The following is a 119,991-nucleotide window of genomic DNA, read 5'->3' on the forward strand; positions in this document are numbered from 1 at the left end:
GTATTGCACCCAGCTAACACACCTGAGTCCAATAATCACCTAATCTTGACCTTCCGTTTAGAATGTAATTTGATTTTTATTTATTTATTTTTATTTTACCGGTATTTTACCAGGTAAGTTGACTGAGAACACGTTCTCATTTGCAGCAACGACCTGGGGAATAGTTACAGGGGAGAGGAATGAGCTTATTATTAGGTGACCGTGATGGTTTGAGGGCCAGATTGGGAATTTAGCCAGGACACCGGGGTTAACACCCCTACTCTTACGATAAGTTCCATGGGATCTTTAATGACCTCAGAGAGTCAGGACACCCGTTTAACGTCCCATCCGAAAGACGGCACCCTACGCAGGGCAGTGTCCCCAATCACTGCCCTGGGGCATTGGGATATTTTTTAGACCAGAGGAAAGAGTGCCTCCTACTGGCCCTCCAACACCACTTCCAGCAGCATCTGGTCTCCCATCCAGGGCCTGACCAGGACCAACCCTGCTTAGCTTCAGAAGCAAGCCAGTAGTGGTATGCAGGGTGGTATGCTGCTGGCATGCTTGATTCATCAGCTATGTTTGCTAGGGGATGGGGGAAAAGTGTGCCACCAATCAGGCCCTGGAGGACTGGAGTTATCCACCCATGACCTATAGCCTATGGATCATTTGATTGAGACCACACTAAATAGCCTATTGATATTGCACACCCAGCAGAGGCACAGGAATGAAACATTAGGAACACCTGCTCTTTCCATGACCTAGTCCTAGACTGACCAGGTGAATCCAGGTGAAAGCTATGATCCCTTATTGATGTCACTTGTTATATTCACTTCAATCAGTGTAGATGAAGGGGAGGAGACGGGTTAAAGAAGGATTTTTAAGCCTTGAGACATGGATTGTGTATGTGTGCCATTCAGACGGTGAATGGGCAAGACAAAATATTTAAGTGCCTTTGAATGGGGTTCGGTAGTAGGTGCCAGGCGGACCGGTTTGTGTCAAGAACTGGAAAGCTGCAGAATTTTTCACACTCAACAGTTTCCCATGTGTATCAAAGAAAGGTCCATCACCCAAAGAACATCCAGCCAACTTGACACAAATGTGGGAAGCATTGGAGTCAACATGGACCAGCATCCCTGTGGAACGCTTTAACGCCTTGTAGAGTCCATGCCCTGACGAATTGAGGGCAAATGGGGGTGCAATTCAATATTAGAGACGTGTTCTTAATGTTTTGTCCACTCAGTGTATAGCCTGATAAGACACTAATTCTAAAACTCTGAGAAATATTGACATTTCATCAATTACAAATTTCATCAATTATAAATTCCATGACCCTCCCCCCGGACTAGGTTAGACCCTCCCCAGGTTAGACCCTCCCCCCGGACTAGGTTAAACCCTCCCCCCGGACTAGGTTAAACCCTCCCCCCGGACTAGGTTAGACCCTCCCCCCGGACTAGGTTAGACCCTCCCCCCGGACTAGGTTAGACCCTCCCCCCGGACTAGGTTAGACCCTCCCCCCGGACTAGGTTAGACCCTCCCCCCGGACTAGGTTAGACCCTCCCCCCGGACTAGGTTAGACCCTCCCCCCGGACTAGGTTAGACCCTCCCCCCGGACTAGGTTAGACCCTCCCCCCGGACTAGGTTAGACCCTCCCCCCGGACTAGGTTAGACCCTCCCCCCGGACTAGGTTAGACCCTCCCCCCGGACTAGGTTAGACCCTCCCCCCGGACTAGGTTAGACCCTCCCCCCCGGACTAGGTTAGACCCTCCCCCCGGACTAGTTTAGACCCTCTCCCCGGACTAGTTTAGACCCTCCCCCCGGACTAGTTTAGACCCTCCCCCCGGACTAGTTTAGACCCTCCCCCCGGACTAGTTTAGACCCTCCCCCCGGACTAGTTTAGACCCTCCCCCCGGACTAGTTTAGACCCTCCCCCCGGACTAGTTTAGACCCTCCCCCCGGACTAGTTTAGACCCTCCCCCCGGACTAGTTTAGACCCTCCCCCCCGGACTAGGTTAGACCCTCCCCCCCGACTAGGTTAGACCCTCTCACCGGACTAGGTTAGACCCTCCCCCCCGGACTAGGTTAGACCCCCCCCCCCCCCCCCCCGGACTAGGTTAGACCGGACTAGGTTAGACCGGACTAGGTTAGACCCTCCCCCCGGACTAGTTTAGACCCTCCCCCCCGGACTAGGTTAGACCGGACTAGGTTAGACCCTCCCCCCGGACTAGGTTAGACCCTCCCCCCGGACTAGGTTAGACCGGACTAGGTTAGACCCTCTCACCGGACTAGTTTAGACCCTCCCCCCGGACTAGGTTAGACCGGACTAGGTTAGACCCTCCCCCCGGACTAGGTTAGACCCTCCCCCCGGACTAGGTTAGACCGGACTAGGTTAGACCCTCTCACCGGACTAGTTTAGACCCTCCCCCCGGACTAGGTTAGACCGGACTAGGTTAGACCCTCCCCCCGGACTAGGTCAGACCCTCCCCCCGGACTAGGTTAGACCCTCCCTCCGGACTAGGTTAGACCCTCCCTCCGGACTAGGTTAAAAAAATAAATGCTAAACCTTGACGGAAATTGAAATTTTCCTCCAGGTTCCCATTCTGTCCATCCCTTGTTATGAATTATTAGAGTAACAATTTAGAGCAGCTGTTTTTATTTTTAACCTTATTCAGGATGTGAACTCCATCAGATATCACAGTGTGATGCCAAAGCTCTTCCTCTATCCTGTGTTTTATTTTTATACAAACCAGGAGTCTCTCCTGTACACGTAGAATAAACATCGGTCTAGGTATCTAGAATATAGATTCATAGAATCTAGTCCTTGAGAATGAATAGAATCTAATCTATGATCATGAATATAATGATATAATCCATGAGAAGGAATAGAATCATAGAATCTAGTCCATGAGAATGAATAGAATCATAGAATCTAGTCCATGACCATGAATAGAATCATGTCCATGAGAATGAATAGAATCATAGAATCTAGTCCATGAGAATGAATAGAATCATAGAATCTAGTCCATGACCATGAATAGAATCATAGAATCGTGTCCATGACCATGAATAGAATCATAGAATCGTGTCCATGAGCATGAATAGAATCATAGAATCGTGTCCATGAGCATGAATAGAATCATAGAATCGTGTCCATGAGCATGAATAGAATCATAGAATCGTGTCCATGAGCATGAATAGAATCATAGAATCGTGTCCATGAGCATGAATAGAATCATAGAATCGTGTCCATGAGCATGAATAGAATCATAGAATCTAGTCCATGACCATGAATAGAATCATGTCCATGAGAATGAATAGAATAATAGAATCGTGTCCATGAGCATGAATAGAATCATAGAATCGTGTCCATGAGCATGAGTAGAATCATAGAATCATGTCCATGAGCATGAATAGAATCATAGAATCGTGTCCATGAGCATGAATAGAATCATAGAATCCTGTCCATGACCATGAATAGAATCATAGAATCTAGCCCATGAGCATGAATAGAATCATAGAATCGTGTCCATGAATAGAATCATAGAATCGTGTCCATGAGCATGAATAGAATCATAGAATCTAGCCCATGAGCATGAATAGAATCATAGAATCGTGTCCATGAATAGAATCATAGAATCGTGTCCATGAGCATGAATAGAATCATAGAATCGTGTCCATGACCATGAATAGAATCATAGAATCGTGTCCATGACCATGAATAGAATCATAGAATCTAGCCCATGACCATGAATAGAATCATAGAATCTAGCCCATGAGAATGAATATATTATATTCCTTTGTGTTCTCTCCTCCCACTAGGATCCCCACAGCAGGAAGAGTATTGCAGCACAATCTATCCTGGTTTAGCCTGCTTGACCTGTCTAACCTGGTTTAGCCTGCTTGACCTGTCTAACCTGGTTTAGCCTGCTTGACCTGTCTAACCTGGTTTAGCCTGCTTGACCTGTCTAACCTGGTTTAGCCTGTCTTACCAGTCTATCCTGGTTTAGCCTGTCTTACCAGTCTATCCTGGTTTAGCCTGCTTGACCTGTCTAACCTGGTTTAGCCTGTCTTACCAGTCTATCCTGGTTTAGCCTGTCTTACCAGTCTATCCTGGTTTAGCCTGCTTGACCTGTTTAACCTGGTTTAGCCTGCCGGACCTGTCTAACCTGGTTATGCCTGCTTGACCTGTCTAAACTGGTTTAGCCTGCCTGACCAGTCTAACCTGGTTTAGCCTGCCTGACCTGTCTAACCTGGTTTAGCCTGCCGGACAAGTCTAACCTGGTTTAGCATGTCTAACCTGGTTTAGCCTGCCGGACATGTATAACCTGGTTTAGCCTGCCTGACCTGGTTTAGCCTGTCGGACATGTCTAACCTGGTTTAACCTGTCTGACCTGGTTTAGCCTGCCTGACCTGTCTAACCTGGTTTAGCCTGAAGAAACTCCAGGTGTAGCAGAGCCCCATGGGATGAGATGGGGAGCATCTCTCTTCCTGTCTAAAGCCTTTCATTGGCTTCATAACAGCAGGTAACTGCCTCAAAGCCATATAGGCTCTCGCTATCTCAGGTCATCCTCTCACTAGTCCCATGACAGTAAACCTACGGAAGACAACCCAGGTAATGCTGCCAGTCAGGACACCCCCAGGTAATGCTGCCAGTCAGGACACCCCCAGGTAATGCTGCCAGTCAGGACACCCCCAGGTAATGCTGCCAGTCAGGACACCCCCAGGTAATGCTGCCAGTCAGGACACCCCCAGGTAATGCTCCCAGTCAGGACACCCCCAGGTAATGCTGCCAGTCAGGACACCCCCAGGTAATGCTGCCAGTCAGGACACCCCCAGGTAATGCTCCCAGTCAGGACAGACAATTAGTCGATGATGGTGTGGTGAGGGTGGTAGACCTAAGAACTTTGTCATGATGATATTTTATATAGGAGAATGGATATTATTATTGTTTAAAAATATATATATTTTCAAAAAGACTGGTTGTTTTACAGAGAAGAATCAGTAGCCTAAATTCAGAACCAGGTTCGCTGTGTGCGGAAAAGGGGGGGGGGGGGGGCATCACGGGACCGCCCACCGGCCCGTTACCATAACAACAGCCATGGATGGGGAGCAGCATGTGGAGGGAGGAGAGGAGTACAGGTGTTGATCTGGTTTCCGTAGGGCTTTATTCATCCTTGCTGTGATGACTGGAGGCTACTGGACATGGAGAGCAGCTGTCAGAACTCCTACGCTATCTCACCATAGTTTCCCATGTATTCGGTAACCTTGCTTTTCGAAATACGGAGTGTATAATTTCCTTTACGGGGAAATAATTATCAACAACCAAACGGTACTATGGTGCATCACTCGGGATCCACACAGTCCTTCAAGCAGCAAAACGGTTAGTAGTTATGAGTGTGTTAGTTTCGTTTTTGATTTAGTCGTTTTGCTTTTTTAATGTGATGGTCGAAGTGGACTTTTTGTACCTTGTTTACTAGTTTGGGAATTCCGTTTTTTTTTTTGGAATGACGAGCGGTCACGAGCGTGCACCTCTGCTTCATTCCCTCCGCGCGCTATGATAACAGGGTCTCCCTGGAGCGGGTGACACCGAGATGGTGCAGGCTGTTCTCTACAGTCTGAAATCATGTAAGGACATTTTGTCCATTTCTTGTCATTTTACCATTGAAATAAATAGACTTTTGACGAACAATCACATTTCTATTGATTCTACATGATATTGATGAGCCAGGCTAAATAAGCCTCAAATCGTACTTAAAAAAAATAAAAAATCTGCATGCGCACATAAATCGGACATATAATTGGTAGTTTCACACTTGTTTTCATAGCCTATCATCATTGGCAGTCTACTCCCTATGTAGAGCACTACCTGGGTCTAGGCAGGCAGCCTATAGAGCACTACTTTTGACTGGAGCACACTACCTGGGTCTAGGCAGGCAGCCTATAGAGCACTACTTTTGACTGGAGCACACTACCTGGGTCTAGGCAGGCAGCCTATAGAGCACTACTTTTGACTGGAGCACACTACCTGGGTCTAGGCAGGCAGCCTATAGAGCACTACTTTTGACTGGAGCACACTACCTGGGTCTAGGCAGGTAGTGCGGTTACGCGTGCGGTTACGAGCGTTTAGGGAAATAACCGAAAGGGCACTGGTTCGAATCCCCGAGCAGACTAGGTGAAAAAAAAAATCTGTCTGTGCCCTTTGAGCAAGGCACTTAGCCCTAATTGTTCTTGTGAATCTCTCTGGATAGGAGTGTCTGGTAAATGACTCAAATGTAGAGCCTCTCTGTGATAATTCAGAGCCAGTACCTTGAGTGGTGCTCTTAGTAAATCCACACACAGCATGTTATTATCTACAGGCTTCAAGTGGCACCCTCTTCCCCCATACAGCTCTGGTAGAGTGGCACCCTCTTCCTCCATAGAGCTCTGGTAGAGTGGCACCCTCTTCCCCCATAGAGCTCTGGTAGAGTGGCACCCTCTTCCCCCATAGAGCTCTGGTAGAGTGGCACCCTCTTCCCCCATACAGCTCTGGTAGAGTGGCACCCTCTTCCTCCATAGAGCTCTGGTAGAGTGGCACCCTCTTCCTCCATAGAGCTCTGGTAGAGTGGCACCCTCTTCCTCCATAGAGCTCTGGTAGAGTGGCACCCTCTTCCCCCATACAGCTCTGGTAGAGTGGCACCTTCTTCCTCCATAGAGCTCTGGTAGAGTGGCACCTTCTTCCTCCATACAGCTCTGGTAGAGTGGCACCCTCTTCCTCCATACAGCTCTGGTAGAGTGGCACCCTCTTCCCCCATAGAGCTCTGGTAGAGTGGCACCCTCTTCCTCCATAGGGCTCTGGTCAAGTGGCACCCTCTTCCCCCATAGAGCTCTGGTAGAGTGGCACCCTCTTCCCCCATACAGCTCTGGTAGAGTGGCACCCTCTTCCTCCATAGGGCTCTGGTCAAGTGGCACCCTCTTCCCCCATACAGCTCTGGTAGAGTGGCACCCTCTTCCTCCATAGGGCTCTGGTCAAGTGGCACCCTCTTCCCCCATAGAGCTCTGGTAGAGTGGCACCCTCTTCCCCCATACAGCTCTGGTAGAGTGGCACCCTCTTCCCCCATACAGCTCTGGTAGAGTGGCACCCTCTTCCCCCATAGAGCTCTGGTAGAGTGGCACCCTCTTCCTCCATAGAGCTCTGGTAGAGTGGCACCCTCTTCCCCCATACAGCTCTGGTAGAGTGGCACCCTCTTCCCCCATACGGCTCTGGTAGAGCGGCACCCTCTTCCTCCATAGGGCTCTGGTAGAGTGGCACCCTCTTCCCCCGTACAGCTCTGGTAGTGGCACCCTCTTCCCCCATAGAGCTCTGGTAGAGTGGCACCCTCTTCCCCCATAGGGCTCTGGTAGAGTGGCACCCTCTTCCTCCATAGAGCTCTGGTAGAGCGGCACCCTCTTCCCCCATACAGCTCTGGTAGAGTGGCACCCTCTTCCTCCATACAGCTCTGGTAGAGTGGCACCCTCTTCCTCCATACAGCTCTGGTAGAGTGGCACCCTCTTCCCCCATACAGCTCTGGTAGAGTGGCACCCTCTTCCCCCATACAGCTCTGGTAGAGTGGCACCCTCTTCCTCCATACAGCTCTGGTAGAGGGGCACCCTCTTCCCCCATACAGCTCTGGTAGAGTGGCACCCTCTTCCTCCATACAGCTCTGGTAGAGTGGCACCCTCTTCCCCCATACAGCTCTGGTAGAGTGGCACCCTCGTCCTCCATAGAGCTCTGGTAGAGTGGCACCCTCTTCCTCTATAGAGCTCTGGTAGAGTGGCACCCTCTTCCCCCATAGAGCTCTGGTAGAGTGGCACCCTCTTCCCCCATAGAGCTCTGGTAGAGTGGCACCCTCTTCCTCCATACAGCTCTGGTAGAGTGGCACCCTCTTCCCCCATAGAGCTCTGGTAGAGTGGCACCCTCTTCCCCCATAGAGCTCTGGTAGAGTGGCACCCTCTTCCTCCATAGAGCTCTGGTAGAGTGGCACCCTCTTCCCCCATAGAGCTCTGGTAGAGTGGCACCCTCTTCCCCCATAGAGCTCTGGTAGAGTGGCACCCTCTTCCCCCATACAGCTCTGGTAGAGTGGCACCCTCTTCCCCCATAGGGCTCTGGTAGAGTGGCACCCTCTTCCCCCATAGAGCTCTGGTAGAGTGGCACCCTCTTCCTCCATAGAGCTCTGGTAGAGTGGCACCCTCTTCCTCCATAGAGCTCTGGTAGAGTGGCACCCTCTTCCCCCATACAGCTCTGGTAGAGTGGCACCCTCTTCCTCCATAGGGCTCTGGTCAAGTGGCACCCTCTTCCTCCATAGGGCTCTGGTCAAGTGGCACCCTCTTCCCCCATACAGCTCTGGTAGAGCGGCACCCTCTTCCCCCATAGGGCTCTGGTAGAGTGGCACCCTCTTCCTCCATAGAGCTCTGGTAGAGTGGCACCCTCTTCCTCCATACAGCTCTGGTAGAGTGGCACCCTCTTCCTCCATAGAGCTCTGGTAGAGTGGCACCCTCTTCCCCCATACAGCTCTGGTAGAGTGGCACCCTCTTCCCCCATAGAGCTCTGGTAGAGTGGCACCCTCTTCCTCCATAGAGCTCTGGTAGAGTGGCACCCTCTTCCTCCATAGAGCTCTGGTAGAGTGGCACCCTCTTCCCCCATAGAGCTCTGGTAGAGTGGCACCCTCTTCCCCCATACAGCTCTGGTAGAGTGGCACCCTCTTCCTCCATAGAGCTCTGGTAGAGTGGCACCCTCTTCCCCCATACAGCTCTGGTAGAGTGGCACCCTCTTCCCCCATAGAGCTCTGGTAGAGTGGCACCCTCTTCCTCCATAGAGCTCTGGTAGAGTGGCACCCTCTTCCTCCATAGAGCTCTGGTAGAGTGGCACCCTCTTCCTCCATAGAGCTCTGGTAGAGTGGCACCCTCTTCCCCCATACAGCTCTGGTAGAGTGGCACCCTCTTGGTTTATAAGTCTCTTTATTCATCTATTGGTTTATAATTCTCTCTCTATTGGTTTATAAGTCTCTGTATTGATCTGTTGGTTTATAAGTCTCTCTACTGATCTATTGGTTTATAAGTCTCTCTCTATTGGTTTATAAGTCTCTGTATTGATCTGTTGGTTTATAAGTCTCTGTATTGATCTATTGGTTTATAAGTCTCTCTCTATTGGTTTATAAGTCTCTGTATTGATCTATTGGTTTATAAGTCTCTTTATTGATCTGTTGGTTTATAAGTCTCTGTATTGATCTATTGGTTTATAAGTCTCTGTATTGATCTATTGGTTTATAAGTCTCTTTATTCATCTATTGGTTTATAATTCTCTCTCTATTGGTTTATAAGTCTCTGTATTGATCTATTGGTTTATAAGTCTCTGTATTGATCTGTAGGTTTATAAGTCTCTGTATTGATCTGTTGGTTTATAAGTCTCTGTATTGATCTGTAGGTTTATAAGTCTCTGTATTGATCTGTTGGTTTATAAGTCTCTGTATTGATCTATTGGTTTATAAGTCTCTTTATTCATCTATTGGTTTATAATTCTCTCTCTATTGGTTTATAAGTCTCTGTATTGATCTATTGGTTTATAAGTCTCTGTATTGATCTGTTGGTTTATAAGTCTCTGTATTGATCTATTGGTTTATAAGTCTCTCTCTATTGGTTTATAAGTCTCTGTATTGATCTATTGGTTTATAAGTCTCTATTGATCTATTGATCTATTGGTTTATAAGTCTCTATTGATCTATTGGTTTATAAGTCTCTTTATTGATCTGTTGGTTTATAAGTCTCTGTATTGATCTGTTGGTTTATACGTCTCTGTATTGATCTATTGGTTTATAAGTCTCTATTGATCTATTGATCTATTGGTTTATAAGTCTCTTTATTCATCTATTGGTTTATAAGTCTCTATTGCTCTAATGATCTGTTGGTTTATAAGTCTCTATTGATCTATTATCTATTGGTTTATTAGTCTCTGTATTGATCTGTTGGTTATTAAGTCTCTCTGTATTGATCTGTACGTCTCTATTGATCTGGCTGACAGGTGCTGTCTGAGGAGTAATGAGTGTTCTATCTATCTGGCTGATGACCTCTCAGCAGAGAGGATGTAGTATAACCCTGTGCTTCGTAGGGAATGAGGAGCTGTTGTTTATGAGGTGTGTGTGTGTGTGTGTGTGTGTGTGTGTGTGTGTGTGTGTGTGTGTGTGTGTCTAAAATGTTTCATCTTTTGGCTGCAATGTGGAGGTTCTGTGCCAGCCCACATTATAGGCTAATAGAGTATTTGGTCTTTTTATTTGTTTACTTTAAACATTTCCATGTGTAACTCTGTGTTGTTGACTGTATGTTTGTTTATTCCATGTGTAACTCTGTGTTGTTGTTTGTGTCGCACTGCTTTGCTTTATTCTTGGCCAGGTCGCAGTTATAAATGACAACTTGTTCTCAACTGGCCTACCTGGTTAAATAAAGGAGAAATAAATGAACAAACAAAGTGGTAGTGTCATAGTCTGCAGGCATATGACTGAATTGTATGCTGTAACAAGATTATCTAGGCATTTCTGTTGTAACAAGGTTTCTTCGCCTGTCCCCATAGGAGAACGCCTTTAAAAATCAATTTTGGAATTTTGGAATCAAACAGGGTTCTACCTGGAATCAAAAAGGGTTCTCCTAGAGAAACAGACGCAGAAACCTTTTGGAATACTTTTTTCTGAGAGTGTAGTCCTGTACCATGTTATGTTGTTATGCTGATTCCCAGTAGTCCTGTACCATGTTATGTTGTTATGCTGATTCCCAGTAGTCCTGTACCATGTTATGCTGATTCCCAGTAGTCCTGCACCATGTTATGTTGTTATGCTGATTCCCAGTAGTCCTGTACCATGTTATGCTGATTCCCAGTAGTCCTGTACCATGTTATGCTGATTCCCAGTAGTCCTGTACCATGTTATGCTGATTCCCAGTAGTCCTGTACCATGTTATGTTGTTATGCTGATTCCCAGTAGTCCTGTACCATGTTATGTTGTTATGCTGATTCCCAGTAGTTCTGCACCATGTTATGTTGTTATGCTGATTCCCAGTAGTCCTGTACCATGTTATGTTGTTATGCTGATTCCCAGTAGTCCTGTACCATGTAATGTTGTTATGCTGATTCCCAGTAGTTCTGCACCATGTTATGTTGTTATGCTGATTCCCAGTAGTCCTGTACCATGTTATGTTGTTATGCTGATTCCCAGTAGTCCTGTACCATGTTATGTTGTTATGCTGATTCCCAGTAGTCCTGTACCATGTTATGTTGTTATGTTGATTCCCAGTAGTCCTGTACCATGTTATGTTGTTATGCTGATTCCCAGTAGTCCTGTACCATGTTATGCTGATTCCCAGTAGTCCTGTACCATGTTATGCTGATTCCCAGTAGTCCTGTACCATGTTATGCTGATTCCAAGTAGTCCTGTACCATGTTATGCTGATTCCCAGTAGTCCTGTACCATGTTATGTTGTTATGCTGATTCCCAGTAGTCCTGTACCATGTTATGTTGTTATGCTGATTCCCAGTAGTCCTGTACCATGTTATGCTGATTCCCAGTAGTCCTGTACCATGTTATGCTGATTCCCAGTAGTCCTGTACCATGTTATGTTGTTATGCTGATTCCCAGTAGTCCTGCACCATGTTATGTTGTTATGCTGATTCCAAGTAGTCCTGTACCATGTTATGCTGATTCCCAGTAGTCCTGTACCATGTTATGTTGTTATGCTGATTCCCAGTAGTCCTGTACCATGTTATGTTGTTGTGCTGATTCCCAGTAGTCCTGTACCATGTTATGTTGTTATGCTGATTCCCAGTAGTCCTGCACCATGTAATGTTGTTATGCTGATTCCCAGTAGTCCTGTACCATGTTATGTTGTTATGCTGATTCCCAGTAGTCCTGTACCATGTTATGCTGATTCCCAGTAGTCCTGTACCATGTTATGTTGTTATGCTGATTCCCAGTAGTCCTGTACCATGTTATGTTGTTATGCTGATTCCCAGTAGTCCTGTACCATGTTATGCTGATTCCCAGTAGTCCTGTACCATGTTATGCTGATTCCCAGTAGTCCTGTACCATGTTATGTTGTTATGCTGATTCCCAGTAGTCCTGTACCATGTTATGTTGTTATGCTGATTCCCAGTAGTCCTGTACCATGTTATGCTGTTATGCTGATTCCCAGTAGTCCTGTACCATGTTATGTTGTTATGTTGATTCCCAGTAGTCCTGCACCATGTTATGTTGTTATGCTGATTCCCAGTAGTCCTGCACCATGTTATGCTGATTCCCAGTAGTCCTGTACCATGTTATGCTGATTCCCAGTAGTCCTGTACCATGTTATGTTGTTATGCTGATTCCCAGTAGTCCTGTACCATGTTATGTTGTTATGTTGATTCCCAGTAGTCCTGTACCATGTTATGTTGTTATGTTGATTCCCAGTAGTCCTGCACCATGTTATGTTGTTATGCTGATTCCCAGTAGTCCTGTACCATGTTATGCTGATTCCCAGTAGTCCTGTACCATGTTATGTTGTTATACTGATTCCCAGTAGTCCTGTACCATGTTATGCTGATTCCCAGTAGTCCTGTACCATGTTATGTTGTTATGCTGATTCCCAGTAGTCCTGTACCATGTTATGTTGTTATGCTGATTCCCAGTAGTCCTGTACCATGTTATGATGTTATGCTGATTCCCAGTAGTCCTGCACCATGTTATGTTGTTATGCTGATTCCCAGTAGTCCTGTACCATGTTATGTTGTTATGCTGATTCCCAGTAGTCCTGCACCATGTTATGTTGTTATGCTGATTCCCAGTAGTCCTGTACCATGTTATGCTGATTCCCAGTAGTCCTGTACCATGTTATGTTGTTATGCTGATTCCCAGTAGTCCTGCACCATGTTATGTTGTTATGCTGATTCCCAGTAGTCCTGTACCATGTTATGCTGATTCCCAGTAGTCCTGTACCATATTATGCTGATTCCCAGTAGTCCTGCACCATGTTATACTGATTCCCTGTAGTCCTGTACCATGTTATGCTGATTCCCAGTAGTCCTGTACCATGTTATGCTGATTCCCAGTAGTCCTGCACCATGTTATGTTGTTATGCTGATTCCCAGTAGTCCTGTACCATGTTATGTTGTTATGCTGATTCCCAGTAGTCCTGCACCATGTTATGTTGTTATGCTGATTCCCAGTAGGCCTGTACCATGTTATGCTGATTCCCAGTAGTCCTGTACCATGTTATGTTGTTATGCTGATTCCCAGTAGTCCTGTACCATGTTATGCTGTTATGCTGATTCCCAGTAGTCCTGTACCATGTTATGCTGTTATGCTGATTCCCAGTAGTCCTGTACCATGTTATGCTGTTATGCTGATTCCCAGTAGTCCTGTACCATGTTATGCTGTTATGCTGATTCCCAGTAGTCCTGCACCATGTTATACTGATTCCCTGTAGTCCTGTACCATGTTATGCTGATTCCCAGTAGTCCTGTACCATGTTATGCTGATTCCCAGTAGTCCTGTACCATGTTATGCTGTTATGCTGATTCCCAGTAGTCCTGTACCATGTTATGCTGATTCCCAGTAGTCCTGTACCATGTTATGCTGATTCCCAGTAGTCCTGTACCATGTTATGTTATGTTGTCTCCCAGTAGTCCTGTACCATGTTATGTTGTTATGCTGATTCCCAGTAGTCCTGTACCATGTTATGTTGTTATACTGATTCCCAGTAGTCCTGTACCATGTTATGTTGTTATACTGATTCCCAGTAGTCCTGTACCATGTTATGTTGTTATACTGATTCCCAGTAGTCCTGTACCATGTTATGTTGTTATACTGATTCCCAGTAGTCCTGTACCATGTTATGTTGTTATACTGATTCCCAGTAGTCCTGTACCATGTTATGTTGTTATACTGATTCCCAGTAGTCCTGCACCATGTTATGTTGTTATGCTGATTCCCAGTAGTCCTGCACCATGTTATGTTGTTATACTGATTCCCAGTAGTCCTGCACCATGTTATGTTGTTATGCTGATTCCCAGTAGTCCTGTACCATGTTATGTTGTTATGCTGATTCCCAGTAGTCCTGTACCATGTTATGTTGTTATGCTGATTCCCAGTAGTCCTGTACCATGTTATGTTGTTATGCTGATTCCCAGTAGTCCTGTACCATGTTATGTTGTTATGCTGATTCCCAGTAGTCCTGTACCATGTTATGTTGTTATGCTGATTCCCAGTAGTCCTGTACCATGTTATGTTGTTATGCTGATTCCCAGTAGTCCTGCACCATGTTATGTTGTTATACTGATTCCCAGTAGTCCTGCACCATGTTATGTTGTTATGCTGATTCCCAGTAGTCCTGTACCATGTTATGTTGTTATGCTGATTCCCAGTAGTCCTGTACCATGTTATGTTGTTATGCTGATTCCCAGTAGTCCTGTACCATGTTATGCTGTTATGCTGATTCCCAGTAGTCCTGTACCATGTTATGTTGTTATGCTGATTCCCAGTAGTCCTGTACCATGTTATGTTGTTATACTGATTCCCAGTAGTCCTGCACCATGTTATGTTGTTATGCTGATTCCCAGTAGTCCTGTACCATGTTATGTTGTTATGCTGATTCCCAGTAGTCCTGTACCATGTTATGCTGTTATGCTGATTCCCAGTAGTCCTGTACCATGTTATGTTGTTATGCTGATTCCCAGTAGTCCTGTACCATGTTATGTTGTTATACTGATTCCCAGTAGTCCTGCACCATGTTATGTTGTTATGCTGATTCCCAGTAGTCCTGCACCATGTTATGTTGTTATGCTGATTCCCAGTAGTCCTGTACCATGTTATGTTGTTATGCTGATTCCCAGTAGTCCTGTACCATGTTATGTTGTTATGCTGATTCCCAGTAGTCCTGCACCATGTTATGTTGTTATGCTGATTCCCAGTAGTCCTGCACCATGTTATGTTGTTATGCTGATTCCCAGTAGTCCTGTACCATGTTATGTTGTTATGCTGATTCCCAGTAGTCCTGCACCATGTTATGTTGTTATGCTGATTCCCAGTAGGCCTGTACCATGTTATGCTGATTCCCAGTAGTCCTGTACCATGTTATGTTATTATGCTGATTCCCAGTAGTCCTGCACCATGTTATGTTGTTATGCTGATTCCCAGTAGTCCTGTACCATGTTATGTTGTTATACTGATTCCCAGTAGTCCTGTACCATGTTATGTTGTTATGCTGATTCCCAGTAGTCCTGTACCATGTTATGTTGTTATGCTGATTCCCAGTAGGCCTGTACCATGTTATGCTGATTCCCAGTAGTCCTGTACCATGTTATGTTATTATGCTGATTCCCAGTAGTCCTGCACCATGTTATGTTGTTATGCTGATTCCCAGTAGTCCTGTACCATGTTATGTTATTATGCTGATTCCCAGTAGTCCTGCACCATGTTATGTTGTTATGCTGATTCCCAGTAGTCCTGAACAAAAAATATATATAACGCAACATGCGACAATTTCAAAAGATTTTACTGAGTTACAATTCATTTAGGGAAATCAGTCCATTGAAATTAATGTATTAGGCCCTAATGTGTTGGTCACAGATACATTTTGTTTTTTAAAGTAAGGGGATCAGAAAGGCAGTTGGTATCACAGCAGGCCACCATGCTGTTATGTAACTACAACCAGACAGATGGTTGAGAGAGAGACATCAGATGGAGAGAAATACACATGGTTGTAGATGGTGTAGTCTGCTGTCTGTGTGTTTTTACAATGATCAGATGGTTGTAGATGGTGTAGTCTGCTGTCTGTGTGTTTTTACAATGATCAGATGGTTGTAGATGGTGTAGTCTGCTGTCTGTGTGTTTTTACAATGATCAGATGGTTGTAGATGGTGTAGTCTGCTGTCTGTGTGTTTTTACAATGATCAGATGGTTGTAGATGGTGTAGTCTGCTGTCTGTGTGTTTTTACAATGATCAGATGGCTGTAGATGGTGTAGTCTGCTGTCTGTGTGTTTTTACAATGATCAGATGGTTGTAGATGGTGTAGTCTGCTGTCTGTGTGTTTTTACAATGATCAAATGTACACAGTATGCCTAGTGTTCTTTTGGCTTACGCTTTACAAGCTGTTACCGACCCGGTATTTACCTAGTAATTACATGACTCAGTGTTGTATGATAATTAACTCCAGTTTATTCTCAGGGAGTAGATCAGCTTTTATACTGCAGATTGTAGCTTCTATTAACATAATTATTTGCATCATTTCCAATCCCCCTTTATATATATTTTTTTAATACACTACATGGCCAAAAGTATGTGCTTGTCAAACATCTCATTCCACAATCATGGGCATTAATATGGAGTTGGTCCTCCCCTTTGCTGCTATAACAGCCTCTAATCTTCTGGGAAAGCATTAATATGGAGTTGGTCCCCCTTTGCTGCTATAACAGCCTCCACTCTTCAGGGAAGGCATTAATATGGAGTTGGTCCCCCCTTTGCTGCTATAACAGCCTCCACTCTTCAGGGAAGGCATTAATATGGAGTTGGTCCCTCCTTTGCTGCTATAACAGCCTCCACTCTTCAGGGAAGGAATTAATATGGAGTTGGTCCCCCCTTTGCTGCTATAACAGCCTCCACTCTTCTGGGAAGGCATTAATATGGAGTTGGTCCTCCCCTTTGCTGCTATAACAGCCTCCATGCCAAGATTGTGCAAATCTGTCATTGAGGCAAAGGGTGGCTACTTTGAAGGAAATCAAATATGAAATATATTTTGATTTGTTTAACACTTTTTGTGGTTACTACATGATTCTTCCATATGTGTTATTTCATAGTTTTGATGTCTTCACTATTATTTTACAATGCAGGAAATAGTAAAAAATGAATGAGTGAGTAGGTGTGAATGAGTAGGTGTGTCCAAACTTTTGACTGATACACACTATTCAGACCCCTTGACTTTTCCCACATTTTGTTAGGTTACAGCCTTATCCTAAAATTGACAAAAAATATTTTTTTCCCTTATCAATCTACACACAATACCCCATAGTAACAAAGCAAAAACATGTATTTTTAGAATTTTTTGTTAATAAAAAAAGCAAGAACTGAAATATCACATTTATATAAGTATTCAGTCCCTTTACTCAGTACTTTGTTGAAGCACCTTTGGCATCGATTACAGCCTTGAGTCTTCTTGGGTATGACGCTACAAGCTTGGTACTCCTGTATTTGGAGAGTTTCTCCCATTCTTCTCTGTAGATCCTCTCAAGCTCTGTCAGGTTCGATGTGGAAAGTCGCTGCACAGTTATTTTCAGGTCTCTTCAGAGATGTTCGATCGGGTTCAAGTACGGGATCTGGCTGGGCCACTCAAGGACATTCAGAGACTTGTCCCGAAGCCACTCCTGCGCTGACTTGGCTGTGTGCTTGGGGTCGTTGTCCTGTTGGAAGGTGAACCTTTGCCCCAGTCTGAGGTCCTGAGTGCTCTGGAGCAGGTTTTCATCAAGGATCTCTCTGTACTTTGCTCCGTTCATCTTTTCCTCAATCCTGACTAGTCTCCCAGTCCCTGCCACTGAAAAATATCCCTTCAGCATGATGCTGCCACAACCATACTTTCATCATAGGGATGGTGCAAGGTTTCCTCCAGACGTGACGTATAATCTTTGTTTCATCAGAACAGAGAATCTTGTTTCTCATGGTCTAAGTCTTTAGGTGTCTTTTGGAGAACTCCAAGTGGGCTGTCATGTGCTTTTTTACTGAGGGGTGGCTTCTTTCTGGCCACTCTACCATAAAGGCCTGATTGGTGGTGCGGCAGAGATGGTTGTCCTTCTGGAAGGTTCTCCCATCTCCACAGAGGAACTCTCGAGCTCTGTCAGAGTGACCATCGGGTCTTGGTTAGCTCCCTGACCAAGGCCCTTCTCTGCCGATTGCTCAGTTTGGCCGGGCGGCCAGCTCTAGGAAGAGACTTGCTGGTTCCAAACTTTTTCCATTTAAGAATGATGGAGGCCACTGTGTTCTTGGGGAACTTCAGTGCTGCAGCAATTTTTTGTTACCCTTCCCCAGATGTGCCTTGACACAATCCTGTCTCGGAGCTCTACAGACAATTCCTTCAACCTCATGGCTTGGTTTTTGCTCTGACATGCACTGTCAACTGTGAGACAGATGTGTGCCTTTCCAAATCATGTCCAATCAATTGAATTTACCACAGGTGGACTCCAATCAAGTTGTAGAAACATCTCAAGGATGATCAATGGAAACAGGATGCACCTGAGCTCAATTTATAGTCTCATAGCAAAGGTTCTGAATACTTATGTAAATAAGGTATTTTTGTTCGTTTTTTAAAAATACATTTGCTAACATTTCTAAAACCTGTTCGCTTTGTCATTCTGGGTGTCACGGATCCCTCCGGAACTTTCATTACGCACACCTGTCCCCTGTTCCCACTGATTAGTGCTTGTATAAGTGTACCCTTTGGTTTCCATTGGGCTGTCGTTTATTGTTACAATGTCTGTTGGTGCGTGTGAGTACCTGTGCTGTGTGTTTTGGGCTTTCGTGCCCTTGTGGATTGCGCAGATGATTACGGGTCTCGTCCCATGTGTTAGTCATCGTGCCCTTGTGTTATTTACTCGAGGTGCTCCTCGCTCTTTTGTTTGGGTTTCAACCCTGTGGTTTTGTATAGTGTTTGTTTGGTCTTCGTCCCCGTGTCTTTCAACGTCACGCCGTAATTTGGTTACAATAAAAAAATATATATTACGTATTCCTGCGCCTGTCTCCCGAATCAATTTACACAGTTTATCAATAGAAATGTAATTAAAATAAATGATTACCGTTATGTTGCATAGTTCGATTGGTAAAAAAAACGAAGTCAAATTGATTATATGGTTGTCTAATTGATTAATTAAATCAATTCATTTCAAATGTAATGATATTGAACTCATCAGATCTGTCTGGATCAAGTGCCATTCTGTGACTGGCTAATACCACCGTGGTGTCGTTTTGTTATCGAGTATCATGATGGTATCGTGATACTAAACCTGGTATATCCGTAACGAAGTCCACATTCTGGTGTGATGAGACAACACTAAAACAAACCTCTCCGCCTTTCTTTCTACTTTCAGATTTACAACAAATGTGTGAAATGTCTTGGGGGAGGGGCTTAGAGGCTTTGAGTGTTTTTAAAGCTCTAATTCAAAGAAATGCAATTATCAACTGAAGTTAAGGTTTTAGTAGCTAGACATTTTATCTCACTAATGACGCCTGAACACCCCTTTGTGAACCGAACAGATGGTTGTGGGTCCAAAATGGCACCCTAAGCACTAATCAGGCAATAGGGTGCCATTTTGGGACGTAGCCTGTGTTCTTTGATATGTTGCCAAGCAGAGAGAGAAAGAAACGCATTGATTGCTTAGAAACCCCGCTTCTGCGGGAGAAGCTCTGGGGCATCACCTCAGTCTGGGCTCTGAGCAATAATTGTAGGCAGAACTGCAGTTTTGGGGGTTTGGGGTCTGTGTGTGCATGTGTAGGTGCTTGCACTTGTAGATGCATGCTTTTGAGTTCAATATCATTACATTTTTTTTTATCTTTACGCAACATTTTTCAGAGACAGCAACGTGTATGCATGAATGAATCAATTATACAATTCATTTAACTTTGGTTTTTAACTACATAACAACCTCATGATAATTTATTTATTTGAATTTGACATTTCTAAACAAGATGCAGCCTAGGTCTATCCACTTTCACAATACAGGTGAATGCATATTCATGAGGAGTGTGTACATGCATTGAATTATTCAGCTTGTTTTGCTTGATTTCATGGGGATACATAATCTGCTTCCCTTCCAGTTGAGACTGATTTTTATTGTACTGATCAACATTTGCATAGAAGAAGCTTATTTTATAAAAGTGGGCGCCGTCTCTTTAACCAGTAATGACGTCATTCATGAAACAAGGGGAGGGGGGGGGGGGCGGCCCGTCAGAGTCCTATTCAGACACAGTGTCAGTTCGCTGAGGCAATAAGTTTGACGTTTTCAACTAAATTCACACAAGCGGGGACGATCGGGTCACGGAAGCAGTCTTTCCCCTTTGAAAGCAATGCAGCCAAGCCTGATTTCAAGCAGTAACGACATAGTTTACTTTTAAAGTAGGCCGTCATTGTTAATAAGAACTTGTTCTTAACTGACTTGCCTCGTTAAATAAAGGTTCATTAGAAATAAAATAGTTAAATAAAGATGAAATAAGAACAAATTAAATTATTATTAGAGGTGTCATGAATTATGTAATTCATGTCATAGTCAGTCAATTCCATTACACTCTCCTACACAAGTTACATCAAGTTCAACCAGTGAATGCATGTGATGGCTAGCTATGCTAGCCATGCTAGCTATGCTACCTGTCTATCTTAATGAGTGTTAGCATGCTAATAGCACACCCTGCACACGGAAAGGTATATATTTTTTGCAGAGTAAGTTGATTTCACCAACGTATGTTGTGTTGGACATTTCAAACAAGCTAATGAGAAAACAGTCATGGCATTTAGTTTAAGAGAATGAACAAGATTTAACAAGTCCACCTTAAGGGTTTGTGGTTTGGTAAGAGCCCCTCTTCCCACAGGTGTTATTACTACCTCTGAGGGTTTAGAGCCTGAGGTAGTCACCTCATACAAGTACTTGGGAGTATGGCAAGACGTTAGAGCTAACATGATGCAGCCCAGACTCTCAGTACATGCTAATAGTGAAGACATCAAAACTATGTTTAACAAATCAAGATATATTTTATATTTGAGATTCTTCAAATAGCCACCCTTCGCCTCGATGATATCTTTGCACATTCTTGGCATTCTCTCAACCAGCCTCATGAGGTAGTCACCTGGAATGCATTTCAATTAATAAGTGTGCCTTGTTGAAAATTAATTTGTGGAATTTCTTTCCTTCTTAATGCGTTTGAGCCAATCAGTTGTGTTGTGACAAGGTAGGGGTGGTATACAGAAGATAACCATATTTGGTAAAAGACCAAGTCCATATTATGGCAAGAACAGCTCAAATAAGCAAAGAGAAATGACAGTCCATCATTACTTTACGATATGAAGGTCAGTCAAAAACCATCGACATACAGTCATGTGTGCATACATTTTACGTACGGGTTGTCCTGGGAATCGAACCGACTGTCCTGACATTGCTAGCGCCATGCTCTAATGGGGATCCCTAATAAATCCAAATCCAGTTTGCTCTGTGGTCCGATGCGGGGGTGTTTGGTACAGAAAGGAGCACTGTTTCCAAGAGGGCCGCTGCCTTGGAGAGCTCTGAGACTAAGAGTTCACAGACATCTTCTGAGACATGAAAGATTCTAAGATTCAAACAAAAAATATTTTTAGCCTGGCAGTGATGTCACGTGTCCAACCCTCCCAAACCAATCATGTCTTCCCCACGTCCCCAAGTTGACCCGCTAGAGGGACACCGATCCCTAAGACGTTTTCAACCCTCCTCCCTTGACGTCATATAGTCCTCAGTTCCCCTGGCGACTGGAATATTTTAAAACTGGGATCAAATAGTTTACTGATGGTGGTTTCTGGTTTCCTCTTCAAAGCCATGTAGGATTTCCACGGGCGCTGATTTCACACAATAGAAATTCCATTCAGTGACAGGACTATTTCAAAGTCATTGGTGAGTCACCAAGCCATGCCCCTATAGGTCCATTAAAGCAGCTGCTATTTCTACTGACTGAGGGGTCATGTTGAGACTAGATACAGTCTTATTGGTTAGGGATAGACATGTTGAAACTAGATACAGTCTTATTGGTCAGAGATAGTCATGTTGAGACTAGATACAGTCTTATTGGTCAGACATGTTGAGACTAGATACAGTCTTATTGGTCAGAGATAGACATGTTGAGACTAGATACAGTCTTATTGGTCAGACATGTTGAGACTAGATACAGTCTTATTGGTCAGAGATAGACATGTTGAGACTAGATACAGTCTTATTGGTCAGGGATAGACATGTTGAGACTAGATACAGTCTTATTGGTCAGACATGTTGAGACTAGATACAGTCTTATTGGTCAGACATGTTGAGACTAGATACAGTCTTATTGGTCAGGGATAGACATGTTGAGACTAGATACAGTCTTATTGGTCAGGGATAGACATGTTGAGACTAGCTGCCGTTGTGCCCTTGAGCAAGGCACTTGACCCCGTGCCTCTCCCAGCCTTTGACCCCGTGCCTCTCCCACTCTTTGACCCCGTGCCTCTCTCAGCCTTTGACCCCGTGCCTCTCTCAGCCTTTGACCCCGTGCCTCTCCCAGCCTTTGACCCCGTGCCTCTCCCAGCCTTTGACCCCGTGCCTCTCCCAGCCTTTGACCCCGTGCCTCTCCCAGCCTTTGACCCCGTGCCTCTCTCAGCCTTTGACCCCGTGCCTCTCTCAGCCTTTGACCCCCTGTGCCTCTCTCAGCCTTTGACCCCCTGTGCCTCTCCCAGCTTTTGACCCCGTGCCTCTCTCAGCCTTTGACCCCGTGCCTCTCTCAGCCTTTGACCCCCTGTGCCTCTCTCAGCCTTTGACCCCGTGCCTCTCCCAGCCTTTGACCCCGTGCCTCTCCCAGCCTTTGACCCCGTGCCTCTCCCAGCCTTTGACCCCGTGCCTCTCCCAGCCTTTGACTCTGTGCCTCTCCCAGCCTTTGACCCTGTGCTGCTCTTAACCTTTGAATGGTGTGTGGGGTTAGGGTAATAAGGGTAATTAATTAGCAAAAACACAGATTTACGATTCACATTGGACAATTAAGTTAATCTCTTTTCCCATCTGCCTCCCACCTCTCTCTCCTCCTCCTTTACATCTCCTCCTCTCCTCCCCCCTCTCTCTCTCTCGCCTCTCCTCCTCCTCTAAACCTCCCCCATCTCCCTCCTCCAGGCATGCACACAAGCATCAGTGAGATCTTGAAGGAGAAGACGCTGAAGCCGTCCCGTCGCAGTCTGCCCTGCCTGGCTCATAACCAGATACACCCACAGAGCCTCAGCCACTTTCTGTCCATGCCCTGCACCCCGGACGACAAGCCCCAGACACCGGTAGGGTTGGGAGTTGGCAGGTTATTTTATCACATTACTTAACTCACTAATTAAAAAATTAAAAAACACTTCTCTGGGAACCCTCAGATGTTTCACCATTTTGTTGTAGTCTTGAACTAGTTTCCCGGGTTAATCTAATCAAGGCCTTGATTAGTTGACAAGTTGAATCAGGTGTGTTTGCTCTGGAATAGATAACAAAATGTAACGGCTGGGGGTCCCCGAGGAGAGGTTGGAGATCCAATGCCTTATGTCACGATTCAATACATATTGCGATTCTATGTACGGTGCATTCAGAAAGTATTCAGACCCCTTCGCCCTTTTCCACATTTTGTTACGTTACAACCTTAAAATGGATTCAATTCATGTATTTCCTCATAAATCTACACACACTACCCTGACAAAGCGAAGACAGGTTTATGAATAAAATTTAAAAAACATACCTTATTAACATAAGTATTCAGACCCTTTGCTATGAGACTTGAAATTGAGCTTTCTATTGATCATCCTTGATATGTTTCTACAACTTGATTGGATTCCACCTGTGGTAAATTAAATTGATTGGACATGATTTGGAAAGACACAAACCGGTCTCTATAAGGTCCCACAGTTGATAGAGCATGTCAGAGAAAAACCAAGCTATGAACTCTTCCTAGAGCTGGCCGCCGATGGTCACTCTGACAGAGCTCCAGAGTTCCTCTGCGGAGATGGGAGAACCTTCTAGAAGGACAACCATCTCTGCCGCACTCCACCAATTAGGCCTTTATGGTAGAGTGGCCAGACGGAAGACACTCCTCAGTAAAAGGCACATCACAGCCTGCTTGGAGTTTGCCAAAAGGCACCTAAAGGACTCTCAGACCATGAGAAACAAGATTCTTTGGTCTGATGAAACCAAGATTGAACTCTTTGGCCTGAATGCCAAGCGTCATTTCTGGAGGAAACCTGGCACAATCCCTAAGGTGAAGCATGGTGGTGTCAGCATCATGCTGTGGGGGTGTTTTTCAGCGGCAGGGACTGGGAGACTTGTCAGGATCGAGAGAAAGATGACCGGAGCAAAGTACGTAGAGATCCTTCATGAAAACCTGCTCCAGAGCACTCAGACTGGGGCGAAGGTTCACCTTCCAACAGGACAACGACCGTTAGAACACAGCCAAGACATCGCAGGAGTGGCTTTGGGACAAGTCTCTGAATGTCCTTGAGTGGCCCAGCCGGAGCCCGGACTTGAACCCGATCGAACATCTCTGAAGAGACCTGAAAATAGCTGTGCAGCGACGCTTCATATCCAACTCGACAGAGCTTGAGAGGATCTGCAGAGAAGAATGGGAGAAACTCCCCAAATACAGGTGTGCCAAGCTTGTTGCGTCATACCCAAGAAGACTCGAGGCTGTAATCGCTACCAAAGGTGCTTCAACAAAGTACTGAGTAAAGGGTCTGAATACTTATGGAAATGGGACTATTTAATCAATTTTAGAATAAGGCTGTAACATAACAGAATGTGGAATAAGTCAAGGGCTCTGAATAATTTCCGAAGGCACTGTATGTATCATGATTCTATATGGATTGCGATTCGATATTCCAAACATATTGCTCACTATATGCCTGCCACAGTGAGACGAGAGCCATGAGAAGCTACAGGACAATAAATAGACGAGTTCTGGAGCAGGTACAGCCGACTAGCTGGATTCTATTTTCCCTCTTCCATCTGCAGCCTGAGCTCCAGGACCAGACCTGTGCCCAGCTCCAGAGCCAGCAGGTCGACCCCCGGTTACAGCACCAGCTCCAGAGCCAGCAGGTCGACCCCTGGTTACAGCACCAGCTCCAGAGCCAGCAGGTCGACCCTTGGTTACAGCACCAGGCCCAGGGAAAGGACCACCGTAGGCTCCAAGCCCAGACCCAGCAGGTCGACCCCTGGTTACAGCACCAGACCCAGACCCAGCAGGTCGACCCCCGGTTACAGCACCAGGCCCAGGGAAAGGACCACCGTAGGCTCCAAGCCCAGACCCAGCCTCTGACCCACAGCACCTCCTGCACCTTCATCTCCTCAGTGACAGGTCAGTCGGTCGGTCGGCGTGTCTGTCCGTTCTCCCCATTCTCTGAGATTTAGACGTGTTCTACAGCAACTTTAACCGTGCGGTTAGTACATAGAGTTTTAGTGTAGTGTGATTCCTGGAGGAAGTAAACCCACATCCTCACATACTGTAGGTCTAACAAGGTCATGATGGGTTGATGGATGGTGAGACCATTTTCACTGTCGGCGGCAGCATCATGACATATCATATATATGTACAAAAGTATGTGGACACCCCGTAAAATTAGTGGATTTGGCTATTTCAGCCACACCTGTTGCTGACAGATGTATAAAATCGAGCACACGGCCAATGCCTTCTCCATAGACAAACATTGGCAGTAGAATGGCCTTACTGAAGATGTCAGTGACTTTCAACGTGGCACCGTCCTAGGATGCCATTCTTCCAACAAGTCAGTTAGTCAAATTTCTGCCCTGCTAGAGCTTCCCCCGGTCAACTGTAAGTGCTGTTATTGTGAAGTGGAAAAGTCTAGGAGCAACAACGGCTCAGCCGCGAAGTGGTAGGTCACACAAGCTCACAGAACGGGACCGTCGAGTGCTGAAGCGTGTGAAAATCATCTGTCCTCGGTTGCAACACTCACTACCGAGTTCCAAACTGCCTCTGGAAGCAACGTCAACACAATAACTGTTCGTCGGGAGCTTCATGAAATGGGTTTCCACGGCCGAGCAGCCGCTCACAAGCCTAACATCACCATGCGTAATGACAAACGTCGGCTGGAGTGGTGGTAAGCTCACTGCCATTGGACTCTGGAGCAGTGGAAACGCATTCTCTGGCAGACATCGCTGTCAATGTTAAGGGTCTGGTGTTATTTTAACCAACAGCCACACGGTCCTACATTTGAATTGTGCATTCTGGTAGTCCGACGGACAAATCTGGGTGAATGCCAGGAGAACGCTACCTGCCCAAATTCATAGTGCCAACTGTACATTTTGGTGGAGGAGGAATAATGGTCTGGGGCTGTTTTTCATGGTTCAGACCCCTTAGTTCCAGTGAAGAGAAATGTTAACTCTACAGCATACAATGACATTGTAGATGATTCTGTGCTTTCAACTTTGGGGCAAATTTGGGGGCGGCCCTTTCCTGTTTCAGCATGACAATGCCCCCCGTGCACTAAGTGAGGTCCATACAGAAATGGTTTGTCAAGATTGGTGTGGAAGAACTTGACTGGACTGCACAGAGCCCTGACCTCAACCCCATCAAACACCTTTGGGATGAATTGGAACACCGACTGCGAGCCAGGCCTAATCGCCTAATATCAGTGCCCGACCCTCACTAATGCTCTTGTGGCTGAATGGAAGCAAGTCCCCGCAGCAATGTTTCAACATCAAGTGGAAAGCCTTCACTGAAGAGTGGAGGCTGTTATAGCAGCAAAGGAGGGACCAACTCCATATTAATGCCTTCCCTGAAGAGTGGAGGCTGTTATAGCAGCAAAGGAGGGACCAACTCCATATTAATGCCTTCCCTGAAGAGTGGAGGCTGTTATAGCAGCAAAGGAGGGACCAGTTCCATATTAATGCCTTCCCAGAAGAGTGGAGGCTGTTATAGCAGCAAAGGAGGGACCAACTCCATATTAATGCCTTCCCTGAAGAGTGGAGGCTGTTATAGCAGCAAAGGCAGGACCAACTCCATATTAATGCCCATGATTTTAGAATTACATGTTCAACGTTCAGTTGTCCACATACTTTTGGTCATGTAGTGTATATTGATGGTCCACTTTCTACACTGTAATTGCTACTGTTTATCATGGACTGTTTACTATTTATCATGGACCGTTTCCTGTTTATCATGGACCGTTTCCTGTTTATCATGGACCGTTTCCTGTTTATCATGGACTGTGGACCGTTTATCATGTACTGTTTATCATGGACCGTTTCCTGTTTATCATGGACTGTTTCCTGTTTATCATGGAACGTTTCCTGTTTATCATGGACCGTTTCCTGTTTATCATGGACCGTTTCCTGTTTATCATGGACCGTTTCCTGTTTATCATGGAACGTTTCCTGTTCATCATGGACTGTTTCCTGTTTATCATGGACTGTTTACTGTTTATCATGGACCGTTTCCTGTTTATCATGGACCGTTTCCTGTTTATCATGGACCGTTTCCTGTTTATCATGGACTGTTTCCTGTTTATCATGGAACGTTTCCTGTTTATCATGGACCGTTTCCTGTTTATCATGGACCGTTTCCTGTTTATCATGGAACGTTTCCTGTTCATCATGGACTGTTTCCTGTTTATCATGGACTGTTTCCTGTTTATCATGGAACGTTTCCTGTTTATCATGGAACGTTTCCTTTTTATCATGGACTGTTTCCTGTTTATCATGGACTGTTTACTGTTTATCATGGACCGTTTCCTGTTTATCATGGACCGTTTCCTGTTTATCATGGACGGTTTCCTGTTTATCATGGACCGTTTCCTGTTTATCATGGACCGTTTCCTGTTTATCATGGACCGTTTCCTGTTTATCATGGACCGTTTCCTGTTTATCATGGACCGTTTCCTGTTTATCATGGACCGTTTCCTGTTTATCATGGACTGTTTCCTGTTTATCATGGACCGTTTACTGTTTATCATGGACCGTTTACTGTTTATCATGGACCGTTTACTGTTTATCATGGACGGTTTCCTGTTTATCATGGAACGTTTCCTGTTTATCATGGAACGTTTCCTGTTTATCATGGAACGTTTCCTGTTTATCATGGAACGTTTCCTGTTTATCATGGACCGTTTCCTGTTTATCATGGACCGTTTCCTGTTTATCATGGACCGTTTCCTGTTTATCATGGAACGTTTCCTGTTTATCATGGAACGTTTCCTGTTTATCATGGACTGTTTCCTGTTTATCATGGACCGTTTACTGTTTATCATGGACCGTTTCCTGTTTATCATGGACCGTTTCCTGTTTATCATGGACCGTTTTCTGTTTATCATGGACGGTTTCCTGTTTATCATGGAACGTTTCCTGTTTATCATGGAACGTTTCCTGTTTATCATGGAACGTTTCCTGTTTATCATGGAACGTTTCCTGTTTATCATGGAACGTTTCCTGTTTATCATGGAACGTTTCCTGTTTATCATGGACCGTTTCCTGTTTATCATGGAACGTTTCCTGTTTATCATGGACCGTTTCCTGTTTATCATGGACCGTTTCCTGTTTATCATGGACCGTTTCCTGTTTATCATGGACCGTTTCCTGTTTATCATGGAACGTTTCCTGTTTATCACATCAGTACTTAATCCACTGAATAGACTGGTACTTACTTCACCATCATTTGTTTATGACGATGATAAAGTGTGATAATGATTTTATTCATGGTTAGCTCTAGCAGATTGTAAAATACAATATGTTGCGCTGGTATAAAAAAAAAACAGGCAGATTTTTTCCAATGGTTCCTTAACCGTATACCCGTTTAAACTTGCCCTTACCTCAAGCCCTGTAAACCTAACCCTTACCTTAACCCTTGACTATGCCGGTTGAGTATCCACTACCTTAAAAATAAAAACACTTTTTATTTTCATAGTGACAGTGACATTGCTTACACATGTTATTGATTGGAAATGATTGTGATACAGTTTTAGGTTGGTGTTGTGTGTAAAGCGGTGGCTGTTTGAACGCTAGCACCACTGTGAGGCGTGGGAGAACTATGCAGCGGCGTGGTGAGCAACACACCACATTAAGTCACAATGGATAAGATTCATGTCACCGCTGTAAGGAGAAGACAAATCATTCTCCTCTGATGAGGAAAATCTGTAGCCATGGCAGAATTCACTCAAATACCATTCACATGCAAATGAGCAGTTTAGCATGACTCAGAAGTCCCTGCATGCATCCTCAATTCCCCTGCATAGTGCACTGCCTTTGAACCACTTTAGGGAATAGGTTGCCATTTGGGACGGGAGGCTGTCTATTCTGAGGCACGATCCAGCAGGGAAAATACACTCTGGCGCCAGATCTGTTTGTGCTGTCAGGTCTAGGACAAGGCAACATATGAATCGTGTTGCGCGAACACATTTTTTCATAACATAAGTCCTGTAAGATGATGATTAGTGCTTTGTACAGTCTGTTCCATAATGACTGGATCATAGAGTATTATTACGATGGGTATCCCCATTCAAGCCCCATGTCATTATATCTCTATGGGTTAGGTCCTGTGTAATGAATGTAGAACCCTGGTCTTAGTCACGATGGGTCATTTTAACACCTTTCGGGAATGTGGGGTTGCAGGTAGCCTAGTGGTTAGAGCATTGGGACTAGTAACCAAAAAGGTTGCAAGATTGAATCCCAGAGTTGACAAGGTAAAAAAAACATGTCATTCTGCCCCCAAACAAGGCAGTTAACCCACTGTTCCTAGACCGTCATTGAAAATAAGAATTTGTTCTTAACTGACTTGCCTAGTTAAATGAAGGTAAAATAAAAAATGTGTTGACTATCTTTGACAGAAGAATGGGAACACTGATATCAATGAAAGACTACAGACATCAATGATGTGAGAATCAATCTTCTAAACACAGAGCGATTTAATAAATCCAAAGTTTTTTTTTTAAAGAAACAGTGCCACTGGCCGCACCACCACCGTTGTTCCGGTTGTTGTGGTACGAGCTGAGGAGCTTTGTGCCACGTCCTAAAACAACAATGTGTAGTACATATGATGTCAGAGGGGGAAAACGGTGTCGGGTTTCTGCAGTAACTTCTTTACTGTTGTAGTATTGCAAACAGACATGGCTGATTCACCATGAAGGATTCCAGCGTTAATTAGGAACTGTAATGGTGTGGCGTTAAGTAGGAACTGCTGTTATGGTGCAGCGTTAAGTAGGAACTGCTGTAATGGTGTAGCGTTAAGTAGGAACTGTAATGGTGTGGCGTTAAGTAGGAACTGCTGTAATGGTGTAGCGTTAAGTAGGAACTGCTGTAATGGTGTAGCGTTAAGTAGGAACTGCTGTAATGGTGTAGCGTTAAGTAGGAACTGTAATGGTGTGGCGTTAAGTAGGAACTGCTGTAATGGTGTAGCGTTAAGTAGGAATTGTAGTGGTGTAGCGTTAAGTAGGAACTGCTGTAATGGTGTAGCGTTATGTAGGAACTGCTGTAATGGTGTAGCGTTAAGTAGGAACTGCTGTAATTGTGTAGCGTTAAGTAGGGACTGTAATGGTGTAGCGGTAAGTAGGAACTGCTGTAATGGTGTAGAGTTAAGTAGGAACTGCTGTAATGGTGTAGCGTTAAGTAGGAACTGCTGTAATGGTGTAGCGTTAAGTAGGGACTGTAATGGTGTAGCGTTAAGTAGGAACTGTAATGGTGTAGCGTTAAGTAGGAACTGCTGTAATGGTGTAGCGTTAAGTAGGAACTGCTGTAATGGTGTAGCGTTAAGTAGGAACTGCTGTAATGGTGTAGCGTTAAGTAGGAACTGCTGTAATGGTGTAGCGTTAAGTAGGGACTGTAATGGTGTAGCGTTAAGTAGGAACTGTAATGGTGTAGCGTTAAGTAGGAACTGCTGTAATGGTGTAGCGTTAAGTAGGAACTGCTGTAATGGTGTAGCGTTAAGTAGGAACTGCTGTAATTGTGTAGCGTTAAGTAGGGACTGTAATGGTGTAGCGTTAAGTAGGAATTGTAGTGGTGTAGCGTTAAGTAGGAACTGTAGTGGTGTAGCGTTAAGTAGGAGCTGTAGTGTTGTAGCGTTAAGTAGGACTAGGAACTGTACCGGCGTAGCGTTAAGTAGGAAATGTAACGGCGTGGCGTTAAGTTGGAGCTGTAATGGCGTGGCGTTAAGTAGGAGCTGTAACGGCGTGGCGTTAAGTAGCAGCTGTAACGGCGTGGCGTTAAGTAGGAGCTGTAACGGCGTGGCGTTAAGTAGGAGCTGTAACGGCGTGGCGTTAAGTAGGTGCTGTAACGGCGTGGCGTTAAGTAGGTGCTGTAACGGCGTGGCGTTAAGTAGTAACTGCTGTAACGGCGTGGCGTTAAGTAGGAACTGCTGTAACGGCGTGGCGTTAAGTAGGAACTGCTGTAACGGCGTGGCGTTAAGTAGGAACTGCTGTAATGGTGTACAGTATTTGGCTTTGTTTGACATGATGCTACTCTTCCCATATCAGACAACAATCTGGGGTGATGTGCCTTGAATCTGGAAAACTAGACTAACTAGCATAATGATGATGATGATGCCGATACTGTGATACTCCAATAACAATCACGTAAAGCAGTAAGGGTTGACTTTCATCCCACTCTCTAGGGCGCTAACCCTAGTTAATAATGACACACGCCACTCTCTAGGGCGCTAACCCTAGTTAATAATGACACAACCCACTCTCTAGGGCGCTAACCCTAGTTAATAATGACACAAGCCACTCTCTAGGGCGCTAACCCTAGTTAATAATGACACACGCCACTCTCTAGGGCGCTAACCCTAGTTAATAATGACACAAGCCACTCTCTAGGGCGCTAACCCTAGTTAATAATGACACACGCCACTCTCTAGGGCGCTAACCCTAGTTAATAATGACACACGCCACTCTCTAGGGCGCTAACCCTAGTTAATAATGACACAACCCACTCTCTGGGGAGATAACCCAAGTTAATAATAATGACACTATACACTTTTCATTCCCTCTTTATTTTTAACATGGTCGTTAGCATTAGGTTCGCCAGACAAATTCTTTGCATCTCAATGCGAAGATGCGTCACTGCAGTCCCTGGTTCGAATCCAGGCTGCATCAGATCCGGCCGTGATTGGGAGTCCCATAGGGTGGCGCACAATTGGCCGAGCGTCGTTCGGATTTGGCCGGGGTAGGCCGTCATTGTAAATAAAGAATTTGTTCTTAACTGACTTGCCTAGTTAAATAAAGGTTAAATTTGCCCAGAACTAGCTCAATATCTAGCCGTCGTATAAGAACACGACTACAGCATCCATAAAGTAACCAGTAGACTTGACACCTTTCAGACTGTTGTTAGGGGCAACAGTTTTGATTACATTTATAATTTATCGTGCTCATTTTTGTCCATTTTAAGAACAAACGATGTACTACTTTTTTGGTAACATTTCTCACGATGCTAACATATTTTTTAACCGGATCTCAGAGTTCTAGCACTGGGTCGGTTGCTCGGCAACAACACAGCTGCTTGCACCAGGCTGGCTGCCAGTCATAAGAAGTGTATATGCGAACAAACCTAGGTTCCTGTAGATAGATAGCTACAGTGGGGCAAAAAAAGTATTTAGTCAGCCACCAATTGTGCAAGTTCTCCCACTTTAAAAAGATGGCCTGTAATTTTCATCATAGGTACACTTCAACTATGACATTGTTGAGAAACTTTTGTTATTGACCAAATACTTATTTTCCACCATAATTTGCAAATAATTCATTAAAAATCCTACAATGTTATTTTCTGATTTTTTTTTCTTCCATTTTGTCTGTCATAGTTGAAGTGTACCTATGATGAAAATTACAGGCCTCTCTCATCTTTTAAAGTGGGAGAACTTGCACAATTGGTGGCTGACTAAATACTTTTTTGCCTCACTGTATATGGTGGTGTTTTTTTATTTTTATTTTTTTTATTTCACCTTTATTTAACCAGGTAGGCTAGTTGAGAACAAGTTCTCATTTGCAACTGCGACCTGGCCAAGATAAAGCATAGCAGTGTGAACAGACAACAACACAGAGTTACACATGGAGTAAACAATAAACAAGTCAATAACATGGTAGAAAAAAAAGAGAATCTATATACAATGTGTGCAAAAGGCATGAGGTAGGCAATAAATCGAGTAATTACAATTTAGCAGATTAACACTGGAGTGATAAATCATCAGATGATCATGTGCAAGAAGAGATACTGGTGTGCAAAAGAGCAGAAAAGTAAATAAATAAAAGCAGTATGGGGGGTGAGGTAGGTAAATTGGGTGGGTAGTTTACAGATGGACTATGTACAGCTGCAGCGATCGGTTAGCTGCTTGGATAGCAGATTTTTAAAGTTGTTGAGGGAGATAAAAGTCTCCAACTTCAGAGATTTTTGCAATTCGTTCCAGTCGCAGGCAGCAGAGAACTGGAAGGAAAGGCGTCCAAATGAGGTTTTGGCTTTAGGGATGATCAGTGAGATACACCTGCTGGAGCGCGTGCTACGGGTGGGTGTAGCCACCGTGACCAGTGAACTGAGATAAGGCGGCACTTTACCTAGCATAGCCTTGTAGATGACCTGGAGCCAGTGGGTCTGACGACGAACATGTAGAGAGGGCCAGCCGACTAGGGCATACAGGTCGCAGTGGTGGGTCGTATAAGGTGCTTTAGTAACAAAACGGATGGCACTGTGATAAACTGCATCCAGTTTGCTGAGTAGAGTATTGGAAGCTATTTTGTAGATGACATCGCCGAAGTCGAGGATCGGTAGGATAGTCAGTTTTACTAGGGTAAGTTTGGCGGCGTGAGTGAAGGAGGCTTTGTTGCGGAATAGAAAGCCGACTCTAGATTTGATTTTGGATTGGAGATGTTTGATATGAGTCTGGAAGGAGAGTTTGCAGTCTAGCCAGACACCTAGGTACTTATAGATGTCCACATATTCTAGGTCGGAACCGTCCAGGGTGGTGATGCTAGTCGGGCGTGCGGGTGCAGGCAGCGAACGGTTGAAAAGCATGCATTTGGTTTTACTAGCGTTTAAGAGCAGTTGGAGGCCACGGAAGGAGTGTTGTATGGCATTGAAGCTCGTTTGGAGGTTAGATAGCACAGTGTCCAAGGAAGGGCCGGAAGTATACAGAATGGTGTCGTCTGCATAGAGGTGGATCAGGGAATCGCCCGCAGCAAGAGCAACATCATTGATGTATACAGAGAAAAGAGTCGGCCCGAGAATTGAACCCTGTGGTACCCCCATAGAGACTGCCAGAGGACCGGACAACATGCCCTCCGATTTGACACACTGAACTCTGTCTGCAAAGTAGTTGGTGAACCAGGCAAGGCAGTCATTAGAAAAACCGAGGCTACTGAGTCTGCCGATAAGAATATGGTGTTCAAGCTGAGGTTAATCAATAAATGCAAAAGCAGATATTTTGATTAGCTAGGTAGCTAATGTTACCAAGCTTGTACAAAGTCCAGCAGCTAGCCTCTAGCTAACTAGCTAACACCAGTCAGCTGAAAGCTAGCTAGCTAACGAACAGGCAAATAAAGCATGTGAATGTGCTTTTGATTAGCTAGGTAGCTAGGTAGCCAGTTAACTACAGTTGAAGTCAGAAGTTTACATACACCTTAGCCAAATACATTTAAACTCCGTTTTTCACAATTCCTGACATTCAATCCTAGTAAAAAATTCCCTGTCTTAGGTCAGTTAGGATCACCACTTTATTTTAAGAATGTGAAATGTCAGAATAATAGTAGAGAGAATGATTTATTTCAGCTTTTACTTCTTTCATCACATTCCCAGTGGGTCAGTAGTTTACATACTAATTGAGTGTATTTGGTAGCATTGTCTTTAAATTGTTTAACTTGGGTCAAACGTTTCGGAAAGCCTTCTACAAGCTTCCCACAATAAGTTGGGTGAATTTTGGCCCATTCCTCCTGACAGAGCTGGTGTAACTGAGTCAGGTTTGTAGGCCTCCTTGCTCGCGCACATTTTCAGTTCTGCCCACAAATGTTCTATAGGATTGTGGTCAGGGCTTTGTGATGGCCACTCCAATACCTTGACTTTGTTGTCCTTAAGCCATTTTTCACAACTTTGGAAGTATGCTTGGGGTCATTGTCCATTTGGAAGACCCATTTGTGACCAAGCTTTAACTTCCTGACTGATGTCTTGAGATGTTGCTTCAATATATCCACATTAATTTTCCTGCCTCATAATGCCATCTATTTTGTGAAGTGCACCAGTCCCTCCTGCAGCAAAGCACCCCCACAACATGATGCTGCCACCCCCGTGCTTCATGGTTGGGATGGTGTTCTTCGGCTTGCAAGCGTCCCCCCTTTCCTCCAAACATAATGATGGTTATTATGGCCTAACAGTTCTATTTTTGTTTCATCAGACCAGAGGACATTTCCACACAGTGGCGACCCAGGGATGTGTGTGCTTTGGGGACCTTTAACAGAATGGGACTGGCAGAACGGGTGTTGTATGTGGAGGATTAGGGCTGCAGTAGATATCTCAGATAGGGGGGAGTGAGGCCTAAGAGGGTTTTATAAATAAACTTCAACCAGTTGGTCTTGCGACGGGTATACAGAGATGACCAGTTTACAGGGGAGTATAGAGTGCAGTGATGTGTCCTATAAGGAGCCTTGGTGGCAAACCTGATGGCCAAATGGTAAAGAACATCTAGCCGCTCGAGAGCACCCTTACCTGCCGATCTATAAATTATGTCTCTGTAATCTAGCATGGATAGGATGGTCATCTGAATCAGGGTTAGTTTGGCAGCTGGGGTGAAAGAGGAGCGATTACGATAGAGAAAACCAAGTCTATATTTAACTTTAGCCTGCAGCTTTGATATGTGCTGAGAGAAGGACAGTGTACCGTCTAGCCTTACACGGTACCCAAACCGGCTGCGCGCGTGCGCTATCGTGCATAAATGTATTTTGCCCCCCCACACCAAACGTGATCATGACACGCAGGTAAAAATATCAAAACAAACTCTGAACCAATGACATTAATTTGGGGACAGGTCGAAAAGCATTAAACATGTACGGCAATTTAGCTAGTTAGCTTGCACTTGCTAGCTAACATTAATTTGTCCTTTTTAGCTAGCTTGCTGTTGCTAGCTAATTTCTCCTGGGATATAAACATTGAGTTGTTATTTTACCTGAAATGCACAAGGACCTCTACTCCGACAATTAATCCACACATAAAACGGCCAACTGAATCGTTTCTAGTCATTTCTCCTCCTTCCAGGCTTTTTCATCGTTTCATTTATATGGTGATCGCATCTAAACTTTCATTGTACTACCACGACTACCGGCAAAACAGTTCGTCTTTCAATCACCCACGTGGGTATAACCAATGAGGAGGTGGCACGTAGGTACCTGCTTCTATAAACCGATGAGGAGATGGGAGAGGCAGGGCTTGCAGCGCGATCTGCGTCAGAAATAGAAAGGAGTTCTATTTTAGCTCTTGGCAACGCAGACGCTCGTTGGCGCGGGCGAGCAGTGTGGGTGCAATAATTGAATAACATGGATTTCAACATTTATTTTGCGACGCTCGCGCACGCGACGTGTCCGGTCTGGTCATCATGTTAATGGTAATCTCCCGGGTGGCGCAGTGGTCTAGGGCACTGCATCGCAGTGCTAGCTGCGCCACCAGAGTCTCTGGGTTCACGCCCAGGCTCTGTCGCAGCCGGCCGCAACCGGGAGGTCCGTGGGGCGACGCACAATTGAGCTCGCGCACGCGACGTGTCCGGTCTGGTCAGCATGTTAGCAGCATGAAATACCATGATAACATGACGACATAACATGACATCCAATACAAATACTGTCCTGACCTTTTACTGATCATCCTGGATCTGTCTGTCCTGACCTTTTACTGATCATCCTGGATCTGTCTGTCTGTCTGTCCTGACCTTTTACTGATCATCCTGGATCTGTCTGTCTGTCTGTCCTGACCTTTTACTGATCATCCTGGATCTGTCTGTCTGTCTGTCCTGACCTTTTACTGATCATCCTGGATCTGTCTCTGTCCTGTCTCTGTCTGTCTGTCTGTCTGTCTGTCTGTCTGTCTGTCTGTCTGTCTGTCTGTCTGTTTGTCCTTGACCTTTTACTGATCATCCTGTATCTGTCTGTCCTGACCTTTTACTGATCATCCTGGATCTGTCTGTCTGTCTGTCTGTCTGTCTGTCTGTCTGTCTGTCTGTCTGTCTGTTTGTCCTTGACCTTTTACTGATCATCCTGTATCTGTCTGTCCTGACCTTTTACTGATCATCCTGTATCTGTCTGTCCTTTTTACTGATCATCCTGTATCTGTCTGTCTGTCTGTCCTGACCTTTTACCTATCATCTGGTATCTGTCTGTCTGTCTGTCTGTCCTGACCTTTTTACTGATCATCCTGTATCTGTCTGTCTGTCTGTCCTGACCTTTTTACTGATCATCCTGTATCTGTCTGTCTGTCTGTCCTGACCTTTTACTGATCGTCCTGTATCTGTCTGTCTGTCCTGACCTTTTTACTGATCATCCTGGATCTGTCTGTCTGTCTGTCTGTCTGTCTGTCTGTCTGTCTGTCTGTCTGTCTGTTTGTCCTTGACCTTTTACTGATCATCCTGTATCTGTCTGTCCTGACCTTTTACTGATCATCCTGTATCTGTCTGTCCTTTTTACTGATCATCCTGTATCTGTCTGTCTGTCTGTCCTGACCTTTTACCTATCATCTGGTATCTGTCTGTCTGTCTGTCTGTCCTGACCTTTTACTGATCGTCCTGTATCTGTCTGTCTGTCCTGACCTTTTTACTGATCATCCTGTATCTGTCTGTCTGTCTGTCCTGACCTTTTTACTGATCATCCTGTATCTGTCTGTCTGTCTGTCCTGACCTTTTTACTGATCATCCTGTATCTGTCTCTGTCTGTCTGTCCTGACCTTTTACTGATCATCCTGTATCTCTTTGTCTGTCAGAAGCGGCGAAGGACAACTATGGGGAGGAGTCAGAATCTGTGAAGGACCACTATGGGGAGGAGTCAGAAGCTGTGAAGGACCACTATGGGGAGGAGTCAGAAGCTAGTGCGTACAAGGCAGGAAGAACAGACGAGTCGTTTCTCATTCAGAAACCTGCCATCCGAGCCAAATTAGAGGCACGAGCAGATTCGCTCCAGGTACCACAAACACAAGCACACAGTAAAAAGAAGGCCGGCCCTCTCAATCTGATTGGCCGTCAGGCATGTCAATCACCCGGCTATTCCACCCAATCGGGACGCTTGGACGCACAGCAGGGCTCCTTCCTTGACAACCTCAAGTTAGCCCGTTTACATGCTGATGGACTATTCACATGCTGTTTCCTAACCTATTTATTCCCTATATCATTACATTAAGACCACAACAAGTAGATAAAACATCTTCAAATGCAAGGGGTATTTCCGTGTATGTGTGTGGTGGTGACAAAGCTTACAGTTATGGGCCTCAACGTCACGTTCTGACCAGACAACCCTAGAGTGGGCAGATCTATGTCAATCAGCACATAAGTACATTGCAGGTGAGGTGCTCAGAGCCAACCTCTCAGACGAGCTCCAGCTAGCCATTTTATCCCCACACCACCACACCGCACCCCACCCCACCACACCACACCCCACCACACCCCACCCCACCCCACCCAATAACCAGAATGACACTGCGCCAATCTTTTTCAATGTCTCACAGTTGACGCAGCTTTTGAAACATTTGATTGAGAACTATCAAGCATGAATGAAAGTCACTCTGTTTTGCCACCACACTAAATGCTATTTAAAACATACATTTATTTGAGGTTATTAATATGATTATGAGTTTAGTTGGGGAGAGGAAAAAAAAAAACTAAAGTTGTCGACATAAGGGTTTTATTATTTGCTTTATGGATGTGTTATGAAGGCCTATTACTGATAAACACTTATTTCCGTAGGGGACCGACGCTGGGCAGCCGTCCGGTCTGATGTTCAGAGATGGAAAGAAGCGTATCGATTACATCCTGGTCTATAAGAAGTCCAGTCCTCTGGTGGAAAAGAGAGTCACCTTCGAGAGGAACCTGAGAGCTGAGGGGCTGATGCTGGAGAAAGTGGTAGGGTACATGTACTATACTCTAACAAGAGGTCAGAGTGACGGCAGCAGGCGGCCCGCTGGGCTAAAACCGGCACGCGCGCTATACTTTTTGGGGGTGGAGGGATTATAGTTTTGATTTTGGGTTTAAAAAAAAAAGACTAAAATAATTTAGGAATTCAGCTGAGAACGAGTTTTTAGGAAATCTGTTCCCAAGTATTCCTACGAATGTGGTAATTTCTCAATGTAGTAAAGGTTATTTTCAAATATAATCTCTTTTTTGGGCTTAGTTGTGGTCCATTTGCAATGTACAAACTATTATAATTATGTTCCGGTCTTCCGCTCCTGAAAGAAATCAGCCCGTGGCTGAATCTAGTTGCCCTACCCCTGGTGTATATACTGAACCAAAATATAAACGCAACAACTTCCAACGATTTTAGCGAGTTACAATTCATATAAGAAAATCTGTTAATTTAAATAAATAAGACCCTAGTCTATGGATTTCACATGACTGGGCAGGGGTTTCAGCCAAAGGTGGGTCTGGGAGGGCATAGGCCCACCCAATTGGGAGCCAGGCCCAGCCAATCAGAATGAGTTTTATCCCACAAAAAAGGGCTTTATTACAGACATAAATACTCTTCAGTTTCATCAGCTGTCCGGGTGGCTGGTCTCAGACGATCCCGCAGGTGAATAAGCCGGATGTGGAAGTCCTGGGCTGGCATGGTTACACGTCGACTGCAGTTGTGAGGCCGGTTGGACGTACTGCCAAATTCTCTAAAACGGTGTTGGAAGCGGCTTATGGTAGAGAAATGAACATTCAATTATCTGGAAACAGCTCTGGTGTACATTTCTGCAGTCAGCATGCCAATTGCACCCTCCCTCAAAACTTGATACATCTGTGGCATTGTGTTGTGTGACAAAACTGCACATTTTAGAGTGGCCTTTATTGTCCCCCAGCACAAGGTGCACCTGTGTAATGAACATGCTGTTTAATCAGCTTGTTGATAATCCAACCACCTGACAGGTGTGGCATATCTTGGCCAAGGAGAAATGCTCAGGGATGTAAACACATTTGTGCACAAAATTTGAGATAAATACACTTTCTGTGCATAGAGGATCTTTTATTTGAGCTCATGAAACATGGGACCAACACTTTACATGTTGCGTTTATATTTTTGTTCAGTATAATATAGGCTAGAGGAGCATGTGAGCTGAGGGGCTGATGCTGGAGAAAGAGGAAGGGTGCATACTCTCCTACTGTATACTAAAACTACATTAATATAGAATATACTCTCCTACTGTATACTAAAACTACATTAATATAGAATATACTCTACTACTGTATACTATAATTACATTAATATAGTATATACTCTCCTACTGTATACTAAAACTACATTAATATAGTATATACTCTCCTACTGTATACTAAAACTACATTAATAAAGTATATACTCTCCTACTCTATACTAAAACTACATTAATATAGTATATACTCTCCTACTGTATACTATATTAATATAGTATATACTCTCCTACTGTATACTAAAACTACATTAATATAGTATATACTCTCCTACTGTATACTAAAACTACATTAATAAAGTATATACTCTACTACTGTATACTACATTAATATAGTATATACTCTACTACTGTATACTACAACTAAATTAATATAGTATATACTCTCCTACTGTATACTATATTAATATAGTATATACTCTCCTACTGTATACTATAATTACATTAATATAGTATATACTCCACTACTGTATACTACATTAATATAGTATATACTATACTACTGTATACTACATTCAAATAGTACATACTCTACTACTGTATACTACATTAATATAGTACATACTCCTGTGTACTACATTAAAATAGTACATACTCTTCCCACATTGCCCCTACAGCTCTATATTAATGACAAAGTTTGTATTTGTCTTTGTATTTTTGTTACAGAAACTACAGAGAATTTTTATACAATGCCTTGAATTTGTTTTAACTATTATTTAACTATTTGGTAAATTGGTGTCCCACTGGGCACGTACGTGTCTGTTCACCGTCTCCTTTTGATTTACATTTGGTTTGGTTGTCCCACTAACATGAATTCAACGTGAAATCAACAAAACATGTCGTCATGTCATTTGATTTCGGTGAAAAATGGAGTGGGGGGGGGGGGGGGGGGGGGGTGAAATAACGTTGATGACTTTCTGCATATCCAATCACGTCGTCACATACTTTTTGCATATCCAATCACGTCGTCACATACTTTTTGCATATCCAATCACGTCGTCACATACTTTTTGCATATCCAATCACGTCGTCACTTACTTTTTGCATATCCAATCACGTCGTCACATACTTTTTGCATATCCAATCACGTCATCACTTACTTTTTGCATATCCAATCACGTCATCACTTACTTTTTGCATATCAAATCACGTCATCACTTACTTTTTGCATATCCAATCACGTCATCACTTACTTTTTGCATATCCAATCACGTCATCACATACTTTTTGCATATCCAATCACGTCATCACTTACTTTTTGCATATCCAATCACGTCGTCACATACTTTTTGCATATCCAATCAGTTTTACCACGTTGACTCAACGTCATCACATACTTTTTGTTGTTGAAATGACAACATTGATTCAGCCAGTTTTTTTTTGCCCAGTGGGGTGGCACTCGTGAGCATATTCTCAAATATTGTCATCGTTTCTTTGTCACGAGCTAATTTCCAATTTCGTCCCCTTCGAAAGCCGTCTCTGACCAACACCGACGTCATGTCTGTGAAGATCCACGCCCCCTGGGACACACTCTGTAAATACGCTGAGCAGATGAATGTCAGAATGCCATTCAGGTAGCACTTCCTATGAATACCCTCGACATAATGCATTATAATACACATTTATAACGCCTTATGAGCTATACACAATGCATTATAATACATGACATAAGCGCTTTAACAACTACTCGCAAACATCTATAACTACAGCCTGTTCAATAAAGTTTTAGGAGCTCTTTGTATGGATTGATCCGGTTGGATTCTTCGACCCAACCACCAATGTCTTCTAATTTATTGTTGTTTATTGTTGTTGTTTTTTTTTCAGGAAGAAAATGTACTTTACGGATTGGAAGAGCAAAGTTATGGGCAGGCAAGTGGATTTACATGATATCTTATTAGGTTCAGGCACAGTGTGATGCCGAGCTTGACTGGTTGAGCACTGCAGAGCACTTCTAATGAAATACAGGATCGGGAGCATTCATCACCGTGACGGTGCTGAACCCGTGGTCGAAGTCGTAGTTAACACAGCTGGAGTGGCCCTGTTGACATCACCGTGATGGTGCTGAACCCGTGGTCGAAGTCGCAGTTAACACAGCTGGAGTGGCCCTGTTGGCATCACCGTGATGGTGATGAGCCCGTGGTCGAAGTCGTAGTTAACACAGCTGGAGTGGCCCTGTTGGCATCACCGTGATGGTGATGAGCCCGTGGTCGAAGTCGTAGTTAACACAGCTGGAGTGGCCCTGTTGGCATCACCGTGATGGTGATGAGCCCGTGGTCGAAGTCGTAGTTAACACAGCTGGAGTGGCCCTGTTGACATCACCGGGATGGTGATGAACCCGTGGTCGAAGTCGTAGTTAACACAGCTGGAGTGGCCCTGTTGACATCACCGTAATGGTGCTGAACCCGTGGTCGAAGTCGCAGTTAACACAGCTGGAGTGGCCCTGTTGACATCACCGTGATGGTGATGAGCCCGTGGTCGAAGTCGTAGTTAACACAGCTGGAGTGGCCCTGTTGACATCACCGTGATGGTGCTGAACCCGTGGTCGAAGTCGCAGTTAACACAGCTGGAGTGGCCCTGTTGGCATCACCGTGATGGTGATGAGCCCGTGGTCGAAGTCGTAGTTAACACAGCTGGAGTGGCCCTGTTGGCATCACCGTGAGCTGTAGCTGTTATTTTATTTGTAGAATAGAGAGAACAGAAAGAGATAGAGGTAGAAAGACACGGACAAGAAGGCAGGGAAGTTTGTTCTGGAGTCCAGAGTCCCACTGCTACACTGGATGATATATTAAGATGGAGCCAGTCTGTGCCACCAGAGATTCTGGGTTTGAGTCCAGGCTCTGTCGCAGCCGGCCGCGACAGGGAGGTCCATGGGGAGGCGCACATTTGGCCTAGCGTCGTCCGTGTTAGGGAGGGTTTGGCCGGCAGGGATATCTTTGTCTCATCGCAGACTAGCAACTCCTGTAGCGGAACGGGTGCAGCCCAGGCTGAAACAGTCGCCAGGTGTACGGTGTTTCCTCCTCCGACACATTGGTGCGGCTGGCTTCCTGGTTAAGTGGTCATTGTGTCAAGAAGCAGTGCGGCTTGGTTGGGTTGTGTTTCGGAGGACGCATGGCTCTCGAAATTCGCCTCTCCCGAGTCTGTACGGGAGTTGTAGCGATGAGACAAGACTGTAACTACTAACAATTAGATACCACGAAATTGGGGAGAAAAAAAGGTTAAAAAAAATCAAAATAATCAAAATCTGCAACCATTGATCATGGGCCATCAGGAGTTGGTTAGAAGAAGATAAAACGTGATTAGATCAGGGAGGGTGATTGGGTCAAACTGTCATAATACTCTACCTCAGAGGAATTAATTCACGATTTAATGAATGAGTTCAGGATTAGTTTATCCTGCTATTTAAACATGTTGTGTTATGTATACGAATGTGCGATATTAAGCTCTTTTAAGCCCAATAATAAGTCACCCTGAATCACTAAAGAGTGTCTGCTGCAAAGTAAACAAGACATAATAATGAAGTCTTCTATTGAGTGTTTGACTGTAAAAATGCAAAATGTGATTTCTATGTGATTTTAATTATTATCATTGATAAAATAAAACGATATCTGGAATAATATTGGTAAATTAACCCTATGTGGTCTATTGCTAGGCTAATCTTGGTAAATTAAAACCCTGTATGGTCTCTTACTAGGCTAATCCTGGTAAATTAAAACCCTATGTGGTTTGTTGCTAGGCTAATCCTGGTAAATGAATCTGATTTTCTCTGTGTCCTCTCTCCCTGAAGCCGGTTCCATCTGAGGTGTCGTCAGATAAAGAGCTGGTTACCCAGGAACCCCATGAAGCTGGACAAAGAGGCCCTACCTGACCTAGAGGAGACAGACTGCTATACAGCCCCGTTCAGCAGGGCACGCATGCACCAGTAGGTTCTATACCTAACCCCCTGACCCTAACCTCAACCCCCTAACCCTAACCCTTACCTCAACCCCCTAACCTAACCCTTACCTCAACCCCCTAACCTAACCCTTACCTCAACCCCCTAACCCTTACCTCAACCCCCTGACCCTAACCTCAACCCCCTAACCCTAACCCTTACCTCAACCCCCTAACCTAACCCTTACCTCAACCCCCTAACCTAACCCTTACCTCAACCCCCTAACCCTTACCTCAACCCCCTAACCCTTACCTCAACCCCCTAACCCTTACCTCAACCCCCTAACCCTTAACTCAACCCCCTAACCCTTACCTCAACCCCCTAACCCTTACCTCAACCCCCTAACCCTTACCTCAACCCCCTAACCCTTACCTCAACCCCCTAACCTAACCCTTACCTCAACCCCCTAACCTAACCCTAACCTCAACCCCCTAACCCTTACCCTTACCTCAACCCCCTAACCCTTACCTCAACCCCCTAACCTGACCCTTACCTCAACCCCCTAACCCTAACCTCAACCCCCTAACCCTTACCTCAACCCCCTAACCTAACCCTTACCTCAACCCCCTAACCTGACCCTTACCTCAACCCCCTAACCTGACCCTTACCTCAACCCCCTAACCCTTACCTCAACCCCCTAACCCTTACCTCAACCCCCTAACCTAACCCTTACATCAACCCCATAACCTAACCCTAACCTCAACGCCCTAACCTTAACCCTAACCTCAACTCCCTAACCTTAACCCTTACCTCAACCCCTAACCTAACCCTTACCTAAACCCCCTAACCTGACCCTTACCTCAACCCCCTAACCCTTACCTCAACCCCCTAACCTAACCCTTACATCAACCCCATAACCTAACCCTAACCTCAACGCCCTAACCTTAACCCTAACCTCAACTCCCTAACCTTAACCCTTACCTCAACCCCTAACCTAACCCTTACCTAAACCCCCTAACCTGACCCTTACCTCAACCCCCTAACCCTTACCTCAACCCCCCAACCCAACCCTTACCTCAACCCCCTAACCCTAACCCTTACCTCAACCCCCTAGCCTGACCCTTACCTCAACCCCCTAACCCTTACCTCAACCCCCTAACCTAACCCTTACCTCAACCCCCTAACTTAACCCTAACCTCAACCCCCTAACCCTAACCCTAACCTCAACCCCCTAACCCTAACCTCAACCCCCTAACCTAACCCTTACCTCAACCCCCTAACCTAACCCTAACCTCAACCCCCTAACCCTAACCCTAACCTCAACCCCCTAACCCTAACCCTTACCTCAACCCCCTAACCTAACCCTAACCTCAACCCCCTAACCCTAACCCTAACCTCAACCCCCCAACCTAACCCTTACCTCAACCCCCTAACCTGACCCTAACCTCAACCCCCTAACCCTAACCTCAACCCCCTAACCCTAACCTCAACCCCCTAACCCTAACCTCAACCCCCTAACCCTAACCTCAACCCCCTAACCCTAACCTCAACTCCCTAACCCTAACCTCAACCCCCTAACCTAACCCTTACCTCAACCCCCTAACCCTTACCTCAACCCCCTAACCTGATCCTAACCTCAACCCCCTAACCCTTACCTCAACCCCCTAACCTGACCCTAACCTCAACCCCCTAAACTAGCCCTAGCCCTAACCCTTACCTCAACCCCCTAACCTGACCCTTACCTCAACCCCCTAACCCTTACCTCAACCCCCTAACCTAACCCTAACCCTTACCTCAACCCCCTAACCTAACCCTTACCTCAACCCCCTAACCAAACCCTAACCTCAACCCCCTAACCTAACCCTTACCTCAACCCCCTAACCTAACCCTTACCTCAACCCCCTAACCTGGCCCTTACCTCAACCCCCTAACCTAACCCTAACCTCAACCCCCTAACCCTTACCTCAACCCCCTAACCCTAACCTCAACCCCCTAACTAACCCTTACCTCAACCCCCTAACCTAACCCTTACCTCAAACCCCCAACCTAACCCTTACCTCAACCCCCTAACCTAACCCTTACCTCAAACCCCCAACCTAACCCTTACCTCAACCCCCCAACCTAACCCTTACCTCATCCCCCCAACCTAACCCTTACCTCAACCCCCTAACCCTAACCTCAACCCCTAACCCTAACCTCAACCCCCTAACCTAACCCTTACCTCAACCCCCTAACCCTAACCCTTACCTCAACCCCCTAACCCTTACCTCAACCCCCTAACCTAACCCTTACCTCAACCCCCTAACCCTAACCCTTACCTCAACCCCCTAACCCTAACCCTAACCTCAACCCCCTAACCTAACCCTAACCTCAACCCCCTAACCTAACCCTAACCCTAACCTCAACCCCCTAACCTAACCCTTACCTCAAGCCCTAACCCTAACCCTTACCTCAACCCCCTAACCCTAACCCTAACCTCAACCCCCTAACCTAACCCTAACCTCAACCCCCTAACCTAACCCTAACCTCAACCCCCTAACCTAACCCTAACCCTAACCTCAACGCCCTAACCCTAACCCTTACCTCAACCCCCTAACCTAACCCTAACCCTTACCTCAACCACCTAACCTAACCCTAACCTCAACGCCCTAACCCTAACCCTTACCTCAACCCCCTAACCTAACCCTAACACATACCTCAACCCCCTAACCTAACCCTTACCTCAACCCCTAACCCTTACCTCAACACCATAACCCTAACCCTTACCTCAACCCCCTAACCCTTACATCAACCCCCTAACCCAACCCTTACCTCAACCCCCTAACCTGACCCTAACCTCAACCCCCCAACCTAACCCTTACCTCAAGCCCCTAACCCTAACCTCAACCACCTAACCTAACCCTTACCTCAACCCCCTAACCTAACCCTAACCTCAACCCCCTAACCTAACCCTTATCTCAACCCCCTAACCCTTACCTCAACCCCCTAACCCTAACCCTTACCTCAACTTCCTAACCCTAACCCTTACCTCAACCCCCTAACCCTAACCCTTACCTCAACCCCCTAACCTGACCCTTACCTCAACCCCCTAACCTGACCCTTACCTCAACCCCCTAACCTGACCCTTACCTCAACCCCCTAACCTGACCCTAACCTCAACCCCCTAACCCTTACCTCAACCCCCTAACCTGACCCTAACCTCAACCCCCTAACCCTTACCTCAACCCCCTAACCTAACCCTAACCTCAACCCCCTAACCTGACCCTAACCTCAACCCCCTAACCCGTACCTCAACCCCCTAACCTAACCCTTACCTCAACCCCCTAACCTAACCCTTACCTCAACCCCCTAACCCTAACCTCAACCCCCTAACCTAACCCTTACCTCAACCCCCTAACCTAACCCTAACCTCAACCCCCTAACCTAACCCTAACCTCAAACCCCTAACCCTAACCCTAACCTCAACCCCCTAACCCTAACCTCAACCCCCTAACCCTAACCTCAACCCCCTAACCTAACCCTTACCTCAACCCCCTAACCTAACCCTAACCTCAACCCCCTAACCCTAACCCTAACCTCAACCCCTAACCCTAACCCTAACATCAACCCCCCAACCTAACCCTTACCTCAACCCCCTAACCTGACCCTAACCTCAACCCCCTAACCCTAACCTCAACCCCCTAACCCTAACCTCAACCCCCTAACCCTAACCTCAACCCCCTAACCCTAACCTCAACTCCCTAACCCTAACCTCAACCCCCTAACCTAACCCTTACCTCAACCCCCTAACCTAACCCTAACCTCAACCCCCTAACCCTTACCTCAACCCCCTAACCTGACCCTAACCTCAACCCCCTAACCCTAACCCTTACATCAACCCCCTAACCCTTACCTCAACCCCCTAACCTGACCCTAACCTCAACCCCCTAACCCTTACCTCAACCCCCAAACCCTAACCCTTACCTCAACACCCTAACCCTAACCCTAACCTCAACCCCCTAACCCTAACCCTTACCTCAACCCCCTAACCTAACCCTAACCTCAACCCCCTAACCCTAACCCTAACCTCAACCCCCTAACCCTAACCCTTACCTCAACCCCCTAACCTAACCCTAACCTCAACCCCCTAACCCTAACCCTAACCTCAACCCCCCAACCTAACCCTTACCTCAACCCCCTAACCTGACCCTAACCTCAACCCCCTAACCCTAACCTCAACCCCCTAACCCTAACCTCAACCCCCTAACCCTAACCTCAACCCCCTAACCCTAACCTCAACCCCCTAACCCTTACCTCAACCCCCTAACCTAACCCTAACCTCAACCCCCTAACCCTTACCTCAACCCCCTAACCTGACCCTAACCTCAACCCCCTAACCTAACCCTTACCTCAACCCCCTAACCCTTACCTCAACCCCCTAACCTGATCCTAACCTCAACCCCCTAACCCTTACCTCAACCCCCTAACCTGACCCTAACCTCAACCCCCTAAACTAGCCCTAGCCCTAACCCTTACCTCAACCCCCTAACCTGACCCTTACCTCAACCCCCTAACCCTTACCTCAACCCCCTAACCTAACCCTAACCCTTACCTCAACCCCCTAACCTAACCCTTACCTCAACCCCCTAACCAAACCCTAACCTCAACCCCCTAACCTAACCCTTACCTCAACCCCCTAACCTAACCCTTACCTCAACCCCCTAACCTGGCCCTTACCTCAACCCCCTAACCTAACCCTAACCTCAACCCCCTAACCCTTACCTCAACCCCCTAACCCTAACCTCAACCCCCTAACTAACCCTTACCTCAACCCCCTAACCTAACCCTTACCTCAAACCCCCAACCTAACCCTTACCTCAACCCCCTAACCTAACCCTTACCTCAAACCCCCAACCTAACCCTTACCTCAACCCCCCAACCTAACCCTTACCTCATCCCCCCAACCTAACCCTTACCTCAACCCCCTAACCCTAACCCTACCTCAACCCCCTAACCTAACCCTTACCTCAACCCCCTAACCCTAACCCTTACCTCAACCCCCTAACCCTAACCCTAACATCAACCCCCTAACCTAACCCTAACCTCAACCCCCTAACCTAACCCTAACCCTAACCTCAACCCCCTAACCTAACCCTTACCTCAAGCCCTAACCCTAACCCTTACCTCAACCCCCTAACCCTAACCCTAACCTCAACCCCCTAACCTAACCCTAACCTCAACCCCCTAACCTAACCCTAACCTCAACCCCCTAACCTAACCCTAACCTCAACCCCCTAACCTAACCCTAACCCTAACCTCAACGCCCTAACCCTAACCCTTACCTCAACCCCCTAACCTAACCCTAACCCTTACCTCAACCACCTAACCTAACCCTAACCTCAACGCCCTAACCCTAACCCTTACCTCAACCCCCTAACCTAACCCTAACACATACCTCAACCCCCTAACCTAACCCTTACCTCAACCCCTAACCCTTACCTCAACACCATAACCCTAACCCTTACCTCAACCCCCTAACCCTTACATCAACCCCCTAACCCAACCCTTACCTCAACCCCCTAACCTGACCCTAACCTCAACCCCCCAACCTAACCCTTACCTCAACCCCCTAACCCTAACCTCAACCACCTAACCTAACCCTTACCTCAACCCCCTAACCTAACCCTAACCTCAACCCCCTAACCTAACCCTTATCTCAACCCCCTAACCCTTACCTCAACCCCCTAACCCTAACCCTTACCTCAACTTCCTAACCCTAACCCTTACCTCAACCCCCTAACCCTAACCCTTACCTCAACCCCCTAACCTGACCCTTACCTCAACCCCCTAACCTGACCCTTACCTCAACCCCCTAACCTGACCCTAACCTCAACCCCCTAACCCTTACCTCAACCCCCTAACCTGACCCTAACCTCAACCCCCTAACCCTTACCTCAACCCCCTAACCTGACCCTAACCTCAACCCCCTAACCTGACCCTAACCTCAACCCCCTAACCCGTACCTCAACCCCCTAACCTAACCCTTACCTCAACCCCCTAACCTAACCCTTACCTCAACCCCCTAACCCTAACCTCAACCCCCTAACCTAACCCTTACCTCAACCCCCTAACCTAACCCTAACCTCAACCCCCTAACCTAACCCTAACCTCAAACCCCTAACCCTAACCCTAACCTCAACCCCCTAACCCTAACCTCAACCCCCTAACCCTAACCTCAACCCCCTAACCTAACCCTTACCTCAACCCCCTAACCTAACCCTAACCTCAACCCCCTAACCCTACCCTAACCTCAACCCCCTAACCCTTACCTCAACCCCCCAACCCTAACCTCAACCCGCTAACCTAACCCTAACCTCAACCCCCTAACCCTAACCTCAACCCCCTAACCTAACCCTTACCTCAACCCCCTAACCTAACCCTAACCTCAACCCCCTAACCCTAACCCTAACCTCAACCCCTAACCCTAACCCTAACATCAACCCCCCAACCTAACCCTTACCTCAACCCCCTAACCTGACCCTAACCTCAACCCCCTAACCCTAACCTCAACCCCCTAACCCTAACCTCAACCCCCTAACCCTAACCTCAACCCCCTAACCCTAACCTCAACTCCCTAACCCTAACCTCAACCCCCTAACCTAACCCTTACCTCAACCCCCTAACCTAACCCTAACCTCAACCCCCTAACCCTTACCTCAACCCCCTAACCTGACCCTAACCTCAACCCCCTAACCCTAACCCTTACATCAACCCCCTAACCCTCACCTCAACCCCCTAACCTGACCCTAACCTCAACCCCCTAACCCTTACCTCAACCCCCAAACCCTAACCCTTACCTCAACCCCCTAACCCTTACCTCAACCCCCTAACCTGACCCTAACCTCAACCCCCTAACCCTTACCTCAACCCCCTAACCTGACCCTAACCTCAACCCCCTAACCTAGCCCTAGCCCTTACCTCAACCCCCTAACCAAACCCTAACCTCAACCCCCTAACCCTAACCTCAACCCCCTAACCTAGCCCTTACCTCAACCCGCTAACCTAACCCTTACCTCAACCCCCTAACCTAACCCTAACCTCAACCCCCTAACCCTTACCTCAACCCCCTAACCCTAACCTCAACCCCCTAACTAACCCTTACCTCAACCCCCTAACCTAACCCTTACCTCAAACCCCCAACCTAACCCTTACCTCAACCCCCTAACCTAACCTAACCCTTACCTCAAACCCCCAACCTAACCCTTACCTCAACCCCCCAACCTAACCCTTACCTCATCCCCCCAACCTAACCCTTAACTCAACCCCCTAACCCTAACCTCAACCCCTAACCCTAACCTCAACCCCCTAACCTAACCCTTACCTCAACCCCCTAACCCTAACCCTTACCTCAACCCCCTAACCCTTACCTCAAACCCCTTACCTAACCCTTACCTCAACCCCCTAACCCTAACCCTTACCTCAACCCCCTAACCCTAACCCTAACCTCAACCCCCTAACCTAACCCTAACCTCAACCCCCTAACCTAACCCTAACCCTAACCTCAACCCCCTAACCTAACCCTTACCTCAACCCCTAACCCTAACCCTTACCTCAACCCCCTAACCCTAACCCTAGCTCAACCCCCTAACCTAACCCTAACCTCAACCCCCTAACCTAACCCTAACCTCAACCCCCTAACCTAACCCTAACCCTAACCTCAACGCCCTAACCCTAACCCTTACCTCAACCCCCTAACCTAACCCTAACCCTTACCTCAACCCCCTAACCTAACCCTAACCTCAACGCCCTAACCCTAACCCTTACCTCAACCCCCTAAACTAACCCTAACACATACCTCAACCCCCTAACCTAACCCTTACCTCAACCCCTAACCCTTACCTCAACACCATAACCCTAACCCTTACCTCAACCCCCTAACCTAACCCTAACCCTTACCTCAACCCCCTAACCTAACCCTAACCCTTACCTCAACCCCCTAACCCTTACATCAACCCCCTAACCTAACCCTTACCTCAACCCCCTAACCTGACCCTAACCTCAACCCCCCAACCTAACCCTTACCTCAACCCCCTAACCCTAACCTTTACCACCTAACCTAACCCTTACCTCAACCCCCTAACCTAACCCTAACCTCAACCCCCTAACCTAACCCTTATCTCAACCCCCTAACCCTAACCCTAACCCTAACCCTCAACCCCCTAACCTGACCCTTACCTCAACCCCCTAACCCTTACCTCAACCCCCTAACCCTAACCTCAACCCCCTAATCTAACCCTTACCTCAACCCCCTAACCTAACCCTTACCTCAACCCCCTAACCCTTACCTCAACCCCCTAACCTAACCCTAACCCTTACCTCAACCCCCTAACCTAACCCTTACCTCAACCCCCTAACCCTAACCCTAACCTCAACCCCCTAACCCTAACCTCAACCCCCTAACCTGACCCTTACCTCAACCCCCCAACCCTAACCTCAACCCCCTAACCCTTACCTTAACCCCCTAACCCTAACCCTTACCTCAACCCCCTAACCCTTACCTAAACCCCCTAACCCTTACCTCAACCCCCTAACCTAACCCTTACCTCAACCCCCTAACCTAACCCTAACCTCAAACCCCTAACCTAACCCTTACCTCAACCCCCTAACCCTTACCTCAACCCCCTAACCCTTACCTCAACCCCCTAACCTAACCCTAACCCCCTAAACTAAACCTAACCTCAACCCCCTAACCTAACCCTTACCTCAACCCCCTAACCTAACCCTTACCTCAACCCCCTAACCCTAACATCAACCCCCTAACCCTAACCTCAACCCCCTAACCCTAACCTCAACCCCCTAATCCTAACCTCAAACCCCTAACCTAACCCTTACCTCAACCCCCTAACCCTAACCTCAACCCCTAACCCTAACCCTAACCTCAACCCCCTAACCCTAACCTCAAACCCCTAACCCTAACCTCAACCCCCTAACCTAACCCTTACCTCAACCCCCTAACCCTAACCCTTACCTCAACCCCCTAACCTAACCCTAACCCCAAACCCCTAACCTAACCCTTACCTCAACCCCCTAACCCTTACCTCAACCCCCAAACCCTTACCTCAACCCCCTAACCTAACCCTAACCCCCTAACCTAACCCTAACCTCAACCTCCTAACCTAACCCTTACCTCAACCCCCAAACCCTTACCTCAACCCCCAAACCCTTACCTCAACCCCCTAACCTAACCCTAACCTCAACCCCCTAACCCTAACCTCAACCCCCTAACCCTTACCTCAACCCCCTAACCCTTACCTCAACTCCCAAACCCTTACCTCTACCCCCTAATCTAACCCTTACCTCAACCCCCTAACCCTAACCCTTACCTCAACTCCCAAACCCTTACCTCAACCCCCTAATCTAACCCTTACCTCAACCCCCTAACCCTAACCCTAACCTCGACCCCCTAACCCTAACCTCAACCCCCTAACCCTTACCTCAACCCCCTAACCCTTACCTCAACTCCCAAACCCTTACCTCAACCCCCTAATCTAACCCTTACCTCAGCCCCCTAACCCTAACCCTTACCTCAACCCCCTAACCCTTACCTCAACCCCCTAACCTAGCCCTAACCTCAACACCCTAACCCTTACCTCAACCCCCTAACCCTTACCTCAACCCCCTAATCTAACCCTTACCTCAACCCCCTAACCTAACCCTTACCTCAACCCCCTAACCCTAACCTCAACCCCCTAACCCTAACCTCAACCCCCTAACCTGACCCTTACCTCAACCCCCTAACCTAACCCTAACCTCAACCCCCTAACCCTTACCTCAACCCCCTAACCTAACCCTTACCTCAACCCCCTAACCCTTACCTCAACCCCCTAACCCTTACCTCAACCCCCTAACCTAACCCTAACCTCAACCCCCTAACCCTAACCCTTACCTCAACCCCCTAACCTAAGCCTTACCCTTTCCCCAGTCACTACAACACAAACAGTCAATCTGACACGAACAGCTTGTGAGAGAGACTGGCTCATATGTGTGTTTGTTACAGGCTACACTGGAGGTGTAAACAGAGGAGGAAGAGACCAAGTTATCTTTAGACAGTGTTCTGTCTCTGTTATGATCATCTCCCCTGCTAGCATCTCAATCCTCCCATCACTTGTAAAATAGACTGGCTTGTATGAAATGTTATGTGTTTGTGTGAATTGGAGGCAACAGAGGAGGACGAAATGATGATAGAATGACTGCAGATAAAGATGCTATAATACAGTTCATAACGGCAGCTGCCGTCTCTATGACAACTCCCCCTTTCTTTCCTGTCTCTATGACAACTCCCCCTTTCTTTCCTGTCTCTATGACAACTCCCCCTTTCTTTTCGGTCTCTATGACAACTTCCCCGTTCTTTTCTGTCTCTGACAACTCCCCCTTTTCTGTCCCTGACAACTTCCTCGTTCTTTTCTGTCTCTGACAACTCCCCCTTTTCTGTCTCTGACAACTCCCCCTTTTCTGTCTCTATGACAACTCCCCCTTTCTTTTCGGTCTCTGACAACTCCCCCTTTCTTTACTGTCTCTATGACAACTCCCCCTTTCTTTTTGGTCTCTATGACAACTCCCCCTTTCTTTACTGTCTCTATGACAACTCCCCCTTTATTTACTGTCTCTGACAGCTCCCCCTTTATTTACTGTCTCTATGACAACTCCCCCTTTCTTTACTGTCTCTATGACAACTCCCCCTTTATTTACTGTCTCTATGACAACTCCCCCTTTCTTTACTGTCTCTATGACAACTCCCCCTTTATTTACTGTCTCTATGACAACTCCCCCTTTATTTACTGTCTCTGACAGCTCCCCCTTTATTTACTGTCTCTGACAACTCCCTCTTTTCTGTCTCTGACAACTCCCCCTTTCTTTTCTGTCTCTGACAACTCCCCCTTGCTTTTCGGTCTCTGACAACTCCCCCTTTTTTACTGTCTCTATGTCAACTCCCCCTTTCTTTTCGGTCTCTATGACAACTCCCCCTTTCTTTACTGTCTCTATGACAACTCCCCCTTTCATTTTGGTCTCTACGACAACTCCCCCTTTCTTTTCTGTCTCTGACAACTCCCCCTTTCTTTACGGTCTCTGACAACTCCCCCTTTCTTTATGGTCTCTATGATAACTCCCCCTTTCTTTACTGTCTCTATGACAACTCCCCCTTTTCGGTCTCTGACAACTCCCCCTTTATTTACTGTCTCTGACAGCTCCCCCTTTCTTTACCGTCTCTTTGACAAATCCCCCTTTCTTTACCGTCTCTATGACAACTCCCCCTTTCTTTGCCGTCTCTGTTACGACAACTCCCCCTTTCTTTAAGGTCTCTTTGACAACTCCCCCTTTCTTTACCGTCTCTTTGACAAATCCCCCTTTCTTTACCGTCTCTTTGACAAATCCCCCTTTCTTTACCGTCTCTGTTACGACAAGTCCCCCTTTCTTTACGGTGTCTGTTACGACAAGTCCCCCTTTCTTTACGGTCTCTGTTACGACAAGTCCCCCTTTCTTTACGGTCTCTGTTACGACAAGTCCCCCTTTCTTTACGGTCTCTGTTACGACATGTCCCCCTTTCTTTACGGTCTCTGTTACGACAACTCCCCCTTTCTTTACGGTCTCTACGACAACTCCCCCTTTCTTTACAGTCTCTGTTACGACATGTCCCCCTTTCTTTACGGTCTCTGTTACGACAACTCCCCCTTTCTTTATGCAAACTTTCTTTTTGTTGGAAGTCAGTAGTTCAACTCATGTACATGTTTCTCTGCCAGTTTGGTTTAATCTCCTTATTCTCTTTTTACAGCTTTTGTTCTTGGATAAAACAAAAATAAAGAGTTATTGCTTTTTTGCTCTCTGTTCAGAATTTAATCTAATTACTGACATTTGGTCCTGGAAATCCCTAATTTAGTGGCGATATTAGATGTAAAGTTATTTTTTTTAAGTATCTGATTGACTGTTGAATGCCTTAACAAAGAGCTTGTTGGTTTCTTCTTCTCTCCTCAGTTTGATGGGTGACATACTGTGTGTCATAATAATGCTTGTTGTTGGTGTGACGTATACGCCGGGAGTCAGGAAGCAGGTGCAGGAGCTGACTTATAATAATGAAACGATACAAATGAACAAACACGAGAAGCGTACTGAACGTGAGAGGAAACAATAACACCTAATGACCGATGACAACTGAGGGCTAATTAATAAAGGGGGAGTAATCAAGGAGAAAATGATGACCAGGTGTGTGTAATAATGGGGGAGCAGGTGTGTGTAATGTGGGTTGCCAGGTGTGCTCAATGTGGGTTGCCAGGACCGGTGGTTAATAGACCGCTGACGTCGGAGGGAGGGAGCAGGAGTGACAGTTGGTTCTCTCTTCCGTTATATGGATGATATACTGTAACATAATAATGCTGACATTTTGTTGGTTTTACTTTCTTTTCTCAGTTTTACCATCAACAACAGACAGACCTTCTTCTCCAACTCCACCAGAAGCAGAATAGTCCACCATGTTCTCCAACGCACCAAGTATGAGGACGGGAAATCTAAGATGGGTACGGAGCTACGCTATCTGTCTATCTACAGTGCATTCAGAAAGTATTCAGACCCCTTGACTTTTTCCACATTTTGTTACGTACCAGCCTTATTCTAAAATTGATTAAATCGATGTTTTCCCCTTTTCAATCTACACACAATACCCCATAATGACAAAGAAAAATTGGTTTTAGACATTTTTACAAATGTATTAAAAATAATACACTTAAATATCACATTTACATAAGTATTCAGACCCTTTACTCAGTACTTTGTTGAAACACCTTTGGCAGCGATTACAGCCTCGAGTCTTCTTTGGTATGATGCTACAAGTTTGTCACACCTGTATTTGGGGATTTTCTCCCATTCTACTCTGCAGATCCTCTCAAGCTCTGTCAGGTTGGATGGGGAGCGTCTCTGCACAGCTATTTTCAGGTCTCCAGAGATGTTCGATCAGGTTCAAGTCCTGGCTCTGGCTGGTCCACTCAAGGACATTCATTGACCTTTCCCAAAACCATTCCTGTGTTGTCTTGGCTGTGTGCTTAGGGTTGTTGTCCTGTTGAAAGGTGAACCTTCACCCAAGTCTGAGGTCCTGAGCTCTCTGGAGAAGGTTTTCATCAAGGATCTCTCTGTACTTTGCTCCGGTCATCTTTCCCTCGATCCTGACTAGTCTCCCAGTCCCTGCCGCTGAAAAACATCCCCACAGCCTCATGCTGCAACCACCATGCTTCACCGTAAGCATGGTGCCAGGTTTCCTCCAGATGTGATGCTTGGTATTCAGGCCAAAGAGTTCAAGCTTGGTTTATTGGTCATGGTCAGAGTCCTAGGTGCATTTTACTCCAAGCGGGCTGTCATGTGCCTTTTACTGAGGAGTGGCTTCCGTCTGGCCACTGTACCATAACGGAAGTGCTGCAGAGATGGTTGTCCTTCTGGAAGGTTCTCCCATCTCTACAGAGGAACTCTGGAGCTCTGTCAGAGTGACCATCGGGTTCTTGGTCACCTCCCTGACCAAGGCTCTTCTCCCCCGATTGATCAGTTTGGCCAGCTCTAGGAAGAGTATTGGTGGTTCCAAACTTCTATTTAAGAATGATGGAGGCCACTGTGTTGTTGGGGACCTTCAATGCTGCAGACAGTCCGACAGGATGCTCTCAATTGTGCATCTGTAAAAGTTTGTGAGGGTTTTAGAGGCCAAGGCAAATTTCTTTAGTCTGCTGAGGTTGAAGAGGTGTTGCGCCTTCTTCACCACGCTGTCTGTGTGGGTGGACCATTTCAGTTTGTCCATGATGTGTACGCCGAGGAACTTGAAGCTTCCCACCTTCTCCACTGCAGTCCCGTCGATGTGGATAGGGGGCGTGCTCCCTCTGCTGTTTCCTGAAGTCCACGATCAGCTCCTTTGACATTGAGTGAGAGGTTATTTTCCTGGCACCACTCTCCCAGGGCCCTCACCTCCTCCCTGTAGGTTGTCTACAAAAAATGACGAATCAGGCCTACTACTGGGGGGCGGCCGTCAGGAAGTTCAGGACCCAGTTGCACAGGGCGGGGTTCAGACCCAGGGCCTCCAGCTTAATGATGAGTTTGGAGGGTACTATGGTGTTGAATGCTGAGCGATAGTCAATGAACAGCATTCTTACATAGCTATTCCTGTTGTCCAGATAGGATAGGGTAGTGTGCAGCGCAATGGCGATTTTATCTTCTGTGAATATATTAGGGCGGTAAGCAAATTGAAGTGGGTCTGAGGTGTCAGATAAGGTAGAGGTGATATGATCCTTGACTAGTCTCTCAAAGCACTTCATGATGACAGAAGTGAGTACTACGGGGCGATAGTCATTTAGTTCTTGGGTACAGGAACAGTGGTGACCATCTTGAAGCATGTGGGGACAGCAGACTGGGATAGGGAGAGATTGAACATGTCCGTAAACACTCCAATCAGCTGGTCTGCGCACGCTCTGAGGACGCGGCTAGGGATGCCATTTGGGCCGGCAGCCTTGCGAGTCCTTGGTAGCGGAAAGTTGAGTAGCAGTGGTTCAATGATTTACCAGGGCGAGGTACTACAATCATTGTGTTGGTTGGGTTTTACTCAAATTTGCTTTGTCAAAAATCCCAAGCTACAATAAATGCGGCCTCGGGATATGGGGTTTCCAGTTTGCATAAAGTCCAGTGTAGTTCTTTTGAAGGACGGTTCTATTGAGCTTTCCTCGTGCTCTTGAGGAAGACTATATTCTACAGTGACAGCAGTGGCCACAGGCAGAACATACCGGTTTCCATCGACTTCTCCGATCGTAGCGGATGAAGTATGTTCTTTTTGTCAGGTTTTTTTGTCTCTGTGCTCCGGTGTGGCGATGATGTAATCCAGATTTATTTATTACTATTCACTATGAGGTAAGGGCCTGAAAAGTGAGCTTGCAACGGGTAACATAACCAGAACTTGGTCAACTCACATCGAAAGTGCGGTTTTGGGCCTTTTCGATTTCATTTTCATTTGCGCCTTCTCCAGTTTCTCCCAGGTGCGGTGCTGTATCAAAAAGAACTAACGTGCTTCAAACAGTTCCGTTTATTATTTAAGGTGTTGTCCTGCAACAACCTCTCTCTCTCTCAGCAAGATCAAACGAATCTGACATGATGTCCCGAACACGAGCTAATTAAGACTAAAACCGAGAAATTCCTGAATAACCTCCCACACTGCAAACAGCACAAGAGGCCCCTGTTCATCCCAATCTTTCTCAAACTCAAAGGAGTAAACTCTCAACATAAACGTGATAATCTAATAATCTCTCAAGATCATGTTAAGACTCTAGGTGGTAGGGCACAAGAGGGGCAAATGGGTAACACCCAATTGCTGTAGCACTTGTTGGGAGGCCTTTGACATAATATTCGAAGCGTGGTCCGATTGCACTACCCGCGGAAGTCCAAACGTTGAAAAGAATTACAGGGCCTTAACGATACTGGGCGCTCTGATTTTACCTCAGTGGAATGGCCTCAGGGAAACGAGTGGCAGCGCACATAATGGTCAAGAGAAACCGATTACCACTCTTTGCTTTGGGCAAAGGACCAACACAGTCCACCAGAACCGTGCTGATAGGTTTGTCAAAAGCAGCAATAGGCTGCAAAGGTGTGACCGGTACAGCGTTGTTCGGTTTACCCGTCTGGTCGCAAACACGACAGGATGTACAGTAAGATACAATATCCTGTTTCAGACCAGGGCAGAAGAAGTTACACAAGATACGGTCATACATGTTGTTGATCCCAAGATGGCCTGCCATACTACCGTCGGGAGCCAACCTCAGTATCTCTTGTCGAAGCGTAATTGGAACGACAATGTGAGATACACTGGACCAATCGTTTTGCCCAGGCGTGGCGTGAGAATACCATTTCCTCATTAGACCTACCATCTCTGTCAAAAGTAACCTCCACAGACTTTATCAAACTCCTCCTTTGGACGTATCTCAGCAAAAAAAGGGGAGAGGGAAACGTCTTTACTCTGTTCTGCTGCTTCCTAGACGTCAAAGTGTCAACTCTAGAACCCTCTCTTCCTTCAGTGGTCCTACAAACTTGCTCACCATGGTGGGATCGCTGACTTCCTCCTAAACACTAAACTTGCTCCCAGCAACTTTCTTAGACATAACACATGTAACGGCTCGCGCAGGGAAGGCTCTAGGGTACTTTTCTGATAACCCATCAGGTTCCTCTACTCTGGGTTTCTTACAAACGACCTTCCCTTCAGCCAAATTGTTTCCCAAAATGATTGAGACCCTCTTCACCAGTAGGCTAGGCCTCACTCCAACGACAATGGAACCAGAAATAAGATCAGAATCGAGTTCCACGTTATACAGAGGAGCTTCTATGCAACCCATCTCCACGCCTTGTACTAAACACACTGTAACCGGCTGCTGAACTGTCAGACAAAGGCAAAACACCCTCTAAAATGAAGGACTAGGCTGCCCCAGTGTCTCGCAGTACCTTCCCCGGCTGCTTCACAGTATCGCCACTCTGCAGAGACACGAACCCATCTGAAACAAATGTGGGTCATGTGAAATCCATAAATTAGGGCCTCATTTATGTATTTCAATTGACTGATTTCCTTTTATGAACTGTAACTCAGTAAAATGTTTGAAATTGTGGAATGTTGCGTTGTATTTATTTTTGTTCAGTACATTACTTTCAGAAGGCATTCAGACCCTTTGACTTTTTCCACATTTTGTTATGTTACAGCCTTGTTCTAAAATGGATTAAAAAAATCATTTTTTTTTTTTTTTGCTTTGTCATTATGGGGTATTGTGTGTAGATTAATGAGGGAGATTTTTTTGGGGGGGGTCTGAAAACTTTCCAAATGCACTGTATTAACCGAAAGGTTGCTAGATCGAATCCCCGAGCTGACAAGGTAAAAAATCTGTTGTTCTGCCCCTGAACAAGACAGTTAACCCACTGTTCCTAGGCTGTCATTGTAAATAAGAATTTGTTCTTAACTGACTGACTGACTGACTTGCCTAGTTAAATAAACCTGGAATTTCCTCCAAGACTGTTGAATACCTGTAGCAGTATATGTAGACCTAGCTTTGCCTTGATTGTGGGCGGGGCTAATGCCATTGAACATAACTAGCTCATCATTGACCTTCTCTGTTTATATAATGCAATGTAATAATTGTTATTAGAACTGTGGTAGCTTTAGATAGAATCCTCAGTGGTGGCCTCTGTCTAATGATGATTGGGGTCGAGCAATGTATTTTGAGTCTTGGGAAGGGAAACTAGTGTTTTGAATTCTAACATATTTCCAGTCTACTCTGGTTCTGCAGGACGATGTTAAGTGTTTTTCTTCTATTGTAGGTATCAACAGGTTATTGGGCAATGGAACATACGAGGCTGCATTTCCTCCACACGAGGTACGAACGTCGTTTTAATGATATTAAAATCTTAATTTTATTTGTCACGTGCGCCGAATACAACAGGTGTAGGTAGACCTTACCGTGAAATGCTTACTTACAAGCCCTTAACGCACCATGCCGTTTTAAGAAAGATAAGAGTTTTGAAAAAAATATTTACTAAATAAACTAAAGTAAAAAATAAATGAACAACAATAAAATAACAATAACGAGGCTATATACAGGAGGTACCAGTTCCCGTGTCAATGTGCAGGGGTAAACAGGTTAGTCGAGGTCATTTAGGTAATATGTGTACAGTACCAGTCAAAAGTTTGGAAACACCTGCTCATTCAAGGGTTTTTCTTTATTTTTCCTATTTTCTACATTGTAGAATAATAGTGAAGACATCAAAACCAGGAAATAACATATATGGAATCATGTAGTAACCAAAAAAAGTGTTAAACAAATCAACATATATTTTATATTTGAGATTCTTCAGAGTAGCCACCCTGTGCCTTGATGACAGCTTTGCACGCTCTTGGAGTTCTCTTAACCAGCTTCACCTGGAATGCTCTAGTCATTCTCTTGAAATAATATTTTAATATTTCTATATAATCAATCCGGAAATAGTCTAGACCTACATGCTTTTGAAAATGATTTCACAAGAGCCTTATTTCACATGATATACCTAAATACTTACAACCACATAGGCTGATAAATAACAATATAGTTTTCTTTAGATTATTTAATGAATGTTATTGTTATTGTTATTTCAAGTTATCCCTTTGGAGCGCAATGACACATTGTTAAAAATATGCCTGACTTGCATATAAATTGGTCAATTAAAGGCATCTAGTGCCTAGCAATGTGTTATTGCGCTCAAAAGGGATAACTTGAAATAACATTTAGGTTAATGAAATAATCTAAATAAAAATAGGATTGGAATAGGATTCATTCTCTGTGTCCTTGTGTTCCAGGGTGGCTATAGGAGCCGACACCCTATTGAGACCCACGGTGCCCAGAACCACAGACACCTGCTGTACGAGAGGTGGGCTCGCTGGGGCATGTGGTACAAGTACCAGCCTCTCGACCTTATCAGGTAGGTGTGTGTGGCGGTGTGCATGCGTGGCGTGGTGGTGCACTCTTAGAAATAAAATTAAAAATAGGTGCTATCTAGAATTATAAGGGTTCTTCGGCTGTCCCCATAGAAGAACCATTTGAAGAACCCATTTTGGTTCCAGGTAGAACCCTTTCCACAGAAGGTTCTACATGTAACCAAAAAGGGTTCTCATAAGGCAGGGGTGTCAAACTCATTCCACGGAGGGCCTAGTGTCTGCAGGTTTTTGGTTTTTCCTTTCAATAAAGCCCTAAACAACCAGGTGTGGGGAGTTCCTAACTAATTAGTGATGTTAATTCATCAATCAAGTACAAGGGAGGAGAGAAAACCCGCAGACACTCGGCCCCCCGTGGAATGAGTTTGACACCTGTGTCATATGGGAACAGCCAAAGAACCCTTTTGGTGTGTGTGTGTGTGTGTGTCTCAGGAGTCCTATCTAAATTAAACACAGCAGACCATAGCTAGGTCAGAACCGGTCCAATGTACAAATCGACCCATAACTAGGTCTGAACTAGTCCAATGTACCAGTCGACTCATAGCTAGGTCAGAACCGGTCCAATGTACAAGTCGACCCATAACTAGGTCTGAACCAGTCCAATGTACCAGTCGACCCATAGCTAGGTCAGAACCGGTCCAATGTACAAGTCGACCCATAACTAGGTCAGAACCGGTCCAATGTACCAGTCGACCCATAACTAGGTCTGAACAGGTCCAATAGTCACTTTTTATGAATTGTTTTTTAATTCGTCCATCTACCTGGAAACATGATAGATGTGCTTGATATACCTGTACTCATTTATAATAACGGAGTTGCTTCCTTTCAGGCAAATACAGCTGGGTCTGAATTGCTCCAAATGAATCAATGCATGTCGGGAGTTTTACTAATCTATTCTCTCTATTGGACTTTTCATGCACTACGGGCTTTACTCTAGGGAGAAGGTCGGCCTGTACTTTGCCTGGTTGGTTACAAAGAACTTGTTCCTGCCAGGCGAATACAGTCTGGTCTGATTTTCAAGGTCAACCCCAACCAAGCTGTTGCTAATCTATTTTGTTCATTGGACTTTTCCTCTCCAGGCGTTACTTTGGGGAGAAGATTGGGCTGTACTTTGCCTGGTTGGGCTGGTACACTGGCATGCTGATCCCTGCAGCTCTGGTGGGTCTCTTCGTCTTCCTCTACGGACTCCTTACTATGGACACAAGTCAAGTCAGGTCAGTCAGGACACATCAGGGGTTAAACTGGGCCGTGTTCCGCCCGGGAACGAGACCTGACACCAATGATCCAAATTGAGAGCCAGGTCGGAGCTGAGACCTAGTACCTTTTGGTGATTTGAATGATCTAATGATCATTTTTAGTAAGCAACAGCAAAATCAGACAATACCATGGTAGAATAGTTTGACCTATTCAATTGTTCAGCCTGTCGCTTTCTATGCGACAAAATAATATTCCTATCGAGACGCATTCAGATTGCGAGTCGTTACCTCACAGGGAGAGAAGCCCAGTCGTTACCTCACAGGGAGAGATGCCCAGTCGTTACCTCACAGGGAGAGAAGGATGCATGCTCAGTCGTTACCTCACAGGGAGAGAAGGATGCATGCCCAGTCGTTACCTCACAGGGAGAGAAGGATGCATGCCCAGTCATTACCTCACAGGGAGAGAAGGATGCATGCTCAGTCGTTACCTTACAGGGAGAGAAGGATGCATGCTCAGTCGTTACCTTACAGGGAGAGAAGGATGCATGCCCAGTCGTTACCTCACAGGTAGAGAAGGATGCATGCCCAGTCGTTACCTCACAGGGAGAGAAGGATGCATGCCAGTCATTACCTCACAGGGAGAGATGCCCAGTCGTTACCTCACAGGGAGAGAAGGATGCATGCTCAGTCGTTACCTCACAGGGAGAGAAGGATGCATGCCCAGTCGTTACCTCACAGGGAGAGAAGGATGCATGCCCAGTCGTTACCTCACAGGGAGAGATGCCCAGTCGTTACCTCACAGGGTGAGAAGGATGCATGCCCAGTCATTACCTCACAGGGAGAGATGCCCAGTCGTTACCTCACAGGGAGAGAAGGATGCATGCCCAGTCGTTACCTCACAGGGAGAGATGCCCAGTCGTTACCTCACAGGGAGAGAAGGATGCATGCCCAGTCGTTACCTCACAGGGAGAGAAGGATGCATGCCCAGTCATTACCTCACAGGGAGAGATGCCCAGTCGTTACCTCACAGGGAGAGATGCCCAGTCATTACCTCACAGGGAGAGATGCCCAGTCATTACCTCACAGGGAGAGATGCCCAGTCGTTACTTCACAGGGAGAGAAGGATGCATGCCCAGTCATTACCTCACAGGGAGAGAAGGATGCATGCCCAGTCGTTACCTCACAGGGAGAGATGCCCAGTCGTTACCTCACAGGGTGAGAAGGATGCATGCCCAGTCATTACCTCACAGGGAGAGATGCCCAGTCGTTACCTCACAGGGAGAGAAGGATGCATGCCCAGTCGTTACCTCACAGGGAGAGAAGGATGCATGCCCAGTCATTACCTCACAGGGAGAGATGCCCAGTCGTTACCTCACAGGGAGAGATGCCCAGTCATTACCTCACAGGGAGAGATGCCCAGTCATTACCTCACAGGGAGAGATGCCCAGTCGTTACTTCACAGGGAGAGAAGGATGCATGCCCAGTCATTACCTCACAGGGAGAGAAGGATGCATGCCCAGTCGTTACCTCACAGGGAGAGAAGGATGCATGCCCAGTCGTTACCTCACAGGGAGAGAAGGATGCATGCCCAGTCGTTACCTCACAGGGAGAGAAGGATGCATGCCCAGTCGTTACCTCACAGGGAGAGATACCCAGTCGTTACCTCACAGGGAGAGGTGCCCAGTCGTTACCTCACAGGGAGAGAAGGATGCATGCCCAGTCGTTACCTCACAGGGAGAGAAGGATGCATGCCCAGTCGTTACCTCACAGGGAGAGAAGGATGCATGCCCAGTCATTACCTCACAGGGAGAGATGCCCAGTCGTTACCTCACAGGGAGAGATGCCCAGTCATTACCTCACAGGGAGAGATGCCCAGTCATTACCTCACAGGGAGAGATGCCCAGTCGTTACTTCACAGGGAGAGAAGGATGCATGCCCAGTCATTACCTCACAGGGAGAGAAGGATGCATGCCCAGTCGTTACCTCACAGGGAGAGAAGGATGCATGCCAGTCGTTACCTCACAGGGAGAGAAGGATGCATGCCCAGTCATTACCTCACAGGGAGAGAAGGATGCATGCCAGTCGTTACCTCACAGGGAGAGAAGGATGCATGCCCAGTCGTTACCTCACAGGGAGAGGTGCCCAGTCGTTACCTCACAGGGAGAGAAGGATGCATGCCCAGTCGTTACCTCACAGGGAGAGAAGGATGCATGCCCAGTCGTTACCTCACAGGGAGAGATGCCCAGTCGTTACCTCACAGGGTGAGAAGGATGCATACCCAGTCATTACCTCACAGGGAGAGATGCCCAGTCGTTACCTCACAGGGAGAGAAGGATGCATGCCCAGTCGTTACCTCACAGGGAGAGAAGGATGCATGCCCAGTCATTACCTCACAGGGAGAGATGCCCAGTCGTTACCTCACAGGGAGAGATGCCCAGTCATTACCTCACAGGGAGAGATGCCCAGTCATTACCTCACAGGGAGAGATGCCCAGTCGTTACTTCACAGGGAGAGAAGGATGCATGCCCAGTCATTACCTCACAGGGAGAGAAGGATGCATGCCCAGTCGTTACCTCACAGGGAGAGAAGGATGCATGCCCAGTCGTTACCTCACAGGGAGAGAAGGATGCATGCCCAGTCGTTACCTCACAGGGAGAGAAGGATGCATGCCCAGTCGTTACCTCACAGGGAGAGATACCCAGTCGTTACCTCACAGGGAGAGGTGCCCAGTCGTTACCTCACAGGGAGAGATGCCCAGTCGTTACCTCACAGGGAGAGAAGGATGCATGCCCAGTCGTTACCTCACAGGTAGAGAAGTATGCACGCCCAGTCGTTACCTCACAGGTAGAGAAGTATGCACGCCCAGTCGTTACCTCACAGGGAGAGAAGGATGCACGCCCAGTCGTTACCTCACAGGGAGAGAAGGATGCACGCCCAGTCGTTACCTCACAGGGAGAGAAGTATGCACGCCCAGTCGTTACCTCACAGGGAGAGAAGGATGCACGCCCAGTCGTTACCTCACAGGGAGAGAAGGATGCATGCCCAGTCGTTACCTCACAGGTAGAGAAGGATGCATGCCCAGTCGTTACCTCACAGGTAGAGAAGGATGCATGCCCAGTCATTACCTCACAGGGAGAGGTGCCCAGTCGTTACCTCACAGGGAGAGAAGGATGCACGCCCAGTCGTTACCTCACAGGGAGAGAAGGATGCATGCCCAGTCGTTACCTCACAGGTAGAGAAGGATGCATGCCCAGTCGTTACCTCACAGGGAGAGAAGGATGCATGCCCCGTCGTTACCTCACAGGGAGAGAAGGATGCATGCTCAGTCGTTACCTCACAGAGAGAGATGCCCAGTCGTTACCTCACAGGGAGAGAAGGATGCATGCCCAGTCGTTACCTCACAGAGAGAGATGCCCAGTCGTTACCTCACAGGGAGAGAAGGATGCATGCCCAGTCGTTACCTCACAGGGAGAGAAGGATGCATGCCCAGTCGTTACCTCACAGGGAGAGAAGGATGCATGCCCAGTCGTTACCTCACAGGGAGAGAAGGATGCATGCCCAGTCGTTACCTCACAGGGAGAGAAGGATGCATGCCCAGTCGTTACCTCACAGGGAGAGATACCCAGTCGTTACCTCACAGGGAGAGGTGCCCAGTCGTTACCTCACAGGGAGAGAAGGATGCATGCTCAGTCGTTACTTCACAGGGAGAGAAGGATGCACGCCCAGTCGTTACCTCACAGGGAGAGAAGGATGCATGCCCAGTCGTTACCTCACAGGGAGAGAAGGATGCACGCCCAGTCGTTACCTCACAGGGAGAGATACCCAGTCGTTACCTCACAGGGAGAGAAGGATGCACGCCCAGTCATTACCTCACAGGTAGAGAAGGATGCACGCCCAGTCATTACCTCACAGGTAGAGAAGTATGCATGCCCAGTCGTTGTAGGCTACAACATTCCTAATGCAGTCGTGGGAAAACATAGCTTTTGAAAGCAGTTTTGATGGTTTCTGTTAAGAGGAAGATCACTGAGCTTTCTGTTGTTACTAGACTATATACTTATTTGTCAAATGCACCATTTTAGAACCAGTTTTTAGCAGCGTCAATGGCGTTGAAATGCATAGGGAAGACCGGGCTAAACGTAACAGGGGTCCGGTGTAACGGCCTACATTACATTCACAGTACATGATCCTTGGTTAGCTGAGTGCCATTCAAGTCATCAATATGTTGCTAACTAGCAACAAGAGAGCTTAGAGAGTTTGCGATCTAGCTAACGACTAACCCAATGTTTACGCTAGAGAGTTTGCGATCTATCTAATGACTAGCCCAATGTTTGCGCTAGAGAGTTTGCGATCTAGCTAACGACTAGCCCAATGTTTACGCTAGAGAGTTTGCGATCTAGCTAACGACTAGCCCAATGTTTACGCTAGAGAGTTTGCGATCTAGCTAATGACTAGCCCAATGTTTACGCTAGAGAGTTTGCGATCTAGCTAACAACTAGCCCAATGTCCCCCAATAAATTGTAGGTCCATCTGTGTAACGGATGTGAAATGGCTAGCTAGTTAGCGGGTACGCGCTAGTAGCATTTCAATCAGTTACGTCACTTGCTCTGAGACTTTAAGTAGGGTTGCCCCTTGCTCTGCAAGGGCCGTGGCCTTTGTGGAGCGATGGGTAACGATGCTTCGTGGGCGACCGTCGTTGATGTGTGCAGAGGGTCCCCTGTTCGTGCCCGTGTCGGGGCGAGGGGACGGTTTAAAGTTATACTGTTACATTGATGCTGTTGACCCGGATCACTGGTTGCTGCGGAAAAAGAGGAGGTTGAAAGGGGGGTGAGTGTAACGGATGTGAAATGGCTAGCTAGTTAGCGGGTACGCGCTAGTAGCATTTCAATCAGTTACGTCACTTGCTCTGAGACTTTAAGTAGGGTTGCCCCTTGCTCTGCAAGGGCCGCGGCTTTTGTGGAGCGATGGGTAACGACGCTTCGTGGGTGTCAGTTGTTGATGTGTGCAGAGGGTCCCTGGTTCGCGCCCGTGTCGGGGCGAGGGGACGTACTAAAGTTATACTGTTACATCTGCAACCCCCCCCCCCCCTTCGGTTGGGATTTTTCATGTCCTTTTTAATGTGTTTAAGAGACATGAATATCTGTCTGTCTATTTTGTCCCATCAGTAAAGAGATCTGTGAGGCCAACACAACAATCATGTGTCCCATGTGTGAGCAGAACTGCAAACCCTGGAAACTCAGTGACAGCTGTGTCTATGCAAAGGTCAGTAATACGACCATGAAGCTATTCTATTCTGTTATCCACCTTGGTAGCTCTAGTACTGTCGTAAACAGTACTGTACTGACGTAAACAGAAGTAATATTACAGTTAGCTAGTACTGTAGTAAACATAAGTACTATTACTGTTAGCTAGTACTATACTAAAAGTACTATTACTGTTAGCTAGTACTATACTAAACAGAAGTAATATTACATTTACGTCATTTAGCAGACGCTCTTATCCAGAGCGACTTACAAATTGGAAAGTTCATACATATTCATCCTGGTCACCCCGTGGGTATTGAACCCTGGTCCCCCCGTGGGAATTGAACCCACAACCCTGGCGTTGCAAGCGCCATGCTCTACCAACTGAGCCACACGGGACCACGTATTACTGTTAGCTAGTACTATACTAAACAGAAATAATATTACTGTTACCAAGTACTGTCCATGAGGATCCCACTAGGTTTGGGGCCTATTACATTTAAATTCCAGTCAATTCAGGAAATTCCAATACTTTTCAATAGCTAGGTTTCCATCCAATTGGCAACAGATTTTCATGTGAATATTCTAGAATCCGCATAAAGGAAATATGCCCATTTTCCCACCAGTGGTGTGTTTCCACCGAATAGACTTGTTGAGGATAAAAATCAGCGTGACCATGTAGTGCTGCACACAAAATATATAAAAGTTTAATATATAAAAGTGTTTCCATCACATGTTCAACTCTACCGATAGTTTTGTCACAAAAACGGTTGTGTTAAATAGCAAATGAGCCAATTCTGGTCTTGGCACGTGCGCTCTAGCCAACAGCTTGGAGATACAGTGTTGGGTATAGCCTACATCATGAGATTATTATGGATAAGAGCGAGATTTAAAAAAATGTATTCATAAACTTCCTGTTTCCAACACCGCTGTCATGATTTATTTTTATTTTTTATACGATATGACTTGACAACTGTGAATGGAAACGTGGTTAATGAGAAAAATGTGGAATTAGGATTGACTTTCTGAATTGGAATAGAAGCTCATCCCTGAACTGCGGCTATATACTAAGCTACAGTGGCAAGAAAAAGTATGTTGACCCTTTGGAATTACCTGGATATTTGCATAAATTGGTCATAATATTTCATCTGATCTTCATCTAAGTCACAACAATAGACAAACACAGTCTGCTTAAACTAATAACACACAATTATTGTATTTTTCTTGTCTTATATTGAATACATCATTTAAACATTCAAATCAAATCAAACTTTATTTGTAGACTTTAGTGTAGACTTTACCGTGAAATGCTGACTTACAAGCCCTTGAGTCCAACCCAAGGGAATTGTTTATTTACCTCTGTGTCTGTTTCTGCAGGTGACCCATCTCTTTGACAATGGAGGAACTGTGTTCTTTGCTATCTTCATGGCTATATGGGGTAAAGACATTTTTCTCAGTCTCTCTCTCTCTCTCTCTCTCTCTCTCTCTCTCTCTCTATCACTTACTCACTCTCTCACTCTCTCACTCTCTCACTCACTCACTCACTCACTCAATTCAAGGGGCTTTATTGGCATAGAAAACATGTGTTAACATTGCCAAAGCAAGTGAGGTAGATAATATAAAAGTGAAATAAACAATAAAAATTATCAGTAAACATTACACATACAGAAGTTTCAAAACAATAAAGACATTACAAATGTCATATTATGTATATATACAGTGTTGTAACAATGTACAAATGTACAAATGGTTAAAGCACACAAGGGAAAAGGGCAGGAGGTTAGGAAGTGCAGCTCAGTTTCCACCTCATGTTGTGGGCAGTGTTGCACATAGCCTGTCTTCTCTTGAGAGCCATGTCTGCCTACGGCGGCCTTTCTCAATAGCACGGCTATTCTCACTGAGTCCTCTCTCTCTCTCTCTCGCTCTCTCGCTCTCTCTCTCTCTTGCTCCTCTCTCTCTCTCTCTCTCTCTCTCACCTGTGTGTGTGCGCAATGTGTGTGTGTTTCCGTGTGTGTGCAATGTGTTTGCGTGCAATGTGTGTTTGTGTCGGTATTAATTTTTGTGGCCTTTTATCTGACACCGCCTGATATAGAGGTCCTGGATGGCAGGTAGCTCGTCCCCAGTGATGTACTGGACTGTCCATACCACCCTCTGTAGCGTTTTGCGGTCAAGAGCGAGATCACACAGTCATCTGGAAAAACAGGGGCTTTCTCTCAATTGCATGTTCCAATGGCCCAAGAGATTTGGTTATTTTGTGGGCAAACACACACAAACCATTTACGGTTACACAACTGCAACCAGCGGTAAATTTAGAGAGCACATAGCTCTGAAAATAATTAATTTCTTCACCTGAGAAATCAATAACTAGAGAGCAAGATACATACTGTAGAAAGAAAAACTGTCTACAAAAAAACCAATTTAACTTTTAAAATAAATCTACTGTATAATTTTAATTACTCAACGTCTCCTTGCCATTATCATTCATGGGAGAAACTTTTTGTTGTTGTTACAGCAGGCCTGGGTGGGGCTGCTTGGTGGTTAGCCTGTTAGCCTGGGTGGGGCTGCTTGGTGGTTAGCCTGTTAGCCTGGGTTGGGTTGCTTGGTGGGTAATCTGTTAGCCTGGGTGGGGTTCCTTGGTGGTTAACCTGTTAGCCTGGGTTGGGTTCCTTGGCGGTTAACCTGTTAGCCTGGGTGGGGCTGCTTGGTGGTTAGCCTGTTAGCCTGGGTGGGGCTGCTTGGTGGTTAGCCTGTTAGCCTGGGTGGGGCTGTTTGGTGGTTAGCCTGTTAGCCTGGGTGGGGCTGTTTGGTGGTTAGCCTGTTAGCCTGGGTGGGGCTGCTTGGTGGTTAGCCTGTTAGCCTGGGTGGGGTTGCTTGGTGGTTATCCTGGGTGGGGTTCCTTGGTGGTTAGCCTGTTAGCCTGGGTGGGGTTCCTTGGTGGTTATCCTGTTAGCCTGGGTGGGGTTCCTTGGTGGTTAGCCTGTTAGCCTGGGTTGGGTTGCTTGGTGGGTAATCTGTTAGCCTGGGTGGGGTTCCTTGGTGGGTAGCCTGTTAGCCTGGGTGGGGTTCCTTGGTGGTTAGCCTGTTTGCCTAGGTGGGGTTGCGTGGTGGTTAGCCTGTTAGCCTGGGTGGGGTTCCTTGGTGGTTAGCCTGTTAGCCTGGGTTGGGTTGCTTGGTGGGTAATCTGTTAGCCTGGGTGGGGTTCCTTGGTGGTTATCCTGTTAGCCTGGGTAGGGTTGCTTGGTGGGTAATCTGTTAGCCTGGGTGGGGTTCCTTGGTGGTTATCCTGTTAGCCTGGGTAGGGTTCCTTGGCGGTTAACCTGTTAGCCTGGGTGGGGCTGTTTGGTGGTTAGCCTGTTAGCCTGGGTAGGGTTCCTTGGTGGTTAACCTGTTAGCCTGGGTGGGGTTCCTTGGTGGTTAACCTGTTAGCCTGGGTAGGGTTCCTTGGTGGTTAACCTGTTAGCCTGGGTAGGGTTCCTTGGTGGTTAACCTGTTAGCCTAGGTGGGGTTGCTTGGTGGTTAGCCTGTTAGCCTGGGTGGGGTTCCTTGGTGGTTAGCCTGTTAGCCTGGGTTGGGTTGCTTGGTGGGTAATCTGTTAGCCTGGGTGGGGTTCCTTGGTGGTTAGCCTGTTAGCCTGGGTGGGGTTTCTTGGTGGTTAGCATGTTAGCCTGGGTGGGGCTGCTTGGTGGGTAATCTGTTAGCCTGAGTGGGGTTTCTTGGTGGTTATCCTGTTAGCCTGGGTAGGGTTCCTTGGTGGTTATCCTGTAAGCCTGGGTGGGGCTGTTTGGTGGTTAGCCTGTTAGCCTGGGTGGGGCTGTTTGGTGGTTAGCCTGTTAGCCTGGGTAGGGTTCCTTGGTGGTTAACCTGTTAGCCTGGGTGGGGTTCCTTGGTGGTTAACCTGTTGGCCTGGGTGGGGTTCAATTCAAATCAAGTTTATTTTTTATATATATAGCCCTTCGTCCATCAGCTAATATCTCGAAGTGCTGTACAGAAACCCAGCCTAAAATCCCAAACAGCAAGCAATGCAGGTGTAGAAGCACGGTGGCTAGGAAAAACTCCCTAGAAAGGCCAAAACCTAGGAAGAAACCTAGAGAGGAACCAGGCTATGAGGGGTGGCCAGTCCTCTTCTGGCTGTGCCGGGTGGGGATTATAACAGAACATGGCCAAGATGTTCAAATGTTCATAAATGACCAGCATGGTCAAATAATAATCAGGAGTAAATGTCAGTTGGCTTTTCATAGCCAATCATTAAGAGTATCTCTACTGCTCCTGCGGTCTCTAGAGAGTTGAAAACAGCAGGTCTGTGACAGGTAGCACGTCCGGTGGACAGGTCAGGGTTCCATAGCCGCAGGCAGAACAGTTGAAACTGGAACAGCAGCAAGGCCAGGTGGACTGGGGACAGCAAGGAGTCATCATGCCCGGTAGTCCTCACGCATGGTCCTAGGGCTCAGGTCCTCCGAGAGAGAGAGAGAAAGAAAGAGAGAAGGAGAGAATTAGAGAGAGCATACTTAAATTCACACAGGACACTGGATAAGACAGGAGAAGTACTCCAGATATAACCAACTGACCCTAGCCCCCCGACACATAAACTATTGCAGCATAAATACTGGAGGCTGAGACAGGAGGGGTCAGGAGACACTGTGGCTCCATCCGATGATACCCCCGGACAGGGCCAAACAGGAAGGATATAACCCCACCCACTTTGCCAAAGCACAGCCCCCGCACCGCTAGAGGGATATCTTCAACCACCAACTTACCATCCTGAGACAAGGCCGAGTATAGCCCACAAAGATCTCCACCACAGCACAAACCAAGAGGGGGGGGGGGGGGGGGGGGTCAGATCACGTCAGTAACTCAACCCACTCAAGTGACGCACCTCGTTTGGGCACCCCGTAACCACCCCTTGGTGGTTAGCCTGTTAGCCTGGGTGGGGTTCCTTGGGCAAGAAAAGGTTGTTGATTGCTGTAAACAAGGAATTAAATAAGACAATTAGATTTCTATACTAAATGAATGTTAGACTACGTTGAGTTAATTTCTTAATTTGACTCTTAGGCTTACTAATTAGTCTAATAGCAATGAGTAATTAGCTGAGTAATGACACACTTCCCAAGAGGGAGAGTGTGTGTGTGTGTGTGTGAGAGGTTAAAACCCACACAGTACCACACTGATGTTAGCATACACCACACCTGGCTGTTGGACTGTGTCCCAACATCGTTCTCTAACACTTTCCCAAAGCAATCTTTTAATGCCTCCACTCTGTCCAACAAACTCCAATAAAGTACATGGAAAACATCCCTATTAGAACCCTATTCCCTATATAGTGCACTACTTTTGACCAAGACCCATTGGTGCAGGCCACGAATCTGATTAACAACCCAAATAATAGCAGTGTAGCAGCAATCAAATGCAATCTATACATACACTACATGACCAAAAATATGTGGACACCTGCTCGTCAAACATCTCATTCTAAAATCACGGGCATTACATTTTTTTTTAAATAATTCTCATTTAGCAGACGCTCTTATCCAGAGCCACTTACAGTAGTGAGTGCATATATTTTTTCATAATTGTCCCACGTGGGAATTGAACCCACAATCCTGCTGTTGCAAGCGCCATGCTCTGCCGACTGAGCTGCACAGGCATTTTGTCCTGCGGATAGCCTCCACTCTTCTGGGAAGGCATTAATATGGAGTTGGTCCCCCCTTTGCTGCTATAACAGCCTCCACTCTTCTGGGAAGGCATTAATATGGAGTTGGTCCCCCCTTTGCTGCTATAACAGCCTCCACTCTTCTGGAAAGGCATTAATATGGAGTTGGTCCCCCCTTTGCTGCTATAACAGCCTCCACTCTTCTGGGAAAGCATTAATATGGAGTTGGTCCCCCCTTTGCTGCTAAAACAGCCTCCACTCTTCTGGGAAGGCTTTCCACTAGATGTTGGGACATTGCTGTATGGACCTGCTTCCATTCAGACACAAGAGCTTTAGTGAGGTCGGGGCATTGATGTTGGGCGATTAGGCCTGACTCACGGTCGGCGTTCCAATTCATCCCAAAGTTGTTTGATGGGGTTGAGGTCAGGGCTCTGTGCAGGCCAGTCATGTTCTTCCACACCAATCTTGACAAAACATTTCTGTATTTTCCTCGTTTTGTGCACGGGGCGTTGTCATGCTGAAATAGGAAAGGGCTTTCCCAAAACTGTTGCCACAAAGTTGTCTACAATGTCATTGTATGATGTAGCATTAAGATTTCCCTTCATTGGAACTAAGGGGCCCGAACCATGAAAAGCAGCCCCAGACCATTATTCCTCCTCCACCAAACTTTACAGTTGCCACTATGCATTCGGGCAGGTAGTGTTCTCCTGGCATCCGCCAAACCCAGATTCATCTATTGGACTGCCGGATGGCGAAGCGTGATTCATCACTCCAGAGAACACGTTTCCACTTCTCCAGAGTCCCGATGCATCTCTCCAGCCGACACTTGGCATTGTGCATGGTGATCTTAGGCTTGTGTGCGGCTGCTCGACCATGGAAACACATTTCATGAAGCTCCCGACAAACAGTTATTGTGCTGACGTTGCTCCCAGAGGCAGTTTGGAACTCGGTAGTGAGTGTCGCAACCGAGGACAGACGATTTTTACACGCTACTGTGGTGGCATATTTCTGCTTTACCAAATGAGGAGAGTTACAAACTTCACACACCAGTCAGAGTTATACTTAAACTACATCTTTAATAATAAGAGCTTTGCAATAGCAATTTGACTTTTCAATGATGCACCATTTCTAATGAACCATTGGAAGTGACTACAGAAAAGTACAAAGATCTTTTATAGCCAAGATACACCCCTCTCAACCTACATGACGAACCACAGATCTTAGGAACCCTTCACAAAGGGACTTTATAATTGAGAAAGGAGTATCTCTTAGCCAGATAACATTCACTATAAATTATCGCTCAGTTTGGTCCATAAAACGAGGTTCTAATCTCGTTCCTGATACTTCATAGCACAGAACCATTACCTCATCCACTCTGGAATGCTCGTTAGGTTTTATCACCCAAAGACATCGTACATCTCCTCTGTCAGTGCTGTCTCATAGAGACCCATCCTCAGTGGAAAACACACACAATAGTTAACAGAATACTCTATTCTGTCGAATCAAACAACCATTATAATACAATACAAGCATTATAACATAATCTTGCAATTTTCCACGACACTACGTGCTTCAGCACTTGACGGTCCCGTTGTGTGAGCTTGTGTGGCCTACCACTTCGCGTCTGAGCCGTTGTTGCTCCTAGACGTTTACACTTCACAATAAGAGCAGGGTCAGCTCTAGCAGGGCAGAAATTTGACGAACAATCCTATGACGTTGCCAAGTTAAAATTCACTGAGCTCTTCATAAGGCCATTCTACTGCCAATGTTTGTCTGTGGAGATTGCATGGCGGCGTGCTCGATTTCATACACCTGTCAGCAACGGGTGTGGCGGAAATAGCTGAATCCACTAATTTGAAGGGGTGTCCACATACTTGTGTGTATACAGTTGAAGTCGGAAGTTTACATACACCTTAGCCAAATACATTTAAACTCAGTTTTTCACAATTCCTGACATTTTAATCCTAGTAAAAATTCCCTGTTTTAGGTCAGTTAGGATCACCACTTTATTTTAAGAATGTGAAATGTCAGAATAATAGTAGACAGAATTATTTATTTCAGCTTTTATTTCTCTCATCACATTCCCAGTGGGTCAGAAGTTTACATACACTCAATTAGTATTTGGTAGCATTGCCTTTAAATGGTTTAACTTGGGTCAAACGTTTCGGGTAGCCTTCCACAAGCTTCCCACAATAAGTTGGGTGAATTCTGACCCATTCCTCCTGACAAAGCTGGTGTAACTGAGTCAGGTTTGTAGGCCTCCTTGCACACGCTTTTTCAGTGCTGCCCACAAATTTTCAATAGGATTGAGGTCAGGGCTTTGTGATGGCCACTCCAATACCTTGACTTTGTTGGCCTTAAGCCATTTTGCCACAACTTTGGAAGTATGCTTTGTGAAGTGCACCAGTCCAGCCTGCAGCAAAGCAACCCACAACATGATGCCGCCACCCCCGTGCTTCACGGTTGGGATGGTGCTCTTCGGCTTGCAAACCTCCCCCGTTTTCCTCCTAACATAACGATGGTCATTATGGCCAAACAGTTCTATTTTTATTTCATCAGACCAGAGGACATTTCTCCAAAAAGTACAATCTTTGTCCCCATGTGCACTTGCAAACCGTAGTCTGGCTTTTTTATGGCGGTTTTGGAGCAGTGGCTTCTTCCGTGTTGAGCGGCCTTTCAGGTTAAGTCGATATAGAACTCGTTTTACTGTGGATATACTGTAGATACTTTTGTTTCCTCCTTCACAAGGTCTGTCACGCACTGGCCATAGAGAGGATTTTAGTCTCTATTTTTGGTTAGGCCAGGGTGTGATTAGGTTGGGCATTCTATGTGTTGTATTTCTTTGTTTTTGGCCGAGTGTGGTTCCCAATCAGAGGCAGCCGTCTACCGTTGTCTCTGATTGGGAATCATACTTAGGCAGCCTTTTTTCCCACCTGTGTTTTTGTGGGTAGTTGTTTTCAGTTTAGCGTCTGCACCAGGACTGTTTTATTTCTCACTTTGTTATTTTGCTCAAGTGGTTTTGGTGAATAAATGATCATGAACGTGTACCACGCTGCGCTTTGGTCCTCTTCTTCAGACGAGCGTTACAAGGTCCTTTGCTGTTGTTCTGGGATTGATTTGCACTTTTCGCACCAAAGTACGTTCATCTCTAGGACACAGAACGCGTCTCCTTCCTGAGCGGTATGACGGCTGCATGGTCCCATGGTGTCAATACTTGCGTACTATTGTTTGTACAGATGAACGTGGTACCTTCAGGCATTTGGAAATTGCTCCCAAGGATGAACCAGACGAGTGGAGGTCTACAATTTTTTTTTCTTCTGAGGTCTTGGTTGATTTCTTTTGATTTTCCCATGATGTCAAGCAAAGAGGCACTGAGTTTGAAGGTAGGCCTTGAAATACATCCACAGGTACACTTCCTATTGACTCAAATGATGTCAATTAGCCTATCAGAAGCTTCTAAAGGCATTACATCATTTTCTGGAATTTTCCAAGCTGTTTAAAGGCACAGGCAACTTCGTGTATGTAAACTTATGACCCAGTGGAATTGTGATACAGTGACTAATAAGTTAAATAATCTGTCTGTAAACAATTGTTGGGAAAAAGTACTTGTGTCATGCACAAAGTACATGTCCTAACCGACTTGCCAAAACTATAGTTTGTTGACAATACATTTGTGGAGTGGTTGACAAACATGTTTTAATGACTCCATGAGCTACGTCAGGGGGATACAGTATTTAAATACACAGCGTGACACAGGAAGTGACCAGTGGCTTAGTGGGTCTATAGCATGGGACAGCAGCATTGGCTGTGTACGTGTCTGTCGTGTACGTGTCGTGTACGTGTCGTGTACGTGTCGTGTACGTGTCTGTCGTGTACGTGTCTGTCGTGTACGTGTCGTGTACGTGTCTGTCGTGTACGTGTCTGTCGTGTACGTGTCGTGTACGTGTCGGTCGTGTACGTGTCGGTCGTGTACGTGTCTGTCGTGTACGTGCCGTGTACGTGCCGTGTACGTGTCGTGTACGTGTCGTGTACGTGTCGTGTACGTGTCGTGTACGTGTCTGTCGTGTACGTGTCGTGTACGTGTCTGTCGTGTACGTGCCGTGTACGCGCCGTGTACGCGCCGTGTACGTGTCTGTCGTGTACGTGTCGGTCGTGTACGTGTCGTGTACGTGTCTGTCGTGTACGTGCCGTGTACGTGTCGTGTACGTGTCTGTCGTGTACGTGTCGTGTACGCGTCTGTCGTGTACGTGCCGTGTACGTGTCGTGTACGTGTCGTGTACGCGTCTGTCGTGTACGTGCCGTGTACGTGTCGTGTACGTGTCTGTCGTGTACGTGCCGTGTACGTGTCGTGTACGTGTCTGTCGTGTATGCGTCTGTCGTGTACGCGTCGTGTACGTGTGTAGATGAGGTGAAAGAACCCAGGCATCTAAAGCTCGTTTCCCCCGTCTACTCTCCCTCTGTAAACAGAAGTGGGTCAAGCTCCATTCAAGTTGAATCTTGCTGCACATTTAAAAATACATTTGAATCACTCTTTGAAGTCACCATGTTCTCATGTGTATCCGATGTTTCTGTGTTTAGGGAATGTGCCGTAGAGATTTCCCCATTGAGAATTCAAATTTCAAGGTGGGCCATCCCACAATTGTCAAAGATATGGACTTTAAGTACCCCCCCCCCCCCCCCCCATGAGATGTCAGACACCCCCAAGAGACGTCAGACACCCCCAAGAGCTATCGTTCCACTCCTTGCCAATCGTCATGCCAAACATGACATGTCACAGAGTACAAGGAGTGGAATATGAGCAAAAACAGGTTGAGGAATTCAGGCTACTGGAATAAATCACGCAAGTCATTCCACGAAGGTTAATCGATCCCTCCTCTCCGTGTTCCGTGTTCCGTGTTCTGTTGGAATGTTGTCCCTGTAGCCACGGTGTTCCTGGAGTTCTGGAAGAGGAGGAGGGCGGAGTTGACGTATGACTGGGACCTCATCGACTGGGAGGAGGAAGAGGTTTGATCCAGACAGAAGTATCTGTTTTTATTCATGTGAAATAATGTCAGAGACATCTCTACATGTATGTACACTAGTGTTCAGCCATTTCTCATTCAGCAATATCTGGTTATTTGATATGATTTCACATCATATTCAGCTATTTCAATGTTTCTTATGATACAGTCAAGCATTGTGTGGAAGGGAGGTATCTTTTGATTGGCTCCAGTCAGAAATATCAGCGTAATTGAAATGATATACTGCAGTGGTATGTGTGTTTTGTCCCAGGAGAATCTGCGGCCCCAGTTCGAAGCCAAGTACTCCAGGTTCGAGAGAGTAAACCATATCTCTGGCAAGCCGGAGCCATTCCAGCCCTTCACTGACAAACTCAGCCGGCTCATGATCTCTGTGTCTGGCGTCTTCTTCATGGTAAGACCTCGTCATCACATGAGTTATCAGGCTGTACTGTGGGGTCTGTGTCTTTCTGTTTGTGTCTGGGATCTCCTTCACAGCTAAGACCTTCCATCACACAAATAAAAAGGCTTTTACTGTGGATCTATCCTCCGTGTGTACATATACTGTAAGGGTTTGGGGTCAATTCCATTTCAATTCAGTACATTCTAGAAGTACACTGAAATGTTTTGGAATTTCGGTTTACTTTCTAAATTGACTGAGTTGAAAATGAACTGACATCCCCCTCAACCCTTGAACACAGTTTTCTACCTACTAGAGAGATGATCTTTCTAGCAGCCTACTACCACCCACTGGTGGAGAGGACCCATCAATACAACAGCCACTCCTTGGAAACAGTGACTCTGCCCCTCTGTTGTTGTGATCGTGTTTGTTTATTGTTGCTCATCACTCAACTACAATAGGACGTGTCTAGAGTCTGTGACATGTAACAGTGAGTCATTGTTGAACAATGTTGCTCCATAGAGTCTAGACATTGTAAACACACGTTCCCAGACCCAGCCAGGATGTATTACCCCCAAAACGGACACGTTCCCAGACCCAGCCAGGATGTATTACCCCCAAAACGGACACGTTCCCAGACCCAGCCAGGATGTATTACCCCCCAAAACGGACACGTTCCCAGACCCAGCCAGGATGTATTACCCCCCAAAACGGACACGTTCCCAGACCCAGCCAGGATGTATTACCCCCCAAAACGGAAACGTTCCCAGACCCAGCCAGGATGTATTACCCCCCAAAACGGACACGTTCCCAGACCCAGCCAGGATGTATTACCCCCCAAAACGGACACGTTCCCAGACCCAGCCAGGATGTATTACCCCCCAAAACGGACACGTTCCCAGACCCAGCCAGGATGTATTACCCCCCAAAACGGACACGTTCCCAGACCCAGCCAGGATGTATTACCCCCAAAACGGACACGTTCCCAGACCCAGCCAGGATGTATTACCCCCAAAACGGACACGTTCCCAGACCCAGCCAGGATGTATTACCCCCCAAAACGGACACGTTCCCAGACCCAGCCAGGATGTATTACCCCCAAAATGGACACGTTCCCAGACCCAGCCAGGATGTATTACCCCCAAAACGGACACGTTCCCAGACCCAGCCAGGATGTATTACCCCCCAAAACGGACACGTTCCCAGACCCAGCCAGGATGTATTACCCCCAAAACAGACACGTTCCCAGACCCAGCCAGGATGTATTACCCCCCAAAACGGACACGTTCCCAGACCCAGCCAGGATGTATTACCCCCAAAACGGACACGTTCCCAGACCCAGCCAGGATGTATTACACCCCAAAACGGACACGTTCCCAGACCCAGCCAGGATGTATTACCCCCAAAACGGACACGTTCCCAGACCCAGCCAGGATGTATTACCCCCCAAAACGGACACGTTCCCAGACCCAGCCAGGATGTATTACCCCCCAAAACGGACACGTTCCCAGACCCAGCCAGGATGTCTTACCCCCAAAACGGACACGTTCCCAGACCCAGCCAGGATGTATTACCCCCAAAACGGACACGTTCCCAGACCCAGCTAGGATGTATTACCCCCAAAACGGACACGTTCCCAGACCCAGCCAGGATGTATTACCCCCCAAAACGGACACGTTCCCAGACCCAGCCAGGATGTATTACCCCCAAAACGGACATGTTCCCAGACCCAGCCAGGATGTATTACCCCCCAAAACGGACACGTTCCCAGACCCAGCCAGGATGTATTACCCCCAAAACGGACACGTTCCCAGACCCAGCCAGGATGTATTACCCCCAAAACGGACACGTTCCCAGACCCAGCCAGGATGTATTACCCCCAAAACGGACACGTTCCCAGACCCAGCCAGGATGTATTACCCCCAAAACGGACACGTTCCCAGACCCAGCCAGGATGTATTACCCCCAAAACGGACACGTTCCCAGACCCAGCCAGGATGTATTACCCCCAAAACGGACACGTTCCCAGACCCAGCCAGGATGTATTACCCCCAAAACGGACACGTTCCCAGACCCAGCCAGGATGTATTACCCCCCAAAACGGACACGTTCCCAGACCCAGCCAGGATGTATTACCCCCAAAACGGACACGTTCCCAGACCCAGCCAGGATGTATTACCCCCAAAACGGACACGTTCCCAGACCCAGCCAGGATGTATTACCCCCCAAAACGGACACGTTCCCAGACCCAGCCAGGATGTATTACCCCCAAAACGGACACGTTCCCAGACCCAGCCAGGATGTATTACCCCCAAAACGGACACGTTCCCAGACCCAGCCAGGATGTATTACCCCCAAAACGGACACGTTCACAGACCCAGCCAGGATGTATTACCCCCAAAACGGACACGTTCCCAGACCCAGCCAGGATGTATTACCCCCAAAACGGACACGTTCCCAGACCCAGCCAGGATGTATTACCCCCAAAACGGACACGTTCCCAGACCCAGCCAGGATGTATTACCCCCCAAAACGGACACGTTCCCAGACCCAGCCAGGATGTATTACCCCCCAAAACGGGCACGTTCCCAGACCCAGCCAGGATGTATTACCCCCCAAAACGGACACGTTCCCAGACCCAGCCAGGATGTATTACCCCCAAAACGGACACGTTCCCAGACCCAGCCAGGATGTATTACCCCCCAAAACGGACACGTTCCCAGACCCAGCCAGGATGTATTACCCCCCAAAACGGACACGTTCCCAGACCCAGCCAGGATGTATTACCCCCCAAAACGGACACGTTCCCAGACCCAGCCAGGAGGTATTACCCCCCAAAACGGACACGTTCCCAGACCCAGCCAGGATGTATTACCCCCCAAAACGGACACGTTCCCAGACCCAGCCAGGATGTATTACCCCCAAAACGGACACGTTCCCAGACCCAGCCAGGATGTATTACCCCCAAAACGGACACGTTCCCAGACCCAGCCAGGATGTATTACCCCCCAAAACGGACACGTTCCCAGACCCAGCCAGGATGTATTACCCCCAAAACGGACACGTTCCCAGACCCAGCCAGGATGTATTACCCCCAAAACGGACACGTTCCCAGACCCAGCCAGGATGTATTACCCCCCAAAACGGACACGTTCCCAGACCCAGCCAGGATGTATTACCCCCCAAAACGGACACGTTCCCAGACCCAGCCAGGATGTATTACCCCCCAAAACGGACACGTTCCCAGACCCAGCCAGGATGTATTACCCCCCAAAACGGACACGTTCCCAGACCCAGCCAGGATGTATTACCCCCAAAACGGACACGTTCCCAGACCCAGCCAGGATGTATTACACCCAAAACGGACACGTTCCCAGACCCAGCCAGGATGTATTACCCCCCAAAACGGACACGTTCCCAGACCCAGCCAGGATGTATTACCCCCAAAACGGACACGTTCCCAGACCCAGCCAGGATGTATTACCCCCAAAACGGACACGTTCCCAGACCCAGCCAGGATGTATTACCCCCCAAAACGGACACGTTCCCAGACCCAGCCAGGATGTATTACCCCCAAAACGGACACGTTCCCAGACCCAGCCAGGATGTATTACCCCCCAAAACGGACACGTTCCCAGACCCAGCCAGGATGTATTACCCCCAAAACGGACACGTTCCCAGACCCAGCCAGGATGTTTTACCCCCAAAACGGACACGTTCCCAGACCCAGCCAGGATGTATTACCCCCAAAACGGACACGTTCCCAGACCCAGCCAGGATGTATTACCCCCAAAACGGACACGTTCCCAGACCCAGCCAGGATGTATTACCCCCAAAACGGACACGTTCCCAGACCCAGCCAGGATGTATTACCCCCCAAAACGGACACGTTCCCAGACCCAGCCAGGATGTATTACCCCCCAAAACGGGCACGTTCCCAGACCCAGCCAGGATGTATTACCCCCCAAAACGGACACGTTCCCAGACCCAGCCAGGATGTATTACCCACCAAAACGGACACGTTCCCAGACCCAGCCAGGATGTATTACCCCCAAAACGGACACGTTCCCAGACCCAGCCAGGATGTATTACCCCCAAAACGGACACGTTCCCAGACCCAGCCAGGATGTATTACCCCCCAAAACGGACACGTTCCCAGACCCAGCCAGGATGTATTACCCCCAAAACGGACACGTTCCCAGACCCAGCCAGGATGTATTACCCCCCAAAACGGACACGTTCCCAGACCCAGCCAGGATGTATTACCCCCCAAAACGGACACGTTCCCAGACCCAGCCAGGATGTATTACCCCCAAAACGGACACGTTCCCAGAACAAGCCAGGATGTATTACCCCCAAAACGGACACGTTCCCAGACCCAGCCAGGATGTATTACCCCCCAAAACGGACACGTTCCCAGACCCAGCCAGGATGTATTACCCCCCAAAACGGACACGTTCCCAGACCCAGCCAGGATGTATTACCCCCCAAAACGGACACGTTCCCAGACCCAGCCAGGATGTATTACCCCCCAAAACGGACACGTTCCCAGACCCAGCCAGGATGTATTACCCCCCAAAACGGACACGTTCCCAGACCCAGCCAGGATGTATTACCCCCCAAAACGGACACGTTCCCAGACCCAGCCAGGATGTATTACCCCCCAAAACGGACACGTTCCCAGACCCAGCCAGGATGTATTACCCCCAAAACGGACACGTTCCCAGACCCAGCCAGGATGTATTACCCCCAAAACGGACACGTTCCCAGACCCAGCCAGGATGTATTACCTCCAAAACGGACACGTTCCCAGACCCAGCCAGGATGTATTACCCCCAAAACGGACACGTTCCCAGACCCAGCCAGGATGTATTACCCCCCAAAACGGACACGTTCCCAGACCCAGCCAGGATGTATTACCCCCAAAACGGACACGTTCCCAGACCCAGCCAGGATGTATTACCCCCAAAACGGACACGTTCCCAGACCCAGCCAGGATGTATTACCCCCCAAAACGGACACGTTCCCAGACCCAGCCAGGATGTATTACCCCCAAAACGGACACGTTCCCAGACCCAGCCAGGATGTATTACCCCCCAAAACGGACACGTTCCCAGACCCAGCCAGGATGTATTACCCCCCAAAACGAACACGTTCCCAGACCCAGCCAGGATGTATTACCCCCCAAAACGGACACGTTCCCAGACCCAGCCAGGATGTCTTACCCCCAAAACGGACACGTTCCCAGACCCAGCCAGGATGTATTACCCCCAAAACGGACACGTTCCCAGACCCAGCCAGGTTGTATTACCCCCAAAACGGACACGTTCCCAGACCCAGCCAGGATGTATTACCCCCCAAAACGGACACGTTCCCAGACCCAGCCAGGATGTATTACCCCCAAAACGGACACGTTCCCAGACCCAGCCAGGATGTATTACCCCCCAAAACGGACACGTTCCCAGACCCAGCCAGGATGTATTACCCCCAAAACGGACACGTTCCCAGACCCAGCCAGGATGTATTACCCCCAAAACGGACACGTTCCCAGACCCAGCCAGGATGTATTACCCCCAAAACGGACACGTTCCCAGACCCAGCCAGGATGTATTACCCCCAAAACGGACACGTTCCCAGACCCAGCCAGGATGTATTACCCACCAAAACGGACACGTTCCCAGAGCCAGCCAGGATGTTTTACCCCCCAAAACGGACACGTTCCCAGACCCAGCCAGGATGTATTACCCCCCAAAACGGACACGTTCCCAGACCCAGCCAGGATGTATTACCCCCCAAAACGGACACGTTCTCAGACCCAGCCAGGATGTATTACCCCCCAAAACGGACACGTTCCCAGACCCAGCCAGGATGTATTACCCCCCAAAACGGACACGTTCCCAGACCCAGCCAGGATGTATTACCCCCCAAAACGGACACGTTCCCAGACCCAGCCAGGATGTATTACCCCCCAAAACGGACACGTTCCCAGACCCAGCCAGGATGTATTACCCCCCAAAACGGACACGTTCCCAGACCCAGCCAGGATGTATTACCCTCCAAAACAGACACGTTCCCAGACGCAGCCAGGATGTATTACCCCCCAAAACGGACACGTTCCCAGACCCAGCCAGGATGTATTACCCCCAAAACGGACACGTTCCCAGACCCAGCCAGGATGTATTACCCCCCAAAACGGACACGTTCCCAGACCCAGCCAGGATGTATTACCCCCCAAAACGGACACGTTCCCAGACCCAGCCAGGATGTATTACCCCCCAAAACGGACACGTTCCCAGACCCAGCCAGGATGTATTACCCCCAAAACGGACACGTTCCCAGACCCAGCCAGGATGTATTACCCCCAAAACGGACACGTTCCCAGACCCAGCCAGGATGTATTACCCCCAAAACGGACACGTTCCCAGACCCAGCCAGGATGTATTACCTCCAAAACGGACACGTTCCCAGACCCAGCCAGGATGTATTACCCCCCAAAACGGACACGTTCCCAGACCCAGCCAGGATGTATTACCCCCAAAACGGACACGTTCCCAGACCCAGCCAGGATGTATTACCCCCCAAAACGGACACGTTCCCAGACCCAGCCAGGATGTATTACCCCCAAAACGGACACGTTCCCAGACCCAGCCAGGATGTATTACCCCCCAAAACGGACACGTTCCCAGACCCAGCCAGGATGTATTACCCCCCAAAACGGACACGTTCCCAGACCCAGCCAGGATGTATTACCCCCCAAAACGAACACGTTCCCAGAACTAGCCAGGATGTATTACCCCCCAAAACGGACACGTTCCCAGACCCAGCCAGGATGTATTACCCCCAAAACGGACACGTTCCCAGACCCAGCCAGGATGTATTACCCCCAAAACGGACACGTTCCCAGACCCAGCCAGGATGTATTACCCCCAAAACGGACACGTTCCCAGACCCAGCCAGGATGTATTACCCCCCAAAACGGACACGTTCCCAGACCCAGCCAGGATGTATTACCCCCAAAACGGACACGTTCCCAGACCCAGCCAGGATGTATTACCCCCCAAAACGGACACGTTCCCAGACCCAGCCAGGATGTCTTACCCCCAAAACGGACACGTTCCCAGACCCAGCCAGGATGTATTACCCCCAAAACGGACACGTTCCCAGACCCAGCCAGGATGTATTACCCCCAAAACGGACACGTTCCCAGACCCAGCCAGGATGTATTACCCCCAAAACGGACACGTTCCCAGACCCAGCCAGGATGTATTACCCCCCAAAACGGACACGTTCCCAGACCCAGCCAGGATGTATTACCCCCCAAAACGGACACGTTCCCAGACCCAGCCAGGATGTATTACCCCCAAAACGGACACGTTCCCAGACCCAGCCAGGATGTATTACCCCCCAAAACGGACACGTTCCCAGACCCAGCCAGGATGTATTACCCCCCAAAACGGACACGTTCCCAGACCCAGCCAGGATGTATTACCCCCAAAACGGACACGTTCCCAGACCCAGCCAGGATGTATTACCCCCCAAAACGGACACGTTCCCAGACCCAGCCAGGATGTATTACCCCCCAAAACGGACACGTTCCCAGACCCAGCCAGGATGTATTACCCCCCAAAACGGACACGTTCCCAGACCCAGCCAGGATGTATTACCCCCCAAAACGGACACGTTCCCAGACCCAGCCAGGATGTATTACCCCCCAAAACGGACACGTTCCCAGACCCAGCCAGGATGTATTACCCCCCAAAACGGACACGTTCCCAGACCCAGCCAGGATGTATAACCCCCAAAACGGACACGTTCCCAGACCCAGCCAGGATGTATTACCCCCCAAAACGGACAGCCTCATAAGTAGTCTAGTTCTGCTGTCTATTTCTGTCTCTCGCCCCCTCCACTTTCTCTCTGTGTGTGTATCTGTGCGTGTTTATGTGTGTGTTTGTGTGTGTTTATGTGTGTGTGGGTCTGTGTGTGTTTATGTGTGTGTATCTGTGTGTGTATCTGTGTGTGTTTATGTGTGTGTTTATGTGTGTGTATCTGTGTGTGTATCTGTGTGTGTATCTGTGTGTGTATCTGTGTGTGTATCTGTGTGTGTTTATGTGTGTGTTTATGTGTGTGTTTATGTGTGTGTATCTGTGTGTGTATCTGTGTGTGTATCTGTGTGTGTATCTGTGTGTGTATCTGTGTGTGTATCTGTGTGTGTTTATGTGTGTTTTTATGTGTGTGTTTATGTGTGTGTTTATGTGTGTGTATCTGTGTGTGTTTCTGTGTGTGTATCTGTGTGTGTATCTGTGTGTGTATCTGTGTGTGTTTATGTGTGTGTTTATGTGTGTGTCTCCTCTCCAGATTTCTCTGGTCCTGACAGCGGTGTTTGCGGTGGTGGTGTTCCGACTGATTGCCATGGAGAAGTTTGCATCGATCGACTGGGAGTTTGTCAAGAAGAACTGGCCGTTTGCAACCTCTGGAACCGGAGTCTGTGTCAACTTCATGATCATCATGTCTCTGAATGTGGTGGGTTCTGGCCCTATAACCCTCTGGAACCAGAGTAAACTTCATGATCATGTCTCATTGTGGTGGGTTCTGGCCCTATAACCCTCTGGAACCAGAGTCAACTTCATGATCATGTCTCATTGTGGTGGGTTCTGGCCCTATAACCCTCTGGAACCAGAGTCTGTATCAACTTCATGATCATGTCTCATTGTGGTGGGTTCTGGCCCTATAACCCTCTGGAACCAGAGTCTGTATCAACTTCATGATCATGTCTCATTGTGGTGGGTTCTGGCCTCATAACCCTCTGGAACCAGAGTCTGTATCAACTTCATGATCATCATGTCTCTGAATGTGGTGGGTTCTGGCCCTATAACCCTCTGGAACCAGAGTCTGTATCAACTTCATGATCATGTCTCATTGTGGTGGGTTCTGGCCCTATAACCCTCTGGAACCGGAGTTTGTATCAACTTCATGATCATGTCTCATTGTGGTGGGTTCTGGCCCTATAACCTTCTGGAACCAGAGTCAACTTCATGATCATGTCTCATTGTGGTGGGTTCTGGCCCTATAACCCTCTGGAACCAGAGTCAACTTCATGATCATGTCTCATTGTGGTGGGTTCTGGCCCTATAAACCGCTGGAACCAGATTCTATATAAACTTCATGATCATGTCTCATTGTGGTGGGTTCTGGCCCTATAACCCTCTGGAACCAGAGTTTGTATCAACTTCATGATCATGTCTCATTGTGGTGGGTTCTGGCCCTATAACCCTCTGGAACCAGAGTCTGTATCAACTTCATGATCATGTCTCATTGTGGTGGGTTCTGGCCCTATAACCCTCTGGAACCAGAGTCAACTTCATGATCATGTCTCATTGTGGTGGGTTCTGGCCCTATAACCCAACAACTTCATGTCCCTCAATGTGATCGATGTCTTGCCAAACTGTTAAGCCAAGCCACCTCATCCACAGTCGTACAGGATATTGTGTGATGGGTATCTGGGTGGGTATCTGTAATGTGATGGGTATCTGGGTGGGTATCTGTAATGTGATGGGTATCTGTAATGTGATGGTATCTGTAATGTGATGGGTATCTGGGTGGGTATCTGTAATGTGATGGGTATCTGGATGGGTATCTGTAATGTGATGGGTATCTGGGTGGGTATCTGTAATGTGATGGGTATCTGGATGGGTATCTGTAATGTGATGGGTATCTGTAATGTGATGGGTATCTGTAATGTGATGGGTATCTGGGTGGGTATCTGTAATGTGATGGGTATCTGGGTGGGTATCTGTAATGTGATGGGTATCTGGGTGGGTATCTGTAATGTGATGGGTATCTGTAATGTGATGGGTATCTGTAATGTGATGGGTATCTGTAATGTGATGGGTAACTGGGTGGGTATCTGTAATGTGATGGGTAACTGGGTGGGTATCTGTAATGTGATGGGTAACTGGTGGGTATCTGTAATGTGATGGGTATCTGGGTGGGTATCTGTAATGTGATGGGTATCTGTAATGTGATGGGTAACTGGTGGGTATCTGTAATGTGATTGGTATCTGGTGGGTATCTGTAATGTGATGGGTATCTGTAATGTGATGGGTATCTGGTGGGTATCTGTAATGTGATGGGTATCTGTAACGTGATGGGTATCTGTAATGTGATGGGTATCTGGGTGGGTATCTGTAATGTGATGGGTATCTGGGTGGGTATCTGTATTGTGATGGGTATCTGTAATGTGATTGGTATCTGGTGGGTATCTGTAATGTGATGGGTATCTGGGTGGGTATCTGTAATGTGATGGGTATCTGGGTGGGTATCTGTATTGTGATGGGTATCTGGGTGGGTATCTGTAATGTGATGGGTGTCTGTAATGTGATTGGTATCTGGTGGGTATCTGTAATGTGATTGGTATCTGGGTGGGTATCTGTAATGTGATGGGTATCTGGGTGGGTATCTGTAATGTGATGGGTATCTGGGTGGGTATCTGTAATGTGATGGGTGTCTGGGTGGGTATCTGTAATGTGATGGGTATCTGGGTGGGTATCTGTAATGTGATGGGTATCTGTAATGTGATGGGTATCTGGGTGGGTATCTGTAATGTGATGGGTATCTGTAATGTGATGGGTAACTGGGTGGGTATCTGTAATGTGGTGGGTATCTGTGATGGGTATCTGTAATGTGATGGGTATCTGGGTGGGTATCTGTAATGTGGTGGGTATCTGTAATGTGATGGGTATCTGTAATGTGATGGGTATCTGTAATGTGATGGGTATCTGGGTGGGTATCTGTAATGTGATGGGTATCTGGTGGGTATCTGTAATGTGATGGGTATCTGGGTGGGTATCTGTAATGTGATGGGTATCTGTAATGTGATGGGTATCTGTAATGTGATGGGTATCTGGGTGGGTATCTGTAATGTGATGGGTATCTGTAATGTGATGGTATCTGGGTGGGTATCTGTAATGTGATGGGTATCTGGGTGGGTATCTGTAATGTGATGGGTATCTGGGTGGGTATCTGTAATGTGATGGGTATCTGTAATGTGATGGGTATCTGGGTGGGTATCTGTAATGTGATGGGTATCTGTAATGTGATGGGTAACTGGGTGGGTATCTGTAATGTGGTGGGTATCTGTAATGTGATGGGTATCTGTAATGTGATGGGTATCTGTAATGTGATGGGTATCTGTAATGTGATGGGTATCTGTAATGTGATGGGTATCTGGGTGGGTATCTGTAATGTGATGGGTATCTGGGTGGGTATCTGTAATGTGATGGGTATCTGGGTGGGTATCTGTAATGTGGTGGGTATCTGTAATGTGATGGGTATCTGTAATGTGATGGGTATCTGTAATGTGATGGGTATCTGGGTGGGTATCTGTAATGTGATGGGTATCTGTAATGTGATGGGTATCTGGTGGGTATCTGTAATGTGATGGGTATCTGGGTGGGTATCTGTAATGTGATGGGTATCTGGGTGGGTATCTGTAATGTGATGGGTATCTGTAATGTGATGGGTATCTGGGTGGGTATCTGTAATGTGATGGGTATCTGTAATGTGATGGGTATCTGGTGGGTATCTGTAATGTGATGGGTATCTGGGTGGGTATCTGTAATGTGATGGTATCTGGGTGGGTATCTGTAATGTGATGGGTATCTGGGTGGGTATCTGTAATGTGATGGGTATCTGGGTGGGTATCTGTAATGTGATGGGTATCTGTAATGTGATGGTATCTGGGTGGGTATCTGTAATGTGATGGGTATCTGGGTGGGTATCTGTAATGTGATGGGTATCTGGGTGGGTATCTGTAATGTGATGGGTTTCTGGGTGGGTATCTGTAATGTGATGGGTATCTGTAATGTGATGGGTATCTTGGTGGGTATCTGTAATGTGATGGGTATCTGGGTGGGTATCTGTAATGTGATGGGTATTTCGGTGGGTATCTGGGTGGGTATCTGTAATGTGATGGGTATCTGTAATGTGATGGGTATCTGTAATGTGATGGGTATCTGGGTGGGTATCTGTAATGTGATGGGTATCTGTAATGTGATGGGTATCTGTAATGTGATGGGTATCTGGGATGGGTATCTGTAATGTGATGGGTATCTGTAATGTGATGGGTATCTGGGTGGGTATCTGTAATGTGATTTGTATCTGGATGGGTATCTGTAATGTGATGGGTAACTGATGGGTATCTGTAATGTGATGGGTATTTCGGTGGGTATCTGGGTGGGTATCTGTAATGTGATGGGTATCTGTAATGTGATGGGTATCTGTAATGTGATGGGTATCTGGGTGGGTATCTGTAATGTGATGGGTATCTGTAATGTGATGGGTATCTGTAATGTGATGGGTATCTGGGATGGGTATCTGTAATGTGATGGGTATCTGTAATGTGATGGGTATCTGTAATGTGATGGGTATCTGTAATGTGATGGGTATCTGGGTGGGTATCTGTAATGTGATTTGTATCTGGATGGGTATCTGTAATGTGATGGGTAACTGATGGGTATCTGTAATGTGATGGGTATCTGTCTCAAAACAGCTTTGCTATTCTCTCTTCAGGTATATGAAAAGGTGGCTTACCTTCTCACCAATTTAGGTGAGCAGAACCCTCGTTAACGTTACACATATGTTGCTTCAGAGGTACATGTCACCTTCTGTCATCTCTCTATCTCTCTCCCCCTTCCTCCCTCTCTTCCTCTCTCCCCCTTCCTCCCTCTCTTCCTCTCTCCCCCTTCCTCCCTCTCTTCCTCTCTCCCCCTCCCTCCCTCTCTCTCTTCCTCTCTCCCCCTTCCTCCCTCTCTTCCTCTCTCCCCCTTCCTCTCTCTCTTCCTCTCTCCCCCTCCCTCCCTCTCTTCCTCTCCCCTCCCTCTCTTCCTCTCTCTCTCCCCCTCCCTCCCCCTCTTCCTCTCTCTCTCCCCCTCTATCTCTTCCCCTCCCTCTTCCTCTCTCCCCCTTCCCCCCTCTCTTCCTCTCTTCTCTCTCTCCCCCTCCCTCCCTCCCTCCCTCGCTCTCTCTCTCTCTCTCCCTCGCTCTCTCTCTCTCTCTCTCCCCCTCGCTCTCTCCCCCTCGCTCTCTCTCTCTCTCCCTCTCTCTCTCCCCCTTCCTCTCTCTCTCTCACCCTCGTTCGCTCCCTCCCTCTCTCTCCCCCTCCCTCCCTCCCTCCCTCCCTCCCTCCCTCCCTCCCTCCCTCCCTCCCTCCCTCCCTCCCTCTCCATCCCTCTTCCCCGCTCGTTCTCTCTCTCCCCCTCTCTCTCTCCGTCCCGCTCCCCCCCTCCCTCCCTCTCTCTCTCCCCCTCCTTCTCTCTGTAGAACACCCACGGACTGAGTCAGAATGGGAGAACAGTTTTTCTCTCAAGATGTTTCTCTTCCAGTTTGTAAACTTGAACAGCTCTACGTTCTACATCGCTTTCTTCCTTGGAAGGTAACTATTAAAGGTCACCTTTTTAAATGTCGTAACAGACGGGGGGGGGGGGGGGGGGGGTTGGAAGACGCCCTCAATAAATATAACAGCAGAAGTTCCACATGCTCCCCCCTCCATTGCAGGTTCTCTTTTCAAATAGAATAAACAATTTGTTCTTACAATCTCATGATTCCTCAGATTCCCCGAAATATGTTGATTCACCAAATAAGTTGTCTGTGTGAGTAAGGTTCTGTGAAAGTTTCAATCAGCTCACAGTTAGTTCTGTGTTGAACTGTCCCGGAGAATTAAACTGAAGCTAATATCTTCACTCTGACTGTGTTTAGGTTCGCCGGCAGACCAGGGAAATATAACAAACTGTTCAATAGATGGAGACTGGAGGAGGTGAGTGGAGTCAGGAAGCAATCCAGCAACCAAACCATGGTCTGTGTTCTAAAGGTCTCCCTGTTCCCTGTAGAGAGCTCTGGTCTCCCTGTTCCCTGTAGAGAGCTCTGGTCTCCCTGTTCCCTGTAGAGAGCTCTGGTCTCCCTGTTCCCTGTAGAGGACTCTGGTCTCCCTGTTCCCTGTAGAGAGCTCTGGTCTCCCTGTTCCCTGTAGAGAGCTCTGGTCTCCCTGTTCCCTGTAGAGAGCTCTGGTCTCCCTGTTCCCTGTAGAGAGCTCTGGTCTCCCTGTTCCCTGAAGAGAGCTCTGGTCTCCCTGTTCCCTGTAGAGAGCTCTGGTCTCCCTGATCCCTGTAGAGAGCTCTGGTCTCCCTGTTCCCTGTAGAGAGCTCTGGTCTCCCTGTTCCATGTAGAGAGCTCTGGTCTCCCTGTTCCCTGTAGAGGGCTCTGGTCTCCCTGTTCCCTGTAGAGAGCTCTGATCTCCCTGTTCCCTGTAGAGAGCTCTGGTCTCCCTGTTCCCTGTAGAGAGCTCTGGTCTCCCTGTTCCCTGTAGAGAGCTCTGGTCACCCTGTTGATCTCCCAGTGACTAATAAAGCTCTCTCTGATTTTATAAAGCAGTAGGTTTTATATGAATATAATACTTTGGGATTGTTTTACTTTGTGTTCTATTTTATTCAGTTGCAGTAAATCTGGCGATGTGGATGTTACTGTTTTTGTGGGGTTTTTCACTCAGTGATTTGTACTGTAATTAATAGTTGTTGGTTTTTATTTCCAGTGCCACCCCAGTGGTTGTCTGATCGATCTGTGTCTACAAATGGGAGTCATCATGGTACTAAAACAAACCTGGAACAACTTCATGGAGCTGGGTTATCCGTAAGGACCGTGGAATTACTCGGTCTCTCTCTCTCTCTCTGTCTCTCTCTCACACACACACTCTGTGTCTCTCTGTCTCTCTCTCTCTGTCTCTCTCTCACACACACACTCTGTGTCTCTCTGTCTCTCTCTCTCTCTCTGTCTCTCTCTCTCTCGCTCTCCTACTCTGTCTCTGTCTCTCTCTCACACACACACTCTGTGTCTCTCTCTCTCTGTCTCTCTCTCGCTCTCCTACTCTGTCTCTCTGTCTCTCTCTCTCTGTCTCTCTCTCGCTCTCCTACTCTGTCTCTCTCAATTCAATTCAATTCAAGGGGCTTTATTGGCATGGGAAACATGTGTTAACATTGCCAAAGCAAGTGAGGTAGACAATACACAAAAGTGAAACAAACAAAACGAATTAACAGTAAACATTACACATACAGAAGTTTCAAAACAATAAAGACATTACAAGTGTCATATTAAATATATACAGTGTTGTAACAATGTACAAATGGTTAAAGCACACAAGTTAAAATAAGTAAGCATAAATATGGGTTGTATTTACAATGGTGTTTGTTCTTCACTGGTTGCCCTTTTCTTGTGGCAACAGGTCACACATCTTGCTGCTGTGATGGCACACTGTGGAATTTCACCCAGTAGATATGGGAGTTTATCAAAATTGGATTTGTTTTCGAATTCTTTGTGGATCTGTGTGATCTGAGGGAAATATGTGTCTCTAATATGGTCATACATTGGGCAGGAGGTTAGGAAGTGCAGCTCTCTCTCTCGCTCTCCTACTCTCTCTCTCTCTCTCTCTCTCTCTCTCTGTCTCTCTCTCTCTCTGTCTCTCTCTCTCTCTCTCTCTCCTACTCTCTCTCTCTCTCTCTCTCTCTGTCTCTCTCTCTCTCTGTCTCTCTCTCTCTCTCTCTCTGTCTCTCTCTCTCTCTCGCTCTCCTACTCTGTCTCTCTCTCTCTCTGTCTCTCTCTCTCGCTCTCCTACTCTCTCTCTCTCTCTCTCTGTCTCTCTCTCTCGCTCTCCCACTGTCTGTCTGTCTCTCTCCCTCTCTGTCTGTCTCTCGCGCTCTCCCTTTCTGTCTGCCTCTCTCCCTCTCTTTCTGCCTCTCTCTCTGTCTCTCACTCCCTCACTCTCTCTCAGAGATGAAAAGGGTCCCTGAACATGACAGACACAGTGCCTTCAGAAAGTGTTCACACCCCTTGACGTGTTCTACATTTTGTTGTTGTTATAGCCTGAATTTAAAATGGATTACGTGGAGATTTTATGTCACTGGCCTACACACAATACCCCGTAATGTCAAAAGTGGAATTATGTTTTTCATAATTTGTACAGATGAATTCAAAAGGAAAAGCTGAAATGACTTGAGTCAACAAGTATTCAAGCCCTTTGTTATGGAAAACCTAAATAAGTTAAGGATTAAACATGTGCTTAACAAGTCACATAATAATAACATGGACTCGTGCAACTTATAAATAGTGTTTAACATGATGTTTGAATGACTACATCATCTCTGTATCCCACACATACAATTATCTACAAATATCAGTCGAGCAGGGAATTTCAAACACAGATTCAACCACAAAGACAAGGGAGGTTTTCCAATGCCTCGCAAAGAAGGGCTCCTATTTGGTAGATGGGTAATACAAAAAAAGAAGCATGGTGAAGTTATTATTGACATTTTTGGATGGTGTATCAATACACCCAGTCACTACAAAGATACAGGCGTCCTTCCTAACTCAGTTGCCAGAGAGGAAGGAAACTGCTCAGGTATTTCACCATGAGGCCAATGGTGACTTTAATACAGTTATCATAGTTTAATGGCTGTGATGGAAAATAACTGAGGATGAATCAACAACATTGTAGTTATTCCACAGTACTAACTTAATTGACAGAGTGAAAAGAAGGAATCCTGTACAGAATACAATACTAGAAAACATGCATCCTGTTTGCAACAAGGCACTAAAGTAATACTGCAAAAAATTTGGCAAAGCAATTCACTTTTTGTCCTGAATACAAAGTGTTATGTTTGGGGCAAATCCAATACAACACATTACAGAGTACCACTCTCCAATACAACACTGAGTACCACTCTCCAATACAACACTGAGTACCACTCTCCAATACAACACATTACTGAGTACCACTCTCCAATACAACACATTACTGAGTACCACTCTCCAATACAACACATTACTGAGTACCACTCTCCAATACAACACATTACTGAGTACCACTCTCCAATACAACACATTACTGAGTACCACTCTCCAATACAACACATTACTGAGTACCACTCTCCAATACAACACTGAGTACCACGCTCCAATACAACACTGAGTACCACTCTCCAATACAACACTGAGTACCACTCTCCAATACAACACATTACAGAGTACCACTCTCCAATACAACACTGAGTACCACTCTCCAATACAACACTGAGTACCACTCTCCAATACAACACTGAGTACCACTCTCCAATACAACACTGAGTACCACTCTCCAATACAACACTGAGTACCACTCTCCAATACAACACATTACTGAGTACCACTCTCCAATACAACACTGAGTACCACGCTCCAATACAACACATTACTGAGTACCACGCTCCAATACAACACATTACTGAGTACCACTCTCCAATACAACACCTTACAGAGTACCACTCTCCAATACAACACATTACTGAGTACCACTCTCCAATACAACACCTTACAGAGTACCACTCTCCAATACAACACATTACTGAGTACCACTCTCCAATACAACACATTACTGAGTACCACGCTCCAATACAACACATTACAGAGTACCACTCTCCAATACAACACCTTACAGAGTACCACTCTCCTTATGTTGAAGCATAGAGGTGGCTGCATCATGTCATGGGTAAAACTATTTTGATGTTGCCAATTTATTTTAATGATTACTTCATTGACAAAGTGGGCAAACTTAAGACAGGAAATGCCAACAATGAACAGTGAGCATTGTAAGGGCTGTTGTCCTCCTCTTCCTCAGATGAGGAGAGGAGAGAAGGATCAGTGGACCAATACGCAGCAGTAGGGAAATAAGCCATCTCTTTATTGAATAGGACGGCAACACGAAAACAAAACACTTACAAAATTACAAAACAAGAAAACGACGTAGACGAAACCTGAACATGAACTTACATAACTAAACGTAGAACTCACGGACAGGAACAGACTACATCAAAACGAACGAACAGCCAAACAGTCCCGTATGGTACAGACATAGACGAAACAGGAGACAATCACCCACAAACAAACAGTGAGAACACCCTACCTAAATATGACTCTCAATTAGAGGAAAACTCAAAACACCTGCCTCTAATTAAGAGCCATACCAGGCAACCCAAAACCAACATAGAAACAGAAAACATAGACTGCCCACCCAAAACTCACGCCCTGACCATTATACACATACAAAAACAACAGAAAACAGGTCAGGAACGTTACAAGCATCGTATTCATGCAATAAACAAACTAATAATGAAAGAAAAGCATTGTAAGTTTGAATTGATTAAAGTTAGCGTGGGAGAGGTGGAAAAATTACTGTTATTGATCAATAATGACAAACCTCCTGGCATTAACAACTTAGATGGAAAGCTACTGAGGATGGTAGCTGACTCTATAGCCACTCCTGTCTGTCATATCTTTAATCTGAGCCTAGAGGAAAGTCTTTGTCCTCAGGCCTGGCGGGAATCCAAAGTAATACCGCTACCCAAGAGTGGTAAAGTGTCCTTTACTGGTTCTAACAGCAGACCTATCAGTTTGCTGCCAGCTCTTAGCAAACTGTTGTAAAAAATGGTGTTTGACCAAATACAATGCTACTTCTTTGTGAACAAATTGACAACAGACTTTCAGCATGCTTATAGAGTAGGGCACTCAACATGTACTGCACTGATACAAATGACTGATGATTGGTTGAAAGAAATTGATAATAAGAAGGATTGTGGGAGCTGTACTGTTAGATTTCAGTGCAGCCTTTGATAATATTGACCATAACCTGTTGTTGAAAAACTTGTTTGTTATGGCTTTTCAACCTCAGCCATATCGTGGAATCAGAGCTATCTCTCTAATAGAACTCAAAGGGTTTTCTTTAATAGAATCCTCTCTAATGTCAAACATGCAAAGTGTGGTGTACCGCAGGGCAGCTCTCTAGGACCCCTACTCTTTTCAATTTTTACCAATGACCTGCCACTGGCATTAAACAAAGCATGTGTGTCCATGTATGCAGATGACTCGGCCACATACGCATTAGCAACCACAGCTAAAGAAGTCACTGAAACCTTTAACAAAGAGTTCAACTGTGGATAGATGGTAACCGCGAACCACAGCATTTAACCATGGCAAGGCGACTGGTAAAATGGCAGAATATAAACAGTGTAGTCCTTTAAGGAATTGAACACTAGTCACTTAATGTTTACATATCTGGCATTACTCAACTCATGTGTATATACTGTATTCTATACTATTCAACTGTATCTTAGTCCGTTCCGCTCTGACATCGCTTGTCCATATGTATATACTGTAGTCTTAATTCATTCCTACTTAGATTTGTGTGTATTGGGTATACAGTTGAAGTCGGAAGTTTACATACACTTAGGTTGGAGTCATTAAAACTCGTTTGTCAACCACTCCACAAATATCTTGTTAACAAACTATAGTTTTGGCAAGTCGGTTAGGACAACTACTTTGTGCATGACACAAGTAATTTTTCCAACAATTGTTTACAAATAGATGATTTCACTTATAATTTATTGTATCACAAATCCAGTGGGTCAGAAGTTTACATACACTAAGTTGACTGTGCCTTTAAACAGCTTGGAAAATGACAGAAAATTATGTCATGGCTTTAGAAGCTTCTGATAGGCTAATTAATGTCATTTGAGTTAAATGGAGGTGTACCTGGGGATGTATTTCAAGGCCTACCTTCAAACGCAGTGCCTCTTTGCTTGACATCATGGGAAAATCAAAAGAAATCAGCCAAGACCTCAGAAAACAATTGTAGACCTCCACAAGTCTGGTTCATCCTTGGGAGAAATTTCCAAATGCCTGAAGATACCACGTTCATCTGTACAAACAATAGTACGCAAGTATAAACACCATGGGACCACACAGCCGTCATACTGCTCAGGAAGGAGACACGTTCTGTCTCCTAGGGATGAACGTACTTTGGTGCGAAAAGTGCAAATCAATCCCAGAACAACAGTAAAGGACCTTGTGAAGATGCTGGAGGAAACGGGTACAAAAGTATCTATATCCACAGTAAAACGAGTCCTATATTGACATAACCTGAAAAGCCGCTCAGCAAGGAAGAAGCCACTGCTCCAAAACCACCATAAAAAAGCAATACTACGGTTTGCAACTGCACATGGGGACAAAGATCGTACTTTTTGGAGAAATGTCTCTGGTCTGATGAAACAAAAATAGAACTGTTTGGCCATAATGACCATCGTTATGTTTGGAGGAAAAAGGGGGAGGTTTGCAAGCCGAAGAATAACATCCCAACAATGAAGCACGGGGGTGGCAGCATCATGTTGTGGGGGTGCTTTGCTGCAGGAGGGACTGGTGCACTTCACAAAATAGATGGCATCATGAGTCAGGAAAATTATGTGGATATATTGAAGCAACATCTCAAGACATCAGTCAGGAAGTTAAAGCTTGGTCGCAAATGGGTCTTCCAAATGGACAATGACCCCAAGCATACTTCCAAAGTTGTGGCAAATGGCTTAAGGACAACAAAGTCAAGGTATTTAAGTGGCCATCACAAAACCCTGACCTCAATCCTATAGAAAATTTGAGGGCAGAACTGAAAAAGTGTGTGCGAGCAAGGAGGCCTACAAACCTGACTCAGTTACACCAGCTCCGTCAGGAGGAATGGGCCAAAATTCACCCAACTTATTGTGGGATGCTTGTGGAAGGTTATAACTTCATCGGGCTAGGGGGCAGTGTTTCCACTTTGAACAAATTGCGTGCCCAAACGAAATTTCATCACACTCTGTCCCAGAAGGTAATACATGCATATTATTAGTATTATTGTATAGAAAACACTCTGAAGTTTCTAAAACTGTTTGAATTATTTCTGTAAGTATAACAGAACTCATTTGGCAGACAAAAACTTGAGAAGAGGTCAAAACAGGAAATGAGAAGTCGATTTTCAAAACAGTGTCAAATGGTACCCCTTGTAGATATGACCGAACAAACACTGCCTAGGGCTTCCACTAGATGTCGCCGTCTTTAGATTTTAGTCTTATTATTCTACTATAAAGGAGGGGCTCATGGGAGCTGTTCTAGTGAGTGGTCGTCAGAAATTCTCAGTCAGGATTTGCGCACGAGGGAGAGAGAGAGCTCTCGTTCCAATGCTCAGACAATGAAATTCTCCGGTTGGATCTTTATTGATGATTAATGTAAAACACATCCTAAATATGGATTGCAAACATCATTTGACATGTTTCTACGACCTGGAACGGAACTTTTTGAGTTTTTGTCTGGAGGGATTTCTCGTGCGTCATGAAAATGGATTCCTGGGCTGAACATGCTAACAACAAGTAGCTAAATGATGGGCTTTATGGAACTTTTCAGTCATTTCTGTCGATCTGGGAATCCTGGGAGTGCCTTCTGATGAAGTTATTCGAAGGTAAGTGCATATTTATAGTGTTTTTGTAGCTTTTGTTGACGCCAAAATGGCGACCATTTCTTTGGCTGGATTGTGCTCTGAACGCCGTTCTCAGATTAATCTTTTTCCGCAAAGTTTATTTTGAAATCTGACACAGCGGTTGCATAAGTTTATCTTTAATTATGTGAATAACACTTGCATCTTTTATCAATGTTTATTATGAGTATTTCTGCAAAATCACCAGATGTTTTGGAATCAAAACATTACTGCACGTAACGCGCCAATGTAAACTGAGATTTTTTTAATATATATATATATATATATGCACATTATCGAACAAAACATAAATGTATTGTGTAACATGATGTTATATGACTCATCTGATGAAGATGTTCAAAGGTTAGTGATTAATTCTATCTCTATTTGGGGTTTTGTGAAAGTACTTGTGTTGTGAAAGAAATGTCTGTGCTTTTTGGGATTTGGTGGTGAGCTAACATAAATATACGTGGTGTTTTCGCTGTAAAACATTTTATAAATCGGATATGTTGGCTGGATTCACAAGATGTTTATCTTTCATTTGCTGTATTGGAGTTGTTAATGTGTGAAAGTTAAATATTTCTAAAAAATATTTTTGAATTTCGCGCGCTGCCTTTTCAGTGGAATGTGGGGGGGGGGGTAACCCCGGGGCTAGACAGGTTAAACAATTTAAAGGCAATGCTACCAAATAATAATTGAGTGTATGTAAACTTCTGACCCACTGGGAATGTGATGAAAGAAATAAAAGCTTAAATAAAATATTCTCTCTACTATTATTCTGACATTTCACATTCTTAAAATAAAGTGGTGATCCTAACTGACTTAAGACAGAGAATGTTTACTAGGATTAAATGTCAGGAATTGTAAAAAAACTGTGTTTAAATGTATTTGGCTAATGTGTATGTAAACTTCTGACTTCAACTGTATGTTATTTGTTAGATATTACTTGTTAGATATTACTGCACTGTTGGAGCTAGAAGCACAAGCATTTCGCTACACCAGCAATAACATCTGCTAAACACGTGTATGTGACCAATAAAATTTGATTTGATTTGAAGAGTTGCAGTCTGTTTTGGAATGGGGGGGGGGGGGGGGAATAAACTGGTCCTGAACATGTCTAAAACCAAGAGCATTGTGTTTGATATAAATCAAAACGTATAGATTCAGTGGCTCTAAAGACGGGGAGAGACTGTCCGTAATAAAGAGATGCTCCTGCAGTCCTTGATTATTGTCCAACTCCCTTCCATATCATATTTCTTAAATGAACTGCAAACCTAGTTTCAAAAAGCATCTCATGACACAACACCTCTTCCCTATTTGACAGGTTTTGCCTAGTGTTTGTGCTGTCCTGGCCTAGTGTTTGTGCTGTCCTGGCCTAGTGTTTGTGCTGTCCTGGCCTAGTGTTTGTCCTGGCCTAGTGTTTGTGCTGTCCTGGCCTAGTGTTTGTGCTGTCCTGGCCTAGTGTTTGTGCTGTCCTGGCCTAGTGTTTGTGCTCTCCTGGCCTAGTGTTTGTGCTGTCCTGGCCTAGTGTTTGTCCTGGCCTAGTGTGTGTGCTGTCCTGGCCTAGTGTTTGTCCTGGCCTAGTGTTTGTGCTGTCCTGGCCTAGTGTTTGTGCTCTCCTGGCCTAGTGTTTGTGCTGTCCTGGCCTAGTGTTTGTGCTCTCCTGGCCTAGTGTTTATGCTCTCCTGGCCTAGTGTTTATGCTGTCCTGGCCTAGTGTTTGTGCTGTCCTGGCCTAGTGTTTGTGCTCTCCTGGCCTAGTGTTTATGCTGTCCTGGCCTAGTGTTTGTGCTGTCCTAGCCTAGTGTTTGTGCTCTCCTGGCCTAGTGTTTGTGCTGTCCTGGCCTAGTGTTTGTGCTCTCCTGGCCTAGTGTTTGTGCTGTCCTGGCCTAGTGTTTGTGCTGTCCTGGCCTAGTGTTTGTCCTGGCCTAGTGTTTGTGCTCTCCTGGCCTAGTGTTTGTGCTCTCCTAGCCTAGTGTTTCTGCTGTCCTGGCTTAGTGTTTGTGCTCTCCTGGCCTAGTGTTTGTGCTGTCCTGGCCTAGTGTTTGTGCTGTCCTGGCCTAGTGTTTGTGCTGTCCTGGCCTAGTGTTTGTGCTCTCCTGGCCTAGTGTTTGTGCTCTCCTGGCCTAGTGTTTATGCTGTCCTGGCCTAGTGTTTGTGCTCTCCTAGCCTAGTGTTTGTGCTCTCCTGGCCTAGTGTTTGTGCTGTCCTGGCCTAGTGTTTGTGCTGTCCTGGCCTAGTGTTTGTGCTGTCCTGGCCTAGTGTTTGTGCTCTCCTGGCCTAGTGTTTGTGCTGTCCTGGCCTAGTGTTTGTGCTGTCCTGGCCTAGTGTTTGTGCTGTCCTGGCCTAGTGTTTGTGCTAGGCTGAGGAGCCAATGGTGCGAAGCTACCATCTGTGTGATTAACGTCAAAATCCCCCCTAAACGTAATGATACCGATTATTGGCCAAAAAATCTTATCTAATTGGTCAAAATACCAATTACTGGAAAATATCAGAATTGTACTGCCTGTGTAAATGTAGCATAACAGACTACAAACTGTGGTAATGTGGTGTCTGGTTTTGTGTGTTTCTGTACAGCACAACATCGTATGAGCTATGGAGAGATTGAGTCTCTTCTCATTACCACATGAAAAGTATTTTGTTCAGCTGGAGAGAAAAAAAAAAAAGCACTTCAAATCCTTCTCAGTGCATGTTCAGCTTAGTGTTCTCACAGGGCTTCGTCAGGGACAATTGGGTTTGAGTTTACAGTTAGCTAAAGTTTTACTGTATTGTGCAGTGTTTACAGTCTACTGCAGAACTGGTGGTCTCAGGATGACCGCCGTCCTCTCTCTCTCTCTTTCTATCTCTCTTTCTCTCTCTCTTTCTTTCTCTCTTTCTCTCTCCTCTCTCTGTTTCTCTCTCCTCTCTCTCTCTCTCTCTTGCTATCTCCTTTCTCTCTCGCTCTCTCTCGCTCTCTCTCTCTCTCTAGTCTGCTTCAGAACTGGTGGTCTCGCAGGAAAATGAAGCAGACCGAGAGTAAGGAGAGGACAGGAGGTGGACAGAATGTGGAGAACAAAGTACAGCTTCCTCAGTGGGACAAAGACTGGAACCTGCAGCCCATGAATGCCCACGGACTGGTGGATGAGTACCTGGAGATGGGTAAGACATTTCAGCTATTTATGTTACCTTGTCAAATACATTTGATCTCAATTAACTTCCCTGTTTTAAATAACAATAATTTACAGTTAAAGAGTACAAAGCCCAGAGGACAACGCTTATTTCAATGTGGTCCTTAATGGTTCTGTGATGTTTTTTTTTTAATCAATAAAAATGTGGTTGGTTAAATCTGTTACATTGCCTTGTGCCTGTATTCAGTTCGCCTTTGACTGAGGTCGCTGTGTTCTACAGAAGACTCCCACCACAGGATGTTCAAAACCGACCACAACCACTTCCTTCTTCCTCCTCTTGCTCCTTCTCTTTTTTCCCCCTCAGTTCTCCAGTTTGGTTTCATCACCATCTTCGTAGCTGCGTTCCCATTGGCTCCTCTCCTGGCTCTGCTCAACAACATCATCGAGATCCGTCTGGATGCCTACAAGTTTGTCACTCAGTGGAGAAGGCCCATGCCTGCCAGAGCCACAGACATAGGTCAGTAGTGTTTTAACGTCTGTGCTTATTTATTTTATTTATGTTATTTATTTATTTTATTTTATTTATTTATTTATTTTTCGATTCTTTGATTTTTTTAACCCCCTTTTCTCCCCAATTGCGTGGTATCCAATTGCTAGTAATTACTATCTTGTCTCATCGCTACAACTCCCGTACGGGCTCGGGAGAGACGAAGGTCGAAAGCCATGCGTCCTCCGAAACACAACCCAACCAAGCCGCACTGCTTCTTAACACAGCGCGCCTCCAACCCGGAAGCCAGCCGCACCAATGTGTCGGAGGAAACACCGTGCACCTGGCCCCCTTGGTTAGCGCGCACTGCACCCGGTCCGCCACAGGAGTCGCTGGAGCGTGATGAGACAAGGATATCCCTACCGGCCAAACCCCCCCTAACCCGGACGACGCCAGGCCAATTGTGCGTCGCCCCACGGACCTCCCGGCTGCGACAGAGCCTTAGCGCGAACCCAGAGTCTCTGGTGGCACAGCTAGCGCTGCGATGCAGTGCCCTAGACCACTGCGCCACCCGGGAGGCCCTGTGCTTATTATCACCGGTAATGACAACTCTGTTGTACCAGTAGGTAGCCTATGCGTGCATTTCTTTCGACCATCCCGACTTGGGATTTGAACCAGCAACCTTCCGATTGCAGGTTCAAATCCCAAGTCGGGATGGTCGAAAGAAACGCACACCTATTTAGGCGAGGTGCTGGCTGGCGGAGTGGACACCTATTTAGGTGAGGTGCTGGCTGGCGGAGTGGACACCTATTTAGGCGAGGTGCTGGCTGGCGGAGTGGACACCTATTTAGGTGAGGTGCTGGCTGGCGGAGTGGACACCTATTTAGGCGAGGTGCTGGCTGGTGGAGTGGACACCTATTTAGGCGAGGTGCTGGCTGGCGGAGTGGACACCTATTTAGGCGAGGTGCTGGCTGGCGGAGTGGACACCTATTTAGACGAGGTGCTGGCTGGCGGAGTGGACACCTATTTAGGCGAGGTGCTGGCTGGCGGAGTGGACACCTATTTAGGTGAGGTGCTGGCTGGCGGAGTGGACACCTATTTAGACGAGGTGCTGGCTAGCGGAGTGGACACCTATTTAGGCGAGGTGCTGGCTGGCGGAGTGGACACCTATTTAGGCGAGGTGCTGGCTGGCGGAGTGGACACCTATTTAGGTGAGGTGCTGGCTGGCGGAGTGGACACCTATTTAGACAAGGTGCTGGCTGGCGGAGTGGACACCTATTTAGGCGAGGTGCTGGCTGGCGGAGTGGACACCTATTTAGGCGAGGTGCTGGCTGGCGGAGTGGACACCTATTTAGGCGAGGTGCTGGCTGGCGGAGTGGACACCTATTTAGGCGAGGTGCTGGCTGGCGGAGTGGACACCTATTTAGGCGAGGTGCTGGCTGGCGGAGTGGACACCTATTTAGGCGAGGTGCTGGCTGGCGGAGTGGACACCTATTTAGGCGAGGTGCTGGCTGGCGGAGTGGAACACTTAATAAAATAAAGGAGAGCAGGACACTCTAGGAGCTCAAGATGCAGAAATATTTATGTCCAACGTTTGGACAGACAAGCTGCCTTCATCAGGGTATAATGACAAACACTGCAGGATGACTCCTTTATATAGGGACATCGCCTAGTGTTTCTGCTGTCGTTTATATTTATAGATGTCAAAAGACACACACAGGCGTCTGTAATCAGCGTGTGGCCTGATATCATTGGTTAATTCTCATATATTAAAATAGCATACAAAGAAAACATAAATGGATAGCGTACGATCATAGATACAATGTGGCTACATAAGCCTACAAACATTTACAACAGGCAAAATCACAAGAATGGCTTCAGATCAAAGTCAACGTTGAGACCGAAGGGAGCAAGGGTCTTTAAATGACAGATCCAGGCAGCCTCTCGTTTGAACAATAAATTATCGAGGTCGCCCCCTCTCCTAGGGAGGGTGACATGTTCAATGACAATATAACGTAGAGACGAAATCAAATGGTTTTCTTCTAAAAAGTGGGCCGCAACTGAGTAAGTCGAGTTTTTGCACCTGATGGTGCTACGATGCTCCGAGATTCGTACTTTTAATTCGCGCTTTGTTTTACCCACATCCTTTTTACCACAAGGACAAGTTATAAGATAAATAACTGCCTTAGTAGAACACGTAATAACACCTTTGATTGGGATCTGTTTCCCTGTTTGGGAGTGTTTTGAAGGATCGACATTTATAAGTGCCATTGCATTGAGTCGTTAAACATGTAGTTTCCTTCCGCAAAGAGACGTTGTTCAGGAATATCTTGGGGTGGTAAATCAGAGTTTACCAATTGATCTCTGAGATATCTTCCCCGCGAGAACACGACCAAGGGAAGGTCTGAAAACACATTACCGGTACTGTCATTGGATATTAGAATGTGCCAATGTTTGTGAACGATTCCCTTAATTAACTTAATTTGTTCAGAGCGCTTTGAATAGCGGGTAGTTAGAACGCAAGAATGCGTATTGAGACTGACCTTGAAAAAGATCTCGTTTTGCATTTTCTCAACGGCGGTATTAATCTGACCATTTTTGTACCCCCTTCTCCTTGAATTATCTTTGCGTCTCAGCCATATTTCTGTCAATCTGATTTGTTTTTTTGCAAATTCTTTTGATTCAACAGAATTGGCTGTAGGGCAAATTGTTTTCAAGGGAAGTGGGTGACGACTGTCAGCCCTCAACAAACTGTTACGATCAGTAGGTTTCCTGTAAAGATCAGTGGATAGAACATTATCTTCACACAAGATCAGAAGATCAAGGAAACTGATTTGACGTGTATCAGATTGCATAGTAAATCTCAGATGTTCAGAACAGGAGTTAAGAAAAGCCTGGAGCCGTACTGCATCACTCCTCCACAGAACCAAAATATCATCAACGTACCGTTTCCAAATAACGATGTTAGGCAAGAAAACATTTTTGAGAGGATTGAAAATAGACTGTTTCTCCGTGTAACCCACATATACATTAGCATAGTTAGGAGCATAGTCAAATCCCAAGTCGGAAATGCCATTTCCTACCATTTTGCTCTTGAGTCCTTTTTCTGAGTGGGTTTCTCTGCTGACCAGCTGTGCTGTTGTCCCGGTTGTCCCTGTCTGACAGGCTGTTGTCCCCGTTGTCCCTGTCTGACAGGCTGTTGTCCATGTTGTCCCTGTTGTCCCTGTCTGACAGCCTGTTGTCCCTGTCTGACAGGCTGTTGTCCCTGTTGTCCCTATCTGACAGGCTGTTGTCCCTGTCTGACAGCCTGTTGTCCCTGTCTGACAGCCTGTTGTCCCCGTTGTCCCTGTCTGACAGCCTGTTGTCCCCGTTGTCCCTGTCTGACAGGCTGTTGTCCCTGTTGTCCCTGTCTGACAGGCTGTTGTCCCTGTCTGACAGGCTGTTGTCCCCGTTGTCCCTGTCTGACAGGCTGTTGTCCCTGTCTGACAGGCTGTTGTCCCTGTTGTCCCTGTCTGACAGGCTGTTGTCCCTGTCTGACAGGCTGTTGTCCCCGTTGTCCCTGTCTGACAGGCTGTTGTCCCCGTTGTCCCTGTCTGACAGGCTGTTGTCCCCGTTGTCCCTGTCTGACAGGCTGTTGTCCCTGTTGTCCCGTCTGACAGGCTGTTGTCCCTGTCTGACAGGTTGTTGTCCCCGTTGTCCCTGTCTGACAGGTTGTTGTCCCCGTTGTCCCCGTTGTCCCTGTCAGACAGGCTGTTGTCCCCGTTGTCCCTGTCTGACAGGCTGTTGTCCCTGTCTGATAGGCTGTTGTCCTCGTTGTCCCTGTTGTCCCTGTTGTCCCTGTTGTCCCTGTCTGACAGGTTGTTGTCCCTGTTGTCCCTGTCTGACAGGCTGTTGTCCTCGTTGTCCCTGTCTGACAGGCTGTTGTCCCTGTTGTCCCTGTCTGACAGGCTGTTGTCCCTGTCTGACAGGCTGTTGTCCCTGTTGTCCCTGTTGTCCCTGTCTGACAGGCTGTTGTCCCTGTTGTCCCTGTCTGACAGGCTGTTGTCCCTGTCTGACAGGCTGTTGTCCCTGTCTGACAGGCTGTTGTCCCTGTTGTCCCTGTCTGACAGGCTGTTGTCCCTGTTGTCCCTGTTGTCCCTGTCTGACAGGCTGTTGTCCCTGTTGTCCCTGTTGTCCCTGTCTGACAGGCTGTTGTCCCTGTCTGACAGGCTGTTGTCTCTGTCTGACAGGCTGTTGTCCCTGTTGTCCCTGTCTGACAGGTTGTTGTCCCTGTTGTCCCTGTCTGACAGGCTGTTGTCCCTGTTGTCCCTGTCTGACAGGCTGTTGTCCCCGTTGTCCCTGTCTGACAGACTGTTGTCCCTGTTGTCCCTGTCTGACAGGCTGTTGTCCCTGTTGTCCCTGTCTGACAGGCTGTTGTCCCTGTTGTCCCTGTCTGACAGGCTGTTGTCCCTGTCTGACAGGCTGTTGTCCCTGTCTGATAGGCTGTTGTCCCTGTTGTCCCTGTCTGACAGGCTGTTGTCCCTGTCTGACAGGCTGTTGTCCCTGTCTGACAGGCTGTTGTCCCTGTTGTCCCTGTTGTCCCTGTCTGACAGGCTGTTGTCCCTGTTGTCCCTGTCTGACAGGCTGTTGTCCCTGTTGTCCCTGTTTTTCCTGTCTGACAGGCTGTTGTCCTCGTTGTCCCTGTCTGACAGCCTGTTGTCCCTGTCTGACAGGCTGTTGTCCCTGTTGTCCCTGTTTGACAGCCTGTTGTCCCTGTCTGACAGGCTGTTGTCCCTGTTGTCCCTGTCTGACAGGCTGTTGTCCCTGTTGTCCCTGTCTGACAGGCTGTTGTCCCTGTCTGAGAGGCTGTTGTCCCTGTCTGACAGGCTGTTGTCCCCGTTGTCCCTGTCTGACAGGCTGTTGTCCCCGTTGTCCCTGTCTGACAGGCTGTTGTCCCTGTCTGACAGGCTGTTGTCCCTGTTGTCCCTGTCTGACAGGCTGTTGTCCCTGTTGTCCCTGTCTGACAGGCTGTTGTCCCTGTTGTCCCTGTCTGACAGGCTGTTGTCCCCGTCTGACAGGCTGTTGTCCCTGTTGTCCCTGTCTGACAGGCTGTTGTCCCTGTTGTCCCTGTTGTCCCTGTCTGACAGGCTGTTGTCCCTGTCTGACAGGCTGTTGTCCCTGTTGTCCCTGTCTGACTGGCTGTTGTCCCTGTTGTCCCTGTCTGACAGACTGTTGTCCCTGTCTGACAGGCTGTTGTCCCTGTCTGACAGGCTGTTGTCCCTGTCTGACAGACTGTTGTCCCTGTCTGACAGGCTGTTGTCCCTGTCTGACAGGCTGTTGTCCCTGTTGTCCCTGTTGTCCCTTTCTGACAGGCTGTTGTCCCCGTTGTCCCTGTCTGACAGGCCGGTGTCCCTGTTGTCCCTGTCTGACAGGCTGTTGTCCCTGTCTGACAGGCTGTTGTCCCTGTTGTCCCTGTCTGACAGGCTGTTGTCCCTGTTGTCCCTGTTGTCCCTGTCTGACAGGTATCTGGCATGGTATCCTGGAGGGGATCGGCGTGCTGGCTGTCATCACCAACGCCTTCGTCATCGCCATCACATCCGACTACATCCCCCGCTTCGTCTACGCGTTCAAATACGGACCCTGTGTGGACAAGGGATACCGGCAGGACGAGTAGGTCCAACCTCTACTCCCGCTTTGGTCGTCAATGTCTCCTGTCTGTTCATGTCTCTTCATATAAAGCAGGACGTCCTAGTCTACAGGGGTGACTTGTGTTACAATGGGCCTTTTACTTTACTGTAACATGTAAATGTGCCATTCTATAGGGCAATGTGTCTCAATATAATCTTCACCCGGCACAGCCAGAAGAGGACTGGCCACCCCTCATAGCCTGGTTCCTCTCTAGGTTTCTTCCTAGGTTTTGGCCTTTCTAGGGAGTTTTTCCTAGCCACCGTGCTTCTACACCTGCATTGCTTGCTGTTTGGGGTTTTAGGCTGGGTTTCTGTACAGCACTTTGAGATATTAGCTGATGTACGAAGGGCTATATAAAATAAACTTGATTTGATTTGAATATGACTTTACTGTAACATGTAAATGTGCCATTCTATAGGGCAATGTGTCTCAATATTAGTTTACTTTACTGTAGGCTTATTTGACAGGACATTGATCCATGGTCCTTTCTGTAAATGTGCCATTCTATAGGGCAATGTGTCTCAATATTAGTTTACTTTACTGTAGGCTTATTTGACAGGACATTGATCCATGGTCCTTTCTGTAAATGTGCCATTCTATAGGGCAATGTGTCTCAATATTAGTTTACTTTACTGTAGGCTTATTTGACAGGACATTGATCCATGGTCCTTTCTGTAAATGTGCCATTCTATAGGGCAATGTGTCTCAATATTAGTTTACTTTACTGTAGGCTTATTTGACAGGACATTGATCCATGGTCCTTTCTGTAAATGTGCCATTCTATAGGGCAATGTGTCTCAATATTAGTTTACTTTACTGTAGGCTTATTTGACAGGACATTGATCCATGGTCCTTTCTGTAAATGTGCCATTCTATAGGGCAATGTGTCTCAATATTAGTTTACTTTACTGTAGGCTTATTTGACAGGACATTGATCCATGGTCCTTTCTGTAAATGTGCCATTCTATAGGGCAATGTGTCTCAATATTAGTTTACTTTACTGTAGGCTTATTTGACAGGACATTGATCCATGGTCCTTTCTGTAAATGTGCCATTCTATAGGGCAATGTGTCTCAATATTAGTTTACTTTACTGTAGGCTTATTTGACAGGACATTGATCCATGGTCCTTTCTGTAAATGTGCCATTCTATAGGGCAATGTGTCTCAATATTAGTTTACTTTACTGTAGGCTTATTTGACAGGACATTGATCCATGGTCCTTTCTGTAAATGTGCCATTCTATAGGGCAATGTGTCTCAATATTAGTTTACTTTACTGTAGGCTTATTTGACAGGACATTGATCCATGGTCCTTTCTGTAAATGTGCCATTCTATAGGGCAATGTGTCTCAATATTAGTTTACTTTACTGTAGGCTTATTTGACAGGACATTGATCCATGGTCCTTTCTGTAAATGTGCCATTCTATAGGGCAATGTGTCTCAATATTAGTTTACTTTACTGTAGGCTTATTTGACAGGACATTGATCCATGGTCCTTTCTGTAAATGTGCCATTCTATAGGGCAATGTGTCTCAATATTAGTTTACTTTACTGTAGGCTTATTTGACAGGACATTGATCCATGGTCCTTTCTGTAAATGTGCCATTCTATAGGGCAATGTGTCTCAATATTAGTTTACTTTACTGTAGGCTTATTTGACAGGACATTGATCCATGGTCCTTTCTGTAAATGTGCCATTCTATAGGGCAATGTGTCTCAATATTAGTTTACTTTACTGTAGGCTTATTTGACAGGACATTGATCCATGGTCCTTTCTGTAAATGTGCCATTCTATAGGGCAATGTGTCTCAATATTAGTTTACTTTACTGTAGGCTTATTTGACAGGACATTGATCCATGGTCCTTTCTGTAAATGTGCCATTCTATAGGGCAATGTGTCTCAATATTAGTTTACTTTACTGTAGGCTTATTTGACAGGACATTGATCCATGGTCCTTTCTGTAAATGTGCTAGATTTAGACAACAGGCTACTTCCTATTTGTAGTCCCCGGGTTCTGACGGAGCCGCGTCTCTCTTCCTGTCAGATGTCTGCGAGGCTACATGAACAGCAGTCTGTCTGTGTTTGACATGGGCGAGCGCTGGAACGGGAGCGAGGAGCGGAGTAGATACTGCAGGTACCGAGACTACAGAGCCTCTCCCTGGAGCGCGGTACCGTACGACTTCACTCTGCAGTTCTGGCACGTCCTGGCTGCAAGACTAGCCTTCATCATCGTCTTCGAGGTACGACAGAAATCCCTTTCTCACTCTCTCCTATCGAGACACTGATTATACTTATCAAGGACCCTTCAGATGTGCAAACATCAAAGGGTTAGAGGGCCAGCGTCTTCTCTCTGTCTGAGGATCTGTCTCTGTGGTAATTATCTCTGGTCTGTCCGTCTCTGTGGTAATTATCTCTGGTGTGTCTGTCTGTCTGTCTGTCTGTCTGTCTGTCTGTCTGTCTGTCTGTCTGTCTGTGTCTGTCTGTCTGTCTGTGTCGAGAGAGAGATAGGCCTCTGTGGTAATTATCTCTGGTGTGTCTGTCTCTGTGGTAATTATCTCTGGTGTGTCTGTCTCTGTGGTAATTATCTCTGGTCTGTCTGTCTGTCTGTCTGTCTGTCTGTCTGTCTGTCTGTCTGTCTGTCTGTCTGTCTGTGTCTGTCTCTGTATGTCTATCTATAGAGAGAGAGATATTGGTCTCTGTCTGTCCTATCCTCTCACCTCAATCTGTCTCAGACACCGATTAGGTGTGTCAGAGGTTAGGCAGCATGATGCAATGACCTGCGCAATATTTCACATACTGCCGAGATGTAGAGGTTCACCAGTCCTCTGGTCCTCCTAGATGCGATGGCACCTACCCTGTAAAACTCTTCAGGGAGTGTGTTGATTTTCTGTGATCTGAAAAATGTCACTGGACAAAGTTATTTTTTTTTCATCGTCCGTTTCTCTCCTCAGCACCTGGTGTTTGGCATCAAGTCATTCATCGCGTACCTGATCCCAGACATGCCCAAGAGTCTGTGTGACCGCATGCGGAGGGAGAAGTACCTGATGCAGGAGATGATGTATGAAACGGAGCTAGAGCACCTGCAGAAGGAGAGGCAGAACGGCAGGAGATATCACAACGAGTGGCCTTAGTGTTAGTTATGTTACGTCCCCCTGTACTACATACAGTACCTCGTCTGCATACCTACAGCATATACACTCATATATACAGTACACTGAATATACACACCAACACACACACACACACACCAACACACACATACACACCAACATACACACTAGCACACACCCACCAACAACTCACACACACACACACACACCAACACACACACACACATACACACACACCAACACACACACACACCAACACACACCCACACACACACACCAACACACAAGCACACACACACACACCAACACACAAGCACACACACACACACAAACACACAAACACACAAACACACACATACCAACAACACACACACACACACACACACAAACCTACACACCAACACACACACACGACTGGTAGCCGTATTGAGTGTACCAGTCAAAGTGCTGTGGTCTGAGGGGTATTGCTGTCTGTCCCTTTCTATGTCACTCTATTTCTATGTTGCAGCTAGACTAGCAGCCTGCCATGACCTACCACAGATCGGTCTGGTCCGGTCTGGTGCAGATCACAACATGGCTGTGTTTGTCTCCTTGTGGACTTGGATCGGCTAGTCACTGGCTGTGTTTGATAGGCTAGTCACTGGCTGTGTTTGATAGGCTAGTCACTGGCTGTGTTTGATAGGCTAGTCACTGGCTGTGTTTGATAGGCTAGTCACTGGCTGTGTTTGATAGGCTAGTCACTGGCTGTGTTTGATAGGCTAGTCACTGGCTGTGTTTGATAGGCTAGTCACTGGCTGTGTTTGATAGGCTAGTCACTGGCTGTGTTTGATAGGCTAGTCACTGGCTGTGTTTGATAGGCTAGTCACTGGCTGTGTTTGATAGGCTAGTCACTGGCTGTGTTTGATAGGCTAGTCACTGGCTGTGTGTCCTACTGCTCTATGACACTAATAGTCATTATTCTTGTTGCTAAAGTGATTCTAGTAACGTATGTGGCTATCAAAAGTAACAATGGACAATAATCGTGTTGTTTTTGCAAAATGACTGTAATTAATATTGCCCTTAAAGCATGCTGATTTTGTTCAAGTATTTTTGGTTAATTTGTCAAACGAAAGCTGGAAAACATATCTGATTGAGGTTTAATTCTCTGTATTTAAATCATGTAAAACGCATGGTTCATTTAGTTTGGTGTTTCTGGATAGACAACATCCACGTCTTGCTTTTGCTGTACGTTTCTATTCTGTGTGAATGTTGGACATTATTATATAGACTGTTGAGTTTTTTTTTTTAACCAACCACACAATGTGTCACAGACATCACACGTGCCTGTTTGTGCCGCAAATGCTTTACTGTACGTGCAAGAAAATACATTCTGTCATTTTTCTCCATTGTGGATTAACAACAACAAACTGTGAAATGTCTGTCCCCCAAGGATTCTGTTTGGAGGAATGTGATATGAAGAAAAACACTATATACACTGTCAAACTCTGGTATTTATTCGCCTCTGATTATAGTGCTGCAAAGTAGAGAACTATAAAACCAACAGGAAATGTGAGTCCTGTAGTGAACTGTACTGTACATGATACCAACCACACGTACGGTCCTGAAGGCCCGGAGACCAACCACACGTACCGTCCTGAAGGCCCGGAGACCAACCACACGTACGGTCCTGAAGGCCCGGAGGCCAACCACACGTTACGGTCCTGAAGGCCAACCACACGTACGGTCCTGAAGGCCCTGAGGCCAACCACACGTTACGGTCCTGAAGGCCCTGAGGCCAACCACACGTTACGGTCCTGAAGGCCCGGAGGCCAACCACACGTACGGTCCTGAAGGCCCGGAGACCAACCACACGTACGGTCCTGAAGGCCCGGAGACCAACCACACGTACGGTCCTGAAGGCCCAGAGACCAACCACACGTTACGGTCCTGAAGGCCGACCACGCGTACGGTCCTGAAGGCCCGGAGGCCAACCACACGTACGGTCCTGAAGGCCCGGAGGCCAACCACACGTACGGTCCTGAAGGCCAACCACACGTACGGTCCTGAAGGCCCGGAGGCCAACCACACGTACGGTCCTGAAGGCCCGGAGGCCAACCACACGTACGGTCCTGAAGGCCAACCACACGTACGGTCCTGAAGGCCAACCACACGTACGGTCCTGAAGGCCAACCACACGTACGGTCCTGAAGGCCCGGAGGCCAACCACACGTACGGTCCTGAAGGCCCGGAGGCCAACCACGCGTACGGTCCTGAAGGCCCGGAGGCCAACCACATGTTACGGTCCTGAAGGCCCGGAGACCAACCACATCCCGGCGTAATGATTTATAGCATTTGTCCTGTGCTTTAGAAGCTTTAGTGGAGTGGAGCGCTGGAACGCGTTTATTTGTGCATACTTTTAAACAGACAATTACAGACTGTGGCTTTAAAGGAATTACAGACTATAGCTTTAAGGGAATTGCAGACTGTGGCTTTAAGGGGAATTACAGACTGTGGCTTTAAGGGCAATTACAGACTGTGGCTTTAAGGGCAATTACAGACTGTGGCTTTAAGGGAATTACAGACTGGTTTTAAGGGGATTACAGACTGTGGCTTTAAGGGGATTACAGACTGTGTCTTTAAGGGGATTACAGACTGCCTTTAAGAGAATTACAGACTGGCTTTAAGGGGATTACACACTGTGGCTTTAAGAGAATTACAGACTGGCTTTAAGGGGATTACAGACTGTGGCTTTAAGGGGATTACAGACTGTGGCTTTAAGGGGATTACAGACTGTGTCTTTAAGGGAATTACAGACTGGTTTTAAGTGGATTACAGACTGGTTTTAAGGGGATTACAGACTGGTTTTAAGGGAATTACAGACTGTGGCTTTAAGGGGAATTACAGACTGTGGCTTTAAGGGGATTACAGACTGTGTCTTTAAGGGAATTACAGACTGGTTTTAAGTGGATTACAGACTGGTTTTAAGGGAATTACAGACTGGTTTTAAGGGAATTACAGACTGTACTTTAAGGGGATTACAGACTGTGGCTTTAAGGGAATTACAGAATGTGGCTTTAAGGGGAATTACAGACTGTGGCTTTAAGGGGAATTACAGACTGTGGCTTTAAGGGGAATACAGACTGTGTCTTTAAGGGGATTACAGACTGGTTTTAAGGGGATTACAGACTGGCTTTAAGAGAATTACAGACTGTGGCTTTAAGGGGAATTACAGACTGTGGCTTTAAGGGGATTACAGACTGTGGCTTTAAGGGGATTACAGACTGGCTTTAAGGGGGATTACAGACTGTGTCTTTAAGGGGAATTACAGACTGGCTTGATCGGGACAAATAATTTACTTCACTTGTTTTTAAACAGGATTTTTCTGAAAATGTCTGGGAATTTTGGGAAAGTTGCTGGAATTTTGCAACTCTACCTGTTGTTACTTTTATTGTACTTTATTTCATGTTTAACTGTTATAATTTTCTATTTTACTTTGCTATGTTCTGTATATACACTTTCTATAAAACTGTTTTACTTTTTCCTATGTATAAACCTTTCAAATGTATTATTTATGATTGTGTGTAATATTTTTGTAGCGATTCTGAATGCAATTGATCAGCATGATGTTCACTTCTCTGTACCTGCAATCAAGGCAATGTAACCATAGAAATATAATTAGTAGAACGGAAATTCCCTTTCAATCTTCCCTGTTCTCATTGGCTTTTCCCGTTCTAGTAATCATATTTCTATGCATGTAAAACGTGTCCTCTGAATGTTTGGCAGATTCACTTTTTAATCATCTTTCCTTAGATTCAATCGATAGGTATTCTTCTGCTTTTTAAAATGTTTTTTGCACTCTAACGTTTGCAGGACTATGACGAACCGCCACTCATAAGTCAGACGATCAAGATCCTTAAATTGAAGTTAAAAAGCATGATTTGTTAATTTATTGTATCAAATGAATACATATAGCTAGCCTAGAGCCATACCAGAACCTTACCAGAGTTGATGTTATTATAATCACATATAGCTAGCCTAGAGCCATACCAGAACCTTACCAGAGTTGATGTTATTATAATCACATATAGCTAGCCTAGAGCCATACCAGAGCCATACCAGAGCCATACCAGAACCTTACCAGAACCATACCAGAGTTGATGTTATTATAATCACATATAGCTAGCCTAGAATCATACCAGAGTTGATGTTATTATAATCACATATAGCTAGCCTAGAACCATACCAGAGCCATACCAGAACCTTACCAGAGTTGATGTTATTATAATCACATATAGCTAGCCTAGAGTCATACCAGAACCTTACCAGAACCTTACCAGAACCATACGAGAGTTGATTTTGTTATAATCACATATAGCTAGCCTAGAGCCATACCAGAACCTTACCAGAGTTGATGGTATTATAATCACATATAGCTAGCCTAGAACCATACCAGAACCATACCAGAGTTGATGTTATTATAATCACATATATCTAGCCTAGAACCATACCAGAACCATACCAGAGTTGATGTTATTATAATCACATATAGCTAGCCTAGAACCATACCAGAACCATACCAGAGTTGATGTTATTATAATCACATATAGCTAGCCTAAAGCCATACCAGAACCATACCAGAGTTGATTTTGTTATAATCACATATAGCTAGCCGAGAGCCTTACCAGAACCTTACCAGAGTTGATGTTATTATAATCACATATAGCTATCCTAGAGCCTTACCAGAACCTTACCAGAGCCATACCAGAACCGATGTTATTATAATCACATATAGCTAGCCTAGAGCTTACTAGAGCCATACCAGAGTTGATGTTGTTATAATCACATATAGCTAGCCTAGAACCATACCAGAACCATACCAGAGTTGATTTTGTTATAATCACATATAGCTAGCCTAGAGCCATACCAGAACCATACCAGAGATGATGTTGTTATAATCACATATAGCTAGCTTAGAACCATACCAGAACCAAACCAGAGCCATACCAGAACCGATGTTATTATAATCACATATAGCTAGCCTAGAGCTTACTAGAGCCATACCAGAGTTGATGTTGTTATAATCACATATAGCTAGCTTAGAACCATACCAGAACCTTACCAGAGTTGATGTTGTTATAATCACATATAGCTAGCTTAGAACCATACCAGAACCTTACCAGAGTTGATGTTGTTATAATCACATATAGCTAGCTTAGAACCATACCAGAACCTTACCAGAGTTGATGTTATTATAATCATCACAGTCAGTACATCATGTGTAGTCTGATGTTTTTAAATACATTTAATACAGTTAAAAACAATATTTGCTCAAATGTAGCTATGTTTGTTTCCTCATGTAAAGTCCAGTTTATATGGAATTGATTGAGATTGTGTTGGTTTTTGGATTGATTGACTGAGGAATGTTCAAGCTCAGAAAACATCTTCCCTTCGATGTGATTGGTCAGAAAACATCTTCCCTTCCATGTGATTGGTCAGAAAACATCTTCCCTTCCATGTGATTGGTCATTGGAAGTCTATGCATGACTGCTTTTAGCCAGAGTTTACCTGTGTTAAATCAACAAGTCTTGGAAAGCGATGTGTCTCTATTCTGTCAAAAGAAAATAGTTTCTTATTTCATCATGATTGATCGTACATGATGTTAATCAGTCAAGATAATAGATTGTTAGATTGATTAAAGTACTGATTGATAATATTTCTTCCCGAGACGTTTTGAAGAAGAGCATTTAGTTTTTTATACGTCGTCATAAAGCTTAGTCATGTTTCTAGGATGCAGAAAAACCTTCCTTGTTTGAAGCTCAAGACTGTAATCTGCCTGAAAATATTGTTTTGTTTATATTGTTTTGGGACTCACCGGGTTAAAAAAAGATGAATGAAAAAGATCAAATGAATGTGGTGGGTCATGGAAATTAGAACGGTTTTAGTTGAGTCTCTTGCAATTTTTGGGGACGGTTTCCCACACAGGTGAAGCTTAGTTCTGGACCAAAAAAAAAGCCAGATCAATGGAGTCACTATAAAAAATGTTAAAAAGCTTTTTATTCCAGGATTAGTCTTAATGTGTGTCCCTGAAACCGCCCCTGAGGAAGCCCAGTAGACCTTGGATTTACTATCCCATACCATGTCATCAATTGTTCTAACATGAGGTGCAGCAACACTGAACACTGTTATCACTTTAACCCTGTATACATGGAAAAACATTTGCCTGAATATGAAGACTAAAAAAATAATATGATGGAATATAATCAGATGTCTGTAATAAATCATGGATTTATCTTTTGAATCAACTGTTCGGAATGTTCTTTTTGTTTGAGTGTATTGAAGTAGATTCTTATTCACTCCTCGTTTTGTGTTCC

At 46.4% G+C, this 119,991-nt stretch overlaps 1 protein-coding gene across 2 annotated transcripts; it reads left to right on the top strand.

Annotated features, from left to right (window-relative positions):
* Nucleotides 1–5,071: 5,071 nt before the first annotated feature.
* Nucleotides 5,072–115,372, top strand: LOC129861945 (anoctamin-3-like). 2 transcript variants are annotated; one of them, XM_055933172.1, is made up of 27 exons: nucleotides 5,072–5,359; nucleotides 22,869–23,023; nucleotides 24,729–24,920; nucleotides 24,960–25,071; nucleotides 37,656–37,852; nucleotides 38,632–38,787; nucleotides 41,544–41,644; nucleotides 41,895–41,939; nucleotides 43,855–43,989; nucleotides 56,383–56,489; nucleotides 61,291–61,346; nucleotides 62,303–62,424; nucleotides 63,517–63,651; nucleotides 68,796–68,892; nucleotides 70,251–70,311; nucleotides 79,442–79,524; nucleotides 79,792–79,932; nucleotides 88,273–88,437; nucleotides 92,485–92,521; nucleotides 93,235–93,346; nucleotides 93,670–93,727; nucleotides 94,499–94,596; nucleotides 104,237–104,406; nucleotides 104,740–104,892; nucleotides 110,364–110,511; nucleotides 112,576–112,771; nucleotides 113,483–115,372. In XM_055933172.1, the coding sequence occupies exons 1-27, from the start codon at nucleotides 5,314–5,316 to the stop codon at nucleotides 113,660–113,662; spliced, it is 3,258 nt and encodes a 1,085-aa protein (XP_055789147.1). In that variant the 5' UTR covers nucleotides 5,072–5,313; the 3' UTR covers nucleotides 113,663–115,372. The 2 variants fall into 2 exon arrangements, with proteins under 2 accessions (XP_055789147.1, XP_055789146.1); XM_055933171.1 differs by having other exon boundaries at nucleotides 24,729–25,071.
* Nucleotides 115,373–119,991: the final 4,619 nt, after the last annotated feature.

The sequence above is a fragment of the Salvelinus fontinalis genome, chromosome 9, assembly GCF_029448725.1.
Source record: "Salvelinus fontinalis isolate EN_2023a chromosome 9, ASM2944872v1, whole genome shotgun sequence".
Lineage (NCBI taxonomy): Eukaryota > Metazoa > Chordata > Actinopteri > Salmoniformes > Salmonidae > Salvelinus > Salvelinus fontinalis.

Bases quoted from the DNA above. Each gene is read 5' to 3' on its own strand.
- LOC129861945 (XM_055933171.1), top strand. From the start codon at position 5,314: ATGGTGCATCACTCGGGATCCACACAGTCCTTCAAGCAGCAAAACG. The intron at 38,788-41,543 runs GTAGGGTACATG...CCCCTTCGAAAG, and splicing joins GGCTGATGCTGGAGAAAGTG to CCGTCTCTGACCAACACCGA. The intron at 68,893-70,250 runs GTCAGTAATACG...CTGTTTCTGCAG, and splicing joins ACAGCTGTGTCTATGCAAAG to GTGACCCATCTCTTTGACAA.